Source organism: Nyctereutes procyonoides, unplaced genomic scaffold, assembly GCF_905146905.1.
Source record: "Nyctereutes procyonoides isolate TBG_1078 unplaced genomic scaffold, NYPRO_anot_genome, whole genome shotgun sequence".
NCBI classification, from domain to species: domain Eukaryota; kingdom Metazoa; phylum Chordata; class Mammalia; order Carnivora; family Canidae; genus Nyctereutes; species Nyctereutes procyonoides.
In genome coordinates this window covers 13,324,606-13,468,784 of record NW_026575160.1, presented here as the reverse complement: position 1 = coordinate 13,468,784, position 144,179 = coordinate 13,324,606, and the positions used below count along the sequence as shown (strand labels likewise).

Sequence of the window (144,179 nt, the reverse complement as noted above, 5' to 3'; positions counted from 1 at the left end):
TTTTCCATCTGTTGCTGTTATAAATAACATTGCAGTGAATAACCTTATAGATACATCATTTTGTTCACATGGGAATATATCCATATAACAGATTCCTGGACTTGGAACTCTAGGTCAAAGTGTGTGTGCATTTGTAATTTCAACGAGGGGTGTTACCAAATGGCCTTCCACAGTTTGTCCTAATTTAAAATTCAACTCAAAGTTTATTAGTAGACCTCTTTCCCCGTGGACGCCTTTTTAACATGTCAGTCATTAGGGATGGTCTGAGAAGTCAAAGAAGCCCGGGAGACCCAACTCCTCCACATTTAGAGAATAAAGGTGGGAGGAAATGCAAATGAAAACCACTTCTCATCTGCTGGGATGGCTAGAATCCAAAAAACCAGAAAGTAAATGGTGGCTGTAGAGAAATCTAAACTTTTGTGCATTGCTGGTGGGAATGTAAAACTGTGTGGCTGCTGTGGAAAACAGTTTGGTGTTTCTCAAAAAATTAAACATAAAATTACTTTATGACTCAACAATTCTACTCCTAGGTATATAAACCCCAAAAGATTTGTTCATGAATGTTCACAGCAGCATTATTCACAATAGCAAGAGGTAGTAATAACCCAAATAGCCATCCACCGATGAATGGATAAACAGAACGTAATATGTACGTACAAAGGAGTATCACTCGGCCATAAAAAAGGAAGGAAATTCTGACACACGCCACAACATGGATGACCCTCCAAATCCAGGTATGGGGTTTTTCTTAGGGTGGTGAAAATTCTTTGGAACTTGATACAATATAATGGCACAACACTGAGTGTATTAAATGCTGCTGAGTTGTACATTTTTAAATGGCTAACTTATGTTACATAAATGTCATCTCAAAAATTAAAAAAAAAAAAAGGAAAATGATGGGGGTGTCTTCTTGTCACTGTTTCTGATATTCTTGGTCACTAACTTTCTGGATCCCCCCTGTGAAATGCTTCTCTGTGCCCCACTCAGGCCGCTCTATCTGTAGGACCAGACAGGATGCTTGCCCAGTGGCTCAGTGATAACAGAAGTTCACAGATACCAGTCAATACCATATGCCAGGCAATGAGCCCAGTGTTTTACATGCATTTTCTCATAAAATCTTCACAGTAACCCTGCAAATTTGGAGAGTGTAAGTACCTTGCCCAATGTTACTCAGCTAGAAAGTAGCAGAGGGGGACTCCAAAGCCAAGCGCTTCCCATGAAGCAGCCAGCCTCAATGTTTGACCTATCTCAGCAGGCACTGGGGACAGCCGGCCCTTGCCAACCCCAAAAGCCTTTCCTAATGACTCAATGCTCTGGGCCTTTGGCCAGGCTGCTCCTCTGGGAAGCATCGAGCTTCTCCTCCTCCTGAGGCCTTCTAAGTCCAGCCTACTACAAACATTTCTTTGAAACCCAGCTTGTCCCTTCTCACCCTCCCATTTAACATAGTGTATTGAGTTCATGGCACTCCATAAATACTAAGTGAATTACATTGATCTCAGTAGGATGGAGCAGAAGAACAAAATGAATTCATAGTGTTCTGGCCTAATCTGAATTAGGTTGTTGGAATAAAAAAAAAATCTCACCTTATTCCTGTGATATGAAGAGTGAGGACTTTGGTGTTAAACAAATCCTGGGTCTGCCACTTTCTTGCCTTGAGTTCTCTAAGCCTGGGTTTGTGCATCCATAAAAATGGGGTTATAAAGCTGCAATGAGGATTGAACAAGACATTATAAGAAAAGCCAGTATACTTCATTCAAAAAATAACTGTTGGGACACCTAGGTGGCTCAGTGGTTGAGTGCCTGCCTTTGGCCCAGGGTGTGATCCTGGAGTCCTGGGATCGAGTCCCACATCAGGCTCCTTGCATGGAGCCTGCTTCTCCCTCTGCCTGTGTCTCTGCCTCTGTGTGTGTGTGTGTGTGTGTCTCATGAACAAATAAATAAAATCTTTAAAAAATAATAATAATAACTGTTAAGGTCCCACTGTTTAATAGGCAGCATATTGGTACAGGGGATTCTTCTTTTAATGTGGTTAACATAATCCTTGAACTCAAACGACATTCATTCTAATGGAAGGAACAGACATTAAATAACTAATTGTGAATTAGGGGTCTTACCTATTTTATGTGCAGAAAGGTGTCTGAGAAGGCTTTCTGAGGAAGTAACATTGGGGCTGAGACTGAAAGATAAGTAGGTGTAGTTGGAATGTTCCAGCAAAGGGCACAGTGGGTGCAAAGTCCCAGAGAGGGTAATGAGCTAAGGAATTCTGAGGAACTAAAAGGAGACCAGTGTGATAGGGCCCAGATATCCAGGGGGAGTGGGGCAAGAGATGACCACCATTCATTGCCAAACAGAGTAACCCATCCAGTTCTTCTGTCTCCAAAGTCACCTTAGTGTCTCTCACTTCCCTTCCATCTGTGGCCCTCAAGCTCACTCTCCAGGACACAGTCACAGGGGCCATGTAAAGAGACAAATAGTCAGATCATCCTCCTCTTAATGCCTTTGAACGGCTGCCCATTGTTTCTACAACACTCTGAGACCAGCATCCATAAGGCGTTTACCTGGTTGAGCCCCTTCACCTCTTAGCCCCAGTAAGGCCGCAATAACACAGCCTCTTCTGGGGAACCTGCCCCATCCCCAGCTCTGGTCACCCAGGTGTCTATGTACTGTACAACGCAACACAACATGCCCCCAGTCCCCAATCCATCATGGCTTACTAGACCAGGCATGTACACCAAACTCAATGGGTGCCAACCTAGAAGCTTCCTAATGCCCCCCTGGTATAAAACCTAAAACATAGTGGAGAGAGAGAGAACTGGATCAATCAGAAGGTATTTGTCAGGTATTTGAGGTAAGGAAGTCCACGAGAGTGACCAGAAGTTGAAAGGGTGCCATGAGATCCAGGCAAGGCCATGTCAAGTCAAAGCTACAGCAATTTGACATAAATGAGGACAAATGCCATGAGGCAGCAGAAGCCAGTCAGCAAAGAGAGAGAATGGAGCAAAGCCCCAGAGAGAAGCAGAGATGCAAAGGCAGATCCTGTGACCCTGTAGAGAGATAGGAATTCCTTGACCTGGGGTGCCTTGGCTCTTCATGGCTCCTTTCTCCTGCCCCAGGTCGTAGTCTGCCTCATTCTGGCCCCGATTGGCCCAGATCCCTTTTCCATTGTCACCCCGGGTGAATCTTGACCATTGAATTCTTCCTTGCTTGAACTACCCTGAGAGATCTCTGTTCCTTGCATCCATAGGATCCAAGCAGACAGCTACTCAACTAGGTCACAACTTCTCGCTCTTGGGCATCACTCTTGGAATACAGGGCTTACATGTGCTCAGTATATACCTGTTGGGAAAAAAATAAGTGAATGAAATTTACATCCAAAACAATGGCTGGTTTGGTAATTGAAGATTATTTTTCTCATTCATAACAGTTTTAATGGGCACATTCTGCACCATGGATAAGAAAGGGCATTTTCACAGTTGTGAGCCTGAAACAGAGTCGATCCTGGAACAGAGTCATGGAGGAAGGGGGTTGAAGGTAGGCAGAACAGGGCAGGTAGCGAGGTCTGTAACACCCATTCATATATACCAGTTACCTATAAGCAAGTATCTATAGGCACCTGTCAGTCACTACCTTTGAGTGAAGACAGTAGCATAGCACACACAGAGCAATGTGCACCTGGCTTAAGAGTCTACATTTTCTCTGTTTAGTTAGTGGTGTCCATTCCTTAGATAGAACTTCTTGCTATAATGTATAATTGCAAGGGCCTGATATACCACTGATATTTTTTTTTGTTCTTACTATGTTAACTGTGCAGGCCCCAAGGAGTGTCCCACTCCATTCTAGGTGCACCCTCAACTTGTAGCAGCCAGAGGTGGACCCTAGATAGGGTAGAGCTACAACATCTTTAGGCACAGACGTGAGATGATTCCCTATGCCTCCAATTCCAACTGTCATAGCCACGGAGCCAAATACTTGACCCACAGTGATCAGTTGGGCCACTGGGGTTTTGCCATTAACTGGGGAGAGGGTTCCAGCTGGGTAGAAAAGACTGCAGTGCGTAGCAAAACAAAAACAAAAACAAAAAGAGGAAATAAAGAAAGAAAGAAGAAAAAAACAGGCAGGAAATAATCTGGTTGTCATTTTCTTATTCCATACAAATAACACAATGCAACCTTCTCTCATGTTGACATTCAGGAGGCAATGCTGTGCAATGAAGAGCAGCTTTAACAAACATCATGCAGCTCTGTGTGACAGAGGCAATTCATGCTCACCAAACAGTCACATGTCCCCTCCCGTATCCCAGCCTCCCTTGCTGTTGTGGAGTCACGTAACTAGTTCCAGCCTGTGGACTGGGGGGAAACTTCTGTGGGTTGTTCCAAGGACGAGGCAGTCCAAAGCTGGCCAGGAGCCTCCATCTCTGTCTCTCTTGCCCTGCTGGAGTCTCACAGAAGGCCACCTGCTCCCGAGAGCACAGCTACAAGACGAAACAGGGATGCCCGACACACCTCTGATTTTACATCAACAGGAAATGGACTTTTATCGCATTCAGCTGCTTAGATTTTGCAGTTTATGGGTTTCCACAGCACAGTCCAGCTTGTTCTGGGCCTTATGCTGTGAGATTTGAGGTAGGAAACCCCAAAAGGTAAGAAACAGGACTGCTTTCTTTTTCTTGTTCTTTTCTTTGAGAGAGGGAGAGTGAGCACACATATGCAAGTGTTAGGGAAGGGGCAGAGGAAGAGAGAGAGAGAAAACCTCAAGCAGACTCCCCACTGAGTGTGGAACCCGACGGAGGGCTGGACCTTATGACCAAGAGTTGGTGGTTTAACCAACTGAGCCACCGAGGTGCCCCCGAAAGAGGCCTGCTTCCAAGCTGCTTACAGTCTAAAACAGGAGAGCAGGTGGGCAAATATTCCACGTCAAATGTTGAAGCTCAGGCCACAAGCTGGCAGATACAGGTATCATTCAAACAGCCCCATAACAGAAGCATGATTTCTACATGTGAAGTAAAAGGCTAACAGGAAAACAGTTAAAGGCCTAAGAGATAAAATTCCATTGAATAAGAGGTGTAAATGTGGTGACCATGCAATCCTGAAGTAGCATGCTCACTTCTACCTTTGTAGTACAGAATATTTTTTTAATATTTTGTTTATTTATTCATAGAGACACAGAGAGAGAGGCAGAGACACAGGCAGAGAGAGAAGCAGGCTCCATGCAGGGAGCCCAACATGGGACTCGATCCTGAGACCCCAGGGTCATGCCCTGGGCCGAAGATGGCACTAAACCACTGAGCCACCCGGGCTGCCCTCCCCTGTGGTATTTTTGAAATAATCTAATAACCAGTCAATAGTCAGAAGTCCCCAATTGTCTCAAAAAAAAAAATCTTTTCACAGTTAGTTTGTTCAAATCAGGACACAAACAAGTTCCAAACACTGGATCTCACTGGTAGGTCTTTAAAATCTGATTTCAACCCTGATAGTTTACCGTTGCACACATTTTTAAGTGCCATTTATACACATCAACTTCATCAATATAAAGTAGTGCATCAAGGCCCTGCCTATCTGCTGTCACATAAGAGCAAAAAAAAAAAAAAATGTAATAAACATCAGCTGAAATGTTGTGGGCCACCGAATCATGTTGGATTTGCAGAGGCCAGACAACAAAATGTGTGGCCAGAGCATATACACAGCAAACACATGACACGTGACCCACAACAGGAGTCAGTTCTGGACCCAGAGGTCCAGAAGGTGCCTACCAGAAGAAGAAAGGCCACAAGGAGTGTGTGTCCATCTTCGTAATCACTGGGATACACGGAGGTCCCATTCTGAGACTTGAGGAACTGCAGGGAATGTTGTATTTTATCAAAGTGGAAAGTGGCCATGACTCTGGTCCCTATCTTTGGCTTTTCACTAAGAGTAAGTGACTCCTGTGAGGCAATGACCAAGAAAGGTGATCAGTGGATGATTTTGGAAGGAAGTGATGATCAACCTAGGTTTCAGCCTGTGCCTTTAGCATAACTGCAACCCTACCAACCAGGAGAAGTGTGACCCAGAAGTATCGTGGCCAAATTCCAAACTCAGATGATGACTATTTACTGTTATTACAGCATCAGAGAGGATTTTAGAATCTGAGAGGGAGAGAAAGAAAGAGACAGAGAGACAAAGAGGGACAGAGACAGAGAGGGAGAGGAAAAGATTGAGGAAGCATCCACCCACCCACCATCCATCCATCCATCCATCCATCCATCCATCCATCCATCCATAGGAGAGGCAAAGGCAGCAAGAAGGAGCCGAGAAAGGCATAGGCGAGAACAGGTGTGAGGCAGAGAGAGGAACGGAGGGAGGCAAACACCATTTCTTCAGGTCTGACAGTTTGCTGAGGAAATCTGCTCAAAAAACGGCAGGAGAAACGAACAGGTAAGCTGCAGAGGGCCTTGGGTCTCCTGCAGAGCCCGCTGCCCTGCCAGCTTTGTGGAACCACCCGCACTGCACTCCCTGCTCCCTGATGGGGATGAACAGCCGGCCTTTGTTCTGTGAACAGGGGCAATCAACACAACAGCATATCCGATGTGGAATATTGGTTTAGAGGGGGGCCGGGATCCCAGAAACCCCACCAAAGGGATAGTGGAAAGGTCTGAAGAGAAAGCAGAAGGCTGCGGCCAGGGTGACGTGCCAATTAAGAGGGCTTGTTTGGAGCTACTTGGAGTGGCAAGGCGAACAGCGCATGTAAATGATCAAAAGCAGGCAGGACCCTCTCCCATCAGTCACAAAAGATGCTTAAGGCCGGTTCCTTTGAATGCTGTTTTAGTAGTGGTCTCATACAATACATCTTAAGGAACATTTATACTGTGTTCACTGTGCATTCAACTGTGGCCACTTCAAAGGTTTAGCCAAGTATTTTATGGCCATGGTAAAGGGTTCTTATTGATTTAAATTACAAGCTTGGCTCCCGTCAGCTCCACTTGAGGGCAAAAATGCAATAAAATATCCCACAGCACAAGAGACAGACATATCGCATTGAAAATCTTAAGAGATCCTTTTCACTATAATCACTCTCAGTGATATTTATTTATATGGGCAAGGTTATCAGAGAGATTTGTCTACAATCTTTAAGCTTTGGAGGTTTGTCTTGGTTTGAGGGTTTGCTTTTCAAAAAAAAAATCTAGTTCCAACCTGGGCCAAAGGAAAGGTCAGAAGTGCATTCCGTGTCCCCCGGCTTAGCCTTCCAATGCTCCCCGACTACTAACAGAATGGTCGTTCCAAAAATAGTGACATTGACATACTGGCCATCACGGCTGAGGGATTATGGTTTTCAGTCCTCTGATCATTTGCATATCCAGCAGGCCAGACTCAAATGAATGAGAGGTGTCAAGGCTTGAATGACAAGCCTATCAAGGCGATGGAAGGCTGTCCCAGGATTAACTGTCACAGAGACAGACTCCACTCTGGAGACAGAGATACGAGAACGCTATTGGGATACTGTAAAATTGAGAGGGGCGCAAAGCTGTCAATACGAAACACTGTTTATGCGACTCACTAAACCCCGGGATCATCAGCACAAAGGAAGTCACCTTATGCTCAGAAAAAGAGAGAAAGCCGAGGCAGCAGGCTCTGGTCTGCTTCATTCCTGGTTCCTTTATAATAATTTGCCTGAAACATACCCAAGACAGAGCTAACCCCTGGACATACACAGAAAGTAGCAAATGACTATTATGTGTCTGACATTTGAAATAACATGTTTCTGGAGGGTTGGCATTACAAGAGTCATTTCACTTCAAAATGTTATTCCTAATGTAATTTTTTAAAATTCATAAGAGGCACTTGCCAGAATTCAGTGTAGCACTAAAGTCACTCAAAAGACAGAGGTCAAATTCATTTCATTTCTTTTATGTTTTCTTCTCTCTGCTAGATGAAATAAATGATTAAGCCTAGAACACTTGGCAGTTCAGCGAATGTGCTCCGTGGCACCATTACAAGATCGATTTTCTCAATACAGGAGTCTTTCTAGGGTGCACATTGCTTAGCTGACATCTGTCGCCGTTGTCATGGTAGCGCTCTCTCCAGCATAGTGAGAGGTCAGGCCTGACAGGGAAGGCCTCGCCAGCTCTACCCCAGTCACTTCAAGGTTAACAGCCAATGGACCAAAGAAATAGGCAATTATAGTACAGTCAATTCCGGTTAAGGAAATATCTGAGAAGTAAATATGTCTGATAAGTGAATGGAAATGAAACAGCCAATGCTATTGATGCAATCCCATAATATCAATATCATTTTGTGGTGTGGTTTGGTTGTCCCCTGTAAAATTTCCCTGCTCAAAGAAATCTAGCAAAAGCGAGGATACGCAAAACTTCATTATGCTGCCATTAGCCTCTGTGTTTGAAGAAGAGAATCCCCACAAATGGACAGATGAGTAGCAGAAGAGCAACACTTCTTGAAGAAAGAAGTGCCAAGAGGATCCCCTGGGTGTCTACCCCCTCTTGGTATAGTCCTCTGATATTGCCTGCTGCATGTATGCCTGGAGAAGTTTCCCAGCATCTTAAAGGAAATCCACTTTAAGACAATATTTCTCAGTGCTACCTCATATTTACCAAATTTATTATTTATCAAGATGAAAGTCTTTTCTCCAGTTTCAATGAACCTAAAAAACATCAGGATTTCCAAATTACCAACAAGTTGGAATTAATAATTTCTAATGATATGTATTTCTACTAAAGCATAACTTTTGATAGACAGAGAAAAAAAGTATTACTGTAATAGACATTCTTTGAATAGAATTAGAAAAATGACAGGTGGAACTAAAATGTAAAGATTTTCAATTACAAGTCGCATACCCCAGGAATTCAGTCACTGACAACCTCTGCAGGTTGCAATACCTAAAATTCATTATGGTACACACATTCACATTACCCACTGCTGATTAAATCCTGCAGTTAGTATAAAGAGATCTTCAGATTTCATCAGACGTCTGAAAGAATGGCAATGACTTCTCTTCAGCTGTGAGATTTTGTTACTCACAAAGAAGAATGGCAAATTAAGAGTAAAATAAATAAATATATATATAAATACATATATATATATAAATACATATACATATATAAATAGTTACTGTGGTCACTTGTTACAGATTTTGTCAAATATCCATGGCTTATGGTTGGTGTAGATCTTCTCTTTGTGACTGCTGAGGTCTTTGGTCAACCCTGGGCGCCTCGAGATGGAGTCCCATCCAGCAGTGTCAAGCTGCACTTGCCAACTTGTCTCCCAGAGTCCTCACTAATAAACTGAAAGCAATTCATGTCTTCATGGTGAAAGAGGATTTAGCTAGCACCTGCACTGGGAAACTGATGATACTCACTGCAGCCTGATGCTCTCTAGGAAATGAATAGCCTCATTTGAAAATTCAACATTATTTTAGAAGGGTTATGTGTGGATGCAAGAGAGAGTAACCCACTCAAATTAGTTTACACATAGAGAATTTCATTGTAAAGATGCAACAGGCAATCCTAAAAAGAATGGAACGTACAGACAGGAAACAAATGAGATATAGGCCAAGTCATAACTGGAACTGAAACTGGAACTGGAACGAAGCCTGGGTTATTCTCTCTCTGTGGGTTTCATCTTGGCCATGCTCTTCTTCTTTCTTCACTTTGGTCTCTCGGTAAGCTTCCTCTGCTTTCCACATGGCCTCACTTGGAACAAACTTTCAGTTCCAGCACCATCTTCATCTTACCCACTGAGTTTCTCAGTGCCTGAATTTCAAATCCCCATAAGACAGAGTCTGATTAGCTCAGCTCAGGCAATGGATCAGTTCGCCCACAATCAGCTGCTGAGTTGGATTTAACCTGTCGGGGTGGGGGTAAAAGTGAGCAGGGTGATGCAGTTTAGACACAACTGCCCAGGTCTACTCTGTCAGCAAGGGTATGTCTCCCGTGTCTTCTCCAAGGATCAAAGGTGACATATACATTGAAAAGTCCCCACATGCCCAACAGTTTTACTGATGAGCAACAGTTCTAAAACAAAATGATACTGACACAGTTATTCAACAATAGGACCATCAATTTGTGTTAGTTGTAATGTTGTCAGACTCATCCCCATCGGCATAAAATGACCAATCCTGACACACACACACACACACACACACACACACACACCTCCTCCTTTGCCTAAATACAGAAAAAATAAATATACACTCTTGAGCCTTGGCCTTCACAATAGACTTTGCACCTTTGGTCTACTGTACCCTGCATCTGCCCTGCACTCCAGCCAACCTAACCTGTTTTCTTTCCCCTCTGCAAGCCCCACCCTCTCCTTTCCGCCATGGCTCCATCCACACACTGTTTCCACTCCATCTTCTCTCTGGGCCATACCATAATTAAATATAACTAACACATTGAGGCTCTCAAGGAAAACCAGGAAGTAATGAATGGCCCCTGGAAGTGGGGCATTTTCTCAAGCAGATAGTTTAAATGGACACTTGATATCATTTGTTAAGAGAAAGCATGCAGGGCCTGTCCTTGAGGGCCAGTTCGGACGCCAGCTCCCTCATAAAACCTTCCCTTGACTACCCAGATGAAAAATCAATAATCCCTCCTCTGAGGAAGCATTTATTGTCTCTATCACAGTTTTCTAAATGTAAGAACTTGTGGATCCTTAAAATTACAAGCCCACAGACCTCAGTCTGAAAAACATTGCATTAGAAGCTAAACCCTGTCACCTGAGGGGCCATTTGAGCCATCTTGAGTCATGAACTTCAGACCTGATATTACATGGCAGTTCTAGGTTGTTCGATTGACCTCCAGATGTTCCAGAGTATTTTTCTACTAATATCTAGATGACCATTGAAATAAAAACACAAATCATGGGATCCCTGGGTGGTGCAGCGGTTTGGCGCCTGCCTTTGGCCCAGGGCGCGATCCTGGAGACCCGGGATCGAGTCCCATGTCAGGCTCCCGGTGCATGGAGCCTGCTTCTCCCTCTCCCTCTGCCTATGTCTCTGCCTCTATCTCTCTCTCTCTCTCTCTCTCTGACTATCATAAATAAATAAATAAATTTTAAAAAAAGAAAGCTTTCTTTCTTAAAAAAACAACAACAAAAAAAACACAAATCATCATCATCAAATCTCAATTTTAAATACCCAATTTTCCAGGGCCTGTATAGTCTGGCATAGCCAAAAACTCATTCCAAATTACTGGGTCCACATGGAATTAACCAGATACCAGATTCACCATTTTGATTTGACTTTGTAGCTCCGGCTTCTAAAAAACGTCAAACATCCTCTATAGCTTAGTAAATTATATACCTTCTATTTACACTTGATCAAAGCCATAAATCCAGAGCTTGTTTTGGATGGTGATAGATTTCCAACTTGTTCACCTGTAAACCCAAAACACAAATCCTAGTCTTTTACAGACCCCATGATTTCAGACACACCATCTGAGCAGGAATGTCTATCATATGCCAAAACAAGAGAACTGTTTTATATGCTCACAAGCTATAAAAATATATATATAGTATTGACTTCATTTGAAGGTTTTCTGCTTTTTTATCGTCTCTGGTCTGAACTGAGAATTACTGTGGTGGAGATAGAGATAACTCTTTTTTATCCTTTGTCTTATTCTCTGAGTGATTTTTTTTTTTTCAGATTTGGGCTGAGGCTATTTTTTAAAATCTTTTATCTAAAATATAAGATGTCAAGAACCATGCCAGGCATTTGAGAACAAAGTATCTCATTGTTTAATGGGGAAGACAGATATATAAATAGATAATGCAATGGGATAAACTATGCAAATCAGGTATATATTAAAAGTTATGAAAAAGAAGAAAAATATTAATACTTTGGAATTTCAGAAGAGCAGCTTTTATAAAAGACCCATGTAAGTACCAGTTTTTGCTAACCAAAATTAGTACCTTTTTTCACTAACCTAAAGAAATCTGAAGATTTTCACTTTTATGAAGAAAGCCATCAGCGTACTAATAGCCTTTCACGAAAGTGAAGTGACATAAACTTTCAGAAAGCAGGGGATACCTATATTGCTGCATAATAAATTACCCCAAACAGGGCAGCTTAAAGCTAACTTTTTTTTTTCCCTCACAATTTCAGTGAGTCAAGAATTGGAGAGTTAAGGTTTCTCATTAGGTTGCAATCAAGATCACTCACATGGCTGTTGGCAAGAGGCCTCAGTTAATCTTACTGGACCTCTCTGTCAGGTTGCTTGAGTGTTCTCATAAAATGGCAGCTGGATTTCCCAAGAATGAGTGAACTAAGAGACTGAGACGGAGACAGAGAGAGAGGTCCTAATCTTAGACATCCCACACTGTCACTTCCTACATATCCCACTTTTTTCAAAGTTACTCAGGTCAGCCCACACTTAAGGGCATGGCAATGAGGCTCCATCTTTTGAAGGAAGAAATATCAAAGACATATTTTGAGATCATGAGTACTGAAGAATGAATAGGAGCTTTCTATAGAGAAGCTAAGAGATCAATCTGGGCAGAAGGAAGAGATGTACAAGTGTGGGAGAGTGTGAGTTCCAAGAAAAGCAAGGAGTTCACTGAAGGTGTTCAAACTTATCTCAGCCTTTTAATTGGACAAAACCTTACAAAGAAGCCCACTATGCAAAACAAATAAAAGTAGCTCTGATACGGTTGAAGCTAGGTGAAGGAGGGAAAGAGGGCAATTCCACTACAAGACAGCCTTTATGAGAACTCCCTGGAGGCACCAGTACTTGATAGAGTTGTCTGAAAACCATCCCTATATGCAATAGCTAGTAGTGCTAAGCTAAAGTGCAAGGCATAGTCTTTGTTAATCTTTGTCTTATCAGGTAACAAATTGTGTACTTGTCCTATCACTGACCTAGAACTGAATTTTTAAAATTCTCTTTAAAAAGAGGATAATGATCTTGTTGCAACACAGGAAAATTCATATTCCAATAATTCACTTATAAGAGGGTTCTTGAGAACTCTATGTATCGGTTAGCTATTGCCACAAAGATTCTGTGTAACAAACCATCCCAAAACTCAGTGACTTAAAAACCAACTAGCATTTATTCTCACACATCTGCAAGTAAGCTACACATCAACAAATTTAAGCTGATGTTCAGCTTGAACTTTCCTTCAAGTTGCAACTCAGCGAAATGGGGAGCAGCTATCCATGGAAAGATCATCCCATAGATAGAGCAGAAGCACATAAGGCACAAGAAGGCAAGCAGAAAAAGACAAAGCCTCTAAAGCCCTAGAGTCAGTACTGGCACACTTTGCCCACATGCGGTTGGCCAAAATCAAGTTCTATGGATGACCCCCAAAGTCAAGGGATAGTAAAATACACTCCTCCTACATGAGCCTAGAGTAGGGGAGTGAAGAATTAGAGCTAATCATTCAATCTATTAGCTTCTGAATGCATTTTTCCTTAAAAATAAAATTGTAAATCATAGTTTATCATAATAGCTCACCAAAACTGATTTAATGCTAAAAAGAATAACATCAGTGGCCTAGAATCAGGTAGTTCTATGATGCAGTCACATTTTTTATTTTTCTTTTTTTTTTTTAATTTTATTTATTTATATTGAGAGAGGAGAGAGAGTATGGACAGGGGCAGGCAGAGAGAATCTCAAGCAGACTCCACGTTGAGATCAGATCCCTGAGATCATGACCTGAGCCGAAATCAATTCAGATGATTAACCAATTGAGCCATCCAGGCACCCCTATAGTCACATTTTTTAGAGTAAGCCAAATTTGTCTTCCCAGCTCACTTCCTTTATCCTCTTAACATTGTTCCCATTTCTCCCTGTGGACTCAGCATCATCATGGCTTCCCTAAACCCCTCACCTTGGTGCTCACTCATCCTTCATGTACCTCCTCCTAATTACTTCAGTCCCCAGTTTCAGAACTTTGAACTCCACATTGTAGACCCCTCCCAATTGGTTGCCAAAAGGAAAACCATCTGATTGATCCAATTCATAGTCACAAATGAATAGCCCATTGTTTCTTAACAGTCTCCAAGATATTTGACTTCTAAAGGGGCCTGTCCCAAAGCCCAGTGATTCTCCCACTGGTGAGATTCAAGACAGTAAATACATTGGTAAAAGTCAAACCATCTGGAATATTTTCAGAAAAGGGGAATATGTCTTAGGCCTTCCAGTTACTCTCATTTTGTGAAGGAAGTGTCATTCACACATGCAGAGTCTGCTGTATTCACTTTATTACTCTAAGTTCCAATATTTTCTTTTCCTCTCTATGCTGCTACAGGGAATTGAACTCACCAGGAGAAGATAAATATCAGTTACAGGACCAGTGTTGTTTCCCATTTTGAAATTTACTCTATAGGCCAAATCTTTAAAAACTTTCTTTTCTTTCAACATTAAAATGACATATTTCAACATGAAATATGCCTACTTTGACTTAGGAGGAGCTTAATAGTTTAGCCCTTGTACTGGGTTTTCATATAAACATCCCTATTTTAAACAAACAAACAAAAATAGAAATCATTGTCTTGAGAACATTGCTGTTAATCATATGTGAAATAATGTTTACTTTTAAAGACAGATCATAGAGAAGGATTCCAGGTATTAAATTTCAGCAACATCACTTTTCTGTCCTGTTCAAATGTCTGTGTACAGACAAAGGGAAGTGGAGAGTTGAGGACTGAAAATATCATGCAAAAGAATAATCTGAATAATTTGGACCAAAAAAATACAGCTTTATTGATCTTAAGGTATGAATTTATGTATGGTTCTTCATTTCTGCTGATGTTTTCATGACAAAAAATAGCAATGCCTATGTGCCTTGTGACAGCATTATTATGTCATATTTTAGCCATTTTGAGCAGCCTTTGAAATAGTCAATATCCTCCCCCTTCACTTTGTCATGCAAACTACAGTACCTAGGATGGGCCAGTGGCAGCAATTATTTCTCTTCTTGTCTAGCTAAGTGTCGATAACCATAGCATCAACTTCAGGTAGGCTATGCTAAGTTAGGATTTGGGGTGTTGGGTTTAAGAATTCCTTCTGACATTTTTTCTGACATTAGCCAAAGAGGTCAGCCAAATTCCATGCTGCCCAAGAAAGAATGGTTTTCTTTGTTTCCTAACAATCAAATTCTGATGAAGTCGAAATACAGTCAAAGCTCTCAGCGAGGAGAACTGCAAAAGGCAGTGTGTGATAAGGAGTATGACTGGAAAGGTAAGCTCCATCCTGAATGGCAAAGTAGCCAATCACTCATCAGTCGTGAAGCTGCCCTTATTACTGGCTCATCTAGAGTGAACTCATAGGTTAATGGCTAAAATGAGGCATGGGGTTCAGAGCAACAGTTCAAATTCCAGATCCTACATTTACCAGTGAAATTAATTAACCTTTCAGGGCTCAGATTTTCTTGCCTGCAGGTGAGGATAATAGTACGTACTTCTTAAAGTAATTATAAAAATGAAATGAGTCCCCATGTGTGAAGTGTCGAGGACAGTGCCTGGCCAACGTCATGTCACTATCATCATTATCTGAGGATTCTTCTTAGCCATGCTGGCTCTCTTTCCTCTTAACACAGATATTTGAGAACAGCTGAATCAGCCCATGGTTGATTCACATCCTTGAGTTTCTTCTTAAACAGCGCTATTGGGAGTGCAACTTGGACAACCACTCAGATCTTGGCATGATCTAATAAAGTTGAAGCTGCTCATTCCCTATGAGCTAGCAACACTACTCTCGGGCATATATAATGGAGAAATTTTTAGACCAAGAGACTAGATTGGATTAGAATATTCATGGAAATATGGCTTGTAATAACAAAAAAATGGAGACATCCAGATGGTCATCAAGAAAAGGATGGATAAATAAGTCTCAGAGTATTCACACAACGGAATAACAAACAGTAGTGAGTATGAATAAAGTATGTTACATGTATCAACTTAGACAAATCTCACAAATATAATATTGAGTGAAGAAAAGCAATTCATAGAAGAATATAACAGTATGATTCCATTTACATATGGTTCAAACATGGAAAATTTGTTTTTAAAAAGCAGGAGCATGAGAGGAGTTTAAATAATGAGGACTTGAAAATGAAGCCATAATAGAAAAAAATCACATCATCAACATACAAATAGAGGCATATCTGGAGCATAACATGCATAAAATCAGGATAGGGGTTACCTCTGGGAGTAAGAAGGGCATTATTGGAGTCTCAATGGTGATAATAATGTACTATATTTCTTAATTTGGGTGGGTAGATGCAGAGACATTCATTTTATCACAAAGTCTTCCAATGCATACCTATTATGAATTTGTAAGTATTTTAACCTTCTGTTCAAAAGTTCTTCAATGAAGAAAAAATTAATATAGCCACTAAGCCATCTCGCTTAGTTAGGGTCCCTCCCCATGTCTCTCAGGTGGTTCACCCAAACATTCATGCCAACACATACTGAGAAGGCCCCAGCTCCCCCTCTTGAGTGTGCCAGGGGCTGTTCTGCGGGTATGCAATAGAGTCAGGTCAGAGGGGCACTCGGCCTCTATTTACATATTTGTTTGTTTTCTTAATAGAAAAATTCATTATCTTGCCAAAATGATCTGACACCTCTTCTCACAGCGATTTCTGTACCTCGTGCTTCACAGGGCAGGAGGTGGGTTTGCTTTTCCTATTTTGCAAAGGAGGAATAGAAGCACAAAAGCACTGCGCTCCTACTGGCCAACTGTTACAGTCACTGTCTTCCTTCCCGCAGCTTCCATTCTGTTTTATCCCCAAAGGGGCCTTCATGCACTGTTTGCCTCTATATACCATCCACAAGTTCTTTTGGAATTCAGAAGCTCTAACTCTTAAATGTAAAAACAACAAGGGAATGGCACATCTGGGGTTAAAACCCAACTTTCCTGATCACAAATTCCATAAGGGAACATCCTCTAAATGGGATTTAAATCCATACGTGGTGCTCATTATCCACCATCAGGCCAGATGGGAGGGGGAGAGAGAACAGAACCACGGAGAGCTCCAGGCACTCACCTGCAGTAATGGGGACCAGTCCCCAGCCGCTGGCCCCTCCCTGCAGCCACCAGGGCTTCTCTTTGCATTATTTATTTATTTCCAAGACCTAGGGGTGGGAGAGGAAAGAGAAAAAGGAAAGGAAGTGATTTTTCTTCTTAATAGGTTTGCTCTTCTCGCTCTGGCTAGAATCAATGCAAGCGAGTGGAGTTGAACACACTCCTTAGCATCCCCTCCCCTCCAAACTGCTTCCTTCCATCGTAAATAATTCAGACAAAATAAAATAATCATGTGCTGGTAATTACCACCCCTCCCCAAAAATAAACGATCGCTGCAATGCAGTCCCCCTGGATGTTGCAGGGGCCGTCAATGGTGCCCCTGCTGATGGCAAGTTGAGGCCGGGATGAGGGGTGGCATCTGAAGGTGAGGGCAGAAGGGCTGTTGGTTGTTATTCCCACGCAGAAGAGCTATGAAATGATGTCACTGTGCTTCCATGGATATGGCTGGCTTTCTGCTAAGGGGTCTGAAAACAGCACACATTTAAACCAGCTGCTCTAAACAAAAAAAAAAAAAAAATGTTTATTTTCATTCTAATTCCCATCTTTCTGCATGAGAATAAAGTTTCTAAGAGAGGCTTCCAGGCGGCCCCTCCTCAAAAAAAAAAAAAAAAAAAAAAGTAAAGTATGTCTTTTCTCCCAGCCTCAGCTTTCATAGAGTTTTTATTTTGTGGGTTGATTTCTTCATGTAAACACCTTGCTCAATTGTGTGGGCCTCACTGATAAGAATTTTTAGGCAAGGAGTAAGTGGTTGTTTTGCTTCCAAACATCAAAAAAGTTCAGGCAGACATGGTACCAGTTACAGTATGAAAATAACATTCTCCACCCCATAAAACAAAATGGTAGCAACTCATCACCAGAAAAAGTCTCTCCTAACAAAACTGTGCGTGTGAGCAGTAGGAGATAAGGACAGGGTGGTAGAAGACATCTCATTTGGACACCAGTAATTTACAGGGAAATCTCTGCTTACTCTACTTAATCATACTTATTCTCTGCAGATTCATAGTCTTCGGGGAGAATTAAAGAAGCTATGAACAATAACTTTGAAAACAACATAGACAGAACTGTTATGATACCAACTTAGTAATGCTATGTGGCATGTGGCCTTTAAATAAATAAAAAGCTGGACAAAGGTAACCTAACTCATAAACACATAGAATCCTGGCTCTTCTTGCTCTCTTTCACTGCTCTGAAGATGCTAGAGAAACCCTTCTGGAGTGGAGACAAGTGGCCTTCGAAACCTGAATTTTCCCCAGGCTGCCCCACACAGTGGGAGTAGAAGTGGATCCCTTCTCTCTGACACCAGAGGTAAGAAGGGCCATGAGGCCCTAATCTGACTTGTCCAATATAGTAGCCACTAACCACGTGTGGCTACTTACAGTTATACTGATTAATTTTAAATAATTCAAATAAAATTTGAAATTCAGTTCCTGAATCACACGGGCACATTTCAAGTGCTCAGTGGCCACACATGGCTAGTGGTGCCCTACTGGACAGTGCAGACATAGAACATTTCCACCATCTTAGAAAGTTCTACTGGACAAAGCTGTTCTAATGTCGGCATACTGTAGAAGATGATAGATAGATAGATGATAGATAGATAGATAGATAGATAGATAGATAGATAGATAGATGATAGATAGACAGGCAGACTCACTACATGGGGGAGAGTCTTTCAAAAGGGAAGAAACAGAATCTCCAACTCTAAGTCACTTCTGTATTTGGTGCAGTTGTTTAAATAAGTAAATGTAAATATCCATGAGAAACAAGTGCAACCCCTAGTGTTTTAAAAATCCTGCTTCTACCCAAATGAGCCTTAAGATAAAATAGCAGGGCATTTTCAGGTGCTTAGTAGTTATCCCTCAGTTTGGTTACTTTCCCTCTTCCATATGATGTTCTTAATAAAACAGTTTTGGGAAAGAAGGAAGAGCACATGTCTGGGGTAAAATGATTTTTTTTTCATATTCTAAAAGAATAGTGATTCCAATGATAATGTCAAAATTTTGCAATAAAATACTTAGCAGGCTAGATAAGTAAAACATTTGGTTCTTTGCTCACTCAGTCATTTTCCCAAGCAGTGTTTACACTGAGGATTGCCATGTGCCAGGCACTATGCTGGGTCTGATACGCCTTCTTTAAAGATTTTGCACTCACAAAGGAGAGAGGAACAAACACTATAATAAAGACACTGCATGACAATGGCCATCAGAGAAGTGAAAGAGCAGGTTTAGGGTTTGAGAAACAGGGGAGCCCACTTCCTGCTGGGGAGAGAGGGCAACTTAGCTGCCTTTGAGCTGAATCTTAGAGCAGAAAGTGATTGTAGGTGTGCAAACTCGGGGAGACAGGGGAAGAAGGGGACTGTGTTCAGAGAACCCTGGGTGTCCTAGCTGAGCTGGGTGGTAAGCTAAGTAAAGGGAATTGGGGGAAGAAAGCCCCAGAAATGCAGATCATAGATGCAACAGAGGACTTGAATGTTAGGCTGAGCCAAACACTTAGCACCCTAATACCATCCCACCCACCAGCGACATGCAAACTCCAGCACCTGCACCTGCCTTCATTAATGAAGAGTGCTCATTTTATCCATACCTGAAACTACTTAAGAGCCTCTGTCCATTACTCTCACCTTGTGATTGCTGCTCCATGTTATGGGAAGTCATTACGTTGTCAGTCAATGCCAGGTAGCTACCCACACCAGAATCCTCTCATATTCCAAATAAGCTCCTTTCCTTTCCTAAAATGTTCACCTGATAGCTCAGTTCATCTTCAGAATGATAGATCTTTTACAAAAGCTATGGAGTTGGGGCACCTGGGTGGCTCAGTGGTTGAGAGTCTGCCTTCAGCTCAGGCCATAATCCCAGGGTCCTGGGATCAAGTCCCACATCAGGCTTCCTGCAGGGAGCCTGCTTCTCCCTCTACCTATGTCTCTGCCTCTCTGTGTGTCTCTCATGAATAAATAAATAAAATCTTAAAAAAAAAAAAAAAGCTACAGAGTTACCCCAGAAGGGTGAAAGAAAGGACTTATCCTCAAGGAACAGAGATTTGCAACAAGGGTGGTGGGAAGAACCCTGGCCCTGAAGTCGAGAGACAACTTAGGCCTGGTTGCATCCTTTAGCAGCCAAGATGCTGGGCAAAGCATATATGTGCTGTGACCCTCGGTTCCTTATCTTCCTATTAAGTGGAGGGCAATGAATGATGTCTGCCCTCACTCAGCTAATAAAATACTGGGGAAACAGAGCCTATTACTGTATTTAGATAAGAGTTTGGAATAGTTAGTATTGATTCATCATCTGACAAAAATAAAGCCAGGATAACTTTTTCTTTGTGAATAATGTCCTTTTTGTCTTCAAAGGACCACTTTTCTTTCTAATTGAAAGTTACTACTTCTTTTAAAATATTTAATATCCACATTGAGGTTATTTTTTCTGATCTTTTTTAATCTGCTTTCCTCCTTAGCTTTTGTCTGTTAATGTAGGAGAGAGTAAAGGGCTTATTTCGTGGCTTAAATTTTGAAACTGGTGGTGAATTTCTTGAAATCCTATTGTGTGCTTAAAATCATCTTCCTGGCCAGGGAGGATACAGAAGCAGTATCGGGGGGCTCTGCCGACAAAGACATTATAATCTAATTAGTTGCTGAAGATAATTTATGTTGTTATATTTTGCATGCAATTACAAAAACAAAACAAAAGAATTATTAAAGGTCAAGCTGTAGTTGAAATTCCATGTGTTTCAGAGCATAGAACAATGGAGAACTCACCTAAGACAGGAACAGCAGGGGGAAATGTGAGTTCTGTGTGAGCCCTGAAGAGCAGGCAGGATTTGCAGGCAAGAAGGGAGAGGTAGGGTCTAGACTGAGAAGTCTAGACAGTGGTTAGGCACTGTGACCTTGGAGCAATGAGAAAAATAGCCAGATTGAGTGGATAGAAAACGTTGGAGAATCAAAGGAAATAAGGTTGAGTTAGATTATGAAAGGTTCAGAAGGTTAGTTCCTTTGAACAAATGCCTTTTGATCATTTAAGTTACGTGGGGTCACGCGTAACTCACTGCAATGGGTAGAAGACAAATAAGATGGTCTTTCTGGTTCAGGACACTAGAATTCTGAGACAGAGGACTAAGTCTCCTGACAAATGAGTATTTGCACCCATTGATCTTGGGGAGGCATGGAGCCTCCTGGAGAAACCCAAACAAACAAATCAATAAACCTTATTTCTATTTATAACTATTGGTCAAACAATCTTGTACCTGTCTTGAGAAGCGAGGGCATTGGAAGCCAGATTGAAGGGAAGGGTGGACAGATGGCAGAAAAGAACTTACTGTGTAGGCTGGGGTCTGGTAGGGCAAGCCAGTCCATGAGGAGGGCCAGTGGTGATCCTGGATAACTAGCGGAGCCTGGTACCTGGAGCTACCTGGCCCAATTGACTTGATGGTGGCTACGTACCTCTGTAGGAACTGAGAGGAGGACCGCAAGACATTCCTTTAACACCACAGCACTCAGGCAATAATGCTCTGGGACCCCACTCTTACTGTACTGTAATGGAGGAAGCATTTTCACTTCTGAGAAAGCACCAAGCAGTCATAGCACCCGTGGAAACCGATCCTATCTATGGGGCAGGTCAGTCTTTCCATATCTGCACTTAAGCAAAGGAAGAAGGTTCTGTGGAGCAGGCCACAAGTAGCCATGTGGTGGAGGCAGCAAAGGCCATAAATATTATGGTTGATCAGCTATATTACCAAAAATATGTACTTTATCCCCTCCTGCCACAACCTCCATGCAGAGTGTAGCTCCCCACTCCTTGACTTTAGGCATGGCCAAGTGAATAGTTTTGACCAAGAAGCATTAGATGGGACACAAACTAAAGCTTAAAATGTCCCTGTGTGGTGAGACTTGCCCTCTTGTGTTTCTGCCACCACTCTGAGAAAACTATGTCCCAATTAACCCCTTAGTCCAAGTCGGAGCAGATCCAGACCCACAGGATGAAGCAGAGCCAACTGAACTGCATCCAGTCTGCAGATCCTTGAGACTAGACAGCATAATATAATTCACACAAACTGGAAATCCAAATCACACAAATCTCAGAATATGACATTCCACAAACAGACTGTCTTTGACAACCGTAGTGAATGCACCTTTCAATAAACAATAACCCTATTGTGTTATTCACAACAAAGAACTGTGAAGAAGGGCCCATGCAGACTTTTGTTTTGTTTTTTGTTTTTTTTTTCCATTGAAAGCAGTGGTTTACCCCCCGGCTTTGACTACAATAAGGTACAAAGGTGAACAAAACCTAAAACCTGTCCAGTCCATGCTAAAGCTGGGTTTTACAGTGGCAGCTTTTGGAACTCAGACCATTCTTTTTTTTTTTCTTTTTAAGAGTTTATTTATTTATTTATTTATTTAGGAGAGAGAGAGAGAAAGTGGGGTGGAGGGGTAGAGAGAGAGAAGGAGGGAGAATCTCAAGCAGACTCCCCGCTGAGTGTGGAGCCAGACGCTGGGCTCCATCTCAGGACCCTGAGATCATGATCTGAGTTGAAATCAAGAGTCAAACATTTAACCGACTGAGCCCCCCAGATGCCCCTGTAATTCACACCATTCTTTTCTCATTCAGTGCGTCATTTCTTTTTTTTTCTTTTTACTTTTTATTTTGAAATAACTTGAGACTTAAAAAAAGTTGCAAAAATAGTACAGCTAGGTCCCATATTTCCTTCACCCAGTGCTAACATTTATTTGGATTTCATCAGTTTTTCTACCAATGTCCTTTTTCTCTTCTAGGATCCAATCCAGAATCCCACAGTGTTTTGTCTCCTTAGTCCCCTCAAATCCATGATAACTCATTAGTCTTTTGAAGTGAATTATTTAAAAGTGAATCACACTCTTGAAGATTGCTGATAAGTTACTTTTCAGAATGGATTTGTCTGATGTTTTCTCATTGAGGTTATGCATTTTTAGTAAGAATATCATCAAAACAATGTTGGCTCCCTCTCAGTGCATCATGAGGGTAGAGGAGTGGAAGGAATTAATTACTTGAGCACTTGGTGAAGGGAATATCTTCTGGGTTTCACCATTGTAAAGTTACTTTTTTTCCATTGGGATTAATAAAATTTTGAGAATGGTACTGTAAGACTATACAAATATCCTGTTTCTCCTCAAACCTTCACCTATGATTCTAGCGTCCATTGGTGGATCTTACTTGCCACATTATTACCCTGGCATTTGCCAAATGGTAGCTCATCCACCTGAAGCTAGAAGGGAAGCAGCTAATGAATCATCCCTTTGCTTCCCAACCTCAACCCAACCAATAATGAGATTTGAATTAAGTGTGCAAAGGGGTAAGGAGGTCCAGTTCCTGAAACTAAGGAGTCTCAGCCACAATTTCTGGGCTGCTTTGCAGAGTCAACTGAACAGCAATTGACAGATCTTGCTCAGAAGGCAAAGAGGAGAACAACCAGGGGGCACAGCCAACTTCCATGCTAATCAAGGTGAATAAAGCCATGACATAGAACAGAACACCACAGGACTCTGTTTAACACAACCAGGAACTCAACTTATTCAGCCAACTACCTTGTTTTCTATTTGTAATTAGAGTCACAAAGAAGCAGCTTCCTTGTGTGTCGCCCACAAGCAGAGCCCCAGACAACATCCTCATTTTCAATACTTCTTCCCCTTTATCTCACTCTGCCTGATGCCTAATAAGCTGATTGCTATTTACTTTGGACCAACAGCTAATCTGTTAATGATTGATTTTGAATTTTTACAGTCATTTGTCTCTGGCAGGACCTGAGACTGCAAAAGGCAATCCTCTCCTACCTGATGAATTGGCTTTTTCTTAGAAAGAAAAGAAAGAAAAGAAGAGAGGAGAAAAGAAAAGGAAAGGAAAGAAGAGAAGAGAAGAGAGATTGATTTAAGTAAAAAGTCTTCATGGTTGTATTCTGCTGACCAACAATTGATATTTAATGAGATATTTCAATGCAAAAGAAGAAACGGTGACTTTCTCTAAGATTCATCTGCCTTTGAAATGATCAGCAAATAATAAAAGTGGATATTTTGCTAATGGTGGCATGGGGTAAAGACCCTCTTCCATATGAAGTAAATTGTAATTGTACTATAAATTTACAGAGCCTAAAATTCTTAATTAACAAAATTTATGCTCATTGCCCAACTAGAATGGGCTAGCTAAACTAATGCTATTACTGTCTTTTAAAAAGATCTAAATTGCACACCATATGATATATGTATTTTTTGCAGAATTTATGCAGAAAAGTGAATTTTGCTTTCCACACACACAGACACACAAAAACTGTTGAATAGACAATGGTTATTTTAATTGGTACCACACAGCAGTGCTCTGCAATCTAATCAGTGCTTCTAAAAATAAAACCATGGATCACCACGTTCTGGAAAGTAGAACAAACCCGGCACATGAGAGTACTGCCATTTCTAAACACTACTTCTTCCAGAAAGTTAAGCCTGCCTCAGAGACACCATCCCTAATTTTGTAAATAAGAATGACCCCCAAGGCTAGCATTCCCATCAACTATTTATTAAAACGCACCCCAAGACCTCTCATCTCAAAATGGAATTAAACTCATCCAAGTGTCTCTGAAAAATGAGAGTGATTTAAAACGTGAACCAGCACTAGCACAAAACGAAAAGGAAGGACCCTGGTACAAAGTGGTCTTTTGGTATGTCTAAGTGGTGGCGGGTCTTCCTGGAAAGCCAGTGTTATAAATTAGCAGATTAGACATTTTTGCAGAGCCTCTAAAAGGAAAGGCTAAACTGTTTGAGGGATAAAAGCCCTAATCTTATTAATATTTTAGATCCTGCAAGACATTGAGGCTCCATCTGCTGTCAGCACCACCTGAGAAAGAATTGAGGCAGCTGAGGGGCAGAAACCACGGCCCCCCAAGTGGTCTGCTGACCTTCCTGAGAGGTAGATATCATGTGACAGCAATTGCCTATCTCAGCAGACACGCTGGAAACGGGAGAAAGTGTTAAATATAACCAGGTAGACAGTGATGAATTGACATACTGAAAAATCGAACACTTCAGTAATCAGCCTAAGGATCTGATATCAACAACATTTTTCAGTTTTGTCCAAATTCATTGAAAGGTGTACTTTAGCAAGTTCACTTCTCATTGGTAAGACCTTTCATCTTTATGCTGCTTTTCTGATTGGATTCTGTGTCATCATTGGTTTGGGTGACTCTGTGCAGGAAGCAGACAGACTGTTTGCCTGGAGAGAAGAAGGACTGGAAGGAGCAGAAATATAAATGAGTTTTACTCCAACATTAATTAAAAAACTATTAAATATCTATCAAAGTGGTTATTTAGAAAGAATTATTAAAGCCATGGTATATGAAAACGCATCAGGTACTGTGTTCTAACAGCACAGTAAACCTGAAATATTGAAATATTGCCCTCTATTTTACAGTAGGAAGCTTCTATAACTATAATTCTAATCACAAAACTCTAATTAATGTCTACATGGCCTCAGATAACTTCATTAAATATTTGGAATATTTATATTATCCAAAGACAATCTCTATCCATTAGAACAAGGAAATCCTTTAAAATAAGTTTTTAAAATGCTAGTGATATGTTTTTCTTTTTATGAGATACATAAGTCATACAATTTACTCTAAGGTTTCATGCATCTCTACAGCAGCATTGCAAAAATTCTTTAACTAAAAACCACTTTTGTCCCTGGTATAGATGGAACATGGCTTTCAGCTGAGGTCACTCCCTCCTTTGAGATTTAAATAAATAAACTGGCTCAAGTATTCACCCCACATCCTGAGAGAAGTTAGATGTTCTCCCCCAGATTTCTGAGAATTCTGGAGAAGGAGAACTTAGAGTTTCTTAGTCACTTCTCTCTCCAGTGACTTCTCTGGGCTGGATTCTTGATCTCACTGTCTCTCACCTTCTATGACTGCCCCATGCCAACTGAGAATTTGAAGGTAACCCTTTTTACTTGATTTCTGTAACAGTATTTGTGTGGAGCAGACTCTTTATGCCCTTTAAAGTCTGTCATCAGGTCCATCACGTGCCACCATCTTGCTTTGTCTCTTAGTCTCTCTCCCCTCCTCTTTCTCCTCTGCTCTCCCCCATCACAATACCCGTAAACTTCTCTCACAGAGCAATGTGCTCGCCCCTTCTGTAGCTCCAGACCATTCAGGCTATCTCTGGAGGCCTTATCTTCTTAGCCAAATGCTTCCATTAAGGTGGTAGACAGTCTCCTCCCTGAAAGGAATTCCTGCCTAGCTCTTAAAATAATGGCACTTTCCTCTGGGCTGTTCACATATTACAAGAAAGCTCTGACTCATTCTGGCAAACATTTGGGAAAAGAAACACAAAGGACAACTAATTTTGTGATAAGTACCATAAAAAAGCATGGAAGGTCTACAATAGATAGGAATGTTGAATCACAATTTGGAGTCACCAGAACTTGGGGGCAGAACTTTGAGGAGATTCTGCTTTCAAATTCACCCTGGAAAGGGTCAATGAAAAGATTGATTTGTAGACATTCAGAGAGCCATGTGGAGCTAGAGATGAACCTCCATGTCAGTATCTTCCTAAGGCCCTAAGCTCCTGGCTTTTCTCAGAAACCTCCACCATTTATGGTGTTCTGTGTGTGACTGATTTCCTCTTGCAAACTATGCTGGAACCCAAGATGAGATAATGCTTTGCTGTATGGATAGGTAGAAAGAATTTCAGAAACCGACAAGAAGTCAATTGCTTTCCCTTTACTCTCAGCTTGAATATAGGATACAAAGCATCTCTCCAAAACCTATAAGCTTCAGGCCACTCAAAACTATCTGGAGAATAACGTGCGACTTACATGCCCATGTTAGATCAACAGCCGTAGCAGAGTATTAAAGTCCTAGATCCATGAAGACAAACAGAGGATGACTCAATTTGTTGGCAAATTCAGACATATCCTAACCCCAGCAGGATAATTCATGTAGAATTTTTACTTTAAAATTGGTTTATTCAATGAATTTTTTCTGGCTTTCTGGAAAAGTAATGATAATTTCTAAACAGATGACAAAAGTAAGTCAACTAGGTTCAAGCATAAAAACCAATTTTTATCTTAGTTTAATGCTGGAAGTCTATATTCAATGTTTACTGTGTTTAATTCAGTGGGAGGCAAAAGTGAGAATGCCATCACTATTATTGGAATTAAAATCATTGCAAACTGCTTGAGAGGTAATTGAGTAGTTAATTTTATTAAAATCTATTGCATCCAATGTCACCCAGGTATAATATGACTGCCCTGAGACATGCTGAACAAAATTTGCCCAGGCACTGAGGAAAATGTTACATTTCAAGGGACCCAGAAAGAAAGTGACTTGTAATTGGTCAAACACTGTCTTTTAAGTCACAATAGATATGATTTGATCTATTCATATTGAATTCATATAGTCAATATATGATAATAGCAAACATTTTTATAATACTCCCTGTAAACCAAGCACTGCTGTAAGAACTTTATATATACTAATTTACATATTCATCACCACAACACTATAAAATAGGTACTACTATTTCCATTTTACAGATGGGGAAACCAAGAAATGGAGAGATAATATAACTCACCTCCATCACACAGATAACAAACAGCCAAACTGGCATTTGTATACAGGTGGTCTGGCTGCCCAGTCTTTTACACTTGGCTTCTGTGCCCTAAACAGCTTCCACAAAATATGCACCTATAGCTGACCCTAAGCAACTTTCACAATAGCAGCACCAGAAGCAAGAGCTGGCTTCTTATAGTCTGATTACCACTAAGTATCTAAGCTTTGAAGACACATGAAAAACACAAATCCAACCTAACTGCAAGGAGGGTAATGGCCAAGTTAAGAGAATTTGCATTACGAGGTATGCAAGGTATTATAGAAGGTACTGCTGCATTAATTCCAAATGCATATAGTGCCTTCAACCACAAATCATTAAGTGTGTCGGGTATAGGTTCCAGGGACCTGCTTCAATAAACCAATAAATATTATTTGCCTATGAGGCTTCACATGCCCGAATATTAAAAATAATTCAACACATTCCTATACTCCTACTTGGACTATTCATTTCCTTTGCAAACCATTCCTCCCTTGAAAATACCAGAGTAAATACTAGACTGGCCAAGTGAAGTAGTGTGTGCTTTGAATTAATTGAGGATGCATTAGTGAAATTATACTGCAGCAAGAACAGTGGGTCCCAATCTCTAACCTTATCCGTGAGACACTGCAACACTGTAAAATATATCTTACTCTACTTCATCTTGCATTTAAGCACCTCCTTTGACATAGCCAGTTGGTAACTAACCATATCTGTACTTAAATCAGGAAGCTAGGTAGGGTACGTTCCTCTAACTCTCAACATGCAATTCTCCACTTATTATTGCAACCCTTAATTTGCATATAACATAAGCACTTGTTTGTGCACTTGTTTAATTATTTTTTTGCTTAATCGTTCTTTTTTTTTTCCTAAGCCTCCAAAGACTTAAGTATATCCAACTCAGTTGGCTGCCCTCTGTTCTTCCTTTTTGGCAAAGGACAGAATCTGTTTAGATATCTACCGCTCCCACACATAACTCAGGATTAATACTAACTGATCCAAGCCAGTGATTGGTGTAGGTGTGTAAGGGAGCAAATGCCAACTGAAGGGGTTCTGGGCTTCTATATGAAAGGATATACAAGGAAGAGAGAGGCTCTCACCATTTCTATTGGATGTTAATGCGTCCAGATATGGTGCCTGGAATGGTAGCAGCCATTTATGACTATGACATCAGCTAGCCTGAAAATGACAGAACAGAAAGATGAGAAGGAGCTGGGCCAGGCATGATGTTAGGGAGCTATCAAATTAACCAACCACCGAACCTCTCTACTTTCAGACTTCTAGTTGTATGAAATAATAGATGTCCTCACTGATTTAGCAAGTTGAGTCAGGGTTTTCTGTTGCTCAGAGCTGAAACTCTCTGAAAGGAGACAGCAGAAAACATGACTATATAATTCACTTTAATTAATTTGTTCAACATGTACTAATTGAACATCCACTAGCCCCAGGCGCTGTTCTAAAACTTGGGGATAGACCAATAAATAAAATAGATAAATCCCTGCCTTTATAAACATATGTTCTAGTGGGAAATTCCCTTTGTGTGAGGCATCATACACTTAGTACAGCACAAAGCGGGAAAAGAGAAGGCCTCTAACCCTGGAAGGACGGGAGGAAAGTTGCACTTATTATACAGCAGAACACTTTCCAAAGGTTACCTTGTTTAGTCGCTGGGGTTGGTATTACGGCCCCATTTTGCAGAGGAAGACACTGGGGCTCAGAGATTATAAGTGGCAGAGTCAGAATAAAAATCCCAATCTTCAACATCAGCCCTGACACTCGTTTGGCTCTGGTGCTATATGAAGCCTGCAGGGTAGTGAGTGGGTTAACAGTAGGAGCAGGATTACAAACCCACCAGATCCTGGTGTGCTGGCATGGATACACATCTCCTATGTGGTCTCACACCAACACAGGGCCATTGTGTGCCCTGTGGGAATTGTAAACAGGACAAGGCAGTAAAATTCAGGACAATCCCAAACAGACGGATATCTGGCAATCGTGAGATAAGCACTCAGAGCTTTTGATGAGTTGGTGACAGTGTAGGAAGGAGGGGAGATGAGTGTTTTGAAGGGTCTGAGATTTCCTGGTCTGTCAGCTCCAAGCCAGGCTGCCCTTCAGGGGATGTGGACCACAAACAGTTCCTGGATCACAGGCATACAAAAAGCAGGAGTTCACGTGAGAGCTGTATGTTTTGCAATAATAATGCATAAAGGAACCCTTCCCAAACTTCTGCTTGGGGTGCTGTTTAGTGACATAATGATGGTAGCTTCCATTTATTGAGCATTTAATACATGCCAGGCAATGTGCAAAGTCCTTTCTCTGTAGAATCATATTACAAAATTAATCCTACTTTTATTTTTACAGATGAGGAAACCAAAGCACAGAACATTTTAGTAATTTTAGTAATTGCTAAACAGGTGGCAGAACTGGGATGTGAATCAAGTCTGTCTTTTGACTATTGTCCTATCTTCCCTGCTGTGAGGGTTTATGGAGATTTTGAGACCCTGTGTGCTTGCATTCTCCACTCTGATTTAGGACAGTGCCTCTCAGCCTATGCAAAGTGAAGAAGTGGTTTGTTTGCTTGTTTTGTGCAATCTGCCATGGACTGACACAGAGTTCTAATATGCCTATAGATTCCCACCACACCAGACTCAGAACCCAACCTGCTCAATATCCTGTAAGATAATCCTCTGACTACTTCTTGGATGGTGTAGCAATGTCAAATCCCTATGAAATGTTAAGATCTAAACACTTCCTCTCAATTTATGTACTTTTCTCATTGTAGACCAGTAGCAAACAGCTCATAGACATGCACTGGCCCACAGACCACTCTTGGAACAGCAGTGATATAGGACACTTTACCTGCAGTCCCCTAATCCTGAAAAGGCAAGAGGCCCACTTAACAATGATTAGTGTTTGTATGTACAGGTATATCTCAGAGAAGGGAAGCCCAACGTTAAAAAATCCAAATGAAAAGGAGGAATAAAATAAAGGAAACAAAGACATTTATAAAAAGGTGGTTCACAGACATAAGAGCATCTTTCATATTATAAACCAATAAGATGCAATTGTCTAACAGTAGAAGAATAAAACAATAATTCTGGTGAAGCAATTCATTGGAATAGTACATGGTCATTGGAGGAACAGATATAACATTAAATAGAAAACAAGAGTAAAATATACCCAGGATAATTCCATCTCTAACACATCAAAATCTGCTATCAATAAAGGACTCTAGTGGTGGCTGGGTGGTACAATCAGGAAACATCTGACTCTTGGTTTCATCTCAGGTCATGATCTCAGGATTGTGGTATCAAACCCCAGATCAGGTGCTATACTTGGCACAGAGTCTGCTTGGGATTCTCTCTTTCTCTGCCCCTCTCCCCTACATACATGTGTGTTCTCTCTCTCTCAAATAAATAAATCTTTTTTTTAAAAAAAAGGCTCTATAAACTATTTGGCTTTTAATTATAATTTGGAAGATGATAATTTTTTTCCTCACCATACGTATTAATTAATATCTCCTTAACTTACTTTAAGAAAACTATTATAAATTCATTCTCACTAAGGTATAAATGACTAATAACTCATAATATTTTCCAAGGAGCATTTGCCTTTTCATGAGAGACAGTTAGCAAAAAGGGACTAATGATCACATTTCAATCAGCTATGCCTTAGGAATATTACTTTGAAATCAGGCAACTGAAGAGGCTGACTGGAATCTCTGATGTATATGGTGTGTGGCTCCTAGGTTTGATCCCAGATCTTCTCCTTCCAAATGAAAAAGCAAGAGTCCTTGACTACACCAACAAACTATGAGATTAAAATATAGATGGCAGCCTTGGTCACTCAGGAGGTATATATAGGGAGGCTTTTGAATTATTTAGGATTTAAAACTCATCTACTGCCCAAAAGAATTTGAAAACACTGGATGAAAATATAAATGATTCAATTAGGAGCACCTGGCTGGCTCAGTGGGCAGAGTGGACTTTTGATCTCAGAGTTCTGAGTTCAAGCCCCACATTGAGAGTAGAGATTACTTAAATAAATAAAACTTTTAAAAATATTTAAACAATTCAATTAAAAAACACAATAAAAAGTTTATAATGTCTGAAAAATAGAAATATAGTGAACAATGAATTTAGTTTACATTTTCTTCCTAGAACACAGTATTATTTCTTACTCAACAAAAATGTATTGATTGTATCTTTCATAGCACTTCCCACAGCAGATGTTTAAAATGAACAAATTTAATCAAAGTGCATCAACTTCAAGGTTTAACCATTTCCTCCTAAGAAACTTGTGGAAATCAGTATATAAATCATGAAGTATTTGGCAAATTCCAAAGCAATAGTATATTCTAATTGTTTTATTTTTCCACTTAGCCATTTAAAGCATCTCAGACCTGAAATACATTACGTACATTAAATGTTATCGCTTTATAATGTATTTAGAACTCAACAGACTCCCTTTCCCCTAACCTCACCATCAGATGATCCACATAGGTTGAATTTGGTGTCAGGTAAATTAAAAGTGTTATTTTATTATCCAAAGTAATTGTTTCAGTATTAACAGGCCATTATGCTGAATTGGTTATGCTGGTGATTATGCCATTAAGAATGTGGGGCTAACTATTGGTTTAGCTGAATGCCCATATTTGTGAAAGCCTTCTTTAAGCTTTCCTATAGATGGCAAATCATTCTTAACTGGGTATTCCAAATGGTCTGTGTACCTCAGATGTATTTTTCTAAGCCATTAACACATTGAAGCACCTCCCTCAATTCCCCAAGCAATCATTAATTAATGGTGTAAGAAGAAAGAATCAGGCCTCCCATTGCGATGCGGCTGGGACCAGACCTGCAGCAATGATCCTGCTCAGAATGAGACAGTCATTGGATGAGATCTCTTATTCATATCCAATATGTTGTCACGGGTGTTAGAAGAGAAGGGTGTTAGAACAGTGGTTTTATTAAGAGCATTTTCTAAAAATCTGCTGCGTATGGGTATGTTTTTGAGAGCTTCAAGGTATCTCAAACTTGTAAGGAATTTTGAAATGAACCCCTTAATCTGGCCCTCAAACAGTTCCCGTATCTGAGGACTCACTAAGTGCTAAGCCCTGTATTAGGTTAATTAAGGTATCGTCACTGATGCTCACAAATTCTTGCCAGTTTCCTGTTTCACAGATGGGGTTCTAAAGAAGCTTAGAAAGCAAATCTACCCAAAGCCTCATGGCAACCTGGAAGTTATATGTAAGTTCCACTTGGTAGGCTTCTATTACATAGCGACTCCCTAAAACATCACAATCCAGCTCCTAGCTTACAGTCTCTGCCAGAGGATAGCACACACCTAAGAACCATATGATTAATCATAAAACCAGGGGCACCTGGGTGGTTCAGTTGGTTGAGCATCTGTCTTCAGCTCAGGTCATGATTCTGGAGTCCTGGGATCAAGTCCTGGGATCTGCTCCACAGGCAGAATGCTTCTCCCTCTCTCTCTGCTTGCAGCTTGCCCTGCTTGTGTGTGCACTCTGTCAAATAAAATATTTTTTAAAAAATCATAAAACCAACAGAACCCATAAAAACACCCAGAAACAACCATTGTGAGAAACAGGCAAAAATCTGTGTTACACATTCACACAGAGGGACATTCTCACCTAAGACTCAGAATTGTGAAAAAAACAATTCTTCTCCCAAATTAGTCTATATATAAAATGCAGTTCTAATGAAAATCCCAAAAGGATCGTCTTTGAACCTTTGAAAAATGATTCTAAAATCTGTCTGGAAGACTAAACATTCATATAGCCAGGAAAATTCTAAAAATGAATAGTAATGAGATATTAAAACTGTGGTCCTGGCACAGAAATGCACAGAGTGATCAAATGACCACAGTAGAGCCCAGAAAGTATATATGGACATTTAGTACATAATAAAAGCAGCATTTTATATCAGTGGGAATAAGATAAATTATTTAAGAAACTATCTTGAAAAAACTAGCTAGCCATTTGGAAAAAATAAATAGAGCTGGATCCCAGCCTCATTCTTTAAACTGAGTTAAATTCCAGAGGGATCAACAATTTAAATGTAAAAATTGGAACTGTAAAAGTAATATGGGAAAAAGGAATAAAGAGTTTTATTATCTAGGAAAAATGGCAGTCTTTCTTATCGTAAGTCAAAGGCCAGAAGTGAAAAGGGAAAACCCGATACATTTTATTTCATTTAAAAATGTAAAATCTCTGTAATTAAAAAAAAGGCAAATGACAAACAGAAAAATATTTGCAACAAACATGATTTGCAAAGTTAATATCACTAAAGAGTGTATAAAATACTTTCTTCTTTATATTTTCCAAAAAAACTGTTTTTTTATGATGAACATATACCATTTCTCAACCAAGAAAAATAATAAAGTTGTTTTTTATTTTTAAAATGAACTACTTGTTTAACCATGCCTGTTTCCTCCAGCATATGACTTCCAATATTTAAAGGAACTGATCACTTTAGAGCACACCCTTGCAATAATTCCAATAAAGTTGGAATCACTTTAAGAATCACCTGGGAAGGGACGCCTGAGTGGCTCAGTGGTTGGGTGTCTGCCTTTGGCTCAGGGCGTGATCTTGGAGTCCCAGGATGGAGTCCCACATCAGTCTCCCCATGAAGAGCCTGCTTCTCCCTCTGCCTGTGTCTCTGCCTCTCTCTCTGTGTGTCTCTTATAAATAAATAAATAAATAAATAAATAAATAAATAAATAAATAAATAAATAAATAAAAGCTTTTTTAAAAAAAATCACCTGGAAGGTTTTATTGCTGATTTCAGAGGTAAAGGAATTTACCCTTAAAATTTAACAGGCATCTTGATGTGTCTCACCTGTTGATCTCATCTTGAAAATTATTGTAGTAGCATCTCCAATCACAGACCATTTTAACCTGTGAAAAAATATATGGAGGAGACCCTCTTGAATTCAGCAAGAGATGAAGATCCAGTTCTTAAAGCAGCTCCATTGGCCATTGAAGAATTGCTTTCTCTGTCTCCTAGCTTTGGTGGCCTCTTAAGATCTGATGTTAAAATGTTGGTGCCAAATAAAACTTATTATCCAGGTTCTATCCTCAAGATCTCTTACTTTTTATGCCAGGAAACCAATTCTGGGTATGACACTGTATTTACAGCTCTATGATGTGAAGTATGGGCTCTGTCCTCTGCAGTTAAATGACCGTTGTAGGAATTCAATCTTCTGTGTATGGTCCGAATTTCATTTACTGAAGATGCCATATATGTCTCCTAAGATGAAAAAAAAATTTGGATTCCTTATTGGAACTTCCCTGCTTCATCTTGACAATCTGTTTTTTCATATATTTGGAATGGCTTTTGCAAGTTTTTATTGGCTCCTCATTCCTTCCTCAGTTTTAACTTCAGTGATAGGTGCTTCACAGGCTTTAAGTGTTGTGACACTACTACAGTTCACAAGGTATCACAAGGTGTGATTTACTCAAATCTATTTTGTTGGTACAGAAGCTCAAGATTTCAAGTCAATTGATGACACGTCTAGATTTAAATGAGGTTTACTTTGAGAGATCTTTCTATAATTAGGTTTTTCAAAAGACACGGTGGCCTTAGAAATTGATCATTGGCTCTAATTTTTTTTCTCTTCTTTTTCAAGTTTTAGTGACACGCCGTTAGGTCCTACCATATTTAAGCTTGCAGTCATTTCTCTCTTCATACATAGGTATTATCATACTAGGCAAAAACAATTCTGGTATCTATCTATATTATATCTAACATTGAGTCTCTCCTTCTTATTCATCATTTGATTAGTTCCTATTGACCACCTAGCTATGGTCTAGTTACTTTGTTAGATCATAAGCACATTAAAATTGTTTTAACCTGGGAGTAAATCATTATGAAAGACTGCTGTCTGAACAAAGATTGCATGTCCCCAAAGTCCCAGCGGTGATTACTGATTGCCGCCTATTCATCTACACAGTAAAAGTTCTCTCTTCATACTCTCAACAATCTTGTGCTTCTGTTTGATATCTGAGAAAATTAGAAATTTATTCTCATCACCCAGGCTTTGTTCCATGCCAATGAAAATATCAAATTTGGTTTTGTCAGGAGTCCCTCTTGGAGGTCACTGCCAAGGATTCCACATAGGAGGTGATCTCATGGGAAACTACGTTGGAAATCCCCAATATCAACATGTGGGGCAGATGGTTCAATGCTATGAGGTTTCAGCAGAACCTCTCAGACCTCTTGGTTTCATTTGTAAAATTCAAGACACTGAACAGGGACCAGTAGGGCTGACAGGACATCCTTCTTCAATAATTCAATCATTTCATCTAATTCCCTAATCTTAGGCTAGTCACTGGTCACAAGAGATGTTATTGTGCCACTTGTTTGGTCCTATGGGAAGTCTGCTTGTGTTTGTTTTTTTCTAGATAGCCTCAAATACAACGTGGAAAACCCTGAGCCTAAAAATTAGGGGAATTACATAAAGTTCATCTGGAAGTCAGCACAGACTTAAAACCAAGTCTCTCATTCTTTTGGGCAAGATGAGCTGGCTAATAATTCTCAAAGAGTAACTGATGTCAGCTTAGAGGGAGGTCTCTGACCAAAAGGCCACATGGCTCTCTCTGTCCTTAGATGTTGCCTCGATCCAAATGCTTCCCCCTGCCACAGACAAGGACATGGATGACATGCTTATCAAATCCTATGAAATTTATTCAGCATAGGAATCCAAGGAACAGGACACTTGACATCCAACTCTGCAATATACTTCGGAGAAACAATTTAAGCAGTGTCTGTTCAACTTCCAGTAAAATAGGATTTAGTTGCAGATGAAGAGTAATTATCAAAAGATTTATACTGCTCGCTGTTATTTTCTTCTTCATTCTCATTAGTATCTTTGGGGGGGGGCACACTTTTTAGTAATTTTGAGATCACAGTTAAGTGACCATGGTAGTTAGTTCCAGCAAATTATAATGAGCCTCTTCCTACCATCTTAAAGGAACACCCTGAAATATCACATAGTGCTCCTTGGCACACAGAACAAAACATAAGGTCCTTGCAAGCAAGTTCAAATCCTGTAGCTCAAAGGCCATAGAATTTTAGAAATATTTTAGAAATTATGTAGCCTATATGTTCCATTTTACAAATGAGGCACTTTAAAGCTACGGGATTTTCATGATTTTTGAATGCCCCACTGCAATTCAGATTTAGAGCCTGAGTGAGAACCTTACTCCTTCTTTATACCTCGCTCCCTTTATGTTCCAGAATGCCCGACTCAGTGCCTCCCCATAAGTAGGTAGTGCTTCCCTTTCTGCTCCTCTTCCTCCCAGTGAGCCATTCACCCCAGCATTCCCACAAAGCTTCACCCACCTATTGTGGTTTCCTCTGTCTAGAAGTCCTACCCTGTTGCTATGGGAACAGTTCCCTAATCATCATCTGAGACCTAGTTCAAATAAACTTTGAGGAAACTACTCCATCAGAGTTAGTTACTCATTGTTCACTTTCCTATATTATGTGAATTTTCAGACTGATTTACATCCCCCTGTCTCTCCTATCGTGAGCTGCTGGGAAAAGGGGTGTCAGCCACCTTGAATCCCCAGCCTCAGGTCGATCCAGGTAGAGAGTCAAGTATGTCATGGACAATAAACGGCCAAATTAAAACAAACAAATAAACAGTAACAACAATAAAAACAGCCTTGGGTGAGGCCCCATTCCATAAATCCGTAGAAGCCACAGAGATAACAAGACGAAGCTTTTGTTCTCAAGGGGCTTACAATCCCAGTGGAAAAGTCACAACTTCTCAGCAAGTATTTCCTGAATGATGGATTAATATGAGTTAATTCCAATTCTCCCATACTGATATGCTATTATAAAATTCAACTGATGTCGGTGTGTTTTGTGGAGCAATTGCTCTTTATCTTGACTAACAGGACTTCCTACTTTGTAGTCTGACTTCTGCACTTCACTGCATTTATCACAGCCCCTAGGGCTAGGTTCTTGCCATAAAGCTGTGCAGAAAACATGATGGGAAAATCCTCTCCCACACATCAGAAGCGTCCCCCATGATAAAACAAAGTATTGGCCTGGAGTGGGAAAAGAGGCACACACACTATTAGCTAGAATATAAGACAGTACAATCTTTCTATAAGGTATGTGATAGGCTCAGTCGGTTAACCATCCAACTCGATCTTGGCTCAGATCTTGATCTCAGGATAGTGAGTTCAAGCTCCATGTTGGGCTCCATGCATGGAGCCTATTTAAAAAAAAAAAAAAGACAGTATAATCATTCTAGTGGCCAACTTGGCAATATGTATCAACATTTTAAATGTACATCGCTTGGTGCCGGCATTTCCACTGCTAAAAACTTACCCTATGAACATATTTACACAAATCTGCAAATGTGTAAGTATATTCATTGCAGCCATGGTTGAAATAATATAAATTTAAAAATGGTTACATCCATGCCCTGGAATTCCATGCAATCATTACAAAAAATGTAAGAGACTAAATGTGCTGAAGAGAGACAGTCAATATATTATTAATTGAAAATTCAAAACACTGAAGAGTATTGTTTAATATTATCCCATTTGTGTAAACAAATAATATATACATGTATTTGTATATGTATAAATATTACTAAAAGGATATGCCCAAAATATTATCAGAAATTATAACAATGGATAGTATAAAAGCCAGAAAGAAATAGGAGAATTTTATTTTTTAGTTCATACTCTGGTAGTGTTTGAATTATTTTACTATAAAATATATTATTGTTAATGATTTCTAAAAGTGCCTTCCACCTTCTTATTTTATCTGTTTCAGTTTAGCCAACTCGATTTTCTCAGGACTAAACTTATTCCATATTAACTCTGAAATTCATATGTATCTCCCAAACTCATTCTCTCTAAGCCACTCTTTCATTTTAAGTATGACCTTTCCGAGATCTTTAGCTTATTGTTAACCAGACGAAACCATCAGCACATGGGCCCCCAATCCAGGTACTGAATTACAAAAGTACATTTGGGGGGAAAAAAAAAAGGCTTACTCAATTGCATCAGTGAAAACATCAATAAATGTTAGCAATGCCACAGTGTCATGATGCAGGAGGTCAAAGACCCATGCACTCTGCACCAGGAGTCACAGTGGGACTTAACTGGGGCAGTTCTGGTTCTGCGTTAGGACCAGGAGCACTCCAATCTCAATGAAAGTGCGTAAGACACCGCTATTATCCCCGGATCATTGCCATGGTAGACCCAAACAACTCCAGTCTATCGTGTCAATGTGTATTTGGGGAGTCTTTAATGCACGGATCATTGGCAAGCTGCACCATAAAAGCCCTGTAGGAGCCATGGCCGAGCGTGGAGTCAATGCACACTCGGGGACGCCCCCATGCCTGGATCATTTGCAGCGCATCGTGTCAATGCATACTCGGGGAGCCCTTACTCCGCAGCCTGTGCGTGCCGAGGAACAATGTACACCAAAAATCCTTATGAAATAGTAGTTACAGTGCATACACAGTATTCACTCTTCTAAACGGCATGTCAGCAAGTTTAGTGTGCCACAAATAACTCCTAAAAGGCACAAAACACTCCTAGCGGCCCAACTTCACGCACAGCCGGCTGGTCCATGGAATTGTTGCATGACTGTGGCAGGAGCGTGGGGCTCTCTGTACGGTGAACAAAGGGAAAGGGACAGCTAGTTCTTGCAGTCTAAGCCTCGGCTTCTATTCAGTGTTTCATTCCTAATCCCAACTATTTTCCAATCATTTTCCTGGGCGTCTGCTACTTAAGATTCCAGAACCTTCCCTCTCTCTCTCTCCCTGCCCTGTTCCAGAGCATCTGAAGAGTCAGGTGAGAAGGATGGCTAGAGGCAATCTCCTTGGGACTTAAGGCTCTATCTAGACCAACACAGTCCAACAGAAATACAATGGGAGCCACTCGGGTCATTTTAAATATTCCTTGTAGTCACACTTTTTAAAAAGGTAAAAAGAAACAGATTTAACAGATTCTGATAACATATTTTACTTCACACAAAATAGTATCTTGTCAATATCCAATCAATATTTTTAAATGATTGGGAGTTTACATTCTTTTAGACTGGCCACATTCCAAGGGCTCAATAGCCACACGTGGCCAGTGGCTGCCCCAGTGACAGCTCAGCTACGGAGGCCCGGGAAAATGAATCCCAGTAGCTCGGGGTTCGCAGGCAAGTACCTATTTCCAAGCAGGGGTGCGTCTCTCCTTCCACCTCATTTCCGTACCAGTGCACCTGCTGAATAGCCTTTTCTTAGCAGCCTGAGCGGGCGGCCCTGTGGTTTTGCGATCCTAAAAACGACCGCAAAGATGCGCTCGGGAAGGGAAGGGAACTACCCTAGGCCCAAATGATCCTGTCCGCTGCAGGTCCTCCTCGGAGGCGGTGACGGAGAGGAGGAGGAAGGGGGAGCTGCCGGGGGAGGGGAAAGGGAGCCCAACGGTGCCAAGCCCGAGGGCGGCGGCCTCACGGCCACTAACTTCGTCCGCAAACGTGCGGGCCGCCGTGCACTGGTATCTGAGGCCGAGTCTTCCCGGAGACACAAAGGGGGAGGGAGGCGGAGACAAAGGCTCGGGGAAAGAAAAGGAGGAGGGCGAGGGCGAGGGCGGGGGTGGGATGGGGGGGCGGCGGAGGCGCAGGGCTGCGGGGCGCGGGGCTGCGGCGGGCGGGGGGCGGGGCCGGGGGTGGTCGGGGTGGGGGGCGACGGCGCAGGGCTGCGGGGCGCGGGGCTGCGGGGGGCGGGGCTGGGGGCGGTCGGGGTGGGGGCGGAGGCGCAGGGTTGCGGGGGGCGGGGGGCGGTCGGGGTGGGGGGTGGCGGCGCAGGGCTGCGGGGGGTCGGAGGGCGGGGCTGGGGGCGGTCGGGCTGGGCTGCGGGGCGCGGGGCTGCGGGGGGGGGGCTGGGGGCGGTCGGGCTGGGCTGCGGGGCGCAGGGCTGCGGGGGGGGCCGGGGGGCGGGGTTGGGGGCGGCGGCGCAGGGCTGCGGGGGGCGGCGGCGGCGGGGCAGACAAAGCGCGGGCGGGCGGGCGGGCTGCCGCCGGGAGGGGGCGGGGGCGCGCGCTCATCCGGGGACTGGCGGGCCGGCCCGCGGCGGGAGGGGGGAGGCTGGGCGAGGCGGGCAGGTCTATTTGAATATCAGGCTCTGCCACACTCCGGGCGCCGCTGACAACTTCATTACCTCCGCGTATAAAAATGACTGCCGGCGAATGCAAATGGCTCGGCCGTCTCGCCGCCTGCCTCCGCTCTGCCGCGGGCTGCGGGCCGAGGCCCCGGGAGCCGCCGCCGCCGCCGCCGCCCGACCCGACGAGCGGCCCGCGGCAGGCCCGGCTCCTCCCCCCGCGCCCCCCGCACCGCCGGGACCGGGACCGGGACCGCGACCCCGGACCCCCGCCCGACGCCGGCTGGGAGGGCCGGGGCGCCTGAGAACGGCTGGCCTAGAGGTGCTCGGGAGTGTTTAGCAAACGCCCTGCCTCATAACTGTCACCTAATTAAAGTATGGCCGTGCCGGGAAAACAGCCCTCGGTGGATGGGTGGATGGGATCCGTAACCTTGAACCCTGATGGAAGAGGTTGGACCCCACCGGTCCCCGACCGCGCGGGCCCGTGATTAATTTGGACGAAAGCATCCCTAAGGCCCCATTTGCGCCTGGTGAGCAAGCGGGGAGGGGCGTGTGCTCCCCAGGCCTTGGGGTGTGCCTGCCTCGGGGAGACAGGGTGCTCCATCACTGTGCGGGACCTCTCTCCCAAACCATGTGGGAATAGAGGCAAGTCTTGGACAGAAGGAAACACAGTCCTTAGAGAGCCTCCCTCCCTCCTTGGGCATATAGAACCAGAGGAGAACTCATTCCCTAGCAAGAAGTCACCTCCTGCCTTGCGACAGCTCCAGTTATTACATGTGGACTCCCTGAGAGCTCCTCGAGGGCAGGGGCTAGGTCATTTTTATTGATAACATCAACAATAGTAAACATCTGCTGAGGGCTTATTATGCACAAGACATTATGCTACTCCTTTATCTAGATTATCTTTGCAGCAACACCCCTATTGCTCCCCTGAAAGCCGAGGTTTAGGGAAGCCTTATAAGGGGCCCAGGGTAACCCAGCAGGAAGGAGTGGAACAGGGATGGAAAAGTAGACCTGCCTCCCTCCAGAGCCTGTGTCCTGGACCATTCTGCAATATTCATTTTATGAGCCTTGCAGCTGGCACTGCTGTTCTGCACCCCCTTCTTTCAACTCCCCGTTCCCTTCAAGACAGTTCCTAACCTTATGGCCCAGAGTAAATCCCAGATCTGTTACATTCCACCACTTCTTTTGTCTGGGGCTTGGTTCAGAAAAGAACATTTATGTGACCAGTCCTGGCCAATATCATGGGAGGGGACATCTCTGGGGGATTCTGGAAAGTACTTCCTTGCCCCCAAAAAGGGACACACAGAAGCAATTCTCATCTCTTCTGCTGGATGATATCTTGGTGCTCTGAGAAGTCTGATGGGGTCTACCACCTAGTAGCAATGGAGGAGCCAGCCAACAAAACTACTTTTTGTAGAGATAGATTTGCAGGATTCAGTGATGCAGGCAGGCCGAGTCCAAGGCCTCAGAGGGAGGGTCCTGTAGGACCAGCTAAGAGGATCCTTGGCTTCATACATGATAGAAACCAAACAAGCCAGAGAAAGTGAAAGCAGTTTATTGAATAGGGAGAGTGACCGAGGGTAGCAAACAGGGTGTCTGGGAGACTCAGAAAGGAAAGGAGAGTGAGTCTCATCATCACCTGGGCTGAGGGGTTTATCCTGGAAAGGAGTCTAGGGTATGTGTTCCTTCAGGAATCAAGGATAAGGTCCAATCAAAGGCTAGTTTCAGGTGAACAATAGGCATTATTCCATAAATTACTGAAAGTGGGGATACTGATGCCAGCGTCAGCTGAGGCTTGTTTGAAGCCAATGTCCTGGAACGTTAGAGATCTGGCTCTTCTTCCGTGTTTTAAAACCTAGGACAAAACTCAGAGAATGATTGACGGCCTTGCTTCCGCCTTGAAGTGGGAACATAGCTTCTTTGGCATATTCAGACGCAAAATATGGGACATGAGTAAATAGGTCCTAGCAGAAAACCAGCAAAGATGGAGCCTTTCTAAAAGGGAGTCCCTTCAGCTTCCCTACCACCTCAGTAAACTCAATAAGAGCTAAAGCTTAGGAAAGTCTCATTCTTTTTTTTAATTTTATTTTATTTATTTATTCATGAGAGAGGCAAAGACATAGGCAGAGGGAGAAGCAGGTTCCCTGCAAGGAGCCTGATGCAGGACTCGATCCCAGGAACCCAGCTTGAACCGAAGGCAGAGTTTCAACCACTGAGCCACCCAGGCGCCCCGGGAAAGTCTCATTCTATCCCCATATCTACTAGCAGTGAAATCATGCTGCCTCATGTATATTCAGGCTATATTTAAGTTCACTCCTTTCTGGAATGAGAGAAAATAAGAAGAAATAAACAAAAACCCCCAAAATTTGGTCATATCTCTACCCTGTTCTCTTTCCCTTTCTTCATCAGTAAAATGACGGAAGAGGGTCGGCTCCAGATACTGAAAATGGAACCTCACCCTTCCAACTCCTCTTCCTGGGCACTCACCTCCAACCTCATTCAGTCTCAGGGTGACTGAGACTTAAGCAGCTTTTCCCCAATTTCCTTGTCCTTCAAGACAGTCCTTTGCCTACACAGGCAAAGCATCTCTTCCCTCCCGGAGCACCAGACCTTCCATTTAACTGTCCTGCACGCGCACATGCAGGTGTCTGACCTTTGAAATGTTCTTTGCTGGCATTCAGGCAGTCTCTTTAGAGAATTTGTGTCTGCTTTTGGACATTTTCAGAAACAATGGCTACTTAACCTGTCACTTAGTCATTTCCTTTGTCAGCTGCTTTAAAACATAGAATTCAAATTAGAATGGAAAGTTGATTTTTATTGTTTCTGTTTCATTAAAACCATGCACACTCTTCACTGAATTGTGCACAAAAATATACAAAATACATGCTATGTGCTTTAACAATCCATCCAGAATCAGTATGGTGACTGGTTCCAATATCTCTAATATTTCCCACTGCTGAGGAAAAAAAGCCCTGACCCATCAGCAAGACATTCAACACCTGCCATGATCTGTACCTAACCAGCTCCAGCCTTATCTGTCTACCATCATAAACCCCTAAATCATGCTCTTGCATTTCATCTTCCTTAGTATGTTCATTGCCCACACTGTCTAGAATGCCCTTGAACCCTATCTCCAACTATTCAAATACAACTGCTCTTTCCAGGTCCAGATTAAATACCACCTCTTCCAAAAATCCTTTCCCATTCCTCATATTTAGTAACACAAAATTTTGTTACTTAGTGTTTGTTCTTAGTAATATTTAGCATATGTTTTGAGTGTACACCCAATACTCTTAAAATAGTGTACATGCCCAAATAGCATAGGCCTAAATATTATCAGCAGAATATATAAACCTCATTCCCAACTTAAGGATGGTCTCTTAGATGTGATAAAGTTTCTTGCACCTCTTGTTTTCTTTAGGACAAATCTGATGTAAGGAATAGAAAACTTGCCCCTACTAGTTCAAGCAACAAGGAAAATGTAGTATCTCATGTAGGAAGTCTCAAGGTGGCAGGTGCTGAGGCTGATTAATTTAATGGCTCCATAATGTTTAGTGTTCTCAGGGACCCAAGCCATCCTTAGCTTGTTGGCCTTGTCGTTAGCTAGTTCTCCTCAGGGTCTCAAAATGGCTACTGTAGTTCCAGGCATCACCTCAAGACATGCTAACAACCAGCCAAAAAAGTGGAACTGTTCTTACCTTTAATTTCTTCTGAGGAGTAGGAAAATTATACCAGAAAATTACCTCAGAAGATCTTTTTTCATATGCCCTTAGCCAGAGTTGGATCATATGCCTATCTCTAAACTTTTACTGGAAAGGGAGATGAAACTATCATCATTGATGACTAACCAGGATTTATCCCTGAGTTATATTGGAGGACTGGGGGGGGGGGGAAAGACAGGGGATAGGACAGGCAATATCAAAACAAAAGGTAAGTTTTAGCTAGTCCCTCAAGCATCTGTTATGCATATAAACCATCTGAAAGCTTACTGGCTTAAAAAAATCTACTTTTCTCAAGATACTGGACTGGATGAGGAAAGGGCTGATTCCCAAGGGAGAAGGGAGGGTTGGTGGGTAGGCAGCTGAAAGTATCTCTTCCATGCAACTTATGATGATTTATTTGAAAGTCAGAGATAGTCATTGAGATTATTCTTGTAGTTTGTTCTTTCTACAAAATATGTGTTAAGATGGTATATATTAGTTTAGTCAGTAGCAAATTGATTGGCTAATTCAACTGATAATTTTCTTAGTGGGTGGTAAAAATCATGTTTGCTCTTTTGCTTTTTTTTTCCTAAATATTTCCATGTTACAGACTCCACATAGGAGTTTGTTTTTGATAACACTAATGCTTGACTTTATTAAGCCATTTCTGTCCTAAATTCTTTAGGCTGTAGACATCTGAGAATTAAGGTCAGGAGGATAGCAAATAATTCCTTTGATTGAGCAAATAATTTGATAACTGGATTATTCACCATCAGAATATTACCATTTTGAAAGCCTGTAAATCACAGAAGCTTTTGAGGATAAAATTATTAAACAAGCATTCCCCCCTTTTAATCAGGGCAGGCAGGAAATCACAACATAACATTCTTTATTTTGTAAAGTCACTTCTTTGCCCTAAATAGGCTTCCAATTCTCTTTTAACTTTCATATGTATGAGGCAAGAAATTCTTTGGTGGCAGCTATAGTTAGATTCATATCATTTACTAAAATAATACATGGACTTCTTTTGTGATGGTATCTTCCATCTTCTAATAAATGTATAACTGCCTCTATAACAATACCCAGTCAGATGATGAATGTCCGTATAATAATACTACCTCTCTCCCCCATTTTTGTTCAAGAAGCTCATGGAACTGCTTGCACAAAATCAGATGTATTTCAGCATCATCTCTGTGAATCGTAGACCATGAGAGCTGGAATCACAGCCTTCTAATCTGATTAAGAGAAGAAAGTGAGGCCCTAGAGTTCAGAGAACTTTCTAGAAGTTGTCAGGCCATCAGTGGCAGAGTAGGATCTCATCATCTTGTTTTTCTGGTTGATTGTCCTCTACACGACCCCATGCTATTAATGATTCTATTAATGATTAACGTTTAAGGACAGAACTAACTCTACTCAGGTTATCAAGTCAAAGTCCTGAATAAGAGTAGGCTCTGGAGTGCCTGAACAGCACCTTGGGTTAAGACTCCAATTCTTGATTTCGGTTCAGGTCATGATCTGATCTCAGAGTTGAGGGATCTAGCCCTACATGGGGCTCTGCGCCCAACAGGGAGTCTGCTTCTCTCCTCCCTAGCCCTCTCCCTCTGCCCCAGCCCCCTCCCCTCCTTCGCATGGAAACACACACTCTCTCTCCGTCTCCTACTCAAATTAATAAATAAACAAATCTTGAAGGAAAGGGTAGGTGGCATCCATTCAGCTAGGTCCCATCATGGGCAGGATCTAGATTATATCCTCCGGTGTACTCTCAACCCCGGCCCGGTACTACCTACATCCCCACCCACAGATATCTAAAGTCTCCTCAAGTCCCTGTTTCATTACCTGTCCCAGCAGCCCAGGGAAACCCAAGGTCCAAGAAATGTCCTTGACAAGGTGCTTCTTTCCTCTACTCCCTTTCAGTGTGAGATGAAAGGGACAAATGGAAGAACACAGCTGTAATCCGTTCCTTGCCATCATATTACCATCACCATGAAATTAAAGACAAATTTTAAGAATAGATGCTTTCAGTTCAATCATAAAAGTGGGTATTTACTTCTCAGTGTTAGTTGAATTTTCCCCCTTCAGTATTGTTTGGATTTAGAAACGCTGGGCCTCTATTTTTTCAACCTAGAATTATTCCATTTGTGGCATTCACTCAAAACCACAACTCGTTTGTTCAGATCATACATTTCTAAGCAGCAGAAAGGAAAATGTGCTCCAATACACGAAGATTTTTTAAACAATTCAAGCACAACTAAGAAAATAAAGCCTAATTTCTCCTCTTCGTCCCTTGCCTCCTCTTCTTTGACCAACAATTGCTATAATCCACACTAATGAGGTAGACTGTGTTAAGAATTTTCTTCACTTAACATTTCTCATTATTAATAAATTTTACACTGACAACTATAAAGTGAACACTTTGGATTTATGCACCTAACCTAATTACATATGCTGCATGTACGCATTTCATTATTTACTTGACAGATTCATTCCTTGATATCATAAATAATTAAACAAGAATCAAATATTAACAATCAGATACGTGTTAATTCTCCTCAAATCTGTAGAAACAAACTATATTTTTATCTTCAGTTCAACAAGCACTGATTAAAATTTCTTCATTAGGCAAATTTCGTAAGCGAAGTTCTTGATCTACTTTTCTTACTTTCACTGAAAATTAAACCTGGAAAAAATTATTCCAGGATTACTTTATGGGGGAAAATGAATATAACTGTATTTCAAACAAGCCATTCGATTTGTAATATTTCTCAAGCATGGCTGTATCTTTTTATGAAACATTAATCTGTGTGTTTGTTAGGAATTTTCAAATACGGGTTTTATTATAAGCCAGGAGACAGCACCATATTGGTTGCTGGTAGTATATTACCAGAGCTTCTTGTCTAGTGGGAGGATGGTTTTAACTAAACAGTTATTTTTATAACTTGTTTAAAGAATAATATCCAGCCATTCTGGGTAACAGGAGAACTTAATTTATTGGGGCTGAAAATTTACCCTTAGGTCAAAGGATAGCTGTTGCTTTTTCTGCTTTAATGAGCTAGGTTTAAAGTTTTTTTATTCAAGTATATCAGCATCTTCATTGATCAAACTATTCTCACATTTTATCAAATTTGCTTTGGTAGAGCATACCATACAATTTCATCATTTAAAAAATATTAAAGATTCATAGATAGCCACATTATTCATAATACAAGATTAATGCCAGGCTGACAGGTTTTTGTAAAGATCTGACTCTTTTTTTTCTAAGTGCATATACCATATCTATGTGAAATGTACCTCTGATGTTGCATATTGATTACTCCCTTCTCTTCTCTTCTGATGCTAAAGAGAGAATATTATGGAATGATTGTCAGGGTTAGTGTGTCTCTGACCTACACATGTACTATTAATAATTTATGAGCTGATTTGAAATACAGCACCAAGGAACCAAGTGAGGACCACTGCCAGTGCCTAGAATGACACACACCCACGGTTGACAGCATGTATACCCAGATTTTGAGGTTCTGTTAAAATACACAAAGAGACACAAATGCTCTAAGTGCCAGAGCTGACTGAATGAAAGGAAGCCATGCTTCTTTGTTAGAAATTTCAAGTAGCTACATTTATCTCTTTTCATCCTGTCCTTTCTATGACATTAGATTTCCTTTTTAAATTATTTAATTAGATTGTCAAGTGAGTTCATAATGTCTAAAAACATTAGAGGATCTAAATTCGAGGAATATGGAGGTATATAAAACAAAAAGATCAGGGCTTTCTTCTTATTTCTCCCATGCTTTCACAGCCAGAGGTTGTCTGCTGAGCATTCTTCCAGACTGTTCCATGCTCATTTAAAGATAGAGAAGGTGGGGAAGAAGAGTCCCCCTACCCTCAAAAGTGGTATCACACTCTGCATACTGTGCCACAATTTGCTTTTTTTACTCAACAGCCCCTGAATCAGCACATGCATTTGTAGTTCATATTTTAAACAACAGTATAACGCTCCATTTTATAGAGGTGCTATGGTCCATTTATCCCTTCCCTCATTAACAGATTGTTAAGCTGTCTCCAATTTTTCACGATTAAAAGACAGTGCCACATACACTGAACTTACATACTCATGCACTTGCTCAACTATTTCACTAAGAGAGAGCACCAAAAGTGGAATTGCCAGGTCACTAACTGATTTTTAAAATCTCCTTGATCCAGAGTCCCCAGCCAGCTCAGTCAGTAGAGCATGTGACTCTCCATAGCAGGGTCATGAGTTCGAGCCTTGCATTGTGTGTAGAGCTTACTTAAAAATAAAAATAGGGCAGCCCGGGTGGCTCAGCGGTTTAGCGCCACCTTCAGCCCAGGGCCTGATCCTGGAGACCCAGGATCCCAGGTCGGGCTCCCTGCATGGAGCGTGCTTCTCCCTCTGCCTGTGCCTCTGCCTCTCTCTCTGTGTGTCATAAATAAATAAATAAAATCTTTAAAAATAAATAAATAAAAATAAAAATAAAAGCTCCTTCATCCATTAATTGGGCAGGATAAATTAATATTTCTATTTAGGATTTAAATACAACAACATTGCATGAATAGCTTTGCACATAACATGGAGGTGCATTGTCTTACAAGTATAGTTTTAAAAGTTTAATAATACAAAGTAATTTGGGAAAAGATCATCTAAACTTTTAATTACATCAATTTCATGTGTGAGTAGCTTTATGAAAAAGCAAGCTAAAATCTAAGTTGTTCCTCATGTTTTAGCAATATGTCATCAAGCCACACGTCTGTCTGTATTATTTTCAATATCAGCACCCAAAGCAGCCAGTCTTCATTTTATCTCTACTACATATAATGACCACTTTTATTTTTATTTTTTTAAAGATTTTATTTAGTCATGAGGGAGACAGAGAGAGAGGAGAGACATAGGCAGAGAGAGAAGCAGGCTCCCCAGGGGGAACCCCGTGTGAGACTCGATCCCAGGACCCTAGGATCACAACCTGAGCTGAAGGCAGATACTCAACCACTGAGCCACCCAGGTGTCCCTCATGACCACTTTTAAAGTGTGTTTATACAGATTGACAACTGTTAAATGACTGAATTTTTAAAAAATATATTCAAAGAAGTTTACGTTTAAAAACATTTCATCCACGAAATCTGGTTAAAAACAGTATTGTGTTTATTTGCAACCATTACAAGTTAAATATATTTGTAAAGTTCTCTGCTTTCCCCGTGAATTGTTCAAAGCTTCCCTGCAAACAGCGTAACGGTTACCTAGTGTGTCTGTCAAGTCCCATTATATGAAGTAGAATATGCTTTCAGAAAAGATGCCTTGCATCCGATGACAGGCACTTCCTATCTGCTAGGATTCATAAAAATTGGAACATTGATCATTTCATGTAGAGATTTTCTTTCGCAAGAAGATAAAGGGAAACCTTGTTATGCCAAATGACTTACTAGTCAAAAGTATCCAGGACACTGAAACCTGGAAACTAGTTAATGGTTTGTAACAAGTCAGAAATAAAGATGTTCAACCAAGAAAATGACATAAAGCAGCAATGGCTACAAGAGAAAAGAGCAGCCTGTCAGAATCATGCAAGGGCTGTGGTGACAGGTAGACAATAAAATGGGATGACACCCGTTCCTCTCACTGGGGGTGTTTTCAACAGCTTCCTCTTGAGAGTTTCCATGCACTTCCTTTGCAGGACACCTTCCCTCCTCTAAAAAATGGCAGCAGACCCCTTGGAAGTCTTATTAAAATTCTCCTTCTGTGTCATAAGATATATTGTAGGAGGCAGAGGGCTGTACCTGAACAGTTAATTCTTCATTGCGTAAAGGAAAGTGGGGACAACAGTCATTCCAGTAAGGTTGCTCCTCGGCTGACACATCCCAGCAATACTGCCTGGTGGACATCAAGAAACAAGAAACGAGTCAGGGGGAAAATCAGCCCACAGTGCCACCGAAAATGGCAGTGCCACTCATTCTACCTTCAAAAACGCATCCCAACAGAAGCAATATGGTACATAATTAATATTTCATACTCGAATTCATATCCATTATATCTGCAAATGAATTCCACATACTAGCTGAAATCTCCACTGTGTATAGTCCACAGCACATTAGGGTGAGCACTGTTTGCATTTTTAAGCTAAATTTTCTTTCATTTACTCTCTTCACAAAACAGCAGTGGTAAGAGTGTATGTACCCCTACTTACCCCATTATGGGCTCTAAAGGCTTTGCTATCCAAGAACAGAAAGAAAGCAAAGACCTAGCTGGTGCCCCATGAGTTCTTTAACACCAGCAATTTCAAGGAATGAATCTACTTGATCTAAAATAATACTAGCGGTGTTTTTTACTTAACCCCATGTTACTGGAAAGTTATATCATTTCATATACGTCTATTTTTTTCATATACATCTATTTAAAGTGTTATGATACCACTGAACTAATTTCCAAGACAGTAATAGCTGTTAGTAGTTTTCTAAGCCATTTCTCTTTTATTTTTATTTTTATTTTTTTTCATTTCTCTCTTTTTAAAATTCTATTCCCAACATATTTTAAGTTGTATGACAAAGTAAACATTTTATAACCCTTCCCAGCGAATTTTTTTTTCTACTAATGTCATTTCAACCAGTGGGAGGTCCGTATTTCCCACACTGCAGTTCTACATCTAAAATTATTTCTGATATAGATTAGCTGTCCCTTAGTGAGCTATGAAAGACAAAATCTTAGTGCCCTTAACCCTGTCTTATTTGACAGCAAATACATATTTACATGAAATAAAAAGCACATATTTGTTCTTTTCGTACAGCTGTCAGCACAAACTCGGGTTGTTTAGAAACCTGTCCATACAAACAGAACTGGTGTTTAATACGTGACATATGATAAAAGGGCAACAATAGGAAAAATCAAAGATTATTTAAAAAGAAGAGTTGACACGCGTATTTGGAACAGAAGGTGATCGTGTTATGCCATAAATTATATAGTCCATTGACAACGAGAACTTCATTATTTATTCATTTGATTGTTTTAGAAAACATAGGTTTGATTTTAGTGGCTCGCTTTCCAGCGTATCAACTTTGGGTCCCCTTGCAGGGAAAGGTATACGAAAATGTTATTTGTTGCCTTAAAATATTTCCAATTAGAGTTTCTTTTCAGCTCTCTCCTCCAGCAGTCTTTCTCATAGCTAATGGGAACATATTCTGAAGTCAGGCAGGCTGAGCCTTCCAGTTATTCCTGTCACCTACCCAGGGCCCCTGAGCTATACCACCTCCACTTACCCAACAAAGTCACACATCTGCTTTAAGAAACTGGCAGCTCCTGAATCTGTAGAAGCAGTGATTTACCAAAAGATGGTTTCGGGGGTAAATTTACCTCCCCCAGCCTTCAAGATTTGCCCTATCCTGAGGACCAACTTCACCTGTCCCTAGACCCCCCCTGTTCTGAAGCCCCAAGGACAGAACTTGTTCTGCTTCTTGTGAACAGCGCCCCATCTGCTGAACACACATTTTAATAAGTAAACTCGATTTCCCGGGAAATACCTATAGGTATTAACAAGAAAATAGCATCTCTACAAGATTCTCTGAAAAGAAATCCTGTCAGTGCCACTCATTCTACCTTCAAAGACAAGTCCCTGTAATTACTTTCTCCCCTTCGTTTCCTTGTCCGGATAAAGCAACAAGATCAGAGAGCCCATCCATTTTCCCCAGATACCTTCCAAAATGTGCGTCTGCTTTGCAGGCTGGGATCAGAAATTTCATTATCTGTATTTGTATTAGTAATTCACTGCACAAAGAGAACAGAGGGCAGAGGAGGAGAGCAAGCATGGAAGCAAACATCAGACAGACAATTGTATATATGCAAATGCTTGCAAATTTCTGCCAGCATCTCCATATCTATAACCAAGCAACATGGAAGCCTATTCATCCCTCATCTTCCTTGCTGCCAAATACCGTTGTGGTTTTGGAGGAAAATATTGAGAAAATGTTGAACTTTCAACCACTGGGACTAAATCTAACTCAAAGCCTACTATATAAAAGGCTAAATATAAAAGGCATAAATATAATCAGTGATTTTCTAGAAAGGCAGGAGAAATGCAACCTCCTGGCTACAAAGGGTGAGAAACAATATGCCCTGGGAGGGGGCAGGGGAAGAGAATGGTTGCATGCAGCTCTTCAGCCCAATTGACAGGGAACTGAAATGTTGCCTCTTGGCTTGGGGTTGTGTATTTGCATAAGCAGCCTGAGCAAGAAGGGGCGTGGAAAGCCTGAATTAGGCCTGATGAAGAAAAAGCCCCAAATTCGAATTCATAAGTACAGTGTACTCCCTTTCAAATGAGTATGCGTCGTGATTGAAAAATGACAGCAAGACTCATCCTGTATTTCGTTCTGTCTTGAAATCGATGAATCCCAAAAAACAATGGTTATAGAAATCTTGGTGACTCTCTTTTTCTTGTATATTTATTCTACTCACTGCAAGTCAGTAATAATAGTGATAATTCAAAGTACACCTGCATTTCACATGCAGTAATTCAGCTCACCTTCACAATCATGCTCTGAGATAGGATCGGTATTATACTCATTGTACAGGTAAAGAAAGCAAGGCTCAGATGTTCAGAGATTTTCATCACTAAGAAATGACCGGACTGGAACTCATATTCTCATGATATACTGAGCCCAGGTGCTACCACATTCTGCTGCTGAACAACATTACCAAAGAAAATTTATCCCAAATATAATGGAAGCGGATTTTTTTTTTTTACCTCTCAGCAACATTGGGCCCTGCTGCCAGCCCATTCCTGCCTTCTTGAAACCCTCTGCTTTCTTTATTCTTGGAAATTGCTCTTTATTGATTTGCGTATTGCCTCATAGACTTTCTCAGTCTTTTCCCAGATTTCCTCTTCTTGGCCTTCTGTCCCTTTCCCTCAAGGTCTGCCATCAGTGAGCAACCTCATCCACTTCTCTTTTTTCATTTAACAAGTATCTTTTTTAGGCACCTCCTATGTGCAACGCACTCGTCTGGCCACCTGGGATAAGACAGGGAATAACAGTCATCTCTCTGCACAAGAAAAAGTTTATATTGTTCGGTGGGTGCAGAGGAGACAGAGAAAAACGAATTGGTAAGTAACATGGATATAGGTGGTGAGTGCTGTGGAGACTATAAAGAAGAGAAGAGGGATAGAGAGGGACAGGGTAAGGGAATTGAGAGGACATTGCAATTTTGGGGTCACAGCAGGTCTCACTGACTAGACATTTGTGCAGAGATGACCTCTGTCAATTCTCCTCTCAGATGATTTTTGAATTTCCATCTTTGACCTCTCTGCTGATCTCAACCCCACACTGGAGCTTCGAAACACACCATCTCTTCCTGTATCCCCACCCCAAAGTCATCACTGCCATACTTGAATTCATCCTCTCCTCCTCTTCCTCCTTCACCTCCTATGTGCTCCCTACTCTGATTAACAGCACCACCACCCCCCTTATATCACAAATATACAGTCAATAAATGTGTAAGGGGCTCCTTCGAAGCAAGTGTACTATGCTAGGTGCTTAGAGAATCCGTTGGTCAATAAGAGCTATTTTCTTAAGAGCTGTGTCTAGGGAAATCATATAGGGAAATGAATTAGGATTTATAAACAGACCTGTGTTAAATTCCAACTCTTCCTTTAATTAGCAGTAGGTTCATTTATATACTGGGGATAGTGGTACCTATTCGTATTAATGTTACAGGGATTAAATGCAGCCAATGCCAGAAAAGTGAGCAAGTGAGTGAATGAATGAGTGAATAAATCGGTGAGTGGTGTGCTTCCTGCAGGGCTTGAGGTGGGAAGTATTTAAGAGATTTACAGTGATGTCATCAAGGCCCACTCTCTTCTCTCTCAGCTCTGTTCTCTTTCTTGTGGCTTTATTCTCAGGCAGGCTCCCTTTACAGTGGCAAGCTGGTGTCCCAGGGTTCCAGGCTTGCACCCTCATCCAGTCACTCCAGAAGATAAAAGAGATCTTCTTTTCTCTATAACTGCACAGAAACCATTGGAGTCTTGTACCCAATCCTGAACCAATGACCTGGGCCAGGGAAATAGCGTTGTTCTGATTGGCCAAGCATGGAGGTTGAATCAGCTCCACTATGAACTGAGAGCAAAGAGCTGTTGCCCCTGAGGAAAAATCAAGACACTTGCAGGAAAAGAATGGACGGTGGGCAGGTAGAGCGATGCGTGCCACTACTCTCAGCTGTGGCACCCAATTCACTCTGTCTCGTACTATGGTCATGCTCCCATGTGTATCTGCCCTCAGATTGAGAGCCCCTGAGAACAAGGACTATCCATTTGTTATCCTTGTATCCCTGAGGCCCAGGACAATCCTTGGATATAGCACAAGCTCAATAAATATTTCTTGGCATGAATTGATTCATTACACTAGTTTATTTTTTTTTTATTTTTTCTTTTTTTCATTACACTAGTTTAAACTAGTTCTTCTTTTGCTCCTTTTAAGTTCTCTGGTGTCTCATTCTCTCTCTATTACACGAAGATACACAAGGTCTCAAACAGACCTACACCTTTTAACACCTTACAAAGACAGGATTACAACAGTAGCAGCAAACAAACCATCTTCATAATTCATAAGAGTATATATTGACTCTTCATAATACATAAGAGTATATATTGACTCTCCTCTAAAATCATTTTCTCAGCTAATTTTACACAGGTGAGAAAAAAAGCAAGATTCTGTGATGCCTTTCTAAGCCACTTCATCTTGCTGTTCTGTTTTTGCTCAGCAAATGTTGCATTCGCTAAAAATTCAAGAGCAGAAGACTCACTATAGCCTTGATATAGTCATCATCGTTCAGATTTTACTACCGTCTAGAAATGTCCTTAGTGTTCCCTGTGCATTTTCACTTCAATCTCCGTGGCCTCTCTCAAGCACCCGCTCCCCCTAAATCCTGTGATCTCAAGTGCAGCCTTTTCTCCTCTGTCCTGGGCACACAGCTGCCCCTGGGACACTCTGCCCAGCCTTGCTCACCGCTAGATGTGGCCAGGTGATGGAGTTCTTACCAAGCAAGACAAGGATGTCTGCAACTTTCAGATAGCTGCTTGAAGGGGTCTGAGATTTTATTTAAAATAATCCAGCAGAGGGGGAAGGCATATTTGGGGCACGTAAATGGTACAAGTTCTACAACATGAAGGTAACTTTCAGTGATGGGCACATGGGGTGGGGAGTGTATCATACTCCATTGTCTTTACATGTGTGTATGCTTGAGAATTCTATTGACAAACCGACATAAAGTAAAATAAAAGAAATTAATTTAATTAATTAATTAAAAAGTGCTTTGACCCAGTTATTCTTGCCTTTCCATCTCATGAGCTAGACATAGGAGGGAGTGGGGCAACGTTGGAAAGCTCCTGTTGGGGACAGCAGGCCCACCTGGCAGCCTGTGTCCCCAGATGATTTCCTGGAGCGGGCCTTGCCTACCTGTGGCGGAGAGTTATTGAAAGAGAAATAGATTTCTCGCTCCCTGGAGCCACGCTGCTCCTTGGGCTCTCTTTATTATAATGACAGTGTGTTCTTTACATAATTCCAGCTCCTAATTTACTTACATTCTATTTCAAAACTGCCTCCTTCCCTCTAACAGACAGTATCATACACCTGCTTCCACCATTCTCTTACTTTTCTTCTGGTCCTCTTCGGGGTCCGAAGAGCAGCACAATTCAATCCATGTTTACTCCTGGCTATGGTTTTTGCTCCTCTGGAGGTCCGGCTCCACAAGCTCCAGGAGTCCCTAGACTGCACGAAAACTAACCTTAAATCAAAAATTGCTCATGATACCACTCACTGTTGAAACCCTTACCAAAATGTCATGTTTGAGTTTGGAGGCCCCCTATTTACTACAGTTATAGACAAGCTTGATTCAGAAAAGAACCATCAAGTATTCCAGCAAAACTTAGGATGAAATAGCAATGTTGGGAACATTTCAACTAGAAAATAAAAGGTTAAGAAAAACATTTAATTTTTTTCCCCACATAAAATATGGCTGTATTCTAAACCCCCGTTGGCTGCATCCAACCCATGGACACATGCAGCCTTCCCCTCCCTAGATCCTGCACAGTCCAACCCTGCTTGCAGGATTTTGGAATTTCTGTGCTTGCAGGATTTTTGGAATTTCTGTGCATACCCATTCCAGGGACAGACACAGTGTCTGCCCTTCCTTGGCATCACCCATGCTTCTTACACATTTACCCTGAGCTCAAGTGATCCAGCCATAGACTGGGCCTCACAGGTAGCATGAGGCATGTGGATATATATTTTTTAATTTTATCTATTTAGCACACACACACCCCACCCCGGTGGCTCAGCAGTTTAGCGCTGCCTTCAGCCCAGGGCCTGATCCTGGAGACCCAGGATCGAGTCCAACATCGGGCTCCCTGCATGGAGCCTGCTTCTCCTCTGCCTGTGTCTCTGCATCTCTCTCTCTCTCCCTCTCTGTGTCTCTCATGAATAAACAAAAAAACAAAATCTTAAAAAAAAAAGATTTTATGTATTGATTCATGAGAGGTCCAGAAAGAGAGACAGAGACAGAGGGAGAAGCAGGGAGCCTGATACGGGACTCAATCCCAGGACCCCAGGATCATGACCTGAGCCAAAGGCGGACGCTCAACCGCTGAGCCACCCAGGCACCCCAAGGCACATGGATTCAAAATAATTTTCTAAAAAAAGTTGTTAATCCTTTTGGGGATTAGCAAAAGTCATAGACTCTTTCTCCAATGGTCTTTAGAAATAAGGTTGATTTTTACATCGTGGCTTTAGGTGAATTCCCCTGAAGGTCAGAGGCTGAAATTGGTAGATAGACCCACAGAAAGGAAAATAAAAATGGGATGCCAAGCTACCGTTTATTATTATTGATTCTAAAAAATGAGGAGTTTCAGGAAGCTGCATTGGCAGGGTTAGACTGCGGGTTTGCTCTGCTTGCTTCTGCGACGGGGGAAAAATACCTTGTGAGTAGAGCCAGCCGGCTCCCACCCTCTGCGCCCAGCATACCCACATCCACACTCCCACCCCACCTTGCCCTCCCCGGCCCTCCTGCCCCCCACCCCACACAAGTCTGTCTCTGCCAGACTGCAGGAACTCCGGTTAACTCAGGAATTAACGTGGCCAGAAACCAAGAGGATTGGAGATTGCTGTCACCAATTTCCATGAGATAAGAGCAAGGGATGGGTAGGACAGAATAGAGAAGAGGGGGAGAAAGACAAGAGCCAGTGTAGGCTGGGATTTAGAAGCTTGGACAGTCCCTGAAGTTGTCAAAGGTTTAAAAAAAAAAATGACAAGGAAAATGAGGGGTGTGTGTGTGTGTAGAGAGAGAGACAGAGACAGAAAGTTGGGTGTTAAAATTAGATTCCTTTGGTGCTTTTTAAGTGATGTTAGTAAAACCCTAAATTACTTTTCAGTTCCTCTTTAAAAGCCAGTCTTGGGGATGCCTGGGTGGCTCAGTGGTTGAGCTTCTGCCTTTGGCTCAGGCCATGATCTCAGGGTCTAAGATCGAGTCCCGCACTGAGGTCCCTGCGGGGAGCCTGCTTCTCCCTCTGCCTATGTCTCTGCCCCTCTCTGTGTCTCTCATGAATAAATAAATAAAATATTTTTAAAATAATAATAAAAAATAAATAAAAGCCAGTCTGGGCTTCAGCTTTATATAGGGTTATATATGACAGAGCAGCAGACATTTGGAGAAACTGCTAACCTGTCCACACAGTCAAATCTTTCAACTTGAAATCACCACCACCCCCAGTTTTTCAGATGTCACTCTACTGTATACACACTGCACAAGGCACAGTGTCTTATCAGAAACAAGTTGACCAAAAGAAATATTTTATCAAAATGTTTCATTGAATGGTCTCATTGATCAACGAAAACAGTAATCTCCAGCAAAGCATTTATTGACTGCCATGCAGACGTCACGAAGGGACAGTTACGTTACTTATCATCTCCAGGCCTACTACAGACAAGAAATAAGAAACAAGGCACTTGCAACAGAGGGTACTCTCTCAGGCACTCTCTCTCAGGGGTGCCTGAGAGAGAACCCCCCAGGGTGACCAAAGTTTCCAAGTTCAAGGAGGTAAACATCTCTGAATTACCTGCTCCTGCTCTCTGAGCTCTTCTACTACTACTTTTGTTGGTTCTGCTGCAGGAAAGGGGCTTTAGGAGGGTCTGCAGGCCTTTCACCCACCACATGGCAGTAGTTACTTCATCATTGACTGTAGAATGTGCTCTGTATTAAACTATAGGCTGGTGCTGGGTAGTGAGGGGTGGGAGGCAGAGATGAAATACGGCCCTCACCCTCCAGGAGCTTCTGCCTAAACAGAGGGACAGACAGACGGGTGACCAATCATGCAGAGGAGAGGAGGGCAGAAAGGCACATGGGGATATGAGGTTGGTCATGGATCTTACTACAGAAACACCACGGGGAGGGTACCTGACCTGTAGTGGGTGTGGTCAGAATTGACATCAGTCATCAGCGCATAGGAGACATGACATGAGTGCCAAATAAGTAGTAGGAATGAGCCAAACAATAAGGCATTGGGAGTGAAAAAGAAAAGACCCATCCAAGCAGAGGGAACATGCAGTGACTTCATCAGCACTCCAAACCTAGCCTCACGTTGTATTATTGTCCTCATGCTATAAACAAAGAAAAAAATGCCATGAGGTTGAGTCACCCATTCCCAGGTCACTTATCTTGTAAGCACTGAAACTAAGATTTAAACTTAGTACCATACGCCCTGTCTCTGTATAGAACTTGCTTTCTAAAGGGGAATCCTTCTTACTTAGTGATGCCCACACCCCACCTCAAGAACATCTAGGATGAAAGCAAGTGTCCCTTATTCATTCTGGGAAGAGATCCAAAATATTACAGATTCAAAAATCATAGAATTTTAGATTCTCTTCTTCAAATCAGTTTAAGGAAACAGCATAAAGAAGACCTCCCTGCCCCCTCCCACACACACATAGAGATTCACAGTGTATATTAACATATAAAAAGCTCCAACAAGTCCTGCAGAAAAATTAATGTTAAATTTTGTTTAATGCAATGTGTCGAAAATGTAACTGACCATGGAAACTTCAACCTAATTTTCTTTTTTTTTAAATAACACCTTTTAAAATTACATGTTTAAAGACATTCTGCATTCTGTATTCAATCTTCTTATTGCAGTGATGAGGAAACTGCAGTCCAGAGGAGTTGGGAACTACCTTTGGGTATGTGCTAGGGGCCGAGCCAGAACTCAATTCATCAGACTTCCTTTCAGTCAACACTCTCTCTGACAAATCATGCTTCAATATGTCCATTCCATACTTCCAACATATAAACAGTACACACAGCACGAGTTGATAACCTTGTAATCGTCAACTTACAAATTACCCTTAAAAAAAATACAAAGAAATCCGTAGGTGAGAGCTGAGATCATGTATACAAGTTTGAAGTGTGTTTATATACACTATTAATCGCCCTTGTCATGGTTTATATTAGTTATCCAAGTCTGGCTGATATCAACTGTTTATCTTCACAGCCTTCCCACTGAAATAATAATACCAATAACAACTACTAGCTCTCTCAATGTGAAGGATAACATTAATATACTGATGCCAATTTCTAGTGTTTATCTTTATGCATTCATTTAAATGGAACCAAAGCTGAAGAAATCAGTCGTTAACAAGATAATCACAAAACAAATCTTTGTATCAAGTACTCCGTTGCTAGATCAAATCCCATTATCAGTAACTAAAAAGAAAATTCTTTACTTTGGAATTCAGTTGGAACCTGACAGCACAGAAAAGGGAGGCGGGGAGGAGGGCTGGAAATCTTTCTGCTTTGCAAAGATTTATATCATAATAATATTTGTCATATTAAAATTTAAGTCATGCTCGAATGAAAGTTTTTAAGAGATAATATACAAATGAAAAAAAACACGTTTCAAGAGCAATCAGTACCCAACTTTCAAGAGTATTTGTGAATAATATTGTATTAGGAAAGGTCAATTGGGCTTCCTGTCTAAAAAGTTAAATATTCAGTGCCTGCGTTCTGCATTTGTTACCAAAGGCTTCTTTATCAGTAGAAGGAGGCAAATGATACCCTGAAAATGTTTTAAACGTGCAACTTTGCTTATCTTCCTGTATTAATGATCCCTACGGCAGTTGTTATATTAACCTTATCACATAGCACAGCAATAGGGGGAAAGTGTTATGAAAGCAAGGAAAAGAAAAGACATTTAGTTTAATCTCGAGACACTTTTTTCAACCTAGCAATTTTCTGATTGTCAAGGGGGAAAAATGAAAGTTAGGTCTTTACTGGGTTTTCTTAAAATCTCAAAAAAGAAATTAGACATTTCCAAAGGGGTGATTTACTAGACATCGTATCCTGTGAAGAGGACAGAGATTAGATGATCAATGAAAGGCTCATTATGTGAGTCCTGGGTTTCGTGAGGTCCATGAAAGAGCTCTGAGCAGGAGACAGTGAGTGGCTCCTAAGAAAGCCAGGCTCTCCTTCAAGGCTCTCAATTGCTCATTTGTGGATATGACATTACAAGAAATACCATTTGCTCCTCAGAGGACTTCTATATCCTTCTCCATACAGTCTCTGTGTTCACATAGAGGAAATTCAAAGCCTCCATCTTTTCATCCCTTTTAAGTTTGACAACAATACCAAACCCGACCCTGAGACCCCTCTACCTTCTCATTCTCTCAAGGTGCTTGGGAAACCACCTAACTTTATGATTGAAATTAATGTTTTCATTCGCCTGCAAATGCTGGAGCTCAACACACATACCAGCAGAGTGAACGCAAGCCCCTTCGGCTTCTTCAGCCAGGTAATAACGCCTCTTCCTTTTTTTTTTTTTTTCCTTTTTTCCTTTTTTTTTTTCTTTTTTTTTTTTTTCATTATCCCTTTAATGCAGAGCAGGGCTACTGATTACAAAGAGGCAGTTTGACTCCAGCAATAGGTCTTCTTCACTAATCCTCACTGTCATGGAAATTCCAGCTGCTACAAGAATAAGAGGTTCAATCCATATTTGCCAGCTCTAATATGAAATCTGTCAGAGCCCAAATTAATGAGTTCCAAATTCCTTACATCACGATAACAGGTTAAGACTGGTCAATTAATTACATAAATCCTTCCCGATTCATTGTGCGTTTGCAGCCTAGATTGTGTCTTACATTACTCCATGACACAAGGCCTTTTGGCTCCTGTTGTTCTGCAGAAAGACCCCATTTAAGTGGAGGCTGCCTGCCACGGCAAAATGTTAAATGTCACACGTTAAATTTGCACTTTTCTGTAATTGCTTTTGTTAAAAAAAAAAAATTAAATTAAAGCACAGGGCTCCCAGTACACCAGGACCAGAGGGCTGGGATGGTACTGAATGGATCCCCAGGCACGCAAGTAGCTCCCCTTTACCTTTAAAGGCTCGTACAGAAGACAGTGGAGCCCAGAACGTGCATACTTGCGAAAATCAACCAAGGTTCCCTAGGATCTGTGGCCACAAAAATACATGTTTGGAAGATTCTTTTCTTTATGAAAGGATTTAAAACAGCAGTCTTTACACAACCAGATTCCCTTTTGTCTACCAGCAAAAGTTAGATAAAACGCTGTGGATCTAATCACCTGTCCAGGAACATACATTGTACGAATGAGGGGGTGTTATACTCGTGTGCGTCTTTGCCTCCCCAAAAAAGATGTGGCTGATGGCTCTGCTACTTGGATTTGTAACTGGTCCACATCTACAGAAGGAAACTCATTGAGGATTAAGATCTCAAAGGAGTTCAAAAATCACCCAGGTCAAACGTTTTCCTTCTTAAAACATCAAAATGGGCTTGGAATCCCAGTTCATTTGAACTAGACCTGGGTCTGCGGACTTGCAGCTTCCCAGCTGGGGCAGCCGGTCTTCACCCCAGGACCTTTCCTGGTGGGTTGGACTTGCGTGTGCTTAGGTGCTCTGCACCCAGTGGAACCAGTCCCAGGTTGGTTCCCGCATCGTCTTCGCGTGGAGGGCTGGGAGGGTCCGCGAACACACGAGCGAGCAGGCGATGCTCCCCTAATCTATGCGAGGCGCAGGTTCCTTCCACCGGGAACCGCGAACACCACTCCACCCCGCGGACGGCTAGCCAACCCCCCGCGGCGCGTTCTCGGGCGGCAGCGGCCCTTGCAGCGCCGGCCCGGCAGCGCCCCCCGCTGTCCTCCCGCGGCCTTGCACCGGGTTTGCCGCCCGCCGCGCGCCTCCTTTTTTTCCCAGGCGGAGAACCGAGCGGCGCTGCTGGGCCCGCAGCCCGAAGCCGGGGAGGATTTGTGTCTCCACCCCCACCCCCCACCCCCACCCCCACCCCGGCACACACAGGCATTAAACTCTGACCCAGGCCCGTTTCTGGACCCGGAGGCACGCGCTTCGACCCCGAGGCCCCGTCCCGCCGCCAAGCGCGACTGTCCCCTCCCTCTCCAAGCGGGAGGAGGCGAACTCCGGCGACGGCGCGTCCGCCCCGCAGGTTTTAAGGTCCTGGGGAGACTGGAGAGGAAAAGGGGTTAACTAATGGGTGCGGTGCGCGCGCAGATGACCCATGTGGGGCGCACGGGCCGTGCCCCAGGGGCGCCCGCGGGGGCCCCGCCAGGCCTCGCCGCCTCTCCCGGGCCGGCCGGCGGGGCCGGGGGGCCGCAGCGCCGCGAGCATCTGCAGAACAAAGCCTCGGGTCGAGACCGAGCATCGCCGCCGCCGCCGCCGCCGCCGCCGCCGCCGCCGCCGCCGCCGCCTCCCCGGGGCTCCCGCGCGGCCGACCCCGAGCCCACCGGAGCGGCGGGGGCGCGGCTCCACGCGCGCTCGCAGGCCCAGCGGGGCCCCAGGAGACGACTGAGCCCCGAGGCCCGGGGGTCGCGGTGGCGGAGGGCTCCGCTCTGCAAAGCTCCCTCCCACACCAACCTCCATCCCCACCGCCCCAGCGAGGTCCCTCTGCCTTCCTGTCGTATTTCTACTTTTCAGGCCGCCAGAGCTGTCATTGTCACATTGGGAAGGGGGCCTCGCGCTGCCCACGTTGGCAGCAGGTGGGGCAGGGGACAGGGCGCTGCAGGTTTGGGCTGTAAATCGCTGTCATTTTGCGGTGGTTGTTCCCACTCACCGCTTCCCCCACCCCCACCCCCCCTCCACCCGGGTTTTTTTTTTTATTATTTTTTTCCCCTTCTTTCTTTCTTTCTTTCTTTCCGCAGCGCAGTTGCTATGGGTTACCAGGGCGGTTGCCATGGGTTACCGGACCGAGGCCGGCTGGCGCGCTACCTGCCAGCCAGTCGCCGCCGCAGCCGCCGCGGGCCGAGCGCCCGGGCGGGAGGAGGCGGGAGCGCGCGTGTGCGGGACGCGGCGCGGGGGAGTGCGCGAGCCGCCGGGGCGCCGCAGCCAACGGGCGGCCGAGGCTGCAGCGGCGGGAGCGCGGCCGCCGCTGGGGAGGGGCGCGGCTATAAAGAAGACCCCGAGGTAAGAGACGACCCGACACACGCGACCGCAAGCGCCGCCCGCGCTGTGCCTCCGCGGCGCCCCAGGCCCGCGGCGAGGGGTTTGGGATGAGGCTGCACTTCGGTGGGGGCGCGAAAGGCTACTTTGCTCTTTAGCATAAGCCATTTGCATAGTGTCTTTAAGAGCTGCCGTGCAGCAGAAAATTGTAGCTGAATTCTTTTTTTTCCCCCCCCCTTCTCTTCTGGACCTTTTGAAAAGAAGTCTTTGGGATTTTGGAGAAAGAGAAAAGGGATCATTAACTACCAAGAGTTTGCGCAGCTAAAATAAATTAGTGTCCAATGCACTGTTCATAGTAACGATGTAGGAAAAGTTTGCAACAAGAGCGGAGAGCAATCGGGTCTGACTTACAGGGACAATGGGGACTCGTTTGTGAGATGCATATGGCAAAGAACAGGGGCGAGATCCTTTGTAAATGTTTCAGATTTTAGAGAAATTGTTGCTTACGCTCCTCGACAATTTTTGAACTTCCTGTTAACAGTGTATTAATGTCTTGTGGCCTTTATTTGCAAAGGACATCGTGTCTATGCTTTGAATGTCAAGTTGCAGTAATTAATTTCAGAAGGCATTTCTTTCTGAAAGTGTGTGTATATATAATAAAGTAAGAAAAGGTCTGTATTCCAAACAAAAACAGAATTATGTTGAAATAAATGGTTTTATCCACTGAAAAGATGCTACATTGAATTCACAGGACATCGACTAAGCAATTTAAATATTAGGAGGAAAACTATTTAGAAACAGAATAAGCCTTTGTCTTGTTATTTTTGTCTTAAAACCGTAGAGGCCCTTCGTGGAAAAAGGGTCTTCTCCTTTTTAGCTGAAATACTGAAAACCTTATTTGTGTCACAGCAGCTCAATTGCGATGAATCCTTAAGGCATCAAAAAAAACAAACTGAGTTCACAATGGCATTCAATTTACTGTTGGCTATAACAGTAATTGTGACTAGACTAAATGAATTTGTTTATGTTCTGAATAGCCATAAAAGAAATTTTATTCTTTTACCTTACTACAGTAAGGTGATTGCATATCACTTGTATTTAATTATTCAATAAAATGTGCATTAGGCTCGAAAGGCTCCTGCAAGATATTTAATATTTTAAGGGATATAACTACTTAAAGACAAACATTTCTGGTTTTCCTTAGTAATTTTTAAAACTTGACATTTTAACTGCTATCTAAATCACTTTCTTCCAAGTGAGACTTTAAAGAAGCCCTAAGTAACAGGTTGTTGATTTTCATTGTTGACACCTCTGGGTTATACATAAAGTCAGTTCTCAAACAATACACATAAACTGGCTTTATAGGTGAATCATTTACCCTTTCAGAATTAGCCAGGGAAATACAGTGTCGCTGCGTGTAAATCATAAAGCATCCAAGATTATTAGAATTCCTTAAATTTAAGTTACACTAAAAATAGTTTTAAATAAACATCTATTTAATTTAGTTACTTAGTAATTATTTTCTTTTCCTAAAGAAAGCTTTGTAAAAATATGCCAGAGAAAAGTAAGAGACCAGAACAAAGCAAGGAAGCCACAGGGGGCTGAAGTTCACCTAAATATCTCAGCCGCAGAAAATGAGTTTTAAGAAGCCAATGCTTAGATATCACAACCATCAAACCAAGGCTAAAAGCTTCACTTGTGCACAGCTATAGGGACTATTAAACCAAATCTTACCAAAGTTTCTCATTAAAATTTACTGCTCATTCAGAAACACCCCTATTTAGGTGTTAGTCAGAAGAAATATATTCTCTTGTATAAAATAAGTGATCCAACAAACCGAACTTGATTTTTTCACGTTTAATGTGAAAACGATGATCTTGTGAAGTTTACATACCACAGTATTAGGCATACTTAATATCAATTTTGATGGCTATGTTACATCATCTAAAAATAATACGACAATCGGTGGCACTTGACATGCTTTTCAAAACTGCTGTTTAAACAAATAATGTGAATTCAAATACATATTGCCAGCAAGCTAAGGATCGCTCTTAAATGACTTGATGGCAAACTTTACATGTTAGCAAGATAAAAAGAAGTTGCTAAATCTTTTTTTCCTCTGTATTGAAATAATAAGTCTTAGATGAATAAAGTAATGAGATCCAAGATACATTAAATCAATATTTACAGAAGCTCAATGTTTTAGACCAAATAAAAACAAGAAGGAAGAATTAAGGAGATCATTCTTATTCTAAATTTAATTTTTTTTCTGTTCTTTGTTACCAGCATTTCAAAGACTTTTTAATAACATGGTAACTTTTAAACTCCCAGTTAAAATAAAATGAGGTACCTAATTAAATGAGGTAACATTTAATTAAAGCAACAAGTTATTCCAGTGTTGTAAAAACATCTTCCCGGTAGTTTCAGAGATATTTCATACCATCCAACAGAAAAGAAACTTTGGATATTTATCTCAAGAAAATGCTGCCTCGTCTGAAATTTGAAGTTCACTGTAGTTTATCTCAGACCTTTTCTCTTTGAGTCACTAAAAAAGGCAACATTTTATTAAATGATACCAGTCCTCAGGTAGATGCTTTAAAAGAAAGGGCTTTTTAAAAATGAAAAAAATTTTAAATTAGCAAGTTGATATTCTTTTCTAAATCACAGGAATATTTACTGATAAATTTACTAATTTTTATAAGATCCCACTTCTAACGTAAAAATAAGTGACAAGTAGCCACCACTGACACTGAAAGTTACCTAGTGGTAAGAAATTGCACATTTAGTCAGAAAATAAATAGTTAACCCGTAAATTCTAATCGCACAACAATAATGAAAACAAACTACTTGTTTCCAGAAACCATGTGTGAATCTGGATAATGAAAATGTATTTCTGAATCCATATATTGCAAATATAAGCAAAATGACTAACACTATTTCTGTTTTTGTGTAAGACATCAACATTATTTTAACATGTCTCTATGCATAAGATACACTTTCCATCTAAATGTGAAATAAAATACTGGAGAGGTGAAACTTCTTAAAATATTCCAATCAAACAGCGCAAAGCGAAGTGTTTTTCCCCAGTGCAGGGGGTGGGTGCCCACAAAATATCAGCCACATGTCTGAGAGAGGCGGCCTGGTCTATGCTGTCAATTTTCATCGTGGTTAAGATCATACAGGCTGTATTGATGCTAACACTGTCCCACTGATGCAAGAAGGAATGTGCTGTCTGGAATTTAAATGCAGGCTACCTATATACCTATCTTTTAAAATTCAGCAAAAACCAAGGAGATTTTTCTAAATGCATAAATCATTTCATTCCAGGGCAGGATCTTATTTTACCAATAATGTTTGCCTATAAGGAGACTGCATTCACAGGCCTTTAGCTTTTTACAGGAGCTTAGCCAAAATAAGACACAACATAAAAATACCACTAATAAACAACCCAGTGTCTTTAAGAATTTAAATTCCTAATATCATGACAGTGAGCTCTAGGTAAGGATATATTAGCAAGCTTTCTTCTCCATGAGTGGACATAATTTGCTATTCCTAAGATGGTAACATTAGAATTATTTTTCAGGATTCCTGTGGAGCTGTGCTCATCGTACATCCATGTGAACTGCTGTCATCACTACTGTGTCCAAACCCAGAGGATGAACTGGAAAAGAAGAGAGGGGGAAAATAATAAAAAGAGGAAATTGGTTTTCACAACACACTCAAAGCCTGAGTAACAGAGGAGAACTTTAATTATCTCCAGTCACAAAGAGAGACAGGAAATTTGGACTTTTAATTAGCCATTTGGAGTGCAGTTGGATATTTTTTTAGCTAGATAATTTAAACGCGAATAATTCAAGTCTGACTAAATGAAAGTCACATAATCAGAATGCAGATAATTGAATTTCTACTGCATTCATTAATTCAGTGTGGAGGTGTGTGTGAAGACTACTATGATGAGCTGTCACAGCTCAATAAAATCTCAGTCAATTAATTTTTTCATTATCTTAGTATTACATCAACAAAAAAGTGAAGTGTGTAGATATATCTATACACATGCATATGTGCACTCTGTATTATGCAAACACATATACATTACATCGAAATGCAAGGAAATACCTTTCTGAATCATAATCTATATCGTTTTCTTTTTTTCCTTCTTCATCTTCTTCAGGGAAACGTCTGTTCATCAAGGCAAACTTGTGAATCGCGTCTTCTACAGAGTACTTGGTCTGCCCAGAAACGCAAGCCTCAATGTCTTCTGAATTCAAGTGGCTCTGCAAGAAGAGGTGAAGGCAGCTATCCGAGAGCAGGAGTGCGTTCTGTAGGACCCTATGTAAAAGGGAAAAAGGAGAAATGATCGGTGACCAGGGATGGACAGAGGGTAGGACAGAGAGAAACGCTAAAAATGTGCCACTGAAGTAATCTCTTCACTATGGCAAACTTTGCATCAATTAAAGACACTGCCTATTAAAAGGATGAAAGCATATGTTAACTTTTATTCAATTATTTGGAAATTTAGGTGGGTAAAAACATGAAGCTAATAGTTAAGAACATCTGTTAAAAGAATAACTTCAAGGACATTTCTTCAATTTAACCATCTGTTATGACCATGTGGATTAATTATGGAAAGATTTTGCTTATACTCCTAGAAATTTATTTTCCTTAAAAAAAAAATTTTTACTGCCAACCAGTACGTCTATTCTGTGATCTTTATGGGCTAGGCTGTCATGAAACATCAAAACTTTCAACGACTATTAAAAATTCTATTAAAAAGTCAATATATTTCTCAGCATGTCTTATATTTTAAAACTTTACAAGTATGCTTAGGTACATGTTTACAAGGGCTAACCTGAGAAGTGGCCTTTTTTTGAATACCTAAGACTAACTAAAAATTTCTCCATAATCTTCGGTGGCAGTGTGTTTCTATGTCGTTAAAATAAGCCACCAAATAAAATTACTCCCAGCCAATTTTACCATATATACACTTAAAATATGATAATTTTGTGATAAGTACTTATTAGCCTTCCCACATTCAAGGTCAAAGTTTACAGAGAGTATAGATTTCAACCAGTGAGTGCATCAGAACTCCAGGGAAAGTTAAAAACAAGTCCAACAAATCTGTACCGGCTCAAAATCATATTATCACCGAATGTGGTGTTTTTTTTTCTGACCTGCATGTCTTCGAACAGGAAATTAAGTCAAAGTACACCCTTATTTTTAAACTAAAACTGGTTTTACCATTTTAGGAAAGAACTTGATATACAATAATTTAATCTCTATAAATAGTTCAATAATTATATAATACCGGGCACTCAGACCGGATAGAGGGAACAAAACTAAAACACTAAAACCAGAGTATAATTTTGCCCAACACAGGATTTTACATAGAGAGCTCTATGAAAACCGAATCATGTATGTCAGACCAAATGAACCTTACCTTATATTCTGCATTTTTACACAAATAATTAGGAAAGCATATCTTTTTTGGACATTTATATCAATGTGCTTAAAACTCAAGGTCATTAGAAGATTTCCTTTCCTCCAAAATAAAACAGAGTCCTTTTCTTCAAGAAGGCAAAAGTCTAAACACGTAGAGCATGAAAACCAAAAATCTAGCTTCAACAGGCTTACCAATGTAGCTTGGGAAAATATTTTTACAGGCCTACTAAAAGGAAAAGTAAAACCTTTGTGCCTTTTAAAAGGGCAAAATCTCAAGCAAAGCAGCTAAGTACTTCCCCTCCCCTCCGTGTCCTCTGCCCTGGCTTCTCCCAGAAGATGACCATATCACATGATGAAGATTAATTTACCAAGTACAAGTAGTAAAGTAGTAAATCCCTTTTACTACTTTTTGAGATTTATTTTCTACATTTACAAATGTTTACCACTCTTGTTTTAAATACTTCAAGAGAGGATTTATATGGCAACGACCCATTAATATTAACTTGTGCTCGCCGTTTGCACAGAGTTTCCTGTGTCTGCCTGTCAGTGGTCTTCCTGCCAGCCACGGTACAAGGAACTGCTCATAGGATTATACTCACTGCTTTATTTCTGTTGGAAATGTGTTTTATTTTCTTTATAAAATAATAGGTAATCTTTAAAATTGATTTTAGATGGTTCGAGGCATTACACCACAAAAGTAATGAGCACTAATGCCAATGATATTGGACACAAATTCATTTTAGCTTTATTTCATGTCTAAAGCAATTCTACTGAGCCTTGAACTGCTCACGCGCGGTTATTAACTTGCTAGTAACCTAACACATGGGTGCAGCAAACAAAAGTGATCAGAGTCCAGGTTGATCGGGACCTCAAGGCTACTGTCCTTTTTCTTGAGCTATAATTCAATTTCCAATTTTACTGTACATTAGACTCATTATTTCCCAGTGTTTTCTTTTCTGCTTATTACTGCCATCTGGAGGGCATGCTGGTGAAAAGCAAGAGGGAGCCTGCACACACCCAGCTCAGGATTCTGAAGTGGGAGATGTGACCCCAGCTCCCAGGGAGGCAGGATCTGAACACTACATGGCCCTGGACTCACAAAACAGGACACCTGCTAGGCACAGTTTGGTTATTGGAATGTCCTCTGCCTGGCTGGCTAAATTTACGTGGCCGTGCTGCATGGGTATGGGTTTTAAATAAGCAAAAGAAATTTTGAACATATTTATGATTTTTACTCTCAGGTATTTCATTTCGCAATTAAAAGTACCAGATTTTGCAAATATTTTCCCATCTGGTTCATTGAGCGTAGCTCATTCATTTTAAGTAGTATCTGGTATTTCAGAGAATGTTGTGACTGCCACCATAATATTAAATCCTATTTTTACTGTAGTCATATTTGTGCCACATTTTCCACAAACAAATCTAATAGCAGAAAATCAACTTCAAACTTAATACAAAGAGTACTTTGTAAAACCGTCAATAAAATGTCATCTTTATAAGCTTCCATAAAAATAAATGTATATAATTTTCAAGCCTTTATAAAAGCAGCAAAAAAAAAAAAGGTCTCTGAAATTTTAAAGAAATTTCTGAAAAGATATTTACAACATGAGTCAAAAGTTATTCCTTTCCCCAAAACAACTTTAAACAAAGCAAATCCTGTTTTTCCCTTGAACTGGACACAGTTGAAAATCTGGTTTTCTTCAGCATGATTTTATTAGGTGTATTATATACTGGTCCAGCTGGGAACAATATATAGCTATGCAAAACCACTTAATCCTAACTAAGGATGCCCTGTCTACTGAACCCAATGTAATGATATATACACATGTGTATAGAGTATGGAAGGTTAGCAGTGGGATGTAAGGGGAAAAAATTAATTCAGCCTGTTTACCTCTTACCAGGAGAAAAAATAAATAAAACCTACAAATCCTCACTGAAGACATTCATGATCTGTGCTATGGTGCCCTCTATTGAACACAAAGATTTATAAAAAGTGTGTGTGTGTATGTGTGTGTGTGTAAAACTAGTCTTTCCATGGTATCCTTTTGTAAAAACTCTAATATTCCTTAAATTTTTAAGAAATTTAAAATTCTAATACAGAAGTTTACACTGTAAGGGACATGTAGTCATATTAATGAGATTAATTCAATAAAGAAGGAAAGCTGGCTCCCATTCGTGGTATGAAGCAAACAAAAAATTACTAGGACTGCCATGTTTATAGTTGGTTACTTACCAACAGTTTATAATTTTAGTCTATAACTTTCTTTTTCTATGACTATTAATAGAAGTGACTTACAATTTATAATTAGCCAGAGGGGTGGGGAGGAGTCCAAAAAAGGAGATGATACCCAAGATTGAGAGAAAATGAATATATCTGAAAAATGTCACAATTATACTGGCCAAATTTAGCCAGCATTTAAGAGTTCCACTAATTATAAACTTGCCAGTTCCTGGAATTCATATGATGTCTCCACCGTTCCTATAATTTCCTTGTCTATAAAATTGAGATGACACCCAATTCCTAATATTATTGTAAGAACTGAGATAAAACATGTAAAAAGCTAAACACAGAGCAAGTGTTCAATAAATGGTACAACTTATTATTATTTGGCACCTAGTTAAAGAAACAACTTCCCAGTTCCTTCATAAAGGCTAGCCTGGATACGTACTTTGTTATTAAAGATGTATGATTTCACCTCAAGATGAAAAAACATATATATACTTACATGTGCACATATGCACAAAGACAGCAGCCTTTTGGTTTCAAAGGGTGTGAACATATATAGTGTTCTTGGTTTATAACTTCAAAACCTCCATAAAAAACAGATTTTAAAAATACATGCCAGGGGCGCCTGGGTGGCTCAGTCAGTTAAGTGTTCACCTTCGGCTCAGGTCATGATCCCAGGGTCCTGGGATGGAGCCCCACATCAGGCTCCCAGCTCAGGGGGTAGTCTGCGTCTCCTGCTCCCTCTACCCCTCCCCCTACTGGTGCACCTGCTCTGTGTCAAACGAATAAAATCTTTTTAAAAATAATAAAAATTAAAATACATGCTAAAAATCTACAACATAAAAAATAATAATAAAAATAAAGTAAAAATCTACCACACAAGCATATTTCACATTTTAATGCTCTGGTGTCTTCCCTCTCAAGTTCCTAAAAGTGCAGGCTATTGACAGTGGCCTTACTTAACGGGTAGCCAGCGGGGCCCCAGGGGATGTCCAGCTGGGGTCAGGACACAGTGCGGAAAAGGTTTCCCAGAGTGGGCCTGGGCTGAGGGGATTCCAGGGGCAGGACCTGGAAGGCTGCTACTTCTACACAAACCAGACAGAGACAGGAGAGCTCTGCATCAGAATCTGAGGGTGAGGAGGATCAAGAGGAGCCCCAGTGTCAAGGACACCTAGGTCAGGCTTGAATCCAACCGTGTGTTATCATCCACTCCTTGCTTCCTTCAGGTGCAAACCATGTAGAAGCACCGGCTTTCATTTTTAATGTGAAACTCATCAGCTTGGAGACTAATATTCACATACTAATGGTGGAACAAATAACAACACAAGAGAACGTGGTGTCTGTTCTATGACTGGACTTCTGGATGATAATCCGGATCCAATTTTAAGGAACCTAGCGATCCCCTGATAGGTACACAGCACTTTCCCACTGGAATGGGTGCTTCAAGAGGAGAAGGATTGTTGTCCCATCTGCCCAGTACCCAGGCTGGCCCAAAGTGACACTTGACAAACAGGTTATCAGAGGCCTTTCCAAAATGCATCATCCTAATGACACAACCAATGAGGTCAAGCAGTGTTTTGTGCTACATTATCACATCCTTTAGAGCAAACCAGGGCACATGAGAATTAAGTGATTTTTTCCAAGGTCGGAGAGCCAGAAAAAATTGAGAAGCTGCGATTCATGGGAGACCTGGAACCCAGCTTCCCATGCTCTTGCTCCAGGATACCCCCTGCTAGGAGGACTGCATCACATTCAATCAGCAAGCAGCCAAATGACACAGGATGCAAAAACCACCAGGCACGAGCATTAACTCCTCTGCAGCCAAGTCACACTCACTCAGGCATCAATTTGGTAGATCAACTGGGGAAGGAAAGGTCATAGTCAAAATAGTGAAGTGATTCCTGGTCAGAAACACATGCCCTGTGCTGAACTCACAATATAAATACAGGGACACATGCTGTCCTTTGACCTCCAATCAGGAGACTCCTCTACAGAAGACAAACAGCTTCCCAGCGCTGAGAGGGACCACAGGATTTGCCTGTCCCTGTCCAGGCCTCACTGCTGACCGCCAGTCTGCAGCTCCCCGAGCAGCGTCTGCACTGACAGCCCACTCGGCAAACTTGAACCACTGAAGCCACATCTTAAGGGAGACGCCATCAGCCACCTGGGTCCTGGGTCTCATAGAGGCAGCAATTAAAATCAGGGCTGTCTCCCAAGGGAATGGGCAGAAAAGACTTGACCAGGTCTTTGTTCTCCATGCCTGTGATACCCAAAAGAATACCCCCGTAATGGCTCCTGAGGACTTGGCTCACTTAATAGGTTCTTCTGGTGTCTTGTCATTTTTATTCTTCTGGCTTCCTTTTCCTTTCTGGGCCTCCCTCAATTTATAATCTCGCACGTTTCTATATGTCTCCATGACCCCTTCCAAAGAAAGACACTATATCAACCTAATTGAAATAAATATTAATATTCATGTGCATACTTAATACCCAAACCCTTTATGAGTGGGCCATATGGGGAGAAGGCAGTATGTTATTTCAGGCTAGCTCTAAGGTATTGTGTAGTGAACTCCAAAGGAGATTACTTCAGATCCTGAAGTCAATGGAAAAAGAGAGGGAGCTTAGGAAACTAGGCCCTGCCACTAATAGTCATAGGACTCAGCCTATTTCCTTATCTATAAAATAGGAATTTAGAAAAATTAGCTCAAAGCTAATTTCATGTCTAAGTGGATTAAAATAATAACGACCAATACCACACATTACATGTAGAACTGTTGTGAGCGCTTTACATTCATTAACTCACCTAATCCTCTCGACAACTTTACAAAGTACATACTATTATTAACCCCGTTTTATAGATGGAAAAACACAAGCACAGAGGAGGTAAAAGACTTGTCCACATCCCTGGCTAATAAGTAGCAGGGCCAAGATTTGAACCCAGGGAGTCTGGCCTCAGTGTCTGAGTACAAATCAATGTGCTGTTTCACGGGATGGGCATTCTAGCATTCCAGAATGGGGAAAAAAAGAGAAACTATATTACAGTAATGCAAATTCAAGTCACTTTAACTGCAGTAACTACCATCACCAAAGAGCCCAGGGTTAGTAACCAAGATTATTCAAACACCAATAAATACTCCCTTATAAACATTCTCTCCAAAAGAATACAGTGAAACCCTTTCTTTAGAAGAGCCCAGAAACGATTAATTAGCAGCCCATCACGGAGCTGCTTTTTGGTGAATCCTAAAATGTTGTAAATAAAAAAATAAATAAATATAAATAAATAAATAATAAATAAAATGTAAATAAAGACAATTTTTAAGAAATACCTTTTTAATAAAGCACTTTTGCCTCTTGGCAAATTTTCCTTTTGCCAGCTAAACTCCCCAAGTAATTTGGCTCTGCTTTACAGCTGCAGGGACCACAGATTTATTATGTGACACAATTAGCCATTGTTTTCCTTCTGGAAGATGTGGTCTGGGATGTGTACCATATGATGGGAGCCACAAGATGGAGCTCTAATATAGGAAATGAACTACTGAGCAGGCCCTAGATTATTATCATTAGCATTTCAGAAGAGTTATATTTTCCCCCACATAATTATAGGACACTTGACTGTTGCAAAGCACTTTGCTCACAACTCCCATCTGGCCACAAGAGTTTCTGTGCACTTACTTTCTGAGGAAATCCTCCAAACCCTGACGCCGCTGATCTACATGCTGGCGATTATTCATGTTGAAAAATAGGTTTTTAGATGGAAGTTCTGGCAGTTGTCTTACGAGAAAGAAAAAAAAAAGTTTTTAATCATCAAATCAAGGTGCTTTGGTGAAACCAAATTATATGTGATAATTATCGTGTAACTATCATATAGTTGTATATGTATCTTATGTCACATACACATAGTTCTATAATAAGGGTATGAGAAAATTAAGTTAAAGAAAAACCCATTTTTAAACATTTCTGAGGCCTTCCATGGCCAGTACTTATCAAGTTGAGGAAATTTAAGTGGTAAATTTTGAATTCAGATGCAGTAACCACAGAACTAGCTAAAGCTAATATACTGCAATCAAAAAAAAAAAAGCCTATGTACTATGTCGTCTACTGCACAACAAATTTTAAAATATTGAATATAATAATAAAGTCTCCTCAATATCACTTATTTAAATCACTTACACCAGCAGTGCATTACTTTGGAGTCTCTGCCTCAGCCATACAAATTCTCTGTATCTTCTTCGCACACAGGATGTTTTCATTGTAAAACACATGCTATTGGTCTGTTTAAAGAAAAAAAACACGTATAAGCTTTCCTTAAGGAAAAAAAAAAGTTTTTTCTTGCATCTCTTACTATATGCACCCATATACACTTTTAATAGGATTTTTTTAAACCAAAAATACATTGGCATTTATGCTAGACTCCCATCTTGCACAAAACCCACCAATATAACATTGCTGAAGACAGCTGGGATGACATCAATGAGCAGTGTCATCCTGGGGCGAGGCATGACCCCACCAACTCCCTTGAGTCCTGAGGCAGCCTCTTGCTCACCTATTAGCACTGCTATCAAAGATGAATCATAAAAATTAAACAAATCCTGAAGTCTAAGTGACCAATAAAAACTCAGGGTCATCCTTTCATTTTAACACCATCCATCCATCCGTGTGTGTAGCTGCAAAAGACCTTTGGGAATGAGAAACACATTCTTACAGCCCTTGATATGATGCAAGAAGCCATCATATCCTTGATATGGCCATAGGTACAGATCACACAAATCACCAGGCATCCTGAAATCACTTTTTTTTGGGGGGGGGGGGCTGATATTACCATAGTTTAATCGCAAAAGAGCTGCTACAGCACCAATCCAGACATTTCCCTGCACCCAAACCATGTTTATACTCTGAACATCCTCAGAAAACTGTTTCCCCAACTTACGCCGATTTTCTTCCAGAACCTATTGGTATCATCAATTTTACTTCCAATGTTCTAACTTGCTGAATGGTGGGTCTTCTCTCCCTTATGTTTATCTCATGTCTGCATCTTGGGGTCTTCTCTGACTGTACTGAGCTTGAAGCAGCAGCCCCCTGAGAACCATCAGGAGGATCAAGGTAGGCATGCCCACCCGGATGGGATTCTCCACTGTGTAATCTTGGTTGGTTGTGGCTGTGATCAGGATATCTTGGGACGGAGGGTACCTGGGGCTGATCATGTGGAGGAGAGTTTGTGTTCACCATAGCATCTGTACTGGCCCCTGTGGGTGGGGTCTACACAGCCCCGGGGGAAGTCAGAGCTGGGCTGCCTGTCTAGACAGTGGGGAGCTCTTCGTCCTGTGACCCCCAGGTGCAGAGGGTCACTGGGGTGTACTGAAATTGCTTTTAAAACAGCAGTCTCCTCTACTAGACGTGCAAGGTAGAGTGAGGCAGTCAGTGCATGGGGACAAACATCTACGTGGGGAGTCTGCAAACCAGTCCCACTCTGCCACGGGACAAATCACTTCAACTCCAGTTTACCAAATGGTAAAATGGGGACCAAGTAGTACGTACTTATTTCACAGGGTGGTTGTAAGGAGTGAGATAAGTACCTGGCAAATGTTATCTATAAATATTATTAATAGATAATACATGGGTGTCCTTCCAGCTACCGTAAAGTAGACTTCGAAAAAGTGACCCATGGAATCCCCATCCTAAGCAAAACAGAAATGCTTCTCCTTCAGGTAAACCCAAGACTGGTAAATACAAGTGTTTCTCCTTTCTCCTTTCTATAAACAAGAGACTGGCAAATATCTGTCTATTGGTGTTGTAAGGAGATCTCTATTCTCTGTATTTATTTCAAAATTCTATTTCATAATCTTTACATTGCCAAATGAAAAAACTGTTTTGCCCCAAAGATTTATATTCTCTCAAGATTATTATCATTCTACCACTTAATAAGCACCCAGCACTTGTTTTCCTTGGCAAATGTAAGTGATTATGTGCCTGAGTTCTTAAACTGTTCCTATGAAATGTATGGCATGGTTCCTGATACTCCCGAACTTGATAAAGTTCGGAAAGCCTCAAAAGGCAGAGGGGTTAAGACATCTGTCCCCAAAGTAACTACTGGTCTAAACCCCATCACCTTTGACAATATGGCAGCAAAACGCACCAGATGGAGTTTGTGGCACAATCTGTGTGTGGATTTCAAAGCACACCAGGGCCTCACTCTATAAAGTGATCAAGTGACAGACCATTTACACCAGAACAAGGCCCTCACAAGGCCTGGGCAGATATCTTCTCAGTGCTCCCTCCCCAGAGAGGACCAGGCCACTGCAGGGACTCTTGATGCCTCACCTACAACTGAGTCAATTTCAACTCCCTTTCATTTCTCTGTTCTGAATTACTATGGATGTCAATGTCATGGATGTTGACTGAAGATCTGTCTGGTACCTATACCAGACAGAGGTCCATTCATAAGTCCTTCATTTGCAGGACAAGGTCAGGAGAATATATATAGTCCACTAGTTTAAAATTCCAAATAAATGCTAAGATGCCAGAGTCACCTGGTATCATTTCCCTTGAGGTTAATTTAAAAGGGTTAACCACCAGCTTCTCTACCTGCAAAGCTCTATGGGTATAGCATCTGAGGGAGGCTGACAAGAGCCCTCCAGGCCCTCCCACCCATTCCTAATCATAAACAAGTATGGACAGTTCAGACCAGAATATGCTGAGATCACTTATTTATTAAGCTCCTCTAAATCTATTTGCTTATTTCTGCTATCTACCAAGCCAAGATTTATACAATGTCAATTTATTAGCATTTCAGCAGAATGCCAGAAAACCATCAAATAATACTTGTAGAACCTATCATTTCTGGCTTGAGACAGACATTTCTGAATTCACCTCAAGCTATTTATGTAGCAGAGAAAAATCTATGCTTTCATTTACTCTCTGAGGATAATTAAATTTCATGTCTACCATAAAGAGTGATAAGGATCCACATATTTTTTAGAGGAAGTTAAAAAGGTAACTAGAGAATTTCATTTCATTTTCAAATGCTTAGTCTTACATACTCATGTTATAGTTTTCTACACAGAATCCATATCTGGTGTGACTTTAGGAGTAAAACCAAAACAAAATAAAAATACAAGGCATACCCTGGCAGTGACCTTTAACACAATTAATAAAAAGTAGTTCTAAACAAACACAAAACAACCACCACCACCACCACCAAAAACAAAACAAAACAAAACAAAAAAAACAGTTCTGAGTTTTTACTTTATTTTCTAAGTTGGGGAACTTGGGAAGAAAAAAAAGGGAAGAAAGGAAGGGAAAAAAAAGTTTTATGGCTGATGCTTGGGTGTCCAATATACCAGGTTAATTATTTACAATGGGAAAACTAAAGGTGGCTAAATTTTACTTCATTTGAACTATATAGTCACAGATAAAATCTGAGCCTGTTTCTATGTTCCCAAGAGAATTCTGGACTAAATCTGATGGGGAAACTGACATCTCCATGATCAGGGCCAATAAACTATAACCTGTGGGCCATATCCAGCCTGCCAGTTGTCTTTGCAAATAAAGTTTTATTGGAACACAATTACATGTACTCATTTACATACTGTGTATGGCTGCTTTCACCTACAAGAGCGGAATCGAGTAGATTCAACAGAGAATGTATGGCCCACAAAGCTGAAAACATTTACTACCTGGCTCTCTACAAAAAAAGTTAGCAAGTTAGCTGTTGAAGATGATCGTAGAAGGCCACACACCACACAACATTATCCAAGAGATTATAATAAAGTATTATTTCCAAATAAAATACATCATTTCTATTTATTTACTTATGTTAATTACTGAGAATCTAGATTAAGACAAAATAATTGCATGTATTCATTTCCTACTTCCTTATTCTACATATAAAACCACAGCACATCAGTTTTTCAGAGAACTCTATATCTCTCAAAACCTAAGATTTATCAGGTAATGTATTACACAGAAATATGCTATAACAAATCATAAAGAAATACCATTAATGAACTATAAATACTCTTTAATGGTGAATTTTAGATGTATGCACATATTCATACATGTAGGCAATAAACATTAAAATATTAATATTAGTAAAGATACAATAAGGAACTCAAAGGAGTAATTTCCCAGCTTTAGGAGCCAGATGACTACCCTGTTGGAGATACAGGCATTACTTGTCATCATTCAAATTCCATTCTTTGAGTTAGGAAAATTTTTACAGATTTCAATTTTTAATATAACAGTGCGCCTTAAGAGATATACCTAAAAATTACTATGATCTCTGTAGACTCTTGACTGCATACTTACATGAATACATATCTCATAGTCAATATAAGAATGCCAAAAGTCCTCTTTCTGAATCCGAGGATCTCGAACCCAGACGCTTACAAACTCCTGTAAAGGCATCATAAAAAAAGAGATGTTTCAGAATCGCAAGGAGGTCTGGAAAGAGCAGAGGGAAATGATGCTACCAAAATAAAACTGAAATGAGCTGTGGTCGTTCATTCTTAAAAAAACAAGAAGTAAGGTTAATGAATCAGGCACCACAGGAAGTCCAAAAGTACTTCTGCCACAAATGGAATTTTCAAAATGATGCAAAACCAAGCTGGGTGTCCTTAAAGTCTTACAGGTTATATAATGACAAGAAAATATACTCGAAAACGGATTTTTCATTTTTAATCATGAAAAGTATGTTCAGGGTTTTCTCAAATCATAAAAGCGGCCATTTCTTACTTTCTTCATCCCTCTACATTAAAACTAAGTCACTCCCTAGAACAAAATACAAAAAACTAGTGAAGATCATGTGAAGCAAGCAATGGAAGATGAAAATGACTTCATATATGCAGCCCAGCTTCATGAGATTAAGCAGCAATAACTTATTAATAAAAAAGATAAACACCTTTTACTCAATACTTTTCTATTTTTAAAATATATTTTTCCATTTGGTGAATCATTTCGTCTTCATAACCTCATGTTATAGATAAAAAGTTAGCAATGTTAAAAAAAATACACGGTAGATAATCTTGTTCCTTTTTAAATATAGTAAGAATTGGAAATAAAATTTAAAACACAATACTTCCCAAAAAGTGCCCTTTACTACATAAGCTTAGTTTAAAAATATGAAATCACGTACAACAGGCAATTATTATGTTTGGCACAATAAATTTTAAAGTAAGTTATACTCACTTGGTGATCATAAATTTGCTAAATGAATTATTTTATTTAAAGATTCCATTTATTTTAAAGATTTTATTTATTTATTTGAGACAGAGAGTGAGAGAGAAAGTAAGCGTGAGTGGTGGAAAGAACACAGGGAGAGGGACAGAAAATTTCCCAACTGAATGCAGAGCCCCAGTGGGGCTCAATCCCATGAGCCTGAGGTCATGACCTATGAAATCAAGAGTTGGACACTAAACCAAATGAACCACCCAGGCATGCCTAAAGATTTTACCTTTCAGTAATCTCTACACCCAGCATGGGGCTCAAGCCCAACACCCCAAGATCGAAAATTCCATGCTCCACTGACTGAACTGGCCAGGCATCCTGAATTTTTTTTTTAAGATTTTATTATTTTTTTTTAAAGATTTTATTTATTTATTCATGAGAGACACAGAGAGAGAGAGGCAGAGACACAGGCAGAGGGAGGAGCAGGCTCCACGCAGGGAGCCTGACGTGGGACTCGATCCCAGGATCCCGGGGTCACGACCTGAGCCAGAGGCAGACGCTCAACCGCTGAGCCACCCAGGTGCCCTAAAGATTTTATTTTTAAATAATGACTATACTCTATATGGGCTTAAACTCACAACTCCAAGAATAAGAGCTGCATGCTTTACCAACTGAGCCAGCCAGGCACCCCTAATTGAATCTAATTTTAAATATTTTAACCTTTTGTCTAAAGAATGGGGTATCAAAGCTGAAATTTTAGGCCTTTGTTACTGCTTTGTTTTGGTACATCGGAAGGACAGGCTAGGAACGCTCTAGAGCAGAAGCAGAAGAGAGATTATGGTGTTTTCTGGACAAAGCACCTCCATTCTGTTACACAGATTGTAAAGTGAGACTCAGTACAGAGGATTTTTTTTTAAGGTGAAAAAAATAGTTCATATCCCCTCTTGCCACCTATCAAGTGTCACCTTCTAAGGCAACATAATTTTTGTTCTTGAATTTGAGATTTCTGCCTCACTGCCTCCCCTCAGTATAAGGGGATTAGGAGTTCATCTTTCCGAGCCTTACTTTAAAATCTCTTCATTATGTATTTTTAAGGTCATTTAGCAGACAATAAAAACAAGATGACCATACAGTGATGCTCCACACATTTTTGGCCTTTATTTCCCAAAAGCACATTAAATTATAAGAGAAGCTGCCCAGAGATGGAAACTGGAACGAAACCCAGGCACGATGCCTGAGTCCGTGCACATTTCACCTTGATCTCCTGTCTGTGGGTGTGTGTGTTTTTAACTCATTTCCCTGGAGTATTTTTCACATACCCCCAGCATTCTTAGAAGGAATGAACCGGTCATCAATGAATCAATGAACAGAGGGCAAATAGGTTAGGAAGAGAAGACCGGCGTCCAGGGCAGACATTGACTTTTCCAAATCCCCCATCCACACATACACTCAGGGCTGCCTTCTCACTTTCCTGGACCTGGGTACTTTCTGCCACAAAAAAAAAAAAAATAAATAAAAAAAATATATATATATATATATATTAAAAAATCATACTTTATGACTATACTGACATAAAGATGAATATATCAATATTATATATTAAAACCTTTACTGTCATCTAAAAGTACATTTTACTTTTCTGATTTTAAAAGAAGTCAAAACAGAGGCGCCTGGGTGGCTCAGTCAGTTAAGTGTCTGCCTTTGGCTCAGGTCATAATCTCAGGGGCCTAGGATGAGCCCCCACATCAGGCTCCCTGCTCAACAGGGAGTCTGCTTCCCCCCTCCCTCTGCCCCTCCCCCTGTTTGCTCTTTCTCTCTCAAATAAGTAAAATCTTAAAATAAATAAATAAATAAATAAATAAATAAATAAATAAATAAATAAACAAACAAACAAACATTTTATTGGGCCCTGGTCACCACTATGCCTAATGGAGAAGCCAGTGGAGCCCACACTGAACAAGGCACAACACGGGTAACAGCAGCCAAGGTTACTCTGTGCTACCCCTTCTGGCTCTTCAAGCCAGAAGGCACCTAGTCATCAGGTCACATGTAAGCCATGTGCCCTCACAGGGTGCTGGCAGCTCCACTTTTCCACTTGGAGAGGCAGGAGTTCTTGAATTTACCAAAAGGGAAATTAAAAATTTCCAATAGCGGAATGTTCTATATTAACAGCAGAAGCCATGTACCTGTTACTGAAATAGTAGGCTTTTACACAGAGTTTTAAAAAAATGGTAAGAAAGGAAACCCTTTTGTCAATGTGCCGCAAACTTATGATTTTAAAAAAAATTTTTTTAAAAAGATTCTGAACTAAAACTATAAAACCCACAGCTACTACAGTGTCACAAACCCCCTAACCACTCGACATACTATTAATTAATGATGGTAGCAATGACAAACAGTTCTGAAAAAAAATCAGGGCTCTTTTCCCCTATTTGCTTGCTACTGTCCAACTGTTAACATGTAAGCTGTGAGTAACATATCCCTTTTCATGGAAAGAGCAGTAATTATGGTCACAAGACTAGGAATAAATTTTTATTTATCCACTTTCTAAATTATTAACTTACTCACTGAGCCTGTTTCCACATTTGGAAAATGGGAATAATGCTTGTTCCAACTTATCTCAGCTGTTTGTTAGGAGTATCAAATTATAAAACACTGGTGAAAATGCTAGGAAATTTTTCATTTAGCACTATGTGAATATAGGGGTGCCCCGGTGGCTCAGTTGGTTAAGTGTCAGACTCTTGACTTCTGCTCAGGTCTCAGGGTCACGAGATCGAGCCCATGTCAGGCTCCGTGGTAGAGGTGGAACCTGTTTAACCTGTTTAAGTTTCTCTCTCTCTCCCCCTCTTCCTTTGCCTCTCCCACCACCCCTGCTCATATCCTTGCTAAAAACAAAAAACAAAAAACAAAATGTTTCAGTGCTATGTGAATGTAAAGTATTATTACATAGAAAGGAAAATGCTTATAAACCCAAAGCACTGAGACCTTCCCACAGACACAGGCAAGAAGCAATTAAGCTAAACCAACTGTATATATTTTTTAAAGTACAAACTATTAATTTAAGAACCCAGCAGCAAACACTTTAACACTGTAATTTTTCAGTAAAACACTGACCTAAAGATTTCACAGTACTTGCTCAGAGCAAGCCCCTCATAATATTTGTAGAAGGAATGGACAGCATAATGACAAATTACAGTAAAAAAGTCCTTTCTTCATCTCCGTGGGTTGGAATTCTCAGACTCTACTATTATTATCACTCATTAAGTCTAATCTTTACATAGGGGAGGGCATGCTGAATACATATTCTAAAACTATGCCAGGCGGGGGGATGGGGAACAGTCTTCTAAGAACAGCAATGCAGGGGATCCCTGGGTGGCGCATGGGTTTAGCACCTGCGTTTGGCCCAGGGCGTGATCCTGGAGTCCTGGGATTGAGTCCCGCATCTGGCTCCCTGCATGGAGCCTGCTTCTCCCTCTGCCTGTGTCTCTGCCTCTCTCTCTCTCTCTCTCTCTCTCTCTCTCTGTGTGTGTGTGTGTCTATCATGAATAATAAAAAATAATAAAATCTTAAAAAAAAAAAAAGAACAGCAATGCATTTTAAATGCACAAGTTTGGGGATGCCTGGGTGACTCAGTGGTTTAGCAATTGCGTTTGGCTTTTAGGTCATGATCCCAGATCCTGGGATCTCCCTCTGCCTATGTCTCTGCCTCCCTCTCTGTGTCTCTCCTGAATAAGTAAATTAAAAAAAAATAAATGCACAAAATTAGCTATGGTGCTAAGATTCTAAATATTTTTTCGATCTTGAAAATCTTTAACTTGGAGTGCTAAATATCACTATTCTTTTGCGGATGGTGAGCTTTTCCCTTCTCACTCTCTTAAACACTGCTGTGGCCCCCTGAGTGTCATCCCCAGCTGCTGTTCCTCACACCCTGCTGCACTTCCAGGATGATCTCATCCAAACATATGGTTTCAAGCACCCAGCATGAGCTGATGATTCCATCTCCATCCCAGCCCAGGCATCTCTCCACATACATATCCAGCTTCTTGCCTAGTGGTCCCATGAGCACAGAGGCCACACTCTTGCCACACCCTCTTGCTCTCCATCTCATTTCCAGCCAACCCACCAGAAACCCAGTTACCCTAGACCTCTCTCTTTGACTCACCTCCCAAATCCACACTGACCAAGTTCTCAAGATTCTTTTTTTTTTAAGTTTTTATTTATTTATTCAAGAGAGACACACAGAGAGAGAGAGAGAGAGAGAGAGGCAGAGACACAGGCAGAGAGAGAAGCAGGCTCCATGCAGGGAGCCAGATGTGGGACTCGATCCTGGGACTCCAGGGTCACGCACTGGGCCGAAGGCAGGCACTAAACTGCTGAGCTACCTGGGCATCCCCCAAGTTCTCAAGATTCACCCTCCTCTGAACCACCTACAACTCTATTCCCCCTGCTACTGCTTTGGTTCAAGAACCACTTGCCCAACATCAGTGCATAGGTGGCTAATTGATCTCTGGGCCTGTACCCAATTCATCCCCCACACTAAGAGAAAAATGGCCCCAAAACACACATTGTCCTGCTTAAAACATGCTCCTTCAAAACCTGCCCCAAAATCTTCAAGATCAAGTTCAGGCTCCCTAGCTAGCCCAACAGAGTCTTTCATGATTTTTACTCTACTCATTTCCAAAAGCTTAACAAAGGTCCCCCTACAGGACATGCCAGTTTGCACCTCCATACCTTTGCATATACTATTTCCACTTCCTGGACTGCTGTCCCTACCTCCCCCCTTTCCTCTTTCTTTTTTGCCATCATCTGTCTCTTGCCTTCATTTTCTGCTAACGCAAATTCATTTTTCAAAATGCAATTCAGTGTCTGGAAATCCTTTGATTCACCTAGTCTGATTAAGCTGATACTTCTCTAAGCCGCTAATGCCTCTGGGCCCTGTCCCTGCTCACCACAGCTTACTGGGCTGCCCATGCCCGAAGGTCTCCTCTACCGGATGCTAAGCTCCTTCAGGGGAGTGCAGGCTCTCATGTAGGACATGAGTGCACAGCCAATGTACTCCATTAATATCACTTAATAAATAAATGAATGCCTGCAGGAATGAATGAACTGCCTTTAGGGAAAAAAATGAGATCAAACTTCAATTGAAATAAAATCCTCATCCACTTGGGTTCTTGGAGTCCGTGAATTAATGATAAGTTATTTAGCAGCTGGTCTAAAGTTTATCTTAATTTAACAAACCCCTTCCTCTAAGGGTGTGCCAATTAACAGCATATGGCTACAGGAGCAATGTTTAAGATCTATGAGAACAAACTGTTTTTGAGCACCCTAAAGAACTCCAGAAGCACCTATTTACATAGAAATAATTGAAAATCATTCTGATAGCTTCAATAACTTGAGTCCCCTAAGACCTGTACCAGACAACAATTTGTTTGCCTAGTTGGAGTTAAAATATGTACTTGAAAGTAATAAAAGTACATTTATTTTAAAATATTCTATGATTCAGATGGGCCTCCCCTCCCCCACCTTGCAATTAGTAGGAATTAGTGAAGTTTCACCATGCTTCCAGCTATGAATAGCACACCCAGGAAGCCAAGGTTCACCTATAATCTCTTAATTAGACGCATCCCTCACGATGCTGCCCACCATCCTTCAAAGGAATGTTGACAGCCTGTCAGCCACAGAGGACAGCTCCGAGTTCCATACCTAGAATCATATGGATTTCCTATGAAAATTGCTTCAGCAGCAGCAGTTAGTCAATTTAATAACCTTATTAAACACTTTAATGACTTCTTGGGCCTAATGACTATATCTAGTATGAAGGAAGAAGCCAGGCAGAGTAGAATTAAAAATTTAAACTAACTGATCCCTACTGTTCTCCATGTGGGAAAAGGCTTCTGAAGAAAGAAAGACTGCTAGACTCTGAAAAATCTAATTCCTGTGTTCTCTTATAATAATCACTCTTTGATTTCAATATACCCTGTCCCCCATAGCCCCCAACATCCCAGGTTCAACCTTTTGTCCATTTATCTGTCTACCTGGTCTTTTTTCTTTTCCTTAGCCTGGACAGGAGATGAAATTAACAATAAAAATAACCGTACTGCATAGGGTACTGTGAGAAGTGTTTTATATATGTTTCTCTTTCATCTTTACAACAATCCTAACAGGTCAATAATATTAACATCCCATTATACATATAAGGAAAGTAAAGCTTCTAAAGCTTAAGCAACTGGCCCAAAGCCAAATGGCCAATAAGCTGAGCTAGGTTTCAAACTCAAACCTTGCTCCAAAGCCTGTGCTCTCAAACATGTTCTATCTAGCGGTTCTTTTAGCAATGATAAATCTCAGATAACCTCCATTTTCACTGTAATCGTATTATTGTGGAGGAGGGAAAAATTATCATCTTTGTTATCAGCTAAAATATCAGTTCAAAAAACATGCATGTTTCCAAAGCTTTCTATTCCACCTTTATATTTCTAGCCCCAAGCACAGCATTAGCACATAAGTCCTCATGAAATGTTTGAGAATTAACCAACCAATTGATTACAAAGATGATTCAAAAACAAAAGAGGTACAAATGCTATATGCTGAAAATTACACGATGCAGTTGAAAGCAATCAAAACAAAGAGGTTTATACTTCTTTGTATATATCCATGTAAGTATATGTCTATACTGTGTTCAAGAGCTGAAAGACTCAACACAGTAAGGAGATCAATTCTCTGCAAACTGATCTATAGGTTTAATGCAATTCTTGTATAGATCCCAGTAAGATGTTCTGAAGACATAGATGAACTTATTCTAAAATTTTCATGGAAAGGGACAGACCCTAGAATAACCAAAATAATTCTGAAAAAGAACTAAGTGAAAAGAATACCTCTTCCTGACATCAAGGCTTACTAGATAGCTACAGTAATCAAGACCATATGGTACTGGAAGAGGTACACAGATCAATGAAATAGAACAGAAAACCCAGAAATAGACCCATACAAATATGCCTAACTGATTACTGACAAACATATAAAAACAATTCAATGAAAGACAGATAACCTTTCAACAAGTGGTTCTGCACCAATTTAACATCTACAGGCCCAAGATGAACTTCGACCTGACCCTCATACCTTTTACAAAAGTTAACTCAAAATGGATCACAGATTTAAATGTAAACATAAAATGATTAGGAAAAAAATCTTTGGGACCTAGGACTAGACAAAGAGTTCTAAGACTTGATCCAAAAGGATAACCCATGTAAGGAAATGGTGATGTATGGGACCTCACCAAAACTAAAATATTTCCCCTGCAAAAGATCTTGCAAAGAAGTTGAAAAGACAAATGACAGATGGAAGAAAATACTTATGAATCACACATCCTTCAAAGGGCTTGTACCCAGAACCCGTAAAGAATTCCCAAAACTCAACATCTGAAGAAAGGATTCCATTAGAAAATAGGCAAAACACCCAAAGAGCTATTTCACCAAGGAGGACACACAGAGGGCAAGCAAGCACGGGAAAAGGGGTGCTAGGTCATTAGCTATCAGGGAAATGTGGGTGGCCACACAGTGCAGTATCATTGCACCACCACCTGTTCCTGGTGGTGGTATTGCTACAGTTTATGTTAGCCATTTTGATAGGTGTGTCTTTTTTAAATTTTCACCGTAGCGCTGCTTTATATTTATAGCGCAGTAAACATAACTATGTGCTAACTGTAAGAGTATTTACTCAGATTACAAAAAGATGAGTAGGGGGGACAAATGCTAATAAATCAAGACCTCTAGGTATTACTAAGTATTCATTGTTCAGAGGTTTAATGAAAATTTCCTTTCACAAAAACGAAAAACTCATTTCATTTTGTGTTTGCTTTCTCAGGAAATTTCTTTTTCCCCTATTCTAAAGTATGTTTCACATGGTTATGCATTTAAACTGAGGACTCATTCATTCATTCAATTAAAGAGCACTGACTCTGTGCTAGGCACTGTTCTAAATTGCAGAATTTAACCAATATCTTATTCACCAGGGTTCTGTTCAGGACTCCCACATAACAAGTCTTAAAACTAAAATTTAGCCCATTTTACACACTGCATTCTTTACAAATAACAAGCTTGAAAGGCAGAAGGAATGTATCAAGTAAGCTTCGTATTTCCTAATAATAGTTATGACAAATCACCTAAAAGATACAGTACAAGGGATGCTACTTGCCACTTTATAACTTGGGGTGTTTAAATGCCATGCTCTGGCAGTTTTGAATGATGATTTTTTAAGGAAGCTTTTATTACTTCAGGAGAAATAACTTGGATGAGATTCACTTAGACCTGCCTTCTATAGGACATACAACGGAGACCCAAGCCAAAGGCAGACGCTCTACCACTAAGCCACCCAGGTACCCCAATGAATAAAATCTTTAAAAGAAATAAAATTACACTGAATTATATATGCTCACATATAGAGGTTTCTAAAAGATTGTGCAGTAAATAAAGCAAGGTATAAAACAATATTTATATTATACTCCCATTTGTGTTAAAAAGTATAAATGATATATAACATGTGCCAATGACATTTAATATATGTAATAATGTATATATAATATAAAAATATATATTACATAATATATAACAAAAAATACATAAAAGTCCTTGTTTAGTTGGACAAAAAACTGGGAGTCTAGTAAGGAGGGGGCTTCATTTTCATGGTGTACTCATCTGCTTTTGAAGTTTTATATATACCCTTCTTTAATTACATACATGATTTATCCTTACAGTCATGAAGGATTCCTGATGTTGCAAGCTTCTTTACACAAGCAGTGTCCCAAATTAAGGAGTTATCTTTATATCTCATAACACATTAAGAAAAGTGCAGTGGAAAAAACTCATCTTTTGCAATAAGAAGTAATTGCCAACCTGTGTTAAACCATACCACAAGGACACAATAGGCAAAACTCAGTTTGTGAAAACCTCTATAAACAAAAGATGCAGTTTCTTCAACAAATAAGTTGCAAAAGGGAAAAAAATGCAGAATGACAGACTTTAGTAAATACATGAACCAAATGCCATGTGTGGTCCCTATTTGGATCATGATTAGAACAACCAGTATATATTTTCCACCCCACCAACAGAATCAGAAAAACTTGAACACTGACTGAATATTTGATGGTATGAAAGAATTAATGTTAATTATTTAAGGTGTGATAGTATGGTTGGCTCCTAAGAAGGGTCATTTGTTAGACATGTATATGGAAATATTTACAGATGAAAATACACAATGTCTAGAATTTGTTTCAAAATAATTCACTGTCTGATAGGAGGAAACAGGGGTGGGGGCATAGTTTGGTCATTAATTAATAATGTGTTAATTGTTGAATGCTTAGGTACATAAGGGTTCATTATATTATTCTTTCTGCTTTGTGTATGTTTAAAATTTCATAATGAAAAGTTAAAACCAGAGAAAGTAAAAGGAAAGAAGAGCGGGAAGAGGGGCGAGGGGGTCATCCCAAGCAAAGTGCTTGATGAAAAGGAATAAATGTGGCACTCGAAGGTGAAAGCAAGTCAGAAATCGATCTGAAATGTTAACCATTGTTCAACATTTATCGATGACATTATCATAATGATAGTCTAACACTTATCCATCTTTAAAAATAGGATTTTTTCATTACTGTAAGGATAAAACATGTATGTAATTAAAGAAGGATATATATATATAAAACTTCAAAAGCAGATGAGTACACCATGAAAATGAAGCCCCCCTCCTTACTAGACTCCCAGTTTTTTGTCCAACTAAACAAGGACTTTTATGTATTTTTTGTTATATATTATGTAATATATATTTTTATATTATATATACATTATTACATATATTAAATGTCATTGGCACATGTTATATATCATATTTATACTTTTTAACACAAATGGGAGTATAATATAAATATTGTTTTATACCTTGCTTTATTTACTGCACAATCTTTTAGAAACCTCTATATGTGAGCATATATAATTCAGTGTAATTTTATTTCTTTTAAAGATTTTATTCATTGGGGAACATGGGTGGCTTAGTGGTAGAGCGTCTGCCTTTGGCTTGGGTCTCCACAGGGAGCCTGATGCAGGACTCGATCCCCGGACCCCGGGGTCACAACCTGAGCCGAAGGCAGACACTCCACCACTGAGCCACCCAGGTGCCCCTCAGTGTAATTTGTTTTAAAAGTGTTAATTTTAGAACAGTTTTAGGTATAAAGAAATATCTCCATATATCCTACATCTAGTTTCCCCTATTATAATATCACATCACAACAGCAAGGAAGGAAGGAGGAAGAAATGACCAAAAAATTCATTTGGGGGAGTAGGAGAGATTTCTGTCTTGTCACTTCCCTTCAAGGTCCCCAGGATCACAGGACCTAGGGGGAAGGCTTGCTTATGGGATATTCTTTAATGATAGTCATTGGTTCCAGCCCAGTCAGTTTCCAGCTTCCCAGTAACAAAAGCATGCTTTCCTAGAGGAAGCCCAAAAGGGTACCATCAGTCAGTGTAAACATATCCCAAATACGTAAATGTTACGTTTTAAGGCAACACAAACAAAATAGCAGCACATCCCTCATATCCCTCCCTGCATGGCCCTGTCTCCTCCCTCGTTGGCAGGGTCCTCGTGGCACCTGGAATTCTCCTGGGTCCACCTGGGTCTGCTCCATTCAGGATATCTGCTGCCATAAAGCTGCAGGATTTATTGCCACTAAGGTGCCAATGATCGATAGTTGCTGTCCAGTATGAAGTATGTACATTTTGAAGAAAAACCCTTGCCCTAAAGATATAAATTTCTCAAGGGAGAATCTGGCCATGGTGATCCAGGGCAGCAGGGGATATATACATCCACCCCGACACCCACACACACAGAAGGGGTTTCAGCCCACCCTTCTGGTCATATCACATAGGCAGAACCATCCCATTCACACCAGGGGCAGAGGGACAAACCCAGTGCCTTGGAGGGACCAGAATGTGGGACCTGATAAAACATCATCCAGCAGGAAGGAACTGTTTATCGACATATCACACAAGAGGAGCTCAACATGGCAGGAAGCGAGGGTCTTTAATAATGCAGAAAAACTCAACTGCTTGCTCTGGACACTGGAATATAAAAAGAATGAAAATGCCTGATTCCATGGAAAGACAGTCTGAAACATGTTTTCTGACACAGTCACCTGCCTTTTCATTAGGATTCTGGGTTCTATCTCATTAAACAGAAGAGTTGATTCAGTTGGGCCCATCTAATTATTCTTATTAAAATATGTAACCATAATATTTTAATTGTAAATTAAAGTTGCACGCATGAATGAATCTGAATTCATTTTAATTTTACAATGGCCCAATGCCAAGGCCTTTTTATGGGAAAGATCCATCAGCTTGGATACTGCTCTCCTGGGAATCCAAACCAATGTGCAAATGGAACATGTTTAACTAACAAGGGAGACTCTCGCTCCCTGTTCTCCTCTCTCTATAGATTTATTACAATAATAAAGCTATTTTAACGAGAGAGACTACATTTGGTTATCCACCCCCCACCATCTATAAAAAAATTTACCAAACTTCTAGGCTAGAGCTACCAGTTAGGTAGAACCAACATATCACTCATGGCTGTCTCAGTTTTAAACAAGGATGGTAAATAGGTCTCAATCCATGTGCCAATGTCAAGATTAATTAGTAAAGTCTGCTATGGGCACCGAGTGGAAAGTGCTTTACACACATTGCCTCCTGAGTCTAGATACTAGAACAATCAGTGATATTGCATTCAGCCTTTACATATGCAGTCAGGTGGGACCTGAATTATTTCCACTAAACAACAACCAGGCACCAGGAGATTTAAAGGCTCAACCAAAATCTCCTCCACTTCTAACTACATTGACTACAGGGTAGGTGGTGAGATGAAAATACATTTTGTAATTGAGGCTTTAGAAAAGCCTCTTCTTGACTTCTAAGTGGAAGCCTGAGGATAAGGAGGAGTTAGCCAGTCAACATGGAGTGAAGTCTAGAGGAAGAGAGATTATTCCAAGCATTGGGGAAAACATCTGTGAAAGCTCAGGGGCCCAGAGTGCACAGAACATTCAACTCTGCAAAATAAGCTCCAAAATAAGAAGTGAGAAGTGCATCCGGGTAGAGAGAGAGGCAGAAAATGGGCCCGGGGAAAGAAGCAGGGACCGATCATACAGGGCTTTAGAAACCACATTTAGGAGTATTGACTTTGCTCTAAGAGCAATGCGTTAGAAACCAGGAGATCATTCCAGCCATGGGTAGACAATGGACTGATATGCGATGAAAAGCACTAAATTACAATACATCCAGAACCTAGCCTGACTATGCTTAGGTCCTTGCTGACAGAGACTAAACTTCCAAATATTAAACCTCTTTCTTCTTACTGTATTTTTTTCCTCTTCAGTTGAAGGACTTTCTAGTTTAAAATTTCTTAATGTTATATTATTATATAATTATTTATACTACAAGACTTTGGGGGGTGCTTGGTGGCTCAGTCAGTTAAGCATCTGACTCTTGATTTCGGCTCAGGTCATGATCTCAGGGTCATGAAATCGAACCCCAGGTCAGGTTCCACACTAAGCACAGTCTGCTTAACATTCTCTCTCCCTTTTCCTCTGCCCCTCCCCACTCCTCAAATCAATAAATAAAATCTTTAAAGGACTTTTGCAAGATCAATAAAATACTTTATGTAGTTGGTTAAAATCTGTGTGGCTTTTATCAATCAAAGTGAGTTTATAATAAAAATCAAGTGATTAAATAATTAAGCAAAAAATTTAGAAAGTTAAAAATTTTTTTAATTTAAAATAAATCTTCTTCTAATTAAAAAGAAAGTCTTTGTTGCTTTCATTGTCAGTTTTTTCCCCCTTAGAGAACTTTTAAAATGTGCCTTTGTGGGATTCCTGGGGGCTCAGTGATTGAACATCTGCCTTTGGCTCAGGTCGTGATCCCGGAATCCCAGGATCGAGTCCCTGCATCAGGCTTCTTGCACGGAGCCTGCTTCTCCCTCTGCCTATGTCTCTGCCTCTCTCTCTCTCTCTCTCTCTCTCTCTCTCTGCCTCTTGTAAATAAATAAATAAAATCTTTTTAAAAAATAAATAAAACGTGACTTTAGAGATGTGCCAGCGAGCGCACACTCCCACTCCCTTGGCACTGCCTGCCCAGCGGTCAGACTAATGCCTATGTATAGTGAAGAATTCATCTCACCCAGGGGGGGTCTGGTATCTGCCCTCAGCTACTAGGAGGTGATCTCTAGGCCCCTAGAATGTCCTGCATAACAAGAGTACCTGCTAGCCCGGGCTCTGGCCACTAGACAGTCCAACAATGTGAATATGATGGGGGTTTAGGACCACATTGTACCAACTGCAACCTTTGGAGGAACCAGAGACTAATAATATTAGCATGACCCCAGGAGGTATTAGCATGACCCGAGGAGGACTGAGGACTAAAAAGTCAGCCACAGTGTATGACCGAGCCCCAGTAAAAACTGGCCACCAAAGGCCCTGCTGAGCTCCCCTGTGCATATCGTCACACATCAATAGGGGCAGCATAATTCCAGCAACTCCATAAGGAGAAGACAAGTGAGAGCTCCACATTTAGACCTCTCCCCAACTCTGTCCTCTGCATCCCTTCCTTTTTGTTTTGTTTTTTTTTTTTAAGATTTTATTTACTTATTCATGAGAGACACAGAGAGAGAGAGGCAGAGACTTAGGCAGAGGGAGAAGCAGGCTCCCCACAGGGACCTGATGCGGGACTCAATCCCAGGACCCTGGGATCACGCCTTGAGCCGAAGGCAGGCACTCAATCACTGAGCCACCCAGGTGCCTCTGCATCCCTTCTTTTGATTATTTCTAATTTGTGTCTTCCCTGCAATAACCACAACTATGAGTATAACAGCTGTCTCAGGGAGTTCTGTGAATCTTTCTTGTGAATTATCAAAACTGAGGATGGTTTGGGGAAACCCTGATATTGTAATTGGTGTGTGAAGTGAGAGAAGTCAGGTGGGGACTTGCAGTTTGGACAACTACACAGAGAAGGTATTTCCTGAAACAAACAGCCTGATCCCAGTATTATTTAATAGAGAGACAGGAGAAGAGTCTTGGTCCTGTATGGGGTTTCCTCTGTAGAGAAAATAGAGGGACTGACTAGAAAGGGACACACAGTACCTTCTGGGATGCTGGAAACATCCACACCTCGACCTGAGTGTGGTTACGCAGGTGTACACATAAGAGATAATCTGCTGAGCTGTACATATAAGATTAGGGCATTTGATGCGTTTTACGGTATACATGCTATACTCAGAAAGTTAAAAAACAAACCAAAACAGTCTTTGAAAATGGGGGAGCCAAAAAATAGATAAGAAGAAGAAAAATTAAAAAAGAAAATGGGGGAGCCCAATCTGGAATTAAAGGGTCGAAATGGGCTAGATTAATGAGGACAGTCTGAACCCAAAGACAGGGCTGAAAGAAAGGATGTGAGATCTAGCAAAGAAGCTTCGAGAAGGATTATCTGAAATGCATTTTTTGGATTGTATAGTGCTTTAAACTTGGACAAGACAAAGGGCCACTTGGCCGTGTTTGTGTGTGTGTTTGTGTATTCCCTAAAAAGCCCTTCTGCCACTATTCAGTTTCATTAGTGACAATGTATGTGGTACAATGGTAGGCAGTGTAGGACAAATGGGTACTTTCAAGGGGCGCCAGGGTGGCTCAGTTGGTCAAGCGTCTGACTCTTGATTTCTGTTCAGGTGATGATCTCCGGGTTGTGAGATCGAGCCCCTCACGGAACTGTGTGCTAGTCATGGAACCTGCTTAAGATTCTCCGTCTCTCTCTCCCTCTGCCCCTCCCTCCGCCTCTCTCTGTCCCTCTAAAACAAAAAAACAAAAAAACAACTTTCAAGAGAGGGCCACTCAGCAAAAGGTTGGTATGGTGGCTGTCCTACCCGCCTTCTAGTCAGACGAAGCTCTGGAAGCTGGGATTAGAGGCCTGGGAGATCAATCAGGCTTGGTTCGGGAAGGCACAGTGTTCTCTGAATTGTGTGAAACCAAGCCAAGAGATCTACTAGGCAATAAGTGAGGCAAAACTGAAACTAATGGCAGACAGCTCCTCTGGGTTGTTACTCAAGGTGGGGAGATTCACGTATGAGGCAACCAAGTAGAAATCCAAGAAAGCCAGAGGAAGGCTGTTCAAAGCAAAGGGTGGGAGTCAGAGCCTGGGAGAAATCTGAGTCATGGAACAAGATACTTTTATAAGCAGTGGGTGGGAGTGAGCTAAGAGCCAGCTCAGTCCCTGGAACCAAGGAATGAGAGCCAAGAATGTGCCAATGCTGGGGAGTGGGGGGAGTGGGAGCAGGAGGGCAGGTGTTTTATTCTTTCGTTAGCCCTCCTCTGGGATGCCCTGAAGTATCTTGACTCTCCACCACAGACTGATGGTTGATGAATGAAGAACTAACCTTCAGTGAATCAAAATGCATGGATTATTTATTTTCAAATTTGTGATGACATACCTCTTTCTGTTGTTCTGGAAACATCTTCAACACAGGACACAATCAATCTGAAAAATAAGATACCAATACTCAGTGATTTGGAAGTTCCATACTGGAGCAGACATGCCTCTCATGGCCTCCCACCCAAATGCTCTAAGGAACCATCTCTCTGCATATCCACAGTCTCTGAACAATGAACCTCTGCTCTGTCTGACCTCCTGTCCACTGCTGCCCAGACCAAGGTGAACAGCAGTCTGCACTAGGGATTGGGAGTTTGCAACATGGCAAGTCCAGGGCAGTTAGATGATGACAAGCACTCACACTGGAAGGCCACGCAGAGTCTGGTTGGATTTGGAGCCCTGGTGAGTCAGAGGCTGGAGGTGGGGAAGCAGAGTGGCCATGAGGGGCCGGCAGGGGACACTGATTGGCAGTGAGATGGAGAGAATGGAGATACCCAGAGAGATCCACCACTGAGAACAGTTCTGATCCCTTTCCCAGCAACTAGACCTTCAAGAAATAAGTCATTCCTGTGATAGCTAAACCACTCCAGAGTTCAGACAAGAAATGATGCAGCGCCAAGAAGGATGAAGGTCAGCACCTTGATTCCAGTCAGTACAACCAAACTGAAGGTTGATTCCAGGCCCTGAATGTCCCTGGGGTTGTCTACTGCATGTTAAACCCCTTACATAAGCCCACTGGAATTGATGCCTGGTCCCTGTTAAAGAAAATTAAAATCCCCTGACTATATCCATGCATATGTATTCTTACAACTGAAAGGTGGCTATGACTGCATGGTCACTATTTGTCTTTATTTTGGGACACTTTTTACCAACCATAAATATTTCCCGAGTCTCTACTAACATCCTTGGCACTGTAGGGAATATGAAGAAGTAAGAACACTAGCCTCAGCCTCCAGACCTGCATGATGCTGCTGATCATGGCAGGCAGGGGGGAAGGACCTCCTGCAGGAAGAGTGGACTGTAGGGAGAGGCTGGCGGATTTCCAAGGGGAGACAGCTCCTGTCACCTGGAGGGCACAGGAGAACCCACAGAGAATGCAGGAATATCAGCATTCATAGAAGGAAGAGGGATTTCCAAGGAAACAGAGGTGGCAACGGTGTCCACAAGGATGGAGAAAAGCATGATGGATAGACAAGAGATGGTGGACAGGCCAGTTCAATTGAGGGAAAGGGACAGTGGAGGGTGGGTTTTGTTGAATTGTTGCTGCCAAAAAGATATGTCCACATCCTAACCTCTAGAACCTATTTGATAAAAGGGTCTTTGCAGACATAAGTAAGACTCTCACATTTCATCATCCTGAAATACCAGTGTGGGCCCTGAATGCACTGGCAAATGTCCTTATGAGAGACAGAAGAGGAGAAAAATCTACACACAGGGGAGAAGGCCACGTGAAGATGGAAGCAGAGATTGTTGAGTTGCAGACACAAGCCAAGGACACCTGGTCACCAGAGGCAAGGAAAAATCCCCTAGATTTTTCCTCTAGCCTCCAGAGGGAACACCGTCCTGCCAACACCTTGATTTCAGGCATCTGGCCTCCAGGACGATTAAAGAATAAATTTGTCTTGTTTTAAGCCACCAAGTTGGTGGTAACTTCTTTTGGAAGCCACTGGAAACTAATACAGAAAGGGTCTGCAGGGATCAGATAGGAGAGCAAGGCCAGGGTCACAGCTGTGGAAGCGATGAGAATTCGTTCATTTGTGCAGCACGCAACGAATACGGCGCTCCTAGTACGTGCCACGTGCTGGGCTGGGAATGGGCATGCAGTGGAGTATGGCCTACACCCGGAGCTCCTAAAGAGGACCTCGGAACTATAATGCAGAAGCAACAGGAAAGGAAAGGACAGCTGTTGCACGAATGGAGAGACAATATGGGGGTGGGGGGACTGGGAAGGCTTTACTGAGAATGTGGCACTTGAGCTGAAGCCCAAAGGTTGGGGTGACTTAACCAGGAATGTAAAGAGAAAAATATATTCTAAGCAGAGGGACTGGCATGTGCAAAGGGGCAGAGGCTGGAGGGAGGAGTAGCTTGAGAGACGGGCTCTTGAAGGGATTCCTGTATTGGATAAACCTTAGACCGAGGGCTGCATCCGTCTCAGGACTGGTCATGATTCCCTACCCACGCTACCCTGCTCCACACAGCTGAGCCGCTGCCTTCACCCCTTCCAAGTCCCCCTGCAAACCCCCACTCCTCCCCAAGATTCTGCTCAGAAATCGCTCCCCCTCTCCTGCCCCAGCTCTCGGCCCCTCACACGGTTTCTGCCATCCTCAACTTCACTCACACCATAATACTTGTATATTCGGTCTCCCCAACCGTTTCAATTTCTCCAACACAGCATATCTGTGTTTTCCTGAATAATTAAACTTCGCAACCATCCTGGAAGGGAGATGTGAGCATCCTCACTTTATGGGTAAGAAAACAGACGGGTCAGGCGGCCCAAGCTAGTGAGACAACTCCAGTCCACTTTCAACCCTGCAAGTCAGTCTCCTTCCCCATGCTGTTCTTTCCATTGCCTGAGGCTACATCCATGACTGTCATATGAGCCAATGGGTCCAAGTCTGGATCTTAAGCCTCCTTAAAGGGTTGGAGCTTTTCCCACCCAGGCGGAAAGACTCAGCAATCTCAGTAGGGTGCTGGCCACCCCAAGATGTTACAAACCAAGTAGCACAGAAGTAGGAAACAGAACATTTAAACCAGTTCCAAAACATCACTGAGAACCACACAGTCAACCTTTAACTTTTTTTTCAAATATTCTATTTATTCATTAGAGACACAGAGACACAGAAAGAGAAAGAAAGAGAGAGAGAGAGGCAGACACACAGGCAGAGGGAGAAGCCCACTTCCCACCAGGAGCCGATGCAGGACTCGATCCTGGACCCCAGGATCACATCCCGAGCTGAAGACAGACGCTCAACCGCTTGAGCCACCCAGGCGTCCCAACCTTTAACATTTTAATCCACAGGGAGAAAGGCTGTTTACTCTACAGACTTCCACAATGTTTGAATTTTTCTAGTTAACACAAATTCATTTTATACTTTTTGAAGTAACAACTGTTTAAAGTAAATTAAACACCAGAACTCTATCAGGAACAGGGACTCTAACATAAATTATGGAAGCTTTTTATTTCACATAAAATAAACAGCAGATTCAAATTACAAAGAGATGCTACCTTTATAACAGAAAATGTTATCTGGTACTAGACCTTGCCATGGCATTTCCTAATAGAGGGAAGGAAATTAAATGATTGTACATTAGTATGGTTTCAGATAATAGGTCAGTTGTCTATAATTAAGCAAACCAAAGATGCTAATCAGAAACCGTCCTCTGAAAAACCAATGCCCTCCTGGTGGGTTGTAGTATTAGATTTGTTTAGATTTCCAAATTCCCCAAAATAGCCCATGTGTCTGTCATTATGCTGTTCATAGAGAACTCTTGCCTGCCCAGAATATTTTCATTCCAACAATTATGGAATTCTACTTCCAGGTGACCATCAACAAGGCTGTCTTTGGAGCACATCGTCTCCCCACCACCAATGGGGAACCACAACACACCTGGATACTCACTTACTGAGACCCATTATCCTTCCTACTTACCTTCCTAGAAAGGATTATTATTAAACCTCGGGGTGCCTGGGTGGCTCAGTTGGTTGTGCAACCAACTTGACTTTAGCTCAGGTCATGATCTCAGGATCGTGGCATTGAGCCCTGTATCAGACATCACGCTGAACACAGAGTCTGTTTATCCCTCTCCCTCTGCTCCTCCACCCTGAATTCATGCTCAATTGCCCCCCCTCCCCCTCTAATAAAGAAGTAAAATCTTAAAAAAAAAAAAAAAGAATTATTAAATGTCACCACCATTCCAAACAACAGGGATGACTTCTCAAACCTGTTGTTCAGGTTAGAATTGAGTACAGGGAGATGGCAGATACATGGGTTGTCCCCCTACTGGGAAACATGGAGGCCATGGAGAGTCATCTGAGAGACTCATCATGTATCTTCACAACTCTATCACTGCCTTGAGAGTATGGTTTGCCAAGCTGGAAACTTCAGGAGAAAACTGCCTTCGTTTTCCATCTTGGAATATTTCTTCTATAAAATACAATATGTCTGTGAAACAAAGAGTTCTGTAGAGCAGGGCTTGGCATTTTTTTTCTGTAAAGGGCCTAGATAGTATATATTTGAGGGTTTGCAGGTCAAATAGTCTCTGTTGCAAACTCTTCAATTCTACAATTTGCAGTGAGAAAGCACACAGATGCTAAGTAACTGAATGCACATGGCTATGTTCCAGCAAAACTTTATCTACAGAAACAGTTGGCAATAGTTTGCAGAGCCTTCCTATGGAGCAATCACGTGGTGTGTTTTCAATTCTATACCTTAATAAAGCTCTCTCTTAGATCAATAGGAAAAAAAAATGTCACAATGTTAAACTTGGTCTATATGCCTATAAGGCAATCTCCTCTCTGATAAGCATACTCCTGACTGAGAGTCTGTGGACTATATACGTGAATGAGAGGGGGATTACGCACTTTTACAAAGGTGAAATAAGGAATGAAAGTATGGCTTACATCATTCTCTAAAATGAAAATGGGGGTGGGGTGAGCTTTCAGGAGCGTAGTTTTGGGTTTCCTTTACCATCCTGTATCTAAGGCTGATGAACCCAACAAACTTGTTAATCATGAACTAGACTGGAATTTTCAAAGCCATAAGGATATCCTAAACAGAACAAAACTGGTTTTATTGAGGATCTACAGTTATTGACTCACTGTAACAATATACAATTTCATAGACCAAATGGATATATTTTTCCGGATTTCCCACACCAAAACCTAGAGAAATCTCATGTGTTCCTAGAGGAACGTGCAGGAAGATTTTTAACTAACCTCACAGTGGGCAGAGCTTTTATATGGGGGCAGGAGTGTATTTTTATTAGGAAACAACTGCTACAGCTTTCTTGCCTTATTTATTTATTTATTTATTTATTTATTTATTTATTTATTTATTATATTAGGAGTAGTCAACCCTCAAACAAAATACACTTAACCTCTTCTCCCTTCTGGAGATGTGGCCAGCTTCCAGGAGCTGGAGCTGGAGGCAGGCCTGCAAGCTGTGTGTGGAGGAAGCAATAAGTATAAAAAAGATACCACCGTTCCATTATGTATTGCCACGTCTCACCATCTCACCTGGACACGGCTTCTTCTGATGCATTTTCACCCTAGTCTTAGAGTCTTCAAAACAACACCAACACACTACCACTTTAATGTTGAAGAGAGTCCGCTCTGGGACAGCAGTGCTTAAGGAAAAAGGCATCTGTCCCCATTTCCTTTCCTGTTACAATTCTGCCTCCCGACAGAGCTTTTTGTAAAAAAAGTCAGACAAAAGCCTTGGTACTGAAGGGAGGTAAGGTAGGAACCCTGCTGAGCACTGGGGGGCCCACGTGAGGAGTTGGCTCAATAGCCTGGGCCAGTTTCAGAAGAGGGGGAAGGATGGCTGCTTTCAGGACACCCAGGAACTATGCTGTTTTGGGCTTCTAAAAAGCTTATTGCCCACCCTTCCAGAGGAGAACCTCGGTCCACCTATGCACAGCCTGGTACCTATGGCCCCTGCAGTGTGCGCAGAGGAGGGAATGGTGTTCTGTCTACACCTGGCTGGTCAGCTACCTGCCTTGCAGGGGAAAGGTTCACCATGCCAGGAGATTTATGCTGTGATCACTGTGCTGCCCTGGTAAATGCCCTAGGGTGCTGAAGGCCCCAAGGAGTTCTCTAGGACCCCCTAGCATTACAGTTAGGAAATACCCCTCCACCCTCATGAACACGTAAGAATAGAAAAAATTGGGGCAGCCCAGGTGGCACAGTGGTTTAGCGCTGCCTTCAGCCCAGGATGTTGATCCTGGGGACCCGGGATCGAGTCCCATGTCGGGCTCCCTGCATGGAGCCTGCTTCTCCCTCTGCCTCTCTCTCTCTCTCTCTCTCAATCTCTCTCTGTGTGTCTCTCATAAATGAATAAATAAAATCTTTAAATTTTTTTTATTTTTTTACTTATTTTTTAAAAGAAAAAATTTTGAGAAAACAGTGATAGATATGACCATATAAAAATTTCAACCTGCTGTATACTCACAAGGAATATAAAGACAAATGTTATAGAATAATATTTATAATACATATGCCAAAGGATTAATATTTCCTAATATATGAAAAGCTCTTATAAATCCATACCAAAGAATATTTCTGTAGAAAAATAAGCAAACATTATCAATAATTCACAAAACAAAAACAACAAAGGTCACCTCAACAAAAAACAAACAACATGATTAAAAACTGGGCAAAGGACTTGACTAGACATTTCCCCAAAGATGATATACAAAATAGCCAAAAAGCATATGAAAAGATAGTATCACCAATCATTAGGGAAATGCAAATCAAAACCACAATGAGATATCACCTCACATCCATTAAGAAGACTACTATAAAAAAAAAAACAACAGAAAACAAGTATTGGCAAGAATATAGAGAAATTGGAACCTTTGTGCCGATGGGAATGTAAAATGGTGTTGCTTCTGTTAAAAAAAAACAGTACGGAAGTTACTTAAAAAATTAAAAATAGGAGCATCTGGGACATCTGGGTGGCTCAGTGGTTGAGCATCTGCCTTTGGCTCAGGGTATGATCCTGGAGTCTCAGGATCGAGTCCCACATCGGGCTCGGGATCCGTCCCACATCGGGCCTGCTTCTCCTTCTGCCTATGTCTCTGCCTCTCTCTGTGTGTCGTCTCTCATGAATAAATAAATAAAATATTTTTTAAAAAAAATAGGGGCATCTGACTGGCTCAGTTGGAAGAACACGAGACTCTTGATCTCAGACTCATGAGTTTGAACCCCATAATGGGGGCAGTGATTACTTAAATAAATAAATAAATAAACAAACCAACAAACTTTTAAAAACTAAAACTAGTACTATTATATAGCCCAGCAATTCTACTTCCAAGTATATCTCCAAAAGAACTGAAAGCAGGATCTCAAAGAGATATTTGTGCACCTGTGTTCATAGAGGCATTATTCCTAAAGCCAAGAAGGGTAACCAACTCAAGTGTCCATGGACAAATGCATCAGCAAGATGTGGTATGGTACGTATACACAATTGAATACTACTCAGGTTTTAAAGGGAAGGAAATTTCTGACACATTCTACAACATGGATGAACCCTGAGGACATTAATCTAAATGAAATGATCAGTCACGTACACAAAAACCAGGTACTTTATGATTCTACTTACTTGAGGTTTCTAAACCAACCAAATTCATAGATACAGAAAGTAGAAGGGTGGTTGCCAGCGGCTGAGGGGAAGGGGAAATGGAGAACTCTTGTTTAATGGGTACAGAGTTTCAGTTTGGCCAGAGAAACGGATGAAGGAAGCGGATCTGGAAATGTTACACACCAATGTGAATATACCTACAACTGAACTGTACACTTAACATGGGCAGGATGGTAAATTTTGTATGTTCTTACCACAATTAAAAGTTTTGGGGAAAAGGTCAATGATCTATTTAAAATGTTTAACCTTGCTATAAACCAAAATGCAAATAAAAAGTAAAATACCATATTTGTGCCTATTAAATTAGAATTTTTAAATGATAATATCCCCATTGGCAAAGATCCTGCAAAATGGACCAATCGCTGCTGGTAGGAACATGAGCTATTTCAATATTCCTTAAAGATGATGTGGCCATATGTTTCAAAAGAATTTTTAAATTGCTCACGTTCTTTGACTAAATTATTCCACATCTGGGAACTCAACCTCAAAAACCAATCAGGTATGTGCAAAAAAAAATTCTGTATGAAAGAATGTTTGCAACGCAATGTTTTTTAAAAATATATCAAAAAATGGAAACCTAAATGTCCATCAGTAGATTAGGAAAAAATGAATTATGGTAGAGCTGCCTAACAGACCAGCTTGTACCACTACAAATTATGTTAGAGAAGAATATTAAATGATAGGGACTGTTCAAGAAGTATTGTCAAATGATTTTTTTAAGTATGTTTCTATTTTTTTTTTTAAGATTTTACTTATTTATTCATGAGAAACACACAAAGAGAGAGAGGGAGGGAGAGAGAGAGAGAGAGAAGGCGGAGATGCAGGCAGAGGGAGAAGCAGGCTCCATGCAGGGAGCCTGACGTGGGACTCGATCCCAGGGCCCCAGGATCAAGCCCTGGGCTGAAGGCAGCGCTAAATCACTGAGCCACCCGGGCTGTCCCAATGTTTCTATTTCTTTACTTATTTATTTGAGAACCGGAGCTTACACATGAGAAGTTAACAGTTGTCATTTCTGAACGGTAGGATTCTAATCCATTTTTTTCTGTTATTTTTCCAAAAGTTTACAATGCCTTACTTTTAAGTCTGAAAAAATACTTTTTTAAAGTACTTTTGAAATAACACAAAAAATAATACACTTTTTAAAAGTAAAACTTTATGTGCTCAGTTACTTTTATATTCCTCTTTCCAAGGAAACAACTACATTAATTTCACTGGGTTTTACTTCCTTCTATGATGTTCATCAATTTTTCTATATAAATGAAAAATTACCTTCATCTCATAAAGATATGCCATCAGTGAGGTTGTTTTAGATTCACAGTTTAACTCCATACCAATGTTTCTCATACCTGTTCTCAGCACCACCACCTTATGTCCTTCGTGCTGCATTGGGCAGGTCTGGGGGTAGGACCATGGTCTCCCCAAAATCTTCTCTGGGGGGAAAGTGTCAGTCAAGTTCCTGCTGCAGGAGCAGCTCTACGGGGGCAGCCCTGCTCTGTATCATGGTGGAGGTGGGGCAGGAGCACCCCATACCTAGATACAGGCAACAGCATCAATGATAAGCATCAGACTCCAGTGAAGCCAGTCCACAGGTTAGTCAGGTGCCTGAGGCACCACCTGGCACCAAAAGAAGGGGTGGGCACCCATTCCTTCCCATATTTGGCCCAGGAAACACAGGGAGCCTTGCCAGTTCCCTGGGAAAGGATGAAAGAGAAAGGGATGGTAATGACGTCACAGCTGGAGTTCTGAACACAACAGAAGCCATGGTGAAGATCAAAGTTCTCATGAGATATGAAAGAAGCTGGCCACCAGAAGAGCTGAATTACAGTGCAGGCTTCAGCGCTGACATCCACAGAGCTGCAGCGCCCAGGGTGCCCAGTGACTTAAGGCTCCAGCGTCTCCTAGGTTCCCCATGCACCCTTTACTTAAGGTAGTTTGAGGTAGATCCCAACTTGGGCAATCAAAAGAGCTCATCCAAATCAGCTGTATTCTCCGTGAAAGAGCAGGGCTGCTCCACTTTAGTCCAGTTTATGGGTTTGGTACAGCTTGTGCAGAACCACTATAGTTCTTCCCAAGCCCACCAAGTTCTTCCTCACTCCGATCTTAGAACTTAAAAAAGACAAACTAAGGGGTGCGTGGGTGCGTCAGTCAGTTAAGCGTCCAACTCTTGATCTCAGGGTCATGAGTCCAAGCCCCACATTGTGCCCCACGCTGGGTATAGAGCCTACTTTTAAAAAAATATATGGGAAAACAAGCCGAAATCTGAAGTTCAGTCAAAGTTAGAGAGCACAAATAAACTTACCCTTTAAGTTTTCCACCATTTATCACAAAAGAAAAAAGTTAAAGAGGATAAGGCATTTCTTTTTAAGGTTTGTTAGCAGCCAAAAAATACTGGTTCATAGTACCAAAAAAATAATGAAACCACTAACTTGCTAATTTCGACAACACAGGGGTTCCATTAATGGTCATGAAGATGATGCTAGGCCAAATTTGGGGGTTGAAATCCAGGGAGAAGAAAAAATACATCTAATTTTTTTTAAGATTTTATTTATTTATTCATGAGAGACAAAGAGAAGAGAGAGAGAGAGAGACAGGCAAAGGGAGATGCAGGCTCCATGCAGGGAGCCCGACGTGGGACTCAATCCCGGGTCTCCAAGATCACACCCTGGGCTGAAGGCAGCGCTAAACTGCTGAGCCACCCGAGCTGCCCAAAATACATCTAATTTTAACCTCACAACTATTTTGGTGTATTTAGGAAAAGTACTACCTTAGATTTAGCCACTCTGGACATATAGGCATGGATGTTGTGGGCCTGACCTTTACCTCCCATTATATACACACCAAGGACAGCCACCTGGGATAACGGGGTGGGGGGAGGTGGGGAAGGGACAAAAAATAAAATAAAAACCATGACCAGAAGAAACAGAATTGAAAAGAAGCCATAAAAAGCAGATGTAGGAGAGAGAAGTTGACACTAGAGCAGACACACAGGTAATACTACATCCTAACTTGTGACATCTTCTCTCCCCCAAAACAACCCCCCCTCCCAGATCAAACTCAAGAATATTTTTCACATTTCCCAAATGGTACCCTTCCTTTTATATGCTACTAATGTTCTCCTAACTAGTAATGTGCTTGGGCTACTCCTTTTCCTCTTCTAAAGTTACAGTTAAGGACTTATCTTCTAAAAAAAAGCAGATAAGGCTTGAGGTTGGGGGAAGGGGTATTAGTAATTTAAATATTAGTGTGAATTTGTCCAATCAGATTGCACTCCTATTAGCCAGAAGCTATCTACAGCTATTCACTCCCCTCCCCTACCCCATCACCACGCAGTTTGGATTAGGATGGAAAAGAGGGGAAACCATTGGTACTTAGGGGTGTGGAGTTCTTTGGAGGTTGATGTATCCCCTCAGTGCCCTGCCACAGAATCATGAAAGACCTGAGAACACAGCCCCCTGAAGAACAGCAGAAAATGCCCTGCTCTTCTTTCCTGCCAACAATTGGGAGGTCATTTTTTCAACTTACTCTAGCCCTTCACCTGGTAAGGGGGCTTTGCACAAGTACGATCACAACTTCTCATCAACATACTGCCTGAAAAACAGCATTGAAAGGATAAAATACCTATGATTAAATTAACAAAAGAAGTACAAAGTGTATACTCTGAAAATTACCAAAGATCATTGAAAGAAATTAAAGAATATCTAAGGGGCAGCCCTGGTGGCCCAGCGGTTTGGCGCCGCCTTCAGCCTGGGGTATGATCCTGGGGTCCCAGGATGGAGTCCCACGTCGGGCTCCCTGCATTGAGCCTGCTTATCCCTCTGCCTGTGTCTCTGCCTCTCTCTCTCTCTCTCTCTCTTTCTCTCTCTCATTCTGTGTCTCTCATGAATAAATAAAATAAAAAGTAAAGAATATCTAAATAAATGAAAAAACACACCATACTCATGAACTGGAAGACTTAATTAACATTGTTAGTGCAGCAATTCTGCTCAAAATGATCTACAGATGCAATGCAATCTTTATCAGAATCTCAGCTGACTTCTTTGCACAAACTGACAAGCTGATTCTAAAACTCCTAATTGCAAGGGACCTAAATTAGTCAAAACAACCCTGAAAAAGAAGAACATAGTAAGCTAAGACTCCCACTTCCTGATTTCAAGACTTACTACAAAGCAGCAGTACTTAAGACAGTGTGCAACTGGCACAAGGATAAACAAATAGATTAAAAGAATAGAATTAACAGTCCAGAAATAAATCTATACCTTTATGGTCAACTGATTTTCAAGAGGGTGCCAAAATAATTCAACGAGGGGGAAAAAACAACAGTCTTTTCAACAAATGGTGCTGGGTCAAGTGAATAGCCAAAAGCAAAAGAATAAAGCTAGAAGTCTACTTACTTTATACCATCTATAGAAATTAACTTGAAATGGATCAAAGACCTAAAGGTAAAAGCAAAAACTATGAAACTCTTAGAAGAAAACACAGAGGTAAATCTTCATGGCCTGAGATTTAGCAAAGAATTCTCAGATATACCAAATGCATAAGCAACAAAAGGATAAAACAGGTAAGTTAGACTTCGTGAAAATTAAAACTTTCTGTGCTTCAGAGCATACCATCAAGAAAGTGAAAAGACAATGCATGGAATGGGAGAAAATATCTGCAAATCATGTATCTGATAAGGGACTTATGGCTAGAATACATAAAGAGCTTGTCCAATTCAATAATAAAAAAAAAACCTTAAGGACCTAATGTATAACATGATGACAAGAGTTGATAACACTATATTATATAATTGAAATTTTCTAAAAGAGTAAAGCTTAAATATCCTTGCCAAAAAAAAAAAAAAAGGTAACGAGTGAGGTGATGGATGTGTTAAGTACCTTGATAAGAGAATCCTTCCACAATGGATGTGTATTATCAAATCTTCACATCATACATTTTAGATTTCTTACAATTTTGTTTGTCAATTATACCTCAATAAAACTAGAAAAATAATAAAATATATATTACACATTACATATATAAATATAGTAATAAAAAGATCACTGATAATAAAGATAACAGATAACTCATTTCCTTTTTCTTTTTTTTAATTTTATTTTATTTTAAGGATTTTATTTGTTCATGAGAGACACAGACAGAGAGGCAGAGACACAGGCAGAGGGAGAGGCAGGCTCCATGTCAGGAGCCTAATGTGGGTCTTGATCCCGGGTCTCCAGGATCACGCCCTGGGATGAAGGCGGCGCTAAACCGCTAAGCCAACCAGGCTGCCCAATAATTCATTTCCAAAACAGGCAAAGGATCCTCAACAGACATTCTTCCAAGGAAAATAGAAAAATGGCCAATGAGCACATGAAAAGATGTTCAATATCATTAGTCATCAGAGGAAAGCAAATCAAAACCACAATGAGACCCCACTTCACTCCCACTAGGCTGGCTAGAATCAAAAAGTCCAATAATAAATTTGGGCAAGGAAACAGAGAAATTGGAACCCTCAAACACTGTGGGTGGATTTATAAAGTGGTTCGGCCATCTCAGAAAACAATCCAGCGTTTCTCAAACCACTCTACACAGACTCATCATTTGACCCAGCAATTCTCCTAAATTATACCCAAAAGAAATGAAAATGTATGTCCATAGAGAAACTAGTATATAAATATCAGCATTATTCATAGCCAAAAGGTGGAAATAACCCAAATGTTCAACAACGGATGAATGGATAAACTGTGGTACATCCATATAATGGAATGTTATTTGACAATAAAAAGGAATGAAGTATTGATACACGCTACAACTTGGATGAACCTTGAAAACATCAAGTTAGAAAGATCCACAAAATTTCACATATTACACATTCCATTCATATGAAAGTCCAAAATTGGGAACTCTTTTATTAAAACAGAAAATAGATTACTAAGTAGGTTGCTTAAGATTACTGGGTGGGGTGGTGGGTGGAGAGTAGAGGGGTGGAGTTTAGGGGTTCAGGGAAGTGACAGCTAAAGGGCAATGAAATGAGATGATAAAAACTTTCTAAAATTGGCTGTGGTGACAGCTGTATATATCTGCCAATATACTAAAACCAGAGAATAGTACACTTAATTGGGTAAGTTGTACAGTATGTAGATATTTCAATAAAGCTGTCTTTTTTTTTTAAGTGTTACCTGAAACTCTGAGCTTGACTCATTTTATTCATGGCCCCAGCATCCCTCATCCTGCAAACCACAATGTCTGCCAAGCTGAAGGCCCTCCAGGCATCATCCACCTCTAGGGTTCTCTCATCCCTGTCCCTACTTGGCTCTGACCCCAGCCTTGCTCTGCCATCCCCTCTTGCAACCCTTCCTCCCACTATCCCTCGGGAACACTCCTCCTAGAGCCAACAAGTGCCCCACATTTGCACCTATTTCAACAGCTCTACCTCGGCGGGGCCCTGGCTTCTCCACTCTCCCCTTCCCTTGTGACCCTTACAATCAAAGCTGCTCATGTCCTCAGCACTCCCGCTTCTAAGGACCAAGAGAAAACCAAATTCCCCTGGTCACTACAGTCTCCAGACAATAACCTACCAACAAGTACCTGGAACCTAAGAATGTGACCAACTCCCTCCTCCTTACTTCCTGGAGTGACTTCCTTCTCTCCAGCGTCCTGTTTCTCCTTTCTACATTTTTAGGAACCTCTGTATTCTTTCCCAATTTTTCCTGATTTCTCCAAGGAGGACCTCATTCATGAGTCATGACCTAACATCTCCTGGCCTTGCCTTAGGCTATTCGTTCTTGTACCCTAACCTCTTACCAACAAGTGCTTACCATGTAACCAGACCCAGACCAGGAACTGCTTTTTAAAATGCAAACTTAAAGTCTCCTCTGATTACCACACAGCCCACCCTTCCTTTTCTCACTTCCTCATTCTTATCCAATTTGCTCTTCCACTTGAATGAAAAACCTCCAGAACTTTGATCCTTCCCTTCCTAGACTTCCCTCCCAACTTCACTTCCCTGAGCCTTTCAAATACTCTCCCTCCAGCATTCCTCATTTCCTGTTCCACAGACACACTTCTATTTATCAACCTCCAAAAATGGACCAACTTAAGCTGTCACCTCCATTTTGTTCTTCTCTCCCATCTACCACTGAAGAAAAATCCCATCATTTCTGTGATTGGTTCCATTACTAGGTTATAAATTCCAACTTCGGTGAAGTTCTCCAGGGAGGAGTCTTCCACTCATGCCAGTATCTTCAGACCTTCACCTCTCACCTCCAGCCTCCTACCTCCTCCCAGTCTGCCACCCCTCTGTCATCTGATAACTCTTATGTCCTACTTCATCAAAACAGTAAGACCACCAGGTATACATTCATCTTATTCTCTGCTCCCTTGAAATCTACCCATATATTCACCCGGTTCCCTCAGTCTCAAAGAAAAGGATCATATTCTCCCCTGTCTTCATGATCTTATTTCTCCTCCCTCCTCTAAGACATTGGTTCAATTGCCCCTCACCCTTACTAACTCCAACTGCTTCCTTCCCCAACAAACAAGTGCAACTTTTTCTCATCTCAGTGTAGATGGGCAATCCTGGTTAGTTCATTTAACCTAGTAAGGACCAGGCCCTGCTGCAGACATCAGAGATAAGGCAAGCAGCAGGTCCCTGGTCTTACTGACCTCATAATGGGAAGACAGAAAGCAAACATGTGAGCAAATAAATGGACAAGGTAATGAGCGAGCTTAATGAAGAAAACAACAGAATGATGTAATAGAGGTCGACTATGGGTGTTTGGTGGGGACTACTTCACGTTCAGGTGATCAGGGAAGGCTTCTCTGAGAAAGTGATATTTGAATTGAAATCTGAAAGGCAAGAGGGAGCCAGAGACAAGGCAGTCCTGTGAAAGTACACTCCACGGAGGCTCACAACGGGGCAATAGGCCTTCTTCTCCCTACTTCTGCACTGACACCCCCCGGGCTGTCCTTGAATATATAGTGAATAGTATGTTCCTGGTGGGAGACATGAGTAGTTTCCCTGGTGAGACACACACGTGGCTTCTCAGCAGAAGCCACAGACTTACTGTCACCTTCCACTTTAAGCAGGACAATTCTCCAAGGGGCCATGGGCAGCCCTCTCTTCTCCCACTCTACCCTCATTCTGTTTTGGCTACCACTCCCCTATCACACACGCAACGGAGTCCAGAATCAGAACTGCCTTTGAGGGGACAGCCTGGCCACCTCCTAGCAGACATTTCCATCCAGACATCTGGTAGGCACCTCTAACTTACTCTGTCCAATCCAGGCTGGCTGTCACAGGATACCTTTCCCTGTGCACTTCTGTGGCCTAGCCCATTTAATGATTTTAATGATAATCGTGTCACCATCCACACAGTGCCTCAAATGGGAATCCCAGAAACTGTCTTTGATTCCTTCCCTTCCCTTACTTTCCAAATCCAATTGGTCAGTAAGCCCTGCCAAGCGTCTCTCTGAAATGCTGCCTTAGTCTAGTCCCCTCTCTTGGCCTCCAGTATCACTGGACTAATTCAGGATCTTGTCATTTCTTTCCTGAATTCTAGCTGGAATAATGTAGATTCTCAGCACCCAACACACTTTGCAGATACTCAGTAAATGATTTTCGAATAAACAAAAGAGGGAGCATGAATGAATGAATGAAATGACTGCATGAACAAATGAGTGAGAAAAATCAATGAATAGATAAAAGAATAAATGCATTCTATGTGCAAAGAGGACTAAGGAATACACAGTTTAATGGAGGAGATGGAACCAAGCAAGCACAGGGTATCAGGTGATAGAGTGTTGGGGGTGGTTGTGGCAGGGGGAGGTGGGACTGAAAACTAACACTTGTTCAGTTGTCAAGTACTAAACCAGGCTTTTCACACACACATGACTCACCCAGCAACTATATGATATACTGTGCTTCTGATGGGGAAAATGGCATTCAAAGGAGTTAAATAACCATCTAAGGTCATCCAACTCATACATGGGAGGGTTCAGATTCAAACCCAGATCTGCAGGCCCCAAATCCTATCATGATTAATGGTCATAGGCTTACAGGACAGGCTGGACCTCAAAAGATGATAATAATAATAGCCAACACACAGAGAGTGCTTCTGACACAGTCACCATTCTAAGAACTTTGCCTATATCCTGAAAAAAATCCTATGAGGGGCACCGACATGGCTCAGTTGGTTAAGCATCTGTTCAGCTCATGATCCTGGAGTCCTGGAATCGAGTCCCATGTCCATCCAGGCTCCTTGCTCACAGGGAGTCTGTTCTCCCGCTCCCTCTGCCCCTCCCCTGGCTCCTGCTCTCTCTCTCACTCACTCACTCCCTCTCTCTTAAATAAATAAAATCTTTAAAAAAAAATCCTGAGGTAGGCATGAATGTGATCCCCATTTTACAGTTAAGGAAACAGAGACACCAAGAAGTTAACAAGTAATTTGTCAAAGGTTGTAAAGCTACCAAGTAACAGAACTGGGATCTGAACCCAGGCAGTCTGGCTCCAGTGTCCGTGTTGCTGGTCCCTTTAACCTCTGTCACGATGCCTTCATGATGGGGGTAAGATGGCAGAGGGTGGTTCCAGGTAGAGGGAACACAGAATTACAGGCAGTGAGGCCTGAAGGTGGGAACAGGAAGTGGTCCACTGTGGCTGGGATTGAAGGGGTGGTAGAAAGTAAGGCCCCAGAGAAGAGATGGGGCCAGACATGCAGCTTCCTGTTACCTGGTCCAGGGCCACTGGCCGGTCTCATTTGGTAGGTAAAGTGCCTCCATCTTTCACAAGATAGTGAACAGTTAGAGGAGCATGTTCACTCTGTTTTCTTAACCAACATATTTAGTTCTTTTGAATTTGAAGGTGGAAAAGCTTAAAGGCAAAGGAATCGCTGATTCATTCAAGGTCTTACTGTGAACTAGATGGTATAACCTCCCCCACAGTCCATGGAGTTAAGTATCAGCACCCTAGGGCAGCCCAGTGGCTCAGTGGTTTAGCGCTGCCTTCAGCCCAGGGCGTGATCCCGGGGTCCCAGGATAGAGTCCCGCATTGGGCTCCCCGCAGGGAGCCTGCTTCTCCCTCTGCCTGTGTCTCTGCCTCTCTCTCTGTGTGCGTCTCTCATGAATAAATAAATAAAATCTTAAAAAAAAATGTATCAGCACCCTAACCCGCTGGTACTTATTTGTGATACAGTATTAGTCCAAAAAGATTACATGTATTTTTAAAATTTATTTTATCTTACCTTATCTTACTTTTTTTTAGGGGCCAGAAGAGGGATGGAGGGGCAGAAGGAGAGAGAGAAACTGAAGCAGGCTCCACCCCCAGCACCAGTCGAATGTGGGGCTCATCTCAGGACAGAGATCATGCATGACCCAAGCCAAAATTAAGAGTCAACACTTAACTGACTGAGCCACCCAGGTGCCCAGAAATCTCTGATTTTGTTTCACAGTACTTCGAATCTGAGCCAATAAATTGCCATCTTGACGCCCCACTGCTGTGAGGTTATACACAAGTCTATCTTAGGAAAACTTTTGTAGAAACAAATTAAAAGGCAGACCCCAAAACTAACCACTTGCTCTAACATTGCTTTGGGAAGGAAAAGGAGAAGAGGCCTCACGAGTTGTCTAAGCAACCCCTTGGGTCATTCTGATTCAGATTCCTAATCTCATCACTGGAAAAGATCACCTTGGAATCTGTAAGTGCTTCTTTCGTTCCTTTCTTCATGAGACTCTAGGAGGCCAAACAATAATCACTTCAGCTCCAAGGCCTCTCAACTTATAAGAATCCAACAGAGTCATTCCTCAAGGGAATGGGGAGACCTAAGGACGAAGTGAAAGAACCCAAAGAAATGTCCTCTGACCTCTGAAAGTAAATACTCTAGAGGGTTCATCAGGCCCCCTGGGAAAGAGGAAGGATCAGATCACCCAGTGCCCTCTCCCATGGTGGGGGCCAGGCAGGGAGGAGATGGGAGGTAAAGCAGAGGCACAGTGACGTGAGCAATGCGTCTGACAGAAATAACCCCTGCCCTAAGCCTCATCAGCCCCACATTAAAACCTGGTAAATTAGGGATCCCTGGGTGGCGCAGCGGTTTGGCGCCTGCCTTTGGCCCAGGGCGCGATCCTGGAGACCCGGGATCGAATCCCACGTCGGGCTCCCAGTGCATGGAGCCTGCTTCTCCCTCTGCCTGTGTCTCTGCCTCTCTCTCTCTTTCTGTGTGACTATCATAAATAAATAAAAATTAAAAAAAAAACCTGGTAAATTATAAGTAAAAAATTAAAGTGACTTGTTCAGGCCCGTAGCATAAGCTGTGGGGGAACCCGGGAGTAGAGAAAGCGAGGTCGCTAGGGCGCCCAGGGACCTGCTGGCCTGGCTCACTCCTGGTACGTGAATCATTTCCTGCCCCAGCATAACCCGGACAGGCGGTCACCGTGGGATCCAGGACATCATGGGTCTCAGGTACACCTAGAAAGGAGCCTGGGCCCAGGCACTCTGCCTAGGAAAGGGCTCTGGGACAAGGCCTCACCGAACTGACCAAATTAAAGCCAGAGGGAGTGTTTTTGAAACCACCCTAATCTTGTGATCTTGTCAGCTATTTAAAGTCCAAAGATTAACAAAATACCAGGAGAGCAAACAAATGTAGGTGGTTGGGGAGTGGGAAAGAAAACGCAGACTGGCTCTGCTCCAGGAGCAGACCTGGCAGATTCAAGTTCTCTGAGAATACCCGGATGGAAACAAAAGTCAAGGTTTAACCATTGCTAAATTGTTACCTTCGTAAATTTGCAAAGGGTGAGCTAGCTGGGAGAATCATCATGCCCCTTAACTAGCTCTGTCTCGTGGCTCTGGGCTGGGTACTGCTCTGCCTGCCTCGTCGGCACGGAAGACATGACTCTGTGAGTCAGAGCAGTGTTCACCCTCGACCCTGACCTGAACACAGGGTTACCGGCTCCAAAGTCTAGGGCTCGGGGCCCCTGGATGGCTCAGTGGGCTGAGCATCTGCTTTTGGCTTGGGTCCTGGGATCGAGTCCCGCATCAGGCTCCTAGCAGGGAGTCTGCTTCCCCCTCTGCCTGTGTCTCTGCCTCTCTCTGTGTGTCTCCCATGAAAGGATAAATAGGGCACCTAGATCGCTTAGTGGCTGAGTGTCGGCCTTCAGCTCGAGTTGTGATCCCAGGGTCCTGGGATGGAGTCCCGCATTGGTCTCCCCACAGGGAGCCTGCTTTTCCCTCTGCCTGTGTCTCTACCCCTCTCTCTGTATCTGTCATGAATAGATGAATAAAATCTTTAAAAAAAAAAAAAAAAAGCAAAGTCTAGGGCTCATACTTCCTTCAACCCAGCATCCCCACTTCTAAGAAGGGATCCCTGAGAAAGACGAGCACCCAGGTGCAAAGCCACATCCGTGAGGCTGCTCACCTGCAGCTTGTTTCTAACTGGAGACTGAGACACCCTGCATGCCCATTAGTGAAGGAATGATTAAATAAAGTAAGACACATTCATAGAATACCTCACAGTTGTTCAAAGAAGGTGGGGGGGGCGGAACCTGTAAATGCTGAGATGTGGGATCAGCCATGATGCACAGGGTGAGAACAACAGATTGCAGAACAATATGTAGTGTGACTCCACTGCTTAAGTGTGTCGAAAAGAAAACCAAAGGCCCAAAATGGAGTCACTTCCGTTAGACCACATCACCAAACCAGGCCTTACTACCTAACCTAAATGCAGTTTAAACACCTCCACCCCCACGCCAGAAATGTAGTCTTAACAGGTTAGTCAGAAATTTTTTGGTCAGCACCAATAAAATAATCCATCACATGGGCCCTCTTCATCCCACCCCCCTGCTTCCTGTCTAAAATAAAGGTAAGGTAATCTGTGCAGTAATACCCCCTACTCTTCCCAAGGGGAAAAAAATGACCTTGCCTGAAGCAATTCTTTGTTTTTTGCTAATAACTTTTCTCCCCCATCCTCCTTCCTATAAAAACCTTCCATTTTGTACAGTTCCTCAGACCATCTCTCTACTTGCTGGGTGGGATGCTGACCAGTTGAGTTTTGTTTTTTTTTAACAACATACATGTGTATACTCTTATATGCACTGAAGAAAATTCCAGAGCATATATTGCCAAAGTGAATGCAACTGGGGTGTATTGCAGGGGGACCGCTTCCTTTTTTCTACTTTATATACTCCTGGATTGTGAACAACTCTTACTTTTTAAAATACAGTACTTTGGTGATTTGAAAATACAGATAAAATAAAGGTGTAAATGCATATAGCATATGTAAATACATAAAACAAACTGGGGGCATCAGGCATCTTTATTTCTCCTTTGCTCAATCAGGAAAAACCAATTACTAGGAAAGTAAACAAAGCCTGGAGAAGAGACCACTCCACTCCCTCCCTCCTTCCCTCCCTCCCTCCCAGAGTTTGGTATTTCTCCCTCCCATAGCTGACACACCAGGCTGTACTTGTATTTGGTTCTGGTCCGTCAACAACACTTTTTTGAAGCAGGATTTGCATTAGCAGAAAAACAAAACAGGAACCGTGGAGCAAATCCAGCCAGTTAGGAAGCCAGGTCAGCCAGGCCCAAGCAGGCTCCATCAAAGTCTGGGACGGTATCAGGCACTGAGGGCCAGTGGCTTTATTGGCCAAAGGTCTCACTGATATGTCTTTCCAACTCCATCCATATTGTCTATACCCATTTCTGAATATATTATTTATCTCTAATTCATCCTTCCCTTGCTTCCAAATGGATGGGAAGCAGTTCCCAAAGAGCTTTAAGGCAGCAAACAATAGTTAACCTTAAGACAGTAAAGCTATTAGTTAACATAGGAATTGTCATACAGATATGGTAAGAATGAGGAAGAAGTAAAAATGTTATTTTCAGTATAAACTCCTAATACTCATAAGCATATGTAATTTTTGGTTGATATACATTAGTGCTCCTTAAGATCCGTACTATAAAACCAAGGTTAATAACAATCAGGAAAATAATCCAGAAGAACATCACTAAAATATCCACTTCCACTGACTCAGTGAATAAATCTAAATTCAACACGCTTCCCCATGCTCTTCAGAGGCCACTGACATGTTTCATTAGCCTTTTTCATGACCATATAAGTCTAATTAATCTTCTGACATATATCTACCGTGTTGGCACAGTGGGTTGATAATTTTCAGTAAGTAGCTCAAAAGGCAGCATGGAAGCATTTAGAGCTCAGATTTGGAGCCACTCACATCCAGGTTCAAATCCCAATTATGCCACTCATGGCTGTGAGAACCTGGGCAAGTACCTAACTTCTCTGGTCCCCATTTTCTTGCAGAGGGTGGGGAGGAGAGGAGGGGAAGAAGGACTGTATACATATACACGTATATGTCCCAGAGCAGAGAGAGAAAAGCAAAACTTGCCATTCTCAAAGCACACACACAGGGACGACTACACCTTTAGCTCTAAGAAATATCTGTGCAAAACTACAAACACTGCAGCGTAAATCACTGGGCAAATAGAATATGCTATTGGTATAGAAAATACACATTAGCCTAGCTATTCACGATTGACTATCAAGAGAAATAGAAACGTAGGTGATGTGATCTAACAATATTGTGCCTTAAAATCCTAGTAAATTACAATGACCTCCGTGGCAGCCCCATTCTGAATGTGTTTTCACACCACCTTGGCTCTGTATGAGCTTTTCCCAGGTTTTAGGCACCAAGAACACTTGGCCTAGTTGAAGACCATCAATAAACCTCCCTTTAGGCTTCCATTTTCCATCCTCAGGTATTTAGTAGCTCTCGCTAACCAGAATAAATTTAAGCAGGTATTTTTTCCAAGTTTCCAAATGAATAGAAAACACCACATTAATAAATATTGCTACTGTTTATGAGTGTCAGCTATGCGCTGGTATTGTGTGGGTATATTATGTGCACTGCCTCATTTCATTCCCACAACCACCCATATAGATGAAGACACTAAGGCTTAGAGAGGAGAAGTAGTTTGCTCAAGGTCATCACAAGGTCACCAATTTGTCCAAGGGCAATGCTAGAATTCAAACCCACCTGTCTAGTTAACCTCTATTCACTTTTCTGATCTGGGTTCCAATCACACCAACCCAGAGCAGCTTCCCTAACTCCCTCCAGCAAAGTCAAATCCCCCTAGGTACACTTCCCTTGCACCATTGTCTTCCTCTGTAGTTCTGATCACAGTGACATTTTTATCCCTATCTGCATCAATATTGATTTAATGTCCGTCTCCACATCAAACTGTAAGCTTGAGGATAGCACAGCTCCTCACTGTGCTTGTTTACTTAAAATCCCTGACCTCTTACCATAGTACCAGGCACATAATGGGTTCTCCATACACATTTACACTGATTGCATGAATAAATGGGGAAAACCAGTACTCAGAAATCAGCCAGCCACTTGGGTACTGTACCAAGCACAGGTAGCCCAGTGGACATCCATCCACAACACCATCTGCCCATTCTGAGAACCAAGATAACAATAAGACAGAAGTGGAAAAGGATCTCAAGCATAAAACCTCCCAATGGTGAGACACAGCACCATCTCCCCATTTGAAAGAGGGCAGTACAAGAGCTGGACTCTTCATCAACCCTCATTAATCATCATTAATACATCATTAACAATAAATCATGTTTCTGATTCATTCTGGTGGATTCTTTTCCCTACATATGGCTTATTTCTGTTTTGATTATTTTAACTAAACAATTTTTATTAAGATTTTATTTTTAAGTAATCTCTATACCCAGGGTAGGGCTTGAACTCACAAGCCCAAGATCAAGAGTCACATGCTCCACCGTCTGAGCCAGCCAGGCACCCCCACCACCACCACCTTTTGATTCTTTTTCCTACTATTTTAATCTGCTTTCCAGTCCCTTCCTTATCTGTTTTCTCAAAACACTTGAAGCAGAATCACATGGTGTTCACAGGCTATTTTCTTAACACTCAGCTACGAAAGTGAAAGCAACTGGAAATAAAGGAAGTTATATTCACAACAAAAAATAGTTATTAAATCTCGGCACTTCTTTGCAAGTCACTGTCACAAGGAAAATCCCAAGGGTTTCAGAGCAAAATTTTTTTGTCTTTATTTAAGTAGGCTCCACGCCCAACATGGGGCCCAAACTCACAACCCCAAGATCAAAGAGTCGCATGCTGCACCAACCGAGCCAGCCAAGTATACTGATTTTTTTTTTAATGTTTGAAGTAATCACTACACCCAATGTGGGGCTTGAACTCACACCCCTGATATCAAGAGACATGCTTTACCAACTGAGCCAGCCAGGCGCCCTTAAGCAAAATCTTGTAAGCAAACCATATAGCACCATTCCATATTATAGTCACTCATAATATTAAAACGTAAAACAGTAGAAGTATTAAGTCCTTAACAAGAGTGGACTATATTTTGAGGTGCCTGGCTGGCTCAGTCAGTAGAGCATCATCCAACTCCTGATTCCAAGGTCATGAGCTCAAGCCCCATGTTGGGCGTAGGGCCTACTTAAAAAAAAGAAAAAAAAAGATAGTATTTGAGAAGGGACTATATTTTGAAAACATATCCACAAGTGATTTTAGTCCAACAAGATAAAAAAAGGAGTAACTTTAAAAAAAATTGCTACCTGTCAAAAAATCAGGTTTTATAAAGGGCTCAGGGCCTAATTATTAGTCTGATGACAGCTCAAACTTTGCAATGTTTTTTATTTTTATACCACAGGTGAACACTGAGCTCTATGAGGAGAGAGGAGGTGGAGACAATCCGGAGAGGGGAGTTTTGTTACAGAAATGCTCAGGAAAAAGAGGGGAGAAAACAAACTTAGCCACATTGTGTTGGCAAAGCCCCAAATTCATGAAAGCCCTACACAATTTAACCTTTTTTAAATATGCAATCTTTATAGGTATAGAATTCTTCTGAAAATTCTTTTCAGAGGGTCATAGGTTACAGCAGATCTTCCCGGCCTGGCAAAACAGTATCGGAGAGACCAGCTAGGCAACCTCTTAGCCAAGAAAAGTACTGCAGGTGAGTGAAACAGCAGCCTTGGGGAGGAAAGACGTCAGCTTACGGGTTCTAACACCATCAAGTATATGCTCGAAGAACCAATCTAGAGCACTGCTGTTTGATACAGTACTCATCGTTAATACCATCCTAATACCACATCACAAAATTAAAAATTTGTTAAGGAGCACTTGGGTGGCTCATGGCTCAGTCAGTTATACTTCTGACTCTTAGTCTCAGCTCAGGTCTTGATCTCAGGGTTATGAGTTCAAACCCCATCCTGAGCTCCATGCTGGCCATGGAACCCACAATAAATAAATAAATAGATAGATAGATAGATAGATAGATAGATAGATAGATAGATAGAAAAAAAACTGTTAAAAGGGTAGATCTCATACTAAGTGTTCTTACTATAATTAAAAAAAAAACCTTTTTTTTAATGATCAGATATCTGCTAAATGGTTTTCAGCTAGCCATACAGGAAGGACTAAGAAAGAGAAACTGCAAGATTCCCAAAAGGTTGCAAACATGGGGCAGCCCCAGTGGCTCAGCAGTTTAGCGCCGCCTTCAGCCCAGGGTATGATCCTGGAGACTGGGGATCGAGTCCCATGTCGGGCTCCCTGCATGGAGCCTGCTTCTCCCTCTGCCTGTGTCTCTGCCTCTCTCTGTGTCTCTCATGAATAAATAAATAAAATCTTAAAAAAAAAAAAAGGTTGCAAACAAAGATGTCCCTTCATGCCTCTTCTGTGAAGCTGCACACACACGTGTGCACCCACACACAACTAGTTTTTTCCACCTTCTGCCAGTTAACTTCTACATCTTGATTCCCAGGTGTGCTTCATGCATCTTCTTCACAGAAATACCTCGTTCTTCCCTGAGAGGCAGCACCGTGCGTAAAAGAGAAAAAGGTTCTGTTTCCCACATCTGCTACCACTTGGGGTGGAGTCACCCCAAGCCTGTTCCCTAAGAAGAGGAAAGGATGTGAAGCTAAAATCATGATCTCAAGGGCCCCACACGAGCCCTCATATGAAAGCTTTAAGAACTACGTGTAGCCTTGCTTCGGATGAAGTAACCCACAGCCAGACCTATGCACAACTGTTAGCATCTTGAGCCTCCTCTGAATATAATTTTAAGCAACTCAAACCACTTTATCACAATGGCCCTAAATCTCCAGTTACTCCTCCTGGCAACTCTGATAAAGTCAACAGGGGCCAAAGCTTGCTTCTGTTTGCTGCAAAAGCCAAGTTCCTCTCTCCTTTCCTGCACATAGAACCGCAAAGGAAGTAGCCCTGTGTCCAGGGAGCACACCTGCGCACTCACCTGTCGGGAGGACAATGCTCCCCGATCTCATTCTGAGAAGACAGTGATGGGAAAGGCCAGGCGCCTGTCCAAACACCACTCACGCGCCTGCTGATAGCCCTGGCAGAGGCAGAGAGGACCTCCACTGTGTGATTAAGCGAAAGGAAAAGCAAAGCACTCACAGGTGTTTCCTCACCCGCCACCCAGAAATGCAGGAGACCCTGAGCCCTGACCCCTGCTTCACCAGAAGGCCTTTGTCTGGGTAAACTGAAGGCCGTCATTTCCAACGACAACTTGGCCCTGTCACAGACATTACAACGTACCCATAAGCCACATATGTTTTTGTCTCTCGTTTGTGATCTGTCTCCACAAGAGTAGAGCAGGCACTGGGTTTTATCATGAATCTATACCGGCTACTTGGCATAGTACGAGCCACTATCCAGGTACTCAAGGACTATGTGACGGATGAGTGAACAAATAAACGAATGAGTGGTATCCTAGTCAAAACAATCCTGTGAGGCGGGGAAGGTGTTACGGTCTGTTTCTCAAATAAGAAGAGATGCCTAATGGAGGTGATGACTTATCCAAGGATAGAGAGGCGTGGGCATTCCTTACATGGTCATAATAAATCCATTCACAAGCACCTACCTGTCCCTTTGCACAAGTTCACCTACCAGATAATGTAACAGAGAAGAGGCCTTGAAAGACCAACATTCTAGCATCTAAATTTTGAGAGGGTTAAAGCAAAAGTGGGAGGGGCAGGAGGAGTCAAAAGCATGGAGGTCTGGAGGGATGGTTTGGAAGGACATGCTGAGGATCCCCTATTTCAGGGACAGCTCCCTGAGAGGCCCAGGGCATCCCAGAGTCAGTGAGAGGAACCTGAGCTGTGAGGAAAGAGGGATTTCCAAAAAGCAGAGAACACACAGGACCAAGCAGCTAGTCGGGAAAATTCAGATTCCCATTTCTGCTTAAGGGAAATGCCCTACCTCAGGATCATTCTCCCCAAGAACTCTGACGGTTTTGGTGGCTCACCTGCTCAAGAACCAGCTCTACATGTTGAGAGGACACAGACCCCAAATGGCCAGAAGGGAGATGACTTCTGAAAGACTAAAGGGATAGGCCGAGGCTCCCCCCTGGGCCCATTCATTAGCCTGTGGGGACCTGCCGAAGCCACATGGGTCAGGTGTCTGCTCCTCTGTCTATGGGGACACAGAAGAGGCTGAAAGCTGGCTTTGAAGAAGTAGGTTGACTATGAGTATCCACACCTGAGAGCCAATGACAGATACTGGAGTGTTCTCTAGTGTTCTCTGAGCCCTGATGATCTAGTACTGATAAGATAGCCCCTGAATCCAAATCCTGCAGAGTGGCAGAGGGAGCACAGAGGGGAATGAAGACTGATCATCTTGGTTAGAGGTCAGACCGCCCATTGTGAGGGGATAGAAAAGACAAGGTAAGTGGGAAGAAGGCTCTGGAGTTAGGGCTCAGAAACCAAACCCACCTCCCTGCTTAAAGAAATCTGATCAGCACCCTTGCTGTACTCATTGTCATTCCACATGCCAAATCCTCCAGGGCACTAAGCGACTGCTCTTCAGACCAGGTGCCAAGGCCACCATCATCTCGCTCCATGCTCCTTAACAGCCTTATTGTCTGCTCCTTCTCCCCACTCAACTGGAAGCAGTGGGCTTGCTGTCCTCAGATGGCCCACCATCTCTCTCTCTCTCTGCCTACCTCTGCCTTCCCCATCCATTAGGGCAAAACATCAATAGTGAACACTTCTACAGCTTTTGGAATGGCCAGGACTATACTGCAAGCACTTGACACACATTAACTTACTGACAGGTGTGCAGCAGCCCTTGGAAGAGGCGTTAGTATCCCCACTTTACAGATTAGAAAACCGAGGCACAGAGAGATGGACTGTCTCCAGGCCCCATAGCTAGGAAGAAGCAGAAACAAGACTCGGGCCCACAGTCAGGACCAGAGTCCTTCTTCCCAACCAGCAAGCCGCACTGCCTCTCACAGCACAATCCAGGCCGCACATGCTCCCCAAGCCTTCCCCGACCCCTCGGTGGACAGCTCTTTGCAAATCTTCATGGCACTTTCCACATTTGCATGGCATGATTATTGACTAAATTCTTGTCATGAGAGCTACCCCATGAGAGCAAGGCTTCAGGGTAATTTCCACATCATCTTTGTATTCATTTCCTATAGCTGCTGTAACAAATTGCCATCGATTCCGAGGCTTAAAACAACACAAATTTATCATAGTACAGCTCCGCAGGTCAGAAATCCCACAGCGATCTCTCCTGGCTAAAATCAAGACATCTGTGGGGCTCTAAAGGAGAGCCTGTCCCCTTGCCTTTTCCAGCTTCTAGAGGCTGCTGGCACTCCTTGGCTCCCGGTTCCTTTCTCCATCTGCCAAGCCAGGCACATATCACCTTCTTCTGTGGGCACATCTCCCTCTGATCACAGCCAGGAAACGTTCCCTGCTTTTTAAGGTCCCATGTGATTAGATTGGGCCCACCTAGAAAACTAAGATAATCTTATCTCAAGACCCTTAACTTAATCTAAACATTCATCCTTCAAAGTAAGGAAACATGCACAGGTTCTGGGGATTAGAACATGGACATCCTTGGGGCCATTATTCTACCACAATCTTTGTGTACGTGTCTTGAACACGGTGTCCCCCTGACAAATATGAAACTGAATCCCCGCCAGACTTCAGCTGCACCAACCCGAATGCTTGGTTATACGGTCCTTCCACTGGCCTCTGATTGTAGCATACGTCCCCCAAGTGACCAGTAGCTCTTTGAAAGTATCCCCCCATCATAGTCCCAAACTGTCAGTGGCAGACTCATAAAGATGTTCAATAATCTGGGGATCAAACACACTGTTAATGAATCTACAAGAAGGTTCAACCCCTATCTCAACTATTTTATTTTCTATTTTTTGTTTCATAGTTGGTATTTATTAACTCTTAAAATATAATGCTTACTTCAAAATGTAAAAAATAGGGATGCCTGGGTAGTTCAGCAGTCGAGCGACTGCCTTAAGCTCAGGGTGCGATCCCAGGATCCAGGATCGAGTCCCACAGGCTCCCTATGGGGAGCCTGCTTCTCCCTCTGCCTGTGTCTCTGCCTCCTTCTCTGTCTCTCATGAATAAATAAATAAATCTTTTTTAAAAAGTAAAAAATACAAAATGGTATAAAATAAACTCTCCCTCTTCCTCCTACCTCTTAGTCATTTTTTAGTATCCTTCTAGAGCTATTTTATGCATATGCAACACATACACATACTTATGATTGCCCCCCTTCCTTTTCTGTAAATGGTGGACTCACATATGGCCCCTTCTATGCCTCACTCTTTACTTAACAATGTAGACTGCTCCACAGCTATCCACAGAGCATCCCTGTCTCTTTTCGTGGCTGTGTACTACTCCCTTGTGCAAATGCACCATAATTCATGTCCACCAGCTTCCACTTATAGACACTCTTGCTATTATAAAGAGTGAACACTGAATTTATCTGGAGGACAAATTTCTTTAAGGGGAATCTGAGTCAAACCAGACCATGTGAATTATTAATCTCTGATAGACACTGGCTCGGTGGCCCCTACGGAAACTAATACACATTCACCAACCCTGTATGTGTGAGTTGTTTTCCCACAAACTTCCTAACATGGATGGTTTTCAAAATGTTTTTCTCTTTGTCAACCCCAAATAAATGAAATGTGGTAATATTTCAGTGCAATCGAATTATAATTCGAAAAATTACACGTGAGGTCAAGCATTTTTTATACATTTAGGAGCCACTAATTATTTTCTATGGATTGTTCGTTCACAGCCTTTGACCATTTCCTCACTGATTTGTAGGACTTCTTTATGTATTAGGAAAATAATCCTTAATATATAACATGAAATGCAAGTATATTTTTCTAATATGTATTGTCTTTTGCTTCTGGGGGTTCTACGATGCCAACTGTTTTTAGGTAATGAATTTTATTGATCATTTCCTTATGGCTTCTAAGTTTTGCACCATACTTAGAAAGCCCATGCCTACTGCAAAGTTATAAAAACATTTTCCTTTGGATGTTTCCAGAAACCAATCATCCATAAGCAGTGAAAAGTTATATTCTATGGTCATGAATTACATCGTGGCCATAATGTACACAAATAGAATTTAAGGGTTGTTTTTTTAATTTTATTTATTTATTCATGACAGATACACAGAGGGAGGCAGAGACACAAGCAGAGGGAGAAGCAGGCTCCCTGCAGGAAACCTGATGTGGGACTCGATCCCAGGACCCCGGGATCACACCCTGAGCCAAAGGCAGACACTCAACCACTCTGAGCCACCCAGGTGCCCCAGAATTTAAGGTTTTTAAAGTAACTTTTATTTTCTAATGTGCTCAGTTTGTAAAGCACTGTCCCACTGACAGCCAGTGAGGCAGGCAGCTTATCTGTCTCATTTTACGCAAGAGGATACCAACACCCAGAAAGGATAAATGACCACGGAAAGCCACACCGTGTGGTCCAGTCTCAAACTGAGGGCTCCTGAAGGCCAGAAGTTGTGCTCTCCTCTCCCCTATACCACCTCTCTTAACAAAGGGACAACATCTACATGCATTAAAAATCTTATTTTATATAGGGGATCCCTGGGTGGCTCAGCGGTTTAGCATCTACCTTGGGCCCAGGGCCTGATCCTAGAGACCCGGGATTGGGTCCCATGTCGAGCTCCCTGCATGGAGCCTGCTTCTCCCTCTGCCTCTCTCTCTGTCTCTGTCTCTCTCTGTGTGTGTGTGTCTCTCATGAATAAATAAATAAAATCTTAAAAAAAAATCTTAAAAGACATCTCCAAAGTCATTTCTAAATAACTGCAAAAGTAAGTGAATAATAAACTTCCTATTTTAAAAAAAGTGCTTATTTAAGTGGGTCGCACAGTGATCCAATTAAACAGTGACTCATCCTCAAATGCCCGTGCCAATGTTCTCACCAACTGTCAGAATTCCATGTTCTATAGTGTGCCCATATAACCTCACAAATTTAATTGAAAAAAAAAAAAGAGACGTAGAAGTTCCCAAGAGGGGCGCCTGGTGGCTCAGTGGGCTAAGCATCTGCCTTTGGCTCCGGTCATGATCTCAGGGTCCTAGTGATGTAGGAACAAAATAGAGGCAGGCAGGGCTAGGCAGGGAAAGAGAAGGGAAAGGCCCCAGAGTCAGGCTCCTACCCCAAGAAAACAGAGATAAGACAGTAAAAACAAAAAAAATAAATCTGGCTCCCTAGCTCCAAAATGTTAGGGAGTATCCTTCTTTTAATGACTACTAAGCAATCACAGAAACCCCAATGTAGGAAATGTTATAAAGGAGATACTAACCTGAGAGAAGGGAACACCTGGTTTGGGCTCATGACATTTACAAAAAAACATCTTGTTATTATGATAGTTGTAAGTACACCATGTTTCTTCCAAATATCCACCCTGATATCAATTAGAAATTTGCCAAGTACCCTGGTCAGTTTCCTATAAAAGATAGACCATAAAAAGCCCCTGTTGGCAACCCTGTCCGGACGCCTCTCATTTTTGAGTTTTCTCTGTATCTCTGCTTAATAAACTTCAATCGCTTTGCTCACTCTGGGGTCCCTGAGATTCATTCTTCAGCTGCGTGAGACAAGAACCAAGCTCTCCCGTATAAGTAGGATGGTGTCCGGGTGGGGTTCTCTGCTCAGAGGGGAGTCTGCTTCTCCCTCTCCCACACCCAGGCTCATGCTTGCTCTCTCTCTCTCAAGTAAATAAAATCTGAAAGAAAGAAAGAAAGAGAGAAAGAGAAGAAAAGAGAAGAAAGAAAGAAAGAAAGAAAGAAAGAAAGAAAGAAAGAAAGGAAAGAAAGAAAGAAAGAAAGAAAGAAAGAAAGAAAGAAAGAAAGAAAGAAAGAAGAAAGAAAGAAAGAAAAAAGAAAAGAAAGAAAAAGAAAAAGAAATGAAAGAAAAAAAGATAAGCTCCCAAGATTCCACGGCTTCTGAGTGGATCACAATGAGCAGCACTTCTCATTTTGGGGAAGGGGAGAAAGTGAGGAGTATCCCAATCATGGGGGGCTCTTTTCAACTTTCACATACCCCTCAGGCTTCCCCATCACCAACCCAACAGGCCCACCCCAGAAGGTCACTGCATGCCCCCTCAAGTGCACTGATAGAAAGTTTTTGAAAACCACTGTTTCAGAGGACAGGGTCTGTATCTGCACAACCCCTATAAAGCACACTCCTCTGGTTCTCCAACCAACCCCTCATCTCAGCTCCTCTGCACACTCATGGTGTCTAGCTGCCCTACAGGTCAGTTCTGGAACTCCCACCTCAGGCCCTTTGTGCCTCTTGTTCCCTCTAATGTCCCCCCGCCCCCCTTCCCCAGCTACCTCCCCTCCAATCCACCACGGTGGCTCCTTCCCCTCCTGCAGGTCTTGATTTAAATGCCACCTCCTCGGAGGGGCCTCCCCTGACCACCCACTAGAGCAGACTCCCCCAGTAATGCTCTACTCTTTTATTTTCTCCTTAGAATTTATCACAGTCTGTATTATTTTATCTATTAATCTATTCTGTTGTTTATTATCTGTCCTCTCAAAGGTCCCAGGAGGGCAGGGACCTTGTCCAAATTATTCAATGCTTTATAACCCAAGTACTTAGCAGAGTGCCTGGCATATAGTAAGTGCCCAATAAATATTGGGTCAATTAATTTGATTGAATTAGTCCCAACTAATTTTCTCCATATCTGCATCGCCATCAGGTTTCGAAGCAGGCCAACCTCATGGGCTGGGAGGAGGGGCCCGAGAATAAAAGCGCCTGCCTCTCCTGCCAGCCCTCTTCTCACTCGTGGTTCACCATTCACCTTGCGAGAAAAGAAAGCTTTTAGCCAGCAACAGCCCAGAGGGAATGTCTTCAAGACCACATGTCTTCCTCTATTGTTTTCTGTCTTCCTCCTGACCTAACTCCACTGGACAGCAGAGGATGAAAATGGGGAATAACGTTAGTTATGCCACTAATAATCAGAAATGGTAATCAAAGTAACAACAGCAGATTGCTAACTATGTGCCAGACACTGTGAGGAGCTTGTAACATGAATGATCTAATCCTCAAGATAGCCAAATATCATTACTTCAGTTTTACAAATAAGGAAACTGTGCCCAAGGTCATGTGGCTACTAAGTGAAGGAGCCAGGATCCAAATCTAGGTAACCAGCCCTCCCCCAACTCACCACACACTACCCCCTACGCCCAGCATGGCATCCCTGCTACATCCTTAGAAATAAATGCTTAAAAGATATCAACCAGGACAGTCTGGGTGGCTTTCCGGTTTAGCGTCACCTTCAGCCCAGGGTGTGATCCTGAGGACCCAGGATCGAGTCCCACGTCGGGCTCCCTGCATGGAACCTGTTTCTCCCTCTGCCTGTGTCTCTGCCTATCTCTGTGTGTGTGTGTGTCTCTCATGAATAAAAATAATAATAAAAAAAAAGATAGCAACCAGTCTCAAATGCTTTAGGGAGGTGAGGTGGGGGCAGAGTTCTGTCTGTATATGAACCTGGGAAACCAGCAACCAAACATCTAGACATGCCTTTCTCATCCTCAGAAAGGAGTTATACTGAGAGAAGGGTAGTACATTCCCATGACAGAGCTCTTTAGTGCCCATGGCTATAAAGGACCCTCTAAGAATAAAGGACAATGACAATTCAATTCAATAAGTAATCACTGAGCACCTACTGTGCTCTAGGTCTGGTCCTGGTGAGAGGTATTTTTTTTTTAATGGTTAAGTTACACTCTCCGAGTTCTATGACCTAAGGATGGCCAGACACAGATATGAAACAGTTCATTTGTAATGCAAAGCTCACTGTATGTGAAAAAAGAAAAGTAGTACTGAGAACAAGGCTACAGGAAGAATGGATAGGGAGAGGCTTCGTGGAGAAGGTAGGGCTTGATGAGGCTTCAATATTTGCATTAGGACAAGCACAGAAAACAGGACCAGGTGATTAAGAAGCAGTACCACTTTTGGAGATCTAAGGCCCAGCCCCCCAGGAGTGGAGAAGCTGTGTTGGTAGAAGAGTTCAAGGGAGTGTCTAGAGAGGCTCCAATGGGCATCTAGGATGGGAAAGTCCCTGCAGGGTAAGAGGAGGAATTTGAACTTCGACCCTGCTGGAAGGCAGAGAGGAATGAATTGCCATGACATGATCTCTAGGATTCATCTGGGGATGGGGTGGAAGACGGATTGACAGGGAGAGACATTACAGGCAGGGAGCTTCATCAGGGGGGTGCTAGGATGCTCCAGCCAGCAGGAGAGATCATGGACTCAAGGTGGGCAGGGGCGATGGAAAAGCACTTGAAAGTAACAAAAAGCAGAACACAGAGGGTGTTGGGGACAGTGAAACTATTCTGTAGGATACGGGAATGGTGGACACACGTCAGGCCTTTGTCAAAACCCACAGAGTGTACAACACTGTGAGTGAACCTTGATGTAAAGCATAGACTGTGGGGGCACCTGGGTGGCTCAGGTCTTGATCCCAGGGTCCTGGGATCAAGTCCCGCATCAGGTCCCCTGCAGGAAGCCTGCTTCTCCCTCTGCCTGTCTCTCCCTCTCTGTGTCCCTCATGAATAAATAAATTAAATCTTAAAAAAAAAAAAAGTGTGGACTGTGGGTGATAATGGGGGAGGTGAGGCAGGCAGTATATAGGATCTCTCTGTGCTCTCCCCCGGTTCTGCTGTGAACCTAAAACTGCTCTTTAAAAAAAGTCTATTTAAAAATATGTATCTAGTGAGAAAAACTTAGACAAGAGCATGATAGGGAAAAGAGAGTCAAGGATGACTCACTAGCCAGGTGACTGGAAAAAGACTGGTCACCAGCAGAAAAGAAGAAGTCAGCAAGGGGGCGCCTGTTTTCAATGCTGAGAGAGAAAGATGAGGTCGGGTGGGACCACGCTGACATGCTGGAGGACGTCCACAAAGAACAACAAAACCATCTCAGGCCTTTGGAGAACAGTAGGGACAGAGAAAGGATGCAGGCAGGCAAATGAGAGCCAACAGTGAGCATTCAATGTTCCTCTTTCAAACCGAGTGACAAATTCCCTTTCAAAAAGGAAAAGTGTTGCAACACACTGGAAACTGTTTTGGTGTCTTCACCACGCTGGCCACCTCTGGCGCAAAGAAGCGCAGCCTGACAACACCAGTTCAGTCACTTGTGAGAAGAGTTGTGACCTTCTGGTCAAGTTCAAATCTGCCCAAAGTGACATCAGTCCAGGTATGAAGAAGTGGCAAGTAAGGTGAGGGCCACGCAAGAAGGGAGACTTCACATTTAAGCAAGACTTCACGGACTCCCCCTAAGACGAGCTGGAAGGGCCTGGTGTATGGGAAAGCAGAGCTGCTGTGAATTCCCGTGCTGCCCTTTGTCAAGCGAAAGTATTTAACCTTCTGGTGACTTCGCTTTCCTCATCTGTACAAAGGGGGACACCTGCCCACTTCATGAATCTGCTGCAAAGACCGAACGAGCCAACATGGAGGCGTGTGTGCCTAGGGCTCACTGTGGCAGCCACCGTCACTGTTCACTACTGGCCTTCCTGGACTCTTCCAAGACCCCTGAGGGAAAATCCTGAGGTCTCTTCCTCAGGGTCACAGAGCATTTGCTCCTTTAAAAACTGTTCTCTTGGGACGCCTGGGTGGCTCAGTGGCTGAGTGTCTGCCTTTGGCTCAGGGTGTGATCCCGAGGTCCTGGGATCGAGTCCCGCACGGGGAGCCTGCTTCTCCCTCTGCCTGTGTCTCAGCCTCTCTCTCTCTGTCTCTCATGAATAAATAAATAAAATCTTTAAAAATAATAATAATGAAATAAAAACTGTTCTCTTCAAGTACCTGTTTTGTCAGATGGAACAGTAATATTTTAGAGGCAGAAAATTTTAGATCTATATGCTCTGAAACTCAGCCCACATGTGTGCAACACATCCCTTTTTTTTTAATTTTTTTTAATTTATTTATTTATGATAGTCACAGAGAGAAAGAGAGGCAGAGACATAGGCAGAGGGAGAAGCAGGCTCCACGCACCGGGAGCCCGACATGGGATTCGATCCCGGGTCTCCAGGATCGCGCCCTGAGCCAAAGGCAGGCGCCAAACCACTGCGCCACCCAGGGATCCCTGCAACACATCCCTTGACCATGGCCTGCAGCCAGTCATTTCCCCAGGGATATCCAGTGCCTGACCTTGATCAAAGAAGGTGAAGATAAGCCATATAGAGAGTCCTTTTTAATGTGGACAGAATACCAAAGTTATTATTCCTTATTGGTCAAAGCACTGACTGCAATCCAAGGGCATCTGATGTGTGTTTGTTTACAGACCAGTGTAGCAAAGTTCTCAAAACAGAGGTCACAGTTTTTCAAGGTTTCTCAACTGTGAGGGAAATGAGCTAACTAAAAAAACAAAAAAACAAAAAAAACAAACCCAGCATCCGGTCTGCGTTTCCTTGTAAATCATTGCATTGCTTTCCTGGCATAGGAACTTACATGTGTGTTTGAGCAGAAGGTAGCCCAGATTCTGGGGGTCTGGTCATCCAGAGGCAGCTGATAATAAGCCTCTGTGTCTCCTGCTCTGAGATACCAGAACCTGGAGCTATGATCACACCACCCCCAACCCAGCCAGAGACCTGGGGCTGCCTTCTCCCCTTTTTACCTTCCTCCCCAGATCTTCCAAATGCTACTCTACTATATGGAGAACTACTGCGGCGGTAAGAAAAGGGAAGAAAATTGCCAGGCAATAGAAAACTCTTCTTTGCGTGTTTGTATTTCTAATTCCTAAGGAGCCCAGGTCTCCAACATACAAAGCGGCTTGTTGTGCTCTGAGCTTTGAACTGTCTGGGTTCATAAGTCTGAGGAAGGAACTGGGGAGTAGCCAGAGTCATAGAGGGAAAAGCCTGGAACTCAGAGGTAAGTGAGGCGGGAGGGAGGGGCAGGGCTCAGAGCAGAGAGAGGGTAGGTCAGGAGCCCCATGGGCTGACTTCTCCCTAACCTAGTTAAGTCTACTGAGCCAGCAACGTACATGGTGGCACAGATCACTCCATTAGTACATCAGCGCTGACACCAAGGTAGAGCAGAAACAGCAGGGGAGCCCTCACCCACTCGCACCCTAGGGTGCACCCACTTGCAGAAAACCTGAGAGGACTTTGGAACTCCTTGGGCCATGGGCTTGTGGGTTCTCACCAAGGTTTGTTAGTTTTCTAAGAAACAGGAGGCCCCCCAGATGCCACTTGGGTTAAAAGAGAATATGTCTTTCTTCCCCTAAAACTAATTAAACAGCCTGATTATCCTGCTTAACATCAAACCACCACAGGAACGCATCCCAAAGCAAAGAATGAAGGGACATAACACCCCGACTTTGCTTGCACTCCACAGGTCTTATGTGGCACCCAGCTTCTCTCAGTGAAAGGTGGTAAACTGGGACAGACCCAACAAGCAGGAGTGGACAATGCCTCTCCAGAGGCACCCCAACCTCTTTGAAATTAGTCCTCAAAACGTCAAGCTCATGTAGTGTGACCCCACCCTGACCCTCTCCCACCTACCCTATACTCATGGCCCTGCCACCAGTCTCAGCCACTTGTAGGCACCATCCAGTCCACCCTGTGGGGCTGGGCAAATCAAGGGAATGACAGGTTGCAATGTATATTCTTAAAAAGATTACTCTGGGGGCACCTGGATGGCTCTGTCATTTAAGCATCCAACTCTTGACTCAGGTCCCAATCTCATGGCTCCTTGGGCTCCATGCTCAGTGAGAGTCTGCTTGGATATTCTCTCCCCCTGCCCCTTCCTATACCACTCCCCCTTCTAATAAATCTTTAAAGAAAAAAAGATTACTGTTGGGGCACCTGGGTGGTTCAGTCAGTTAAGCATCTGCCTTTGGCTCAGGTCGTGATCCTAGGTTCCTGGGATCAAACACCACATCAGGCTCCCTGCTGAGGGGACCCTGCTTCTCCATCTGCCCCTACCCTTGCTTGTGCTCTCTCTCTTTCAAATAAAGAAATAAAACCTTAAAAAAACTACTCTGGCTGATTTGGGAAACTAGATTGTGTGGGGAGCAGAGTGGAACAAGAGATGGGATCAGAAGCTGAGACGAACGTGCATGACGGCAGCCTGAGCTAAGGGGGACCTGGGGCAAGGAACTGAGCACAGGTAGATGGGAAAATCAGCCACTGAACTGGCTCAGAGATGGGGTGAGGAAATGGCTCCCCGAGCTAGCCTGGACAAATGGACGGATGGCAGTAATAGTATCTTCAGATGGGCAAGGGAGGAGGCTGACAGGTTGGGTGAGACTGGAGAGCAGAGGAGGGATGACCAACAAGTTAAAGAAGCTCCAGCTTCTGAGGTCACAATCTGCACAGACACCTCCATGGTCCTGTACCGCATTTTGCATTCAAAATGCTGTGTTCTCCTTCTTAAAGAGGGCCCCCAAACTGCCTAAGTGTTAGGCCCTACAAAACTGGGGAGGGGATGATCAATACTGCTGGGCAAGTTAATTAAAATGTGCATGACACATCCAAGGAGTCAGATTCGATGTCAACTGCATCATCCTGGAGCTCACAAGAGAGCCAGACATCCAGGAATTAGTGGTTTAAAATCACGGAAATGAATAAAACTGGCTTGTCCAGTGTTTGTCACTGCATCTGGATCACATGGGAATCAAGATACGGATTCTCAGGTCTCATTCCAGATCCACTGGACTATTTGGAGATATGGCCCAGAAATATGTTTTAACAAGTTTCCCAGATCATTCTTATGCACAAAAACATGTGAAAATGGCAGATCTCAGGAGAAAATGTGGAGAAACAAAAGAGGACCCAGGATGGGCCGAGGAGCTGCCAAGTGGAGGGGACAGTGGGCACAGATCATTTATCTGGTTATCAATAAACTTAAACATTTTCATATACAAATGTGAATTATCTATTAATAGCCTTTGCCCATATTTCTATCAGATTTTCTTTTTTCTATTGATTTCCAAGACTCTATGCCTGTTATCTGTCTTGCAAGTATTGGCTTTACTAACTTGTCACCTGCCTTTCAACTTTGTTTATGACATCTTTTTTCTTACAGAAGTATAATGTTTCACAACATTAAATCAATATTTTCCTTTATGGTTTCTGAGTTTTATTAAAGTCGTCAAACTCCAATAAATAACTCCAAAGTTATTTTTAAAAACCATCTCAGGGGCAGCCCGGGTGGCTCAGCGGTTTAGCACCACCTTCAGCCCAGGGCATGATCCTGGAGACCAGGGATTGAGTCCCATGTCGGGCTCCCTGCAGGGAGCCTGCCTCTCCCTCTGCCTGTGGCTCTGCCTCTCTCTCTCTCTTTCTCTCTCTCTCTCTCTCATGGATAAATAAATAAAATATTTTTAAAGACCCATCTCATCTACATATGTATTTTAATGTCTGTAATTCGGTTTTGACATTTAACCTTTAAATGGAATGTAGTTTTATGAATGGGGTAAGGCAACCGTCTTAACAGACTTAACCATAGTCATTTCTGACATACCTTCAATTCCTGCCTTCACAACACAACCATTTCTGACTCCCCATCCCTGGTCCCGTAGGCTACATTTTGAAATCTGGCTGAACAATTCATTTCAGAATGTACTGCCTCCCAGGACAAAGCTACTTTTCCAGGTAAACTTCATCAGTCTGTAAAAATTAAAGTTAAAGGGTTGGCTTAAACTAATAAAGATCTCAAGACCTTTCAGTCTTGCTTAGTCATTGGAGCATCAGCCTTGGGCCAGAGGATGGCCTTACTTCCTAGTGACTCACACGCTACACAGAAATCTCAGACTTCATGGAATTTTGAATTTACAAACCTCGCAAGAAAAACGCTCTGACACTACAATTTGGCCCAGAGGCCCACACAGCCTCTTTGTGACTCAACTAATGTGTGTTCTGAACCTTGCCCCATTTTCTCCCCAGTTTTTATGCTCCCGGCTCATACCTTTCAGAGCTGCTGATGACCTTCCTGAGTCACAGTAAAGTGGTTCAGCTAATAACGTGACATGCCAAAGGATATTGTATTTTGAGAGGCACTTCCAGAAAGATGTGCTGGCCTCACATACTGCGGCGACCTAGCAGGAGAGGAGGGAGTCTTTTGGCATCTCATAATTTCTTCACCTAGCACCACTTACTTATTCCAAAGGGAAACAAGTGAGTGTGAGGGGAAGAAGAGCCCAGCAGACCTGGGTTTTAGCCCCCTTTCCATTTCTAATTAGCTGTGTAGTTCAGATTAAGTTACTCTGCCTCTACACGGGGCCTTTGCTGCCTCATTCATAAAATGAGATTATTGGAATAGAATGATCATTTCTAACCTTGCTTTCCACCACAGGTGACCCTTTAAGAATCGGAAGCAAGCTGTGCACCCAGAATAATGCCCCTTTGCACTTGAGTATAAAATCAGACATTTTCAGGGGACTCCTAGATCCCCTAAAACCTGTATCTGTATTCCTAGGCTCAAGATCACGGAGACCTACCACAAGCTGTTAAAAATAACAGAGAATACAACAAATGTATACAGAATCACAAAACTTGAAGTGAAGTTGAATCATTTGCAAAACTGGGAGCATCTCCTCTGCAGATACTGGGAGGAGGGAGGAGTTAGTTAGGGAAAAATAAATCAAAGTGCCATTAAGACTTGCCCTTGGGGAGCCTGGGTGGCTCAGCGGTTGAGCATATGCCCTTGGCTCAGGACATGATCCCGGGGGTCCTTGGATCCAGTCCCGCATCGGGCTCCCTGCAGGGAACCTGCCTCTCCCTCTGCCTATGTCTTTGCCTCTCCCTCTGTGTCTCTCATGAATAAATAAAATCTTTAAAAAAAAAAAAAAAAGACTTGCTTTGATTGAATCCTGACTCAGCCTTTCACATACATTTACAGGGGACTGGGTGAGAGCACCCATTCCAGAACCAGGCTGCCCAGTTCAAATCTTGGCCCCATCACTAACTAGTTGTCTGCCCTGGACTCTGTGCCACAGTTTCTTCATCTGTAATAAAAAAAAAAAAAAAGGAGGGTGAGGGGTAGAGGTTGTACCAATCTCAAGGACTATTAATAATATACATAGGGTATTGAAACAGGGCCTGGCCTATAGTGGGCTCTAAGTAACTATCAGCTATTACAGAAAGGTGGCACACATTTGCTGAGTGGTTAAAACTGTGAGCTGTGAAGTTTAGGGAAGTCTTAAATATCTTGATGCCTTAGTTTCCCCCAAATGTAAATAGGATCTGCTTCATAAACTTTTTGTGGGGATTAATGAAGCTGTCACATAAAAACTCTCACCATGCCTACCATGTAGTAAATGCTCAATAAATGTCAGCTATTGCTATTAACAATTCTGGGAGGGAAAGGTGATCATTACCTGTTTTTACATTTCCGAATAAAGGCTAAGTTAGACAGTGTGCCCTGCCGATATAGTACCTCAGCTAGCAAATGACTGTGTCAAGACTTCAACTCTGATGAGTCTGAAACCAGAATTTGTAATCACAAACCTGTACTATCTCTTATTTGAACAGGGCTAAGAGAGCATAAATGCTGATTCATACTTACTACTTACCAAGAGAAAGAACAGAGGTGGGCGGTAACAGTCTAAAATTAGGGGTATCCTCCACAGAGGTCAACCCTGACTTTGACAAAAAGCCCTTCTTGCCACTCTCCAAAATGAAAGACTACAGAGGCTGGACCCGTCTCAGCCAGTTCTAAGCTTTTCGCAAGTGGTTGTTAAACCACAGCAATGACACCGAAAGAGGAAAAAAGAAGCCATTTCCTACAATAGCTTCACTAACAAAGTGAACCTTTTAAAACGAAAATAGAGATCCTAAGGCTGAAAAAAAGATATCAAGACTGCTCCGAAGCCACGTGAAAACTGCCATCTAGAACACAAACGTCAGTCTTGCACTAATACATTTTTATTTAGCAGAGAATGACAGTTTATATCTACTTTGGGGACATCAAGCTCCAGGAGGCCTTCCCCTAAGTAGAATAAGAGGAAGTTCTCCCCACAGCCAAGAGTGGCCCGGAGAGAAGTGCAGTGCCAAGCAAGGACCCCTGGTGAGGGGCCGCCTCACCTGAGCAGGTGGGTAGGTCCCCAGGCTTCCCACACCAATTTCCTCACCGGGGAGCCGGGATGGTCGGCACTGGGCCTTTGTGAAATGGGCGGCAGAAGAAACAGGATGATCAGCTCAATAGAAGTCGGTGCTCGTCACGTTGCTTCCCTTCTTCATACACTGACTTCTAAAGGGGATTTCATTTTTGGACCTTTATCCAGAGCATCCCCAGGGGTCCGTCTTAAGTCTACCGCTGCTCGGAACAAAAGAGGCCCGAGGAAGAGCCAGCACTGGAAGCGACTGGCACAAGGGCAGGCGCCCTCACCTCCCGTGCCCAGCGCCTCCCTCCCGCGGCTCCCGCTGGCTCTCCCCGGCCTCCCCCTCACCCCTGCCGGGCGCAGCCCCGGGGGAGGCCAGCGAGCTCTGCACTCCGACCGGCCCCTGCCCGAGCCCGCGCCCCCACCCCCACCCCCCACCCCCCACCCCAGGGTGGCAGTCAGATGCCCCCTGCAATCCAGGCCTGTCTCTGCTTCCATCTGGGCTGAAGGTCTCCCCCCACCCCTCCCCGGGCCTCAGTTTCCCCGTCCTTAAAACCTAAGATTTGAAGGAGGTCACGTGAAAGCCTCGATCCTGCTCCAAATGTCCAATTCCATCATTCTTACAAGTAAACGTGTCTTGCAAGGAGCAGACGCCCTTCCTTTCGGGCGGGACGGGTCGCCCCGCGTGCCGGTGCCCACTGCCCACAATAACCCGCGTAACCTCACACAAGTACTATGCATCAGAACTGAAAAACAGGCTGTTGCTTTCCCGCGGCACCAAAGCTGCTCACCATCACCACCATCACCATCATCACCACCATCACCATCATCAATCACCACCATCACCATCATCAATCACCACCATCACCATCATCAATCACCATCATCACCACCATCACCACCATCACCACCATCACCATCATCACCAGTCAACGTGGGTTTTCTGTCGGGCCTCTTCCCTCAATCCCGCAATCCCAAACCCCCGCCTACCCTTCCCGATTTCTAAACTCAAAGCCACCCCCTTGGTGGGTTTTAAAAAAGAAAAAAAACAAACCCACCCCACCCGGCCTGGTGTAAGGAGTCCGAGCACTTTCTCTGGCACCCCGGCTCCCACCTCCGCCCCACCCTCCCCGGGTGTCCCTACCCGGGTGTCCCTGGACCCTCTCCCCGGGTGTCCCTGGTAACGCTCTCCAAGCCCCCCGCCGGCCGCCGACGAGCCGACCATTTCTTCCGCCCCCCACATCCCTGCCGGGAAGGCGGCAGCTCCCCGCTGCGATCCCGGGCGCCCCAAGCTCTTCCCAGCCCGCAGGCAGCGGCTCCGGGGGGCTGTGATGGGGGCGCAGCGGGGCCCCCTGGAAGGACGAGGGCGGCGGGCTCGCCGCGGTGCCCACCCCGCAGGGCTCCTGCCACTTACGGCTCCTCCGCGCAGGGCCGAGCCGGCGGACTTTGCTGACTCAAAGGCGCGGCGGCGGCGGCGACGAGCGCCCAGGAGCGCCCCCGAGCGCAGCCCCGCGCGCCCCGCGCACGTAGCGGCCCCGCGCCCGCGCCCGCGCTCGGCGCCCGCAGACCTCGTGGGGCCGCCCGGCCGCCCGCTTCCGCCGCCCCGGCCGCCGCCGCACCGCCCCGCGCCGCGCAGGTGCAGCCCCGCGCCGCCCGCGAGCCCCGCCCTCCCGCCGCCGAAGGCCCGCAGGGGCTGCCGCGAGCGCTGCGGCCGCCGGGGGGCGCCCCGGAGCCCGGATTCCGCGCCCCCCTCCGCGCGTCCCCCAAAGCCCGCGAGGGAGGCCAGCGATACCCGCCCGCGCTCGCCGGGGCGCCGAGGCTGAAGGTGCCCGCGGCATCGTCCCGCCTCGCCGCCTGCCGGCCGCCGGGAGCCTCCTAACCCCGCCCCCTTAGTGACCCGGAGGCCTGCTGCCGGGGGAGAGAGACGGATGGATAGATCTGGGACCAACTAGAAAGGTGGACCCTAGGCGGTGGCCCCTATGGGGGTGTTCGCTGTAAAATTCTTTCAGCCTTGCTGTGTGTTTGAAATGTCTCGTTAATAAAACTTCTAGGGGCAAGAAATGAGATGTGCCAAAGGGGCCCGAATCAGGAAACCATCTCCCAAATGGCACCCTGGGCTGAGTGTGGCCCACCTGTTCGCTTGGGAAACCCCCAGAATCGCTTAAACAGCACCTGGATGACCACGGGCCAGAATGCTAACGCAGCTTTATACATCATTTTTACAAGCACGAATTTTCCCGAACGACACAGCCGGCTGCAGATTATCATTCAGGGCCATTTCAGGCCCACTAGAAAAATGTGCATATCTGTCCTCCACACCTAAACTGACTCGGCATAACAAAACTTCTAAATCTACAATGTTAGCGTATTAACGTCCTGGATCCTGAACATGCATGCACTGGTGTTGGCAAAATTTAACAGAGTAAATTTTAAAGATTTTCTTGGCTTTATTCACCGATTCACGAATCGGGCTGCATCCCAACTAGCAGCTAGAAAGGAGCTCCATGAAAGATTTTGTAGGCAGAAGGGAGCAGGACAAGTTATGGGAACAAAAAGCAGGTTGGTTGTGCACGGATTATTTCCCTTTAGGGTTTAGCAGGGGCCTCTCAAGCAGAGTCCCTAGCCGGTGCTAACCAGATTATTCCTGATTGACTGGTTTAAGATTCCATTTCTGGGAGACAGCGGAACTGTAAGGAAGTCTCAGTTTGGTGGTGTGGGGCTTAGCATAACTGACTCCATCTGGGGCCCTGTCTTGTTTTTAACATCGCTATTTAACTTCTAAAAATCGCACACAAGTCATAATACACAGTGAGTGTAAACATGATCGCTTTTGAAAATCAAATTAAAGTGTATGTTTCAAATTCTTGTTCCTCTGCCCCACAAAAGCATTGACTGGAAAACAAAATGCAGTGTATGTCTAAGATCCCAAGAGATTCTGGAAAATTAAAAACTTTCGGAATATTATCATTTCCAAAGCACAACTTTACAACCGTAGACAGAGTAGCAAAAAAAATCTTTGGGGAGTCTATAGGAGGTCATTTAAATATCTGTTAGAATTATGACCCTCAACAGGAGAAAGAAAATTATCATATGGTTTCACCCATATGTGGAATATAAGAAATAGTGAAAGGGATCATAAGGGAAGGAGGAGAAACTGAGTGGGGAAAAATTAGAGATGAAGATAAACCATGGGAGACTCTTGACTCTGGGAAACAAAGGGAGGGTTGCTGGAGGGGAGGTGGGAATGGGGTAACTGGGTGACCGGCATTAAGGAGAGCCAGTGTTGTGATTAGCACTGGCTGTTATACTATATGTTGGCACATTAAATTTTAAGTAAGTAAATAAATACTTAAAAAAAAGAATTATGAACCTAACAGAACAGAAGAAAAGAAAAAGAATTCAGAATAGAATGAAGCAATAATGGAGTATTTTAATCCATTCCATGGGTGTAGCAGCTGGATGGCATTACTGGTGTTACTGGTTTAAAATTATAATGTGCAGCCTGAATCCAGAGGATGGAGCTAAGTGACTACCACCTTTTTAGGTTCTGACTTTGTTCGGACACCTGGGTAGCTCAGCCGTTTAGCACCTGCCTTCTGCCCAGGGTGTGATTCTAGAATCCTGGGATCAAGTCCTGCATCGGGCTCCCTGCGTGGAGCCTGCTTCTCCCTCTGCTTGTGTCTCTGCCTCTCTCTCTCTGTCTCTCATGAATAAATAAATAAAATCTTTTAAAAAAAGGGTAAAATACCTCAAAAAATTTGTATTTAATAATCCAGGTAAAATTCTTGGAACTCTTCTGGGTACATAATAAGTACATTTATTACTATGACACTATTATGATTTTATTATAATTGTTATTAAATTTGATCCTTTCTCTAATCTCTTCCATCTCCAAGCTGCCCTTAGTAGACATATTAAGGAAAGCCACCTCCAGTACCCTGCCTCTAGCTCAAAAGTCAGTAAGAAGACATTGAATTCTTCCTCCAACCCCTGGGAAAATTACAAAATCCACAGACAGTAAAAATGGAAGTTGCCTGGACTCAGTGTTCAGAAATTTTAATTAACTGATACTATACATAAACATTAAAAACTCTTTATCTTTAAATTGACATGAACGGTCCTGCCTGCCTTCTTGAAAAACATTGTCACGGTAGATATAATGTGCAGAAAACAGTTTTTATCATTCATCAAACAATAAGGGATGTGAGCAAAAAGAGTAAACAAATTGCAAATCATTTGGATTTTTATTTCTGATCTTACAATCATAATCTTTTTGGAATAGTATAAAGACAGATTAACATGAATAAAAATAACGACTCTGACCATTAATCTAACATGTTTTTTCCAAATACCTGTCTTATGCACCCCTGCCAAACAATGACTAAAGAAAACTTTTGAGCCTGATTACCTATTTGTAAGATAAAGGGGTTTCGACTTCTCACCCATCAACTCATCCATTCCACCTTCCTTATTTTTGTTAGAGAACTACCTTTCTCTCAGTTAAAGGCCTCAATCCTACCAACTTCGGCACTGCCTTTGACCTGCTCCCTTCCCCTATCCACACAGACCCAAGTCCCATGCATTTCACTGTGGTCAGAGCTTGCTGTTTCCTCACCTTCTGCTCTCCATTCTCCTATCCAGCTCTACTCTCTCAGAATCCTACAACATATTCTTTACTATGGTCCATGTTAGTGGTTCTCAAATATTTTTAGCAGGAGATCCTTTTTAAAATAGAGCCCCCTTGGGGCACCTGAGTGGCTCAGTGGTTTTAAGCATCTGCCTTTGGCTTAAGTCATGATCCCAGGGTCCCGAGATGGAGCCCCACATTGGGATCCCCGCTCAGTGGGGAGTCTGCTTCTCCCTCTGGCCCTCCCACTCCCCCACCTCATGCTCTCTCTGTCCCTCACTCTCTTTCAAATAAATAAAATCTTTTTTTAATCTTAAAAATAAAATAAAAATGAACCCCCTTTATAAAACCAGTATAAACAGTATTGCATTACTATACATTTATTTGAAAATTTTGATTTTGTAACATTTGTATATCACAAAGAAATCCAAGACTACTGGAAGCTGCTTTGTTGAACACCAGCATTTGAAATCAGGGACTTGTGAATGATTTTTGGAATGTCCTATCAGGATCAACATCCAATTTATTTCTGTATTTGATGGCTCAATATTGAAATATCCTAATCTACTTAGAGAGCTGTTTAGTCAGTTTGTAAACAATTTAAGATTTTCTTCAATCTAAACTATTTAGAAGTTTGAACGAGGGCTAATCAAAATTTTTGTTTCAAAGATGAAGCACTAAGAATATAGAACACATCCTCGTGTTTTATTGCGAATAGAAAACACAGGTCAGGGGGCGCCTGGCTGGCTGGGTCAGAAGAGCATGTTACTCTTGATCTCTAGGTTGTGAGTTCAAGCCCCACATTGGGTATAGAGATTACTAAAAATAAATAAATAAACTTTAAGAAAAAAAGAAAAGAAAAGAAAATGCAGGTCAGAAAACCAGTATTTACAGTAGGTACTAACACGTATATAATGGGAATTATCACCATACCACATGCTATGTGGTCACTTGCCTTTACACAACCATATAAAAAAAACTCTCCCATGTTTCCCCTTTACTCTCACGTGACTGCTGCATCCACAGCACTTCTGACACCAGATGTGTGGGTTTTCCAAGCAATTCTGCAACACCAGATGGGTGTCCTACAATTCAATTCAGCCCTGACACTATTTCCACGGAGTGTCAGATGCCATAGGTTAAGTGTTCAGTCCCTTGAGAGACTGCCTGCAATTCAGGTGCCAAGTGCAAGTTCCAAGTTGTCACCTGTACAGATGGTTCCTGACTAATGATGGTTCAATTTAGGATTTTTTTACTTAACGGTGGTGCAAAAGTGATATATCTTCACCAGAAGAAACTGTACTTCAGATTTTGAATTTTTATCTTCTCCCAGGCTAGTGGTATGTGGTATGATCTTCTCTTGCAACACCAGTCCCTTTCCCCTTCCTAAAGGATAGGAAGTGGAGTGGAAAGTTCCAAGCTTCTAACCATGGTCTGGTCTTTCTGGTGATCAGCTATCCATGAACCCACCCAGAGTTGCCTCATTAAAACAAAAGGCACTCCAAAGGATCTTGGAAATTCCAAGGGATTTAGGAGCTCTGTGTCATGAACCAGGGTGGAAAACAAATATTAGAACAGATTTCCAAATGTTCTTATCACTTAGGAAATTACAAAGACCTTAGGAATCCTATGCCAGAAAGCTGAGGCAGAGATGTGTGTGTGTGTG

General features: G+C 42.3%; 1 protein-coding gene across 4 annotated transcripts; it reads right to left on the bottom strand.

The window, feature by feature from the left end:
- Positions 1-65,730: 65,730 nt before the first annotated feature.
- SNX10 (sorting nexin 10) lies at positions 65,731-139,452 on the bottom strand. 4 transcript variants are annotated; one of them, XM_055314835.1, is made up of 8 exons: positions 139,301-139,444; positions 137,917-138,035; positions 96,217-96,263; positions 79,858-79,944; positions 75,724-75,824; positions 75,226-75,324; positions 68,005-68,217; positions 65,731-67,549 (listed from the first exon to the last, which is right to left on the bottom strand). In XM_055314835.1, exons 3-8 carry the CDS (start codon positions 96,238-96,240, stop codon positions 67,468-67,470), a joined length of 606 nt encoding a protein of 201 aa, XP_055170810.1. In that variant the 5' UTR covers positions 96,241-96,263; positions 137,917-138,035; positions 139,301-139,444; the 3' UTR covers positions 65,731-67,467. The 4 variants fall into 4 exon arrangements, with proteins under 4 accessions (XP_055170810.1, XP_055170809.1, XP_055170812.1 ...); XM_055314834.1 differs by lacking the exon at positions 137,917-138,035 and having other exon boundaries at positions 139,301-139,452; XM_055314837.1 differs by lacking the exons at positions 137,917-138,035; positions 139,301-139,444 and adding an exon at positions 137,870-137,886.
- Positions 139,453-144,179: the final 4,727 nt, after the last annotated feature.

What these genes read in the sequence shown, in the direction of transcription:
- SNX10 (XM_055314834.1), bottom strand. Translation starts at nt 96,240, where the DNA reads ATGTTTCCAGAACAACAGAAAGAG. An exon ending in TTGGAGGATTTCCTCAGAAA is followed by an intron (nt 68,218 to 75,225) that starts GTAAGTGCACAG and finishes CCTTTTACATAG; the next exon opens with GGTCCTACAGAACGCACTCC. An exon ending in ATAGATTATGATTCAGAAAG is followed by an intron (nt 67,550 to 68,004) that starts GTATTTCCTTGC and finishes CTTCTTTTCCAG; the next exon opens with TTCATCCTCTGGGTTTGGAC.